The sequence below is a fragment of the Protopterus annectens genome, chromosome 1.part0, assembly GCF_019279795.1.
Source record: "Protopterus annectens isolate FY-2018-M chromosome 1.part0, PAN1.0, whole genome shotgun sequence".
NCBI classification, from domain to species: domain Eukaryota; kingdom Metazoa; phylum Chordata; order Ceratodontiformes; family Protopteridae; genus Protopterus; species Protopterus annectens.
The window spans coordinates 632,744,171-632,888,349 of NC_056725.1; positions in this window are offsets into that span (position 1 = coordinate 632,744,171).

Sequence of the window (144,179 nt, forward strand, 5' to 3'; positions counted from 1 at the left end):
CCGAACCCAAAGACTGTCACTATCGCACACTCACCTAACCTGCGCCCTAACCCTAACTCACTTAACCCGCCCCTAACACAAAGACTATCACTACCGCACACTTACCTAACCCGCACCCTAATCCTAACTCACTTAGCCCACCCCTATCCCTACAGACTGTCAATATTGCACACTTACCTTACTCGCACCCTAACGTCCGTCACTACCGCATACTTACACAGCCTTTTCCCATGTCGGTGTTCTCAGCGTCGGTGTTTTCATCCATCGGTCTTCTCAGTTGTCGATCTTCTGGCATCGGTGTTCTCAGTGTCGGCGTTCTAAGCTGTCGACATTGTCAGGCAGACCCATATATATATATATATATATATATATATATATATATATATATATATATATATATATATATGTGTGTGTGTGTGTGTGTGTGTGTGTGGGTTCACTATGTAATACCGGAATTCCACAATCCCGAGACTCTGCAAACAGAGGGCCAGAATCTCAAGATTGCGGAATCTCAAACTAAAAAAAAAAAAAAAAATAGTAAAACATAAAACAAACTATTCTAATGGTTATGCAGGGGGGCAAGCCCCCCCATACCCCCCACAAAGTGAATAGAGTCTCGGGATTGTGGAATTTTGGTATTACGTAGTGAACCCATACATATATATATATATATATATATATATATATATATATATATATATATATATTTTTTTTTTTTTTAACTCTACTTTAAAACAGTGAATTACCATAAAATTTGATTTGCAGAACATCGAGGCGAAACCATGAACCTGAAACTTTACATTAACAAATGTTCACATCATTTCCTACACTTAGATGTTAATGTTGTAGTTAAGTTTTATAGGTTTATAGGCTCATAGGTGTTTACAAACCTACAGCCAAAGGAGACCATCAAGAAACTCAGCCACACCATTCTGTATTGATGGTGACTAACAATGTCTCCAGTAAGCAAACTTTCTCCAGATATCCCTGTTGAAAATTTGTGACCCATCCAGTCATCCAGACTGGTTTTAAAAGTTACCAGGGAAGTACTTTACTTGATAAGTAAAGGCATCCTATTCTAGAAATGGGGGATATGTTGGGTTAGTTTTCTATTATGGCATTTGGTGCTATTAATGTGATAGTATATGTTTAAGTCTCTAGAACTGGTGTTTGCTTTATCACTGGTTCTGTTTAAATGAAGGATTTCAAAGAGTGAGGTCATTCATAGCATGGAAGATCAAGCAGAGATCATCCAAAATGAGTCTGTATGACACTGAGTAGAGAGACAGGACTTTTAGTCCGTCAGAGTAGGTAAGAAATCTGAGATATGAGATCCTTTTGGTGTGGAAACACTGATTTTTCTCAAGCTGGTTTAGGTGCCAACAAGATACATGCAGAAAGGTGCATTATATTCAATGATGGGCCTAAAAATGAAATAACTTCTTTGGACTTTAATGAAATACTATGATGGATATGTTTTGCAAAGCACGAGGACTGTATAACCACCACAGAGATATGGTGGTCAAAGGAGGGTTTGTCATCAGCATATGTTTCCAAGTCCTTTTAATAAAAGTATGTGTATTTAGTCATTAGGTTGAAGTTTTTCTGTGGTCTAAAATAGGCTGGATCACTGTTTGGTTTGGGTTACCTATGTCTGTTAATAGTGAACGAGTTACATGTTTTACATGGCCGATTATAGAATACAATGAACAATATTGTTCATGAAAGTTGTAGCGATATGTGATGACAAGTCCCACGTATGTGAAGTTCAAGGGTCTCCTGCATTGAATATGTGTCTCACAGTATAAGAAGACTGTTGTTGTTGAGGATAATAACATCCCATATCTGAAGAGATCTGGTAACTGAAGAACATGTGACAGAGAAGACTTCACCCTTAAGAAGGTCAGCAGCTCCAGTTCCACTAGTTTCTATAGGAAGTATCAAAGATCTTTTGTGTGGGCATCAGAGATAACACCAGAAATGGGAAGAATAAGATCATTTCAAATAGGAGAAGAACAAAAAAATCAGGAGGTAAAAATTCTCTGTATAAACTGTATAAGATTGCTTGTCTTGGACCCATTTAATAAAATATTGAATTTTTAATTTTGACAAGAAGTATTTAATAAATGTATATTTTGTGAATTGGTGCAAACTGTGCAGTACCAATGAACTTACAGAACAGAATGGAAATTCCTGCCTAAAACTTTAATATCCTTCACCATGCATGGAGGTGGGCATCCCCTTATTGCCTTTCTCTGTTTCAGAAAATGAATTGAGAAATCATATATATGTGTGTGTGTGTGTGTGTGTGTGTGTGTGTGTGTGTGTGTGTGTGTGTGTGTGTGTGTATGTGTGAGTGACGTGTGTGTATGTATAAAATATGTACCTTAAAATATTTTGCTTAAGCTTTGCTTGAATTGTCCTGTTATCATTCTACATAAGAGTGCACACAATGTATGTTGTAAGAAAATATTATATTAAATGCATTTTGGTAAAAATTAGGTCAGTGCCTTCCTGCTGTGATTTAGTGCCCAGAAACATTTTGGTATGTTTTAGATTTTTAATTGCCATATTTTTCTACCACAGATCATGAATGTCTCATTACGTTTTTCAGTGAAATCTTGTTTTATTTCTGAGGAGAATGTGTTTACCCTCTAAAAGATCAGGGAAATTATGCATTCTCTTTAGTCTTATCTGCTATTCACTGTTCCACTGTTAAAGGCTATATTTAAATTGGCAGCTGGTTTTTAGTACAAACTGCAGCACAGCCATGGAATATAAAATTATATAACTCTCCACCTGAGCTTTCTGTACAGATGCAGTAGATATTTAAAGCACAAATTGTGTTCAAAGTATGTTTAAAGACTACACGGTGCATCTAATTGTTTTACTGTGGATCTGCAGCCAACTATGAAGTATGACATGAAAAATGTTCTGTGACTTTATTTATTTGTGTGGGTGTATAGCCAGGTACATACACACACACACTTACATTTAGAGAGTTTGAATCAGTCCCTCCATTTACTTAAGGCATCACATCATTTAGATGGGGCCAACTGCAATGTTAATTTTAACTGACAGGCAAAGGAAATTGTCATGAGCATTTCAAAGGGAAAATCTGTTTGAATCTTATGCTAATCATAATCTCAATGCTGACCCACATTGGACATCCCTAAAGATGTGAGGTGGAATGATGGTCTTTTCCACATATGGAAATGTAATGACTGAAAGCCATTTCTTGTCACTATTTCTGCAGTTGTTCTTGCACATGCCTGCCTCACGATTCTCTAAGGCAATTAATTCATTTTCAATCTTATTTATCTTTTGTCATCTGGAAATATAGGTAGTGATAGAAAGATTCCACAAACTTATCAGCCAGGGGTTAACTAGAAAATTACTAGTTGGGTAAGCATTGTTTTGCTATATTATCATCTGTTTAAATTCATTTCATATTCCTCTGTAAAAAGTAGCAACTTATTTGTATATTCAATTTAAAGGAATCACTTAATTTATTTTAGTAGATAATTTTATTTATTTCATTTCAAAAGCGTGTGGTTGGTTATTTATGTGTTTATTAATTTATTTAATGATTTGAGTACTTTTCTGTTGTGATTAACTTTGGCATCTGCTTCTCAGTGAGGCAGATTGCTCAGCTATCAGTTAGTAAAATTTTGTGTTTTTTAGCTGGTTCATTTTATATTTGTACAATAACTGGTAACTTCAGTAAGTCAGACTGGTTCTGGCTAGAAGTAGCATCTGATATATGAAAAGGTTGCAGCACTGAAGAGCATTAGTAGCCAGTCCTGCTCTTTATTTTTTATTGTGTGTGTGTGTGTGTGTGTGTGTGTGTGTGTGTGTGTGTGTGTGTGTGTGTGTGTGTGTGTGAGTGCGTATGTATTATGGTTTTGTCACATTAGAATTACTTTTCATACAGAAACACTGTAAGGTATTGAGCTCTGAGTGAGGGTGCAGGCCTAAATAACCAGTGTTTATAACTCTGCTGTCATCTGTTACAGTAGACCTTATTTGTGAATGTCTATTATGGACAATATCCAAGGACACAATTTACAATTTAAAAAATGAAATTCCATTTTCACAAGATGAAATCTAGAGATTTAATCTGTGATTTTTAAGTGTAATGTATGGTCATTGTTTTGATTTATTCAAAGTTCCCTAGTGTTCTATATGAATCATTATCATCTTCCGGCTTTTCCCGTTAGGGGTTGTCACAGCGGATCATCTCTTTTCATTTCTTCCTATCCTCTGCATCTTGCTCTGTCACACCAACCGCCTGCATGTCCTCTCTCACCATGTCCATAAACCTTATCTTAGGCCTTCCTCTTACCTGGCAGCTCCATCCTTAGCATCTTTTTCCCAATATACCCATCATCCCTCCTCAGCACATGTCCAAACCAATGCAATCTTGTCTCTCTTGCTTTGTCTCCAAACTGTCCAACATGAGCTGACCCTCTAATATACTGATTCCTAATCCTATCCATCCTAGTCACACCAAGTGCAAATCTTAACATCTTTAACTCTGCCACATCCAGCTTTGACTCCTGCCTTTTTGTCAATGCCACTGTCTCCAACCCATATAACATAGCTGGTCTCACTACCCTCTTGTAGACCTTCCCTTTCACTCTTACTGGTACCCGTCTGTCACAAATCACTCCTGACACTCTTCACCCATTCCACCCTGCCTGTACTCTCTTCTTCACCTCTATTCCACATTCACCATTACTCTGAACTGTTGATCCCAAGTACTTAAACTCATCCAACTTTACCAACTCTACTCCCTGCATCCTTACCATTCCTCTACCCTCCCTCTCATTTACACACATATATTCTGTCTTAGCCCTGCTGACCTTCATTCCTCTGCTCTCTAGAGCATATTTCCACCTCTCCAGAGTCTCCTCAACCTGATTCCTACTCTCACTACAAATCACAATGTCATCTGCAAACATCATAGTCCACGGGACCTCCTGTCTGATCTCATCTGTCAACCTGTCCATCACCACTGCAAATAAGAAAGGACTCAGAGCTGATCCTTGATGTAATCCCACCTCCACCTTAAATGGATCTGTCACTCCCACTGCAGTCCTCACCACTGTGACACTACTCTCGTACATATCCTGTACCACTCTTACGTACTTCTGTGCCACTCCCGACTTCCTCATACAATACCACAACTCTTCTCTAGGCACCCTGTCATATGCTTTCTACAAGTCTACAAAGACACAATGCAACTCCTTCTGACCTTCTCTGTATTTCTCCATTAACACTCTCAGAGCAAACATTGCATCTGTAGTGCTCTTTCCTGGCATGAAACCATACTGCTGATCACTAATCATCACCTCCCTTCTTAACTTAGCTTCTACTACTCTTTCCCATAACTTCAACCTGTGACTGATCAATTTTATCCCTCTGTAGTTATTGCAGCTCTGCACATCACCCTTATTCTTAAATATAGGTACCGAAACACTTTTTCTCCACTCCTCAGGCATCCTCTGACTTTCCAAAATTTCATTAAACAATCTAGTTAAAAATTCCACTGCCATTTCTCCTAAGCACCTCCATGCTTCCATTGGTATGTCATCTGGGCCAACAGCCTTTCCATTCTTCATCCTCTTCATAGCTGTCCTTACTTCCTCCTTGCTAATCTGTTTCACTTCCTGATTCACTATCCCCACATCATCCAACCTTCTCTCTCTCTCATTCTCTTCATTCATCAGCCCTTCAAAGTACTCTTTCCATCTACTCAACACACTCTCCTCACTTGTGAGTACATTTCCCTCACTATCCTTTATCACCCTTACTTGCTGCACATCTTTCCCAGCTCTGTCCCTCTGTCTAGCCAATCAGTACAGGTCCTTTTCTCCCTCTTTAGTGTCCAATCTCTCGTACAACTCTCCATATGCCCTATCCTTAGCTTTTGCCACCTCTCTCTTTGCCATGCGCCTCATCTCCTTATACTCATGTCTACTTTCTTCATCTCTTTGACAATCCCACTTCTTCTTCATCAGCCTCTTCCTCTGTATACTCTCCTGTACTTCCTCATTCCACCACCAGGTCTCCTTGTCCTCCTTCCTCTGTTCAGATGTCACACCAAGCACCTTTCTAGCAGTCTCCCTTACTAGTTCTGCTGTAGTTACCCAGCTATTCAGTAACTCTCCACTGCCTCCCAGTGCCTGTCTTAACTCTTCCCTAAACTCCACTTCACAATCACCCTTTTTTAACTTCCACCATTTAATCCTTGGCACTGCTTTCACACTCCTCCTCCTCTTCTTGATCACCAACGTCATCCTACAGACCACCATTCTATGCTGCTTAACTACACTTTCCCCTGCCACCACTTTACAGTCTCCAATCTCCTTCAGACTGGCCTTCCTACATAGGATATAATCCACCTGTGTGCATCTTCCTCCACTCTTGTACGTCACCCTATGCTCCTCCCTCTTCTTAAAATACATATTCACCATAGCCATGTCCATCCATTTCGCAAAATCCACAATCATCTGACCTTCTGCATTCCTCTCCTTAACACCATTCCTACCCATCACTCCCTCATCCCCTCTGTTCACTTCACCAACATGACCATTAAAGTCCGCTCCAATCACTAGTCTCTCACCCTTGGGTACACTCACCACAACTTCATCCAACTCACTCCAAAATTTCTCTTTCTCATCCATCGCACACCCAACTTGTGGAGCATATGCACTAACAACATTCATCATTACACCTTCAACTTCGAGCTTCATAAACATCACTCGGTCAGACACTCTCTTCACGTCTAAAACACTCTTGGCATATTGTTCCTTTAGTATAACCCCTAACCCATTTCTCCTGCCATCCACACCATGATAGAACAATTTGAACCCGTTTCCTAAACACCTGGCCTTACTCCCTTCCATCTGGTCTCTTGCACACACAATACATCAACCTTCCTTCTCTCCATCATATCAGCTGGCTCTCTTCCTACACCAGTCATACTGCCAACATTCAAAGTTCCTACCCTCAGTGCTACACTCCTAACCTTCCTCCTCTCTTCCTGCCTTCGGGCATGCCTTCGCCCTCCTCTTCTCCTTCGGCCAACAGTAGCTCAATTTCCGCCAGCACCCTGTTGGCTAACAGTACTGGTGGCGGTCATTGTTAACCCGGGCCTTGACCGATCCGGTATGGAAATATGAAATTTTTGTGCCATAAGTGATGTGGCAGAATTTTTACACCGGATGCCCTTTCTGATGCAACCCTCCCCATTTATCCAGGCTTGGGACCGGCACAAAGAAATGCACTTGCTTGTGCATCCCCAATTAAAACAAGTACAGAACACTAAATAAAGCGAGTTGGTAGAATTTTAAGCCATGAACAGGAGAAGGTATACAAGTTGTACTGAATATACACTCCTGCCTAAAATACTAAATTTTGAGAAAAAAAACATTTGTTTTGTTCAATACTCATATTGCTCAGTTCTATAATTTACTGGTATTTAAACCACAAAAAATGGAAAACCTCATGTCCCTTACCTTGTCCCAAGACAGAAAGAATTTTTTAAGCAGATGAGATTAAGGCCAGTCTTCACTAAACAACACAGCCAGTGACTTACTATTTGTTTCTTATGTAACTAAAATATGCAGCAATATTTCCTTGTTTTTAAGGGAAAATATCCATACTACATCTTTCAAGACTAGCCTAAAGTCCCACTTAAGAGACTCTTGGCTCTGTTCATGCCACATACCAGCATTAACAGCTTACTTACCCCCTCTCCTTCCACCCTCATCCTTCTACTTTCCACGCACTTTCCTACTCCTTAAACTCATGATACCTTGACTCCAATACATATATTCTCCTCCTTATTTCTACAACCACTCCCCTCAATAAGTCCCCCATTAAACTCTTTTATCAAAGCCCTCCTTACTAATTATTCTCGCCTCGCTTTACTTCTTTAATGTTTTCCTCCTCACCACCTTCCCACACCCACAGACCTCAGATGTACCACCCTAATGGTACTACTCATAATAATCATATTATTGATGTAAACATGCTGTTCTGCATACTGCTGTTTAGTACCTTATTGCATCGATTCTCTACCAGTGTCCTTGTAAACCTTTATCTAATCAACCAACGAGGCTCTTTATTTTCAAGGTCTGGAGTTTGTATACTAGACATGGGATTATTGTTCAGGGAATGGACTACAGGAGGAGGAGGAGGAAGACTATAGAGAGAGAAGTACTAAAGGCATAATAAGCCCCAAGGGCTCGCCAATGGATACTTGCAGCCATGGTCCATGATATTACTTTACAAACCATATGGACATCATGGACAGACACAAGAAAAGAGTTATGCAAAATATATATTGGCTGGATATATGAGCAGGTACTGCAAGCCATATTATAATGTCAAAAGGCTTTGCAAGCAGAATATAAATATAATGTTGATCTGTTGCCTTTGTCTGTTAATAAAAAGCAGTTTCAAAGGGTAAGGGTTGACATTAACATCATGAGGTCTTTTAGTATCCCAAGCACTGTGGATATGAAGTATATATTGGTGGAGGTAAATTTTCCTATTAGCTATCCAGAGTTGATTGTTGATCCTGTGTTTAGACATAGAATGTCACAAATACTGTGTTACAATTTTCATCAATGCAGACTTTACAGTGCCAGATATAGGTGTTAATTTCACTTAATTCTTGCAAAGAATCTGCAGACTACTACCTACCATCCAAAAACAAATGGCCTGGTGGAGAAGTTTAATGATACTCCATATCCTGAAGGTAGTCACAGACCAGGGGAGAGGGACAACTATCTGCCCTACATACTCTTTCAGCACGAAGATGCATCCGAGTAATTAATTTTTTGTTTTACTACTTGAGGTACTTCATGGTCCCAGGGTAAAGGGTCTTAAAAGTTTAATTTGTGATGAGTAAGAGACTAAATTTGATTCCCATATAGACTCTGCTGTGGTATCTTTTCTAAATATCAGGACTTGGATTAGAGCATTCAAGGGGCTGACACAGGAGTACCAAGCAAAATGAACAAGAGCAGTAAAAGGTGTTACACAGGCCAAGCCAGAAAACATCCTGATAGAAAGAAGGTGATGCTGCTTTTTCCTATTTGACACAGTTACTTGCAGGCACCATTTGGTCCTTTCTCAAGGCAAATGATGTGTAGAACATGGTGGAGTCACCAGGCGGAAGACAGAATCACAACACATTAATGCGATGAGACCCTACTATTATAGAAATGCATTGGCACTCAGTATCTGCCATGAGTTTCAGGAATAGTCAGAGATGGAGCTTGTGGTAGACCTTCTTAGCGAGGCCTAGTCTCATAGTTGAGTAAGTGAGGTAGTACATTCACAGCTATCTCTCACATTGGTTTACACCGTCTGATTGCTACAAGCATACAAGCATCTGTGATGATGTTCACTACTGAATCATACTGTACACATCTAGTGGCACACATGAATACAGGGACAAAGTATCCAAACATGCTCCTTACAGGATAACTGAACAATTCAAACAAACCATGACAGAGAAACTGCAGGAGATATTAACTCTGGAGATAATCCAGGAATCCAACAGTTCCAGGGCCTCACTGGCAGTGCTGGTGCCAAAGAAAAACAGGAGCAAGAGATTCTAGTCTATATATTAAATTTCTTAAACAACATTACAAAATTATTTTGGTAAAGCATTTTTACTTTCAAAAATTTGTGGCTGGTTATTTGTTAATTGTTAAAGGCACTGTCTTGTGTTAGCCAACTGTTCGTATCCATTTTTTAGTGACACATGATACTCAGCTATAAAATACCAAATGTTATTGTTTTATGTTAGTTTATTTTTAAGAATTACACACTGAGTGGTAAAGTCAGTGTACAAGACTGGTTCTAAGTGATTGCAGTATCAATCATGGAAACAGAAAAGGGTTGTAACACTGAATGTTATACTAACTCCTCTTGGTATTCATTGTCTATATGTGTCTGTTTTGTGTATTTTTGCAATTTTAGCTTCTGTGGATAAGGTAATGATGTAGTTATGTAATGGTTTGATCCAAGCTCAGGATGAGGTGGAAAAGGCCTAAGAAGCCTGTATTCATAACCCTGCTATGTAGCTGTTGATGCGGATATCATTTGGGTGAGGCTAATGTAGAACCTATGCCAGTACAACCATGTTTATTTTGATGGATGTGTTTAATGTTTAATATTATGTTTGTCTATCTGATTTATATTCATATTTATTTATAATATACATTGTTTGGCTGTTGTTAATTTTTATATTTACTTGGAGCAGTGGTGTGGATTTAAGCACAGCAGCTCCTGCTTTGATACTCACCATTCACAATTTTACAAGTAAAGTGTATCTTATGATGAGAGCAGTAAACTGCTATACAGAGATTACATTAAACTCCATTCAATGAGTTAGTTTTTGAGAAAAAAATATATGAAAAAATGGACAAACTAAATTGCAACACCATGTTAACAAATAAGTACTGTCATTTTTATCTAGAGATGTGTTGCTGTTATTTTTGTAAATAGTGGTAATTAAGGACAATACAGAATGATAGAAAATGCCATCTGATGTTTTTGCAGGCTTCAGAAATGTCAAATATCATAAATAACTGATCAGAGGTGTATAGCCTGACACTAAACTAGGAACCCTTCCTAAGATTACAAGTAGGTACAACCTTGCTGGGTTTATATCAGTGCCAAACATCATCCTAGAGAAAATATCTCTGCCCTTCTCTGTTAATTTTTCATTGGTCTTACTGCATGCATATAGCATGGCACTATACTGTAATATTAAGTGAAACACACCTGCTCACATGCATTTCCTTTATCATTTTTTGTTTGCATGTTTATTTAATCCTTTTCCCAGTTTCAGTCTTGCTTGAATTTAAGTGGGGTCATCTGATTTTATAATCTGATCCTTTATGAAAATCAGTAGATAACACACAAAGTCACTGAAATAACAATATATGTAATGAACTGCCAGCCTGGCTTTTGCAAAGTATAATGTAGGTCAACCCTTTTAAGTCATAAGACATCACCATTTACTGGTCAGATAGTACACCTGGTGCAAGTTTCACCCTGCCCATATATACTAAGCAAATGTTTGACAGTCTAACAGCACTCATGACAGCAACCTTTATTGGCAATCTTATTCCTAAAACTAAGCTAAAACTAACTTTTTATTAACTGAGATCCCATAAGTAAGGTAGTGTGAAACCCACTGAATGCATTTTGACTAAATAATTTTCTTTTTCTTTTTTAAACACTTTATTAACTTCACATATTATGCAATGACATGAGTATACATACAGTCATACATTACATAGATTTTTCCAGTCTTGCCTTCTCTGAAACCTCATTCTTCCTCTTAAACCTTATTGTGTGTGTACTGTTTCCACAGATTCCATTTATGTCTGTGTAGTTTGCTAAAGACCCATATTCCAATTCTTTTTTCTTCTTTATAACATTCAATAATTCTGTTATGGTTGATTTAGCTTTTAATTTCTATTTTCTCCTAACTGCTTTTTTGGTAGCCAATAGAAATAAATACCATAGGGCCTTACTAAGTCCAGGTAATTCAACTTCTATATCCTAATTCAAAAGATTAATTTCCTTAGCTGCAGTAAATTGCTCTGCCAACATTTATAATAAAATACTCTGCAGATAATTTTCTAAATATAACTTATTACATTCCCAAAAATTACTCTGGGTACCCCTGTCTTTCCTTTCACACCTCCAACACTTGTTACCTCCCTATCTAAACCTTCTAGAAAATGGATGCCAATACAAATTTCCTTTATTTTTTCTTTTCTGTTCTCATTTACCAGTCTTTTCAAACTCCATCTGTTTGACTCTTAAAGTTAGCATGTATTATTTTGTATGCACAACTAATTTCCTCTTTTTTTAACTGTAGATTCTGTTTTATACTCAGATATAAACTCAACAACAGATGTTTTTTTTCATTTAACACTCCATGGTGGAAAATGACTGACATTTGTTCTTTATTCTGACTTTGCAGGATTAACATGATTTGTATGAAGCAACTTGGAACAAAGGCTGAAATTCATTACATGACCATCATTTCTCTATCAGAGTCTTAAGTACACACACAACTTGCATTAACTGCTGCATGGGGGTAGCTGTCTGTGGATGAAAGTAGCTAACCCTCCTGTCATTTGTTCAGTTTAAACAGTCATTGATCTGACTTTGCAGGAGTAGTGTATTTGTGGGTAGTAATATAAAATGCATTATTTGCCCGAGTTATACACAGAAAACCAAGTTGTGATTTATGGGTATGGAGGCCTGTAGTGGATAAAAATGGGTTTTCCCTGCTGTTGTTTAATCACTGGAAAACAATAGTCAATGATCTGATGTAGCAGAAATAGTTTCAAACAGGAGTAGTGTTAAACAATGTATTTTTGTGAAATCAATGTCATAGTGGTATTGGTATGGTTTATGTATGTGTGTGTGAGAGAGTGGGAGATGTAATGCTTAAGTGTAACTGTTCTTCTAAGCCTCTAAGTTTTGATTTAAGCACTTGGGCCTCAAACTAGGAAGGTTTGCAGTTTAAACTCTTGTGGTAGGAGAGGTAGCTTACATCCTTCTAAGTTGAGAATTGCTGGTTGAAGGTTTGAAGGCTAACTGTGTCTGTTATTTGTTATTCTAAAAGTTTCTTAGTTCTGATTTAAGCACTTAGTCTTCAGGCCAGTTATTTTGTATTAAGAAGGTCTGTGGTCTACACTGTTGTGGGAGGCAAGGGTAGCCTATGTGATGATAAGAGCTACTACCAGGATAGTAAGCTGGAATTTTGTAAATAATTACATTTCATTTGTGAATATCAAAATGACTTATACAAGATGCTTGTGTTACAATCGTATTAGAACTGTATATCATGTGTATATCAAAGTGACTTGTACAGATGTTTGTATTCAAAAGGTATTTGTAAAGTACTTGTGTTTGAAATGTATCCCAGTGTGCCCTACTGGAGAGAACAAAAATGTACATGCACTATTTTAAGTGTTTAAATGTATATGTTTTTAACAGAGGAAACTGGAAGGTTAACCTCAGTCCAGCAAACTTTAAAATTTATCTGAAATGAAATCACTTTATAGGCTAGGCCATAAATATGTTATCTCAGAGACACAATGTCTGTACTAGGAAGCTTTCTGTATTGTCTTTGGGGTGAACTAATTACTACCCCAGAAGCATGGAGGTATGAAATTGTTTTGTGATTTCGAGCACCTGCCACAGATCTGAGCCAAAGCCCTTGTGTGTGTATTTTTAAAGATAAGTGCAAAATCCTGCCAGCTTCTGGAAGGGGGTTTGCATGGCAACTAGAAGTCAGATGACCAGAAGTGATATCACTCTGCAAGCTATCCCAGATAATATTTTAAATGTTATTTTGAGAAATATCTTAGTGAAACTGAGCATTCAGCATTCTGTCTTGGGCCTGACAACAAGACCATTCACAACATCATCTGCCTTGCTCTGTTAAGTAAGTAGGGAATAGTAACTCTTATAGATTCTGTCAGAATATAGTGAAGCTTAGTTTAGATATTGCTTTCCTTTATTTCTCTAAGCCTGTCGTTCAATTTTATTTTAAGTATTTCCTGTGATTTTGAACTCTGATGTCACTGTGAATATACACTTAGTATTGTCTTGTTCTTTTATTATTTATTATACAATATATTTACACATTTCATTGTAGCAGATCTTCATAGAGATTTTAAGTTTTGAGAGTATTTTCATATTTATTTGGTGACACTGTGTGAGCCACTCCTAATAGCCTTGCTCTTGGTTGAACTACTATTTGTTTTAATATTAATTTCACTCAGTATATTGGGTACCCTTGTAAGAGCCTTAAAGTAGCTGCAAGAAGTGTCTGATGGTGGTGGTAACTACCTTATAGATTGAGCAGAACGAGACATAGCTAATAAATCTTTGCCAACCTTGTGTGTGTGTGTGTGTGTGTGTGTGTGTGTGTGTGTGTGTGTGTGTGTGTGTGTGTGTGTGTGTGTGTGTGTAAATTAAATATCCAACAGTGTGTGTGTGTGTGTCAGCTACTTGAGCAGGGACATGAAGCACTGGTTGGATAGTAAGAGTGCTGGAGGTCTTGGCTTGGACACTCATCTGAGATCTCAACTCTATAGCTGTGCCAGTGTGGGTGTCTTATTGGGAATCTTAAGAAAGAGGGAGAAACCAGCCCTGGCTGACTGTGTTCCCTGTGTGCTTCTTAGGGAAGTTGTGATTGATTGTGCTTGATGTAGAGAGCTACATCTGGAGATACTGCTTGTATACCTGTTATTTTTCCAGTGAACATCCCCCACTGGTGCTAATGGTGGGGATTGAGGTGCCTTGATTACTGACCCAGAGGTGGAGGGTCATCACAGCCTCCACCCTTCTGAGCTGTTAATTGCTGGTGAAGACTTATTGTGTTATTCTAAGTGTCTTTGTTCTGGTTTAAGCTTTTGGGTTACAAACCAGTTATTTTACATTAGGAAGGTTTCTGGTCTACACTCTTGTGGGAGGCGAGGGTAGCCTCCACCCTTCTGAGCTGGACTGGTGAAGGTTTATTGTGCCTATTATTCTAAATGTATGTGTTCTGGTGTGTGGTCTGCACTCTTGTGGCATCACTCTCTAGACAGATTTTTTTAACTACTAGAGTATGTAATTTGCTCGTAGATGAGCATTGCTCATCGAGTTGCTTGTCCTATTGACTTGTTCAATATTTAGCTTTCCTCACTCCTGCTTAGTACATCAGTGACCATGGATATGCACTTCCTGACTTTCTCTGTGGCCGGTCTGGTTGAGATAGGTATTCTCAGGCACTCAGGAGGCAAAACTCTCTAATACAATCAAAACTAATCTTACAGAGGTTATCAGTGACACTTGCACCATATCAACAGCACAGTGTAAAGACCCTGCACATAAAGCTACTTATGCTGAGACACTTAGAGGTAACCTTCCTAAAACTATAACATCTCCTGCACAGCACAATCAAAAAAGAGTCTTCAGCCATCACATAAACACTCTGTTAAAACACCACCCACAGCTACACATAGTAGCTTTGTATATATTGCCTCCACTGCTAAGCCCTTAAGGCAAACTGGCACACAGATAAATTTCCTGGTTATTGGTAATTCTATAGTGAGGCAGACCAATGTCCTCCTCACCAGACTGAGTAAGGAGACAGTTATGGTTAGCTGCCTTTCTGGGGCTAGGATTCATCAAGTCACATGGGCACTTAGGGCATTGAACCACAGGTACCAATATGAATCTGTCATAGCCCATGTGGGTGTCAATGACCAGAGACATACCTCCCTTGACTATATGAAGTGAGGCATAATCGAGCCCACTGATTATGTGTCTCAGGCAGGTATGAGCTTAGCACTGAGCACCATGCTACTTTCTCCAAGGATAATGCCATGTTACCAACAGGAAATTATTGATTTTAACAAATGGCTTAGCTTTTTGTGTCAATCCAGGGGGGTACAATATTTGACAGCCTGGGAGGACATGGTTGACAGACCATGCTGCACTGCCAGGAGTGGTCTGCACTTATCCCCTCTAGCCTTCCAGATATTGGCAAAGACCTATTCATCCCCCATAGTGCCTTTTTAGGCAATGCCAAATTAATAAACCTACCAACTTGACTGAACCTATGAAGGAATATCTGAAGGTGGTACTGATCAATGCAAGAAACCCCACTCCCTGAAAGCTTTTCTCTCTCTGGAGAGTGTAGACATCTGTAAAGGAGGTATGGTTTAAAGTTGGTGAGCGTACTTCAGCAATGCAAAGTTATAATGCTTTTCATACCTTTAGACCAGCTACTGCACAGGATTGAACTAAAGGTGGTGGTGTGTCAATCTATTTTAGACTAATCTCACATCCAGATTAGATAAAATGTATGACCCATTAAAACTCTTTTAATGTGCCACTCACCATAAACAGGATGCAGTACCATATCCTTGCAACATCTAGGTTGCCCTCCATGTCACAGGAAACCCATACTACCTATCTCAAAGTACTAGAGCCCTGACCATTCAACCCAATATGATATTCATGAGGGAACTCATCTACCCCTCTACACATTGGGAATCCTTCACCACTTCTATTGCACAAGCCCAGAAATTCCTAAACTTTGTCAACACCAGCATCCTGGAGCAGTTGGTCCATTCTCCTACCAGGATTACAAACATCCTTGACCATGTACTCATAAATATGGGGGGGCAGTATTCCTCACCCAAGGTAATATCTTTGCTCATCAGAACTGACCGTAAGGCAGCATTACTTGGAATAAAAATTAAATCTAGGGATCCAACAAAGTCAAAAACCTTTAGGAACTATTATAATGCTAACATCTCTCAACTAAGCAACACCTTTGCTAAATTTCAAACACCCCCAAACCCAGTAAACACCACAGAATACACTGAACTATTTACAAAATCACCATGCAGCCATATTACTAGCTGTATTGACTGAGCTGTGCCCACTTATATAAAGAATAAGACAAACTGAAAAAAAACAAGCCACCGTGGTAGAATTCCACTATCAATTGGTTATACAACAAAAGAAAAAAAGTCTTGGCCAAGCATAGGAAGAACAAAGCCATACATACTAAAAGACCCCTGACCCATTTAAACAGGCAGCTAAGAGGGTTAATTAATACCTCAAAGGCTAAATTTGAAGAAAAAATAGCTTATCAGGCAAAGGACAACCACATAGCTTTCTACAGTTATGTGCATAATCTTAGAGAAAATATACAACAATGCACTGAACTTAATGTAAAAGGCATCAGCCACACTGAAACAGAGGCCATTGACAACCTTTTGGCTGACAGGTTCACCTCAAATTTCTTCCACCCCATCCCCCCAGCAGTCCAAAGCAAATACCACATAATACAATTCCCCCAACCATTAATACAGAGCAGGTCATTAATGCACTTTCTAGGTCCAAAAACACTGCATCATTGGGACCTGATAACATCCTGAGATGTTTAATAAATAGCATGAAACATGCTTTGTCTGGTTCACTTGAATCACTTTTCAATAAGAGCCTTCAGTCAGGCATAATGCACAGTGAATGGAAGATGACTGCAGTCATTCCTGTGCAGAAAGGGGGTCCAACCACTGATCTGGGTAGCTACAAGCCCCTACATCTTACCAGCTACATATGTAAGGCCATGGAAAGAATTAACATGGACATGATAAATTAGGACATAGGAAACCTGCAAATGCTGGACCCATCACAGTTCAGCTTTGTTAAAGGATGTTCATGCCTATTAAATCAGGTGGATTTTTTGAGAGGGTCACCAAAGCACTGGCTGAAGGTAAAACTGTGCACACAGCTTACCTCGACCTGGCCAAGGCTTTTGATACAGTACCCCTCTCAATCGTTATAGATAAGTTCACTAATTTAGGTATAGACCCAGTTATCACCTGCTGGATAGCCTACTGGCTCACTGATAGGACCCAGGAGGTCAAAATAGGTGAGGCCACTTCCACCTAGAGGCCGATCACTAGCGGAGTCCCACAGAACTTGGTACTGACTGGGCCCGGTCTTTTTTTACATCTATTTCTCTGAAATGAATGCAAATGCTGAAGGTTTATGGCTGCCTAAGTTTACAGATGATTGTAAGCTGGGGATATCATTGACTCTCCTGCAGACACTAGCGTTCTTCAAGAAAGTCTACTCTTACTAACAAATGGTGCCAAAGCTATGGTCCTAAACTCAATGCTGTGAAACGCATAATTGCACCCTTTTGGAAATCAACCATGCCCACTAATTACCATGTTGATAATATAACTCTAAGAGTCCACCCAGTGGTCATGGATCTGGGTAAGCACGTAGACAGTAGTCGTACCTTCAACCACCATGTGGCCACAGTGATGAGAAAATCATTTTATATTGCGCAACTTATAAGTAAAGGCATGGCATCTAGGTCCAAAGAGGTCATTATCCCACTGTACTCTGCTCTTATCAGATCCATCATAGAGTACAATGCTCCCTCTGGTATGTACCTGACCATGCATATGCAGCAACTAACGTAACCTCAAAGGTTCCTTACAAAAAGAATAGAAGGTGTAACAAACCTGCCTTATGCAGACTGCCTTAAAACCCTTTCCCTCTACTCACTCTCCTATAGATTGCTGAGGAGTGATCTATGCCTGGCTTATAAGGCATCTGCAAACCACACACTTATGAAGCTCCTACATTTTCTTAAGTCAAAAAGTACTATAAATGCAAGGTCTAGGAACCTGAATTTTCTCTGTAATTTAAACAGAACATGCTGGAGATACAGATATATGTCTCAAAGACTACCCTTCCTATGGAACAGTTCCAAACAGACTTCCCATCCATATGAAGCTGAGTTTATCTAGACAAGTAGATTGGTAATAGGAAATTTACACTGGGCCTGGCACCCATCTCCCTTATGGACAGAGGTAACTTATAAATGCCTGGCCCTCAATGCCCTATTTGGATGCAGGGCATCATTATTCTTTCAGGAAAACTTGGCTAGATTTAGAAAGTCCCCCTGGGTTATTCGCCTAGTAATAGTCTTTGAATCTATGAATCTATGTAACTAGTTGGTCATAATTTCTTTCATCTTCCATGTTAAGTATCAGCATTATGCATAAGTGGCTTTCTTTGGTGGTCCAGCAAAAGCATGATGTGTGTGAAAGAAAGTGATCACTGCCACATTGATGTAGTGAGTAGCTTTACCATATCATTGTATAGGTCTGGTTGAATTCTTGGCTGTAGCTTCATCTGTGTGAAGTCTACAGGGCATCTGTGTACATAGGTGCCGGAAGCTGTTGAAGACAGGTGGGGGGGGGGCAAGACGGGCACACACACACACACACATATATATATATATATATATATATATATATATATATATATATATATATATATATATACACACACACACACACACACACACACACACACACACACACACACACACACACACACAGCAGGGGGAACTGACTTTGCATAATGCACAAATGCAAGTCTTATCACAGCAGGATAAAAGACTTTTACACAGTTAATCTCTTGGGCCAATCAGGTAAAAGCACAGAAAGGCTTCTACCAGAAGTTTCCAACTTGGATGGATTGAATTCCTTTGAAATGAGTTCACTAACCCTGAAATGTTCAACAAAATACAAACAAAAGTGCAGAACACAGAAAGACTACTAACATATTATAATACACCACTATCTTCTCACACTGCATTCTTACAGAAAGGCCCCCAAACCAAGAATCAGCAAGCTGCAATTAATATCCAAACAAAGTTATAGGATCAAAGGTTCACAGATTTATAGGAGGTTACTATGCTAATGACCATAGGACCTTTACAAGGCTAACCACCCATGTTCCCACAGGCTATTTTCCTTTTGCCTAGACGTCTGAGAAATAGATTCCAAATTGTAAAGGGTTCAGCATAAATCTATAAACCCATGTAGTAGTACCATAAGGATACATATTACGTTGTCGAACCGTAACAAGTTCGAACGCCATATTGTCAAACCCATATGTTTGAAATTTCAGAAGTTCGAACGTTTCAATGGGGATTTCCATTCAGTACGAAAATGAAAGATTTCCCTTTACTGCACTGTAGTGCGATCTCAGAGTTGATATATTTAAAGAGCAGGGGGTGTGGGGGGATGCAGGGGGGTTTGCCCCTGCTTACAACCATCAGGTAAGTTTTTTTTGTTTTTTTATTTTATTTTTTTGAAGTTTTTGAACCTTTGAAAATTCGAACGTATTGGTTCAACCATATGGCGTTCAGACATTTGAAAGTTCGACAACGTAAAATGAACCCATACCATAAACACTCAAGAAATAACTAATAAATGAAAACTATAATATGCTGTGGGATCAAATCCCCCCAAAGACTGGTTCAGTAGTTTCCCATGTATGCACAATCACCAAAATGAAATGGTTCCCCTAATGACCAAAAGCAAATGACATCAAAAATAATAATTTCCCAAGGTTTCCTTAAGAAGTTTGTCCATGTATGCAAAAACACCAAAATGAAACATTTCCCCGAATGACCTGTTCAATAGCCTGTCAATGTATGCACATAAGGAGCAAATGACTTCAAAATAAATCATTTCCCCCAAGGTTCCCTTAATTACTTTTCCATGTGTGCACAAGCACAAAAATAAAACATTTCCCACAATGACTTTTTCAGTAGTCTGTTTGTATGCACAGTAAGCACAAAATTACATAAAAATTAATAATTTCCCCCAGGGATCCCTTGCATATTTTGCCCATGTATGTACAAGCACAAAAATTAAACATTTTTCCCAATGACCCCTTCACTACTTTGTCTACGTATGCACAAGCACTAAAATGAACCATTTTCTCCAATGACCCCTTCAGTCAGGTTTGTCCATTTGTGCACAAACATTAAAATGAAACTTTTCTCCAATGATCCCTTCAGTCAGGTTTGTCCATGTATGCACAAGCACCACCAAATGACATTAAAATGAATCATTTCCCCCAAGGTTCCCTTAATTATTTTTCCATGTATACACAAGCACAAAATATGCATAGTAACTACAAAATTGCATCAAAATTAATAATTTCCCCCAAGGATCCCTTGCATAATTTGTCCATGTATGCATACGCACAAAAATTAAACATTTTCCCCAACGACCCCTTCGGTACTTTGTCTATGTATGCACAAGCACTAAAATGAAACATTTTCTGCAATGACTCCTTCAGTCAGGCATGTCCATGCATGCACAAGCACCACCAAATGACATCAAAATAAATCATTTCCCTCAAGGTTCCCTTAATTACTATTCCATGTATGCAAAAGCACAAAAATAAAGCATTTTCCCCAACGACTTCTTCAGGAGTGTGTTTGTATGGATTCGCTATACAATCTCGAAATACTGAAATGTCGAATTTCAGTATTTCGAAACTGAATAGTGGAAAACCCACATACCTGAAAACCCAAAATCACGAACAGCACAATCACGACCATTCACACACACACACACAATCAGCACATGAACACACACACATGCACCTACCTAACTGCATTAAAAAAACATAACACACACAAACACACCTAACGTACCTATAAACAGGGGGGGCTGTACCCCCCTGCACCCCCACACCCCCCACTTATATTTTCTAACTCCAAGGTCACACTAAACACACAAACACACAAAAAACACCACCACACACACTCGCACACACTAAAATCCCTACCCAATACCCTCACACACACAGCACTTACCTGAAACCCCAGATAAATCCACAAACCACACAACACATGAATGCGACACCACAATAGTGGGTTCGACACTTTCGCATTCGGCATAGTGCAGTTTCGTGTAACTGCACTTTCCACTATTCGGTCTCGATGTACTGAAATTCGACATTTCAGTACGTCGAGATTGTATAGTGAATCTGTTTGTATGCATAGTAAGCACCAAATGACATCAAAATGAATCATTTCCCCCAAGGATCCCTTGTGTACTTTGTCCATGTATGCCCAAGCTCAAAAAAATAAAAATTTTTCCCAACGACCCCTTCACTTTGTCTATGTAAGCGCAAGCAATAAAATTAAACATTTTTCTCCAATGACCCCTTCAGTCATTTTTGTCCATGTATGCGCAAGCACCAAAAATGAAACAACCCCTCTCAGAAGTCTATCCATGTATGCACAAGCACTACCAAATGACATCAAAATGAATCATTTCCCCCAAGGTTCCCTTAATTACTTTTCCATGTATGCACAAGCACAAAAATGAAGCATTTTTCCAATGACTTTTCCAGTATAAATAAAAACAAAATTACATTAAAATGAATACTTTCCCCCAAGGATCCCTTACTTACTTTGCCCATGTATAGTATGCACAAGCACAAATTAGAAAGAAACAGCAAAATTCAGTTCACTCACTCTCAATTGATTGAGGAGGGATGGAGGTCTGGATTATTTATATAGCAAGCAAAAAAGCGTGGGAGCTGGCAAGGTCACAGAAAGGACACAACGGCTTTAACTGGAATCTGGAAATTTTTACACCTGTGACCTGCCACTGAACCCTGACCAGACTAAAATATTAATTTAGTCAGGTTAAGGCAGGGGGGAGGCAGACCAATGCACTTCCTTAGTGCAGTATGCCCAGTCCCCCCGAATTTGAAGTTGAACCCCCTCACACACAAGTGGAAGTCAGTTCAGGGAGCCAGCAGCAGAGGCAGAGCGCAGCAGTGCAAGCTATTGGATCTTAATCTGATTCTAATAAAGAAAATAAATTTAAAATAACAAATTGTAGAAATGTGGGCACTGGGTTAACTAACAAGGAAGGCAAAGACCTGCTTTATAGCTAGCATGATGATTAGGTAACCTAAAACCCTGCATGTGAGACTTGTATGGAGTCCGTGTATGTTACAGTGATGTTCACCCTTTCATCACTTTGCACCCTCGTGCTTGTACAGACTTCTTGGAACCTTTCTGCTTCTGAGATGAACTGATCAGATTCTTGGCAGCATGTTTACCCAATCGGGCTATCCCAGTCAACAAAAGCAGTCAATCAATATATATTTAATCCAGGCCAAAGTACCCAAATCAGGGTCTTAGTTGAACTGATTTAATAAGGTTGTGGTGGTGCTGCGGTAGCGTTGTCCTGTTCGATTCTCAGCTAGAGCATCTTCTGTGTGGAGACATGCATGAATGGGCGTACCTTCACTGAAGGTTGTGCGTCAGGGCTGGCAACACAGCACGTAAAAATCTACTGCCAATCATTAGTGGACCGGAGTTCCGCTGTGGTGACCCCTAACCGGGAAAAGCCGAAAGACTCAACAAAAATATAAGAAAATAGAGAAATCAATAAAACTCTTATTGTGGTATGTAGTATATATAGTGAGCTAAATAATGATGTTGTATACTTGTGTTCTAATATAAACAATTGCCAAATTCTCTAACAGAGATTAAAATAAATATTTAGCTGTAATGATTGCCGTTATCTGGTGACTGCAACACACCATTAAAAATACCATGTTTACGAGTGCCAAAATCATGGACATTTGAAAAGTAAGAACTCTTGCTCGCTTACTTGCTATTGTTTTTTGTTAAAGCTGGCATTTTCAGAACATAACAATAATCAGGTGATCTTTTTATTTTTCTAGCAAATATCACACCTAGTGGCTTAAAAAAGGCTTCTGTTATTCTTATATATCTTTGTAAGGCTGACAGTAAGTGCAAAAATACTGTGCTAATCAGTCATCTTAAAGTCTGACCTATTGAAAAACAGTGTCATTATGCTAGGGTTACATAAATCAATGTCCATGAAGATGGTGACCTGGAAGCTGAAACAGAGCAGATTTTTATTCCTTTTGACTCCTACCTACATCCTGTTGATTTTAGGTTCCCTTTATAGACTCACATGCAGCTTGGGCACATAACAACTAGATAATGAGATGAGGCTAGCTAGTGGGATACTCAACTACTGTCCCACATACGTGATAGAATGGCTTTACCACTTTAAGTAGGTCATGCCTTTTGTTTTATATTACCCTCTGCTTTCTTGGGTAATACAGTGATAACCTGGGCAGAAAGGGTTACTGCTGCCCTTTGTCTCCATTCTGCTGAGAGTCAAAAGGTAAATCTAACAAGAGTTAAGCAACACATAAAGACGCGTGTTTCTTCTTTTGGAGTACAAATATGCATCTTTCTTCCCTGTTTGACCACTTTAGTTATGTTAGCATTACAGTGTTTTTAACATCAGTGACACTGAATGAGTTGTACCATCATATATCTTAGGGATGATGGGATTTAAACAGGTTCACTAGAATGTGAGCGTGAGGTGATATTGCTGGATGTGAGGTATCTATACGGGTAAGGGCGGGAGTTAAATGCCTTGTCTGGTACTGTCCTTTGGGGTTAACTTGTGGCACGCAGTTCTCAATTAAGAGAGATGTTTAGCTTTGCTGAAGGTGGGAGGGGCATGCTGTCAGACACTACTATGTATGGAAAAGTATCTTTCCTAAACTCACAGCTCACTGCAGCTAAACGGAGATTGCACTATAGTAGGGATCGGGAAATTTATTCTTTCCTCACTGTAGTGCAATCTCAGAGTTTGTATATGGTTTGTATATGAAATAATATTTCAAACCAACACAACAAACTGTAGAAAAACAAAACAAAAAATGCAGGATAAAGCATTTCAAAACATGTATATAATTAATTGCTTTTGCTTTTGTGTTGTATTGGTTAATTGTGTAATTGGGGGGGAGGGGGGAGTTCTGTTGTGAGGTTATAAACCTCACTGGTTTTTGTGCCTGCTGTTTGTTGTCTGAAGAAGTTTGGTCATTGCACCAGACGAAAAGCGCTTTACTTCATTTCCTCAGTGTAGCGTTGTATTTTGTTTTCTTGTTCTCTTGTCTGTTAAAGGGCCGAATACGTGAAGATTCCAGAGTTTTGAAGTGCTTTATGCTGCATTTTTTTTTTGTTTTGTTTTTTTATGGTTTGTATATGTAAGTTGGATCTGCAAAAGTGTGGGGGGGGTGCCCCTTCCCCCTCGGTCCATGGTTCCTGCACCCATGTCTGTGTATCATTGTAGATTTATCCACGTGCTCTGGTTTTCTCCATCATCCCAAAGAATTTGCCTGTCAGTCAGTGTACATTGTGTGTGCAGGCATGCATAGTGTGTGTGTGTGTGTGTGTGTGTGTGTGTGTGTGTGTGTGTGTGTGTGTGTGTGTGTGTGTGTGTGTGTGTGTGTAAAAAATATCACTCATTTTTATCTGTGACTACGCACACTGTTGCTGGCAGATACATAAATCTCTTCTGGTTAGCAGTACAAAAAAAAAAAAAAAAGCAAAAATAATGCATAAAATGCATCACAGAACAGCCAGAACATCACAGCCTTTGGAGCTTGGTGGCCCTGACACCACAAAACAAGTAGATTTTGACAAAGACTTAGTAGTGACTTCTGCACTAAACTTTGCCTAGTCTAAAACTAGTGCTGCTCAGTGAACTGTTTATGACCAACAAGTTAGAAAACATTATTAAAGTTTGTCATATTCTTTCAATTTCCTGTTAATCAAATATCAACAGCACTTTAATAGATGATTATTTTTTTTTTGGGGGGGGGCAGTAGATATGTCTGACATCATCAGGTCAAATTATGTTATTGTGTTTTATTAGTGTTTTCATGTTTGCCCCAGTCTAATGTCAGAGTGGTACATAAAATATGGCTGTCCTTTGGGAATGGTATGAGAAGGCATGCTGTGTGTGTGTGTGTGTGTGTGTGTGTGTGTGTGTGTGTGTGTGTGTGTGTGTGTGTGTGTGTGTGAGTGCATGTGTGTATATATCTATCTATGTGTGTGTGTGTATATATATATATATATATATATATATATATATATATATATATATATATATATATATATATATATATATACATATATACATATATATATATATATATATATATATATATATATATACATATACATACATACCTACATATATATATATATATATATATATATATATATATATATAGATAGATAGATAGCGAGAGAGAGCGAGAAATGTCTATATAGCTAGACACACACACACACACACACAGACACACACTTGGGAAAGGCTGGCACAGATTTAGTAGTTATGCCCCTCTGCCCAGACTATAAGGTAGATACTGCCACCAAGACACTCCAAAGCTAGATACTCTAAGGCTCTTACAAGGGTACCCGATTATACTGAGTAAAATTAATATTAATACAAATGGCAGTATTTGACCAATCCAGCAAGGCTTTGAGGAATGGCCACAGTGTTACCAAATAAATATAAATACTCTCAAAGGTTAAAATATTCTCTAAAAGGCCATCCACAATGAAAAGTTAAAATATATTTAATAATACATAATAAAAAGAACACAATATACTAAATATCTATTTACAATAAACACCACAGTTTTAATCACAGCAAATATTAAAAAAATAAAACAGATGAACTGCTTCACACAGATGCAGAAAAAATAGTCATTAACTAATCTCACTATATTTTCCTAATTGATCTAAAGAATTACTGTTTCTTGGTTACTTACTAAAGCAAGGCAAGATGTAGATAAATACCTCTCAACTGTCCAGATTTTCGCAGAACTTCCAGATTTTTGCCACTTATTTTTCATCTGTTCCTCATAAAATTTGTGGTTTTCTGGCAAATCATTGTGGATCAAAGTCATTAAATGGCACTAAATAGTGACAGAATTTTGAGTTTTAGACTTTATATTCTTCAAAAAATATATGATAATGTGAAATCTGCCATTCTAGCAACTTTCCAAATTTATATAATCAATATTTAAAATCTGTCCCTATTTTGGGCCTTTGTTCCCCCATTATTTCTAGCTTTGTCCAGATTTCTTGCATTGAGAGGTTGAGAGGTATGGTGAGTTATCCTTCTATGTCAGGTTTTAGAAACATACTGCTCTGAGACTTGTGTCTCATCTAGTATAAAAACTTAATTTCAGTGCTGGATCACAGAATGACATCACATCTATCTGGTCATCTGACTTCTGGTTCCCATACTACCCCCTTTACCAGAAACTGAACCAGAAACTTGCACATATGTGCTACCATACACACATACAGAGCTTTGCTGAGATGTGTTATAGCATCTAGAAGCCATAAAACCATTTCAACACTTCCACCCTTCCAGGGTAGTGATTATTTCACTGCTAAGGGCAATACAGCAGGATTCCTAATCCTTGTTTTTACAGACATTTCATCTCTAGTTGCAATCAGAACTGTTAGATACAATCTTTATAACCTATCAGGTAATTTAATTTCACAATATTTTTCAAAGTTAGCTGGATTGAGATTAAACTCTTCTCTTCCAGTATCCTCTGTTGCAATATTAATTTCAACAGTTATAATACAGTCTGAAATACATCTATATTTCCTTTCTGTCTAGTACATTGTTAACACAATCAGCTTTACAAATACATTTTTCAACACAAGCATCTATACAAATCAGTCAAATGCAGTCTGTCCCATTTGGGGTGTTTTGAAAGGATGCAGGAAAAAGCAAAGTTGAAGAGTAAAACTGGATTTTTTGTTAGTCATTATTTTTGTTCAGGGCATCATTAAATTAAAATGGTGTTAAAAACTCCAAAATGTACCTTAGAATAGTTACAAACCCATTGCTTATTTAACCTGTTTTCTCCACAGTTATTATAGTACAGTATGACCTATTTAGGGTGTGTTGAAAGAATGTATGAGGAAGCTGAAGAATTAATGAATATTTATGAACAAAGACAAAAAAAGTAAACTGGATTGTACAGAGATGAGGGACTGAAGGCACACACTGAGGGATATGTAGGGGCAGTGGAGCCTGTTGCCTAGAAATCCATTTCCCCTAAATCTGGCCCTGCTACATTGTACTTGTATTCACTCCTCACTTAATACCATCTCATCTCTAAGTTTTCTCCCTTTATGCATTAGACTATACATCCATTATAGTGTAAAGAGTTCCCCGTTTGCAAGTCATACACATCCTTCTACTCTACAAAATACTGCTTCCACTATGCTGCTCCTTCTTCTTCTTCAGCTCTGCTATCTTCCTAAGACCTTTCCTTTTCCATCGTCTGATCCTTATGTTCAATATCCACAACTCCACCCTATAAACTTTGAATTTGTATATGGCCCATTGCAGCTGACATCTTTCTTACCACTTCCCCTTCAGATATCTCCACATACCTAACTCCATCTACAAAATCCAACTCCCCTCCCTTCTCTTCACCTCTCATGCCTACTCATTGCATCTCACCATCTTATCATCTCTGATTTATTCCTTTGATTTTTTCAACTTCCAATAATTAGCAGTTTACCATTCCACTCCTCCTTTTACTCTGATACTGCTCCCATTCTGCAGAGTCCCACTACTATTGCCCCTACTCTACTTATGCAAGTCTTCGTTCATAGGTTCATTGGTAGGTACTAAGCTATTGGCCCTAGGGCCTATATAAGCCTAGCTGTACCCTGGCTTTTGCCAACCAAGAAAATTATTTTCCTGTACCCCTGTCAAGCAGAGCCACAGAAGTAATCCCCGGGGTGAATTTCCTATCTCCCATCCAATCGTCAGGATTTTTCTTGAAGAGTGCTAATGAGGAGCCTTGTTTTATATAGATAGGTAGTTTGTTCCAGAGTGTGGGAAGTCTCTGGGACAGGAATCTATCCCTCCAGCATGTTCTGTTTATTGTGGTAACAAGGTTTAGGTCCCTAGAGCGTGTAGCTCGGAGGGATTGGGATTTCTTTACATGGAGCATGTCCAGCAGCTCTAGGTTTGACATAGCTTTGTATGTTAGTCAGAGATCGCCTCTGAGTAGGCGATATGCAACAAAGTAAAGCTGGAGTTTTTTGAGACAGTCTGCATAAGGCATCTGTTTGAGGCCAGTAATCCTCTTTGTGAGGTATTTCTGTGGCCTTTCCAGTTGTTGTAGATGTCTTGTGAGGTACATACCAAAACTCAACTCTTTATTTTTCTATCCTTTGTTGACTGTGTTGGTCCCACTAGTCTACTGGCCTCATTTTATGAGAGACCAAAGGTGGTATTTATATTACTAGTGTGAATTTTGCCAGGGCATCAGGAAACTTGCCTTGTTGTTTTTAATAGGTGCCATGGGATGTGATACATCCACCTGAGCTATACCAACTCAAACAGATACACCAACTCAAGCAGATGGGAGCTTGGTTTAACATTTCATCGAAAAAACAGCAGACTCCTTGATGCTGTACTGCATTTTCAGCATTCTAATCGCCCACAATACAAATAGAACCCACAGCCTTTTTGTCTTCCAGCACCAAAATCAAGTGTGCTGTCTGTTGTGCCACTGGCATGCTGCTGACCTATGGCTTTAATACCAATCCTATAGTCTCCATTCTGCATGCCTTTTTCGTTTTGCACACCCTATTGTTGCTCTTCCTGTCTCTTCCTGTATAGCTCATAATATACCTACTCCAAATAGCCTTTATCTCATCCCACTCTCTGCATCTTTCTCTCCCACCTTTCCCGATGATCTCCTCCACTACTTGTATTACCATATTCCTCATCCACAGGATAAGTCCACCTTCCCTCCATTTCATTTTGTTTAATTCCATCTCTACCTGCTCTCTTCCCTTTTTCCTCAGTTTCATCTCATATCTACCATGGAACGACCTGAAGTATTTCTCTCCACATCTTCAGTACTATCTATCTCTCTCATCACATGCCTATCTTTAAGTAACCTGTTTAACCTATGTGCTTTTTCAGAATGTTGCTTATACAAGTATATTCTTTCTTCTCTTCCTGTTCCCTCTCAAACATCAATCTATCCCAGCTTTTTAATCTTTCATGATAATACCTTTTAATACATACCATAAAGTACACCACTACAAACACCCTCTCCCATCTAGGATCTGATACAAAATTAAAAGCTCCCCAATCACCATTCTGTCCCCCATTTGTTCATACTCCTGTGAGTTTTTGCCTGAAATTCATTAAGCAATCTAGCCTCATTTATGTTCAGTCCATAGGATGATACTAAAACCAGTCTTCTTCCTTTTTATTCACAGTTTTTGTACTTTTACCACTGATCTCCCTACTGTACAAGAGTTTTTCTCCCATCCTATCTGTAAATGCACAGAATACCTGATCCCTTTTACTCCCTTTAGTACATCTGATTTAAATCTCTTCCTTAGAAATTTCCCAGTCTAGAACCAAAAACAAAATGCAAATATCCACACAGGAAGAGTAATGAAAAATATATATCCAACACAGCAACTCCACTAATATGTTTTCTACAAAAATATTTATTCATCTCAGCTCATCTGTCCCAAATAAATGCCAAGGAATTTTTCAAAACACACAAATAAAAAATCACATACATTGGGTGCTCATAACATACAGGACATCATGCATTGACAGCCAATAAATGTTAACATTAAAATGAAACATTAAAACATAGAGAATAACACCTTGCTAATTTATGTTTAAAAACTGTAAACATGATTAAAAATGCATATTGATCATTCATATAAAAATGTGAACCACAAAGAAAATTAAGTTTAGGAAGCATATTTACCTTTAAAGCATTGCCACCTTAAAATAGGATTTAGGGACACAGTCATCATAGTAACATTAAGGCATAATTGACGGATTAACTCTCTGCATCCTAAAAAAGTTTTTGTAACACCCACCTCAATCCCTGATTACTATTTTCTCTAAAATAAAAATAAAAAAACAACAAAAAAAGTCTGCAAATTGCTTAAATACTCCTTCCTGAGACTTACAAATGTGAATAGACTTCTGCCACCTTACATTTGACTGTGCAGGATATCTCATTTTCACTATTAGCCTTTTCCTTCTTATGCTGACTATGGCAGGTAAGAATTGTACTTACATTTGAATAGTCTTCTACTACCCAAACTATGAGTCCAGCCAAAATTAAGCCTCTTTCTAATGACACCTGCTTTTCTAGCCATTTCTTTGTGAAAGAATTATGAAGTTTAGCCAACATTTGCTTGGGTCTTCATTCTGTCTTTCACGTGTCCTGCCTTGATGAACTCTGTCTACACTTAATCAAAGCGTCCATCCTCTCTAATTAGCTCTCTTAGCTATGCTTCAGTATATGGCTTGGTCCCTGCATTCCACACCTTCAGGTTACCCACTTATTCTCACATTTTCTTCTCTCAATCTGTTCTCAGAATCATTCTGCTTCCTCATCATAGCAACTGAGGATAACTCAGAAGTACTTTAACTCTTCCTGTTTCTTTATAGTAGTTCATTCCAGCTTAATAGTTCTGTTATTAACAGAATGAACAGTCAGCCTCATTACCTCACTGTCTTACATGAGTTCTGTTATTTCCTGCCATACATTCCCTAAATCTAATGTGAGGCTATCAAGCTTTCCTAATGTCCGATCAATTTTTGCCTGCAGAACTATTCCAAAACTTTCTCTGACCTCTTAACTAGCAAGAGCAGTTCTTATCCACTCTATTAATTTGATTTCTTTTTTTTAACATTGTAAAGATCACTGTTATAATTACAACTACTGATGCTGAGAGCAGAATAAATAAAGTATGGTGCTATATCACAGACAGATTAACACTACTTTCTAAGATTATTTAATTTTTTGGCAAGATTTGTAAGACTTCACTCACCGGATTCAGTTTTCTACAAACTGCACATGTCCAAGCTTGTGTTCTTGGATGAGTTGTGGTTGCCCACTATTATGCTTACTGCACCAATTTGTTATTGTCTGAGGACTGATTAGCTTTGTGAGTGTGGAACATTGGTCCAGATTTGAGGGAATTTTGACAACATCAAGATAATATGTGGCAAGCTGTAGTGGCACAGAAGGAAAAAGCCAGCCTTGATTATGTCCAAGGTGAAAGTGAGCCATGTTTAACTGTAACACCTCAGGTAACTTCTGGAGCTGACATCGAAAGGAGTGGAGTAAATAAGCTGATGCCTGATTACTTATCTCCAGGGTAAGGGGAGTAGGGACATTGTAGACAGATGGGACATTGTTTCATCTTCCTGGTATTAAGACCATAAAGCACAGGAGTTTGGTTGCTGGGTAGGCATGTGGGAGGGAACCAGATAGGGAAGTGTCACCATTGAGATGGGGCAATATCCTTGCAGCATCCCGTTGTACACCTACAGACTATTCATGAAAGGAAGATATCATTTCTGGGGAATTAGGGAAGAGCAGAAACGACGCCATGGTGATGGTTCTAGCCACCACCCATAGGTTGTAGAAAGAATCAGTTAATGGTGGAGAGCCAGATGATCTACCGGCAACAGGGTAGAAGAAAAAAACATCAAGGTAATGTGATCCTTCACACTGGATAGAGGTTTCATTTGGTCTTTGTATAGTGTTAATGCACACCTCTTTTTTCCATCAATACTGTATTGTTAAGGTATGAACAAGCCTGAGTAAGCAATATCTGAAGAATGTACAGGTTTGCAGTGTGACAGACTGTTTCATGCTGAAACATGACTGTCCTTTCAGAGTTTTCTGTGCAGTGACTCACATTAATTTCCTCATTGGCATTTTACATCAGTTACTGAATGAGACCAGATGTCTCAGGTTAGCAGTCATACACATGCATCACCATTGGGCCTACCAATGAGAGTTTTCCTCTTTGTTAATCCCCTCCAATAAATGATAAAAAACTTCTACCAGTGCAACTACTTATCAATAATAGATCACAACGTAAAACAGAATTGCTTTTAAAACCTTTCAAAACATATAACAATTAAACTTATTCAAACAGAGTTCTCCATTGTTCCCAGTTGGTGTACAGCTACCCATTCTGGACAATTCCTACCAGTCAAACAGGAGGAGTACAAAGTGCCTCTTTGGCTTATTAAACAGTAAGATCTTAACCTGCCATTCAGTTCCTCTTTAGTCAAATACTACTATTCTGCAGATTAGAAGCAGTGAAGGGGAGGATAAAAAGCTGGGGGAGGGGTTGAGGCCAAAAGGCAGTCATCCCAGCTAAAGATTGGCCAGTGGGATGGAAACCTTGGAAATGGGGACGGAGGAATGGCATCCTGAAACCTGCTGACCACTGAATTTACAGGTGGCTGCAGACCAAGGTCATAATCATATCTGTCACAACTCCCAGTGATAATGGTAGCACTGATATTGAGGAAACAAATTTGATAAAAGTTAGTTTTGTGAATATCAGCACAAGTGAATAGACATACTCCTCTTCTTTATCTTCAGTTCTTGATTATTTTCCATTGTCAATTAACATCAGTGATGCTAATATTCTTGGCCTAGTTTATATAATGACATCAGTCCTACATGATGGGCAACCTGACTCTCATTGTATTCTCAGCTGGAGTACACTTCCAGCCAAGTACATGCAAAACTGGCAAGATTTGTTTTGTCTTTGAAGCAAATGCATGTGGGAAATGCACAGTTGTTGTGATGTTTCTGTTTGCTTCAATCCAGAAGACCTCTGTCAGGAGAATAAGGTGAAAATGTTCTTTCTGGTGTTGCACTTGCTATGAAATATGCTTTGTACTTTATGCCCTCTGTGTGTTTGGTTAGGGTTTTGTTCTGTGACGGAAGTCAAGTGCCCTAAAACAATAAATCTGTTCTTTGGTATTACTTAGTTTCAAAATAAAAGAATATCATAAGTGATATTGAGAAGAAGAAATTGTTGAAATATGGCAATTTCAAAGAAAAAATAAGCATAAGATCTAAAACATAAAAGTTCCTAGGATTTTTTAACTGAAATCAGAACTTATATTGTTAAACTGGGCTTGTATTTAGTAAACATTACTCACAAATTGTTTAGTACCTTGTGTAACATCCACTAAAAATGATTTTGGTGTGGAGCAGGTACAGCTGAATAAACGGTGTGTGGCTCAAGAACACAGAAAGAAAAGCCACTTGTTTTTCATTTCAGTTACTTTAACCCAGCACAATGAGTTTTGTACTTGTAGTTTATGACCCTTATGTAAGGGTACAGGGTTATATATAACTACAAAATCATGCCACACATTATCTGATAACAATACTTCAAGGAACAATCCTAGACCAAGGCTTAAAAGGTGACCAGTACACCCACAGTGTGCTATAAAAAAAGATCAAGCCCACACCTCCACAGCATGCACCTTCTTAATCCCAAACCTTTTATATGCTTCACCTGTACTCACTAACCTACTGTTCTAGTAGCAAGCAAAGCTAGAGAAGAATTACAGTAGCATTGCCAAAGTTGCAGCAAACTTCATTAAAAAAAACATACCTTTGCCATCCATTTAACCATCCAAACTGGGAAGAACTTCTTAATATCTTAGTGTATTCTCACATAAAATGCCCTGCAATGTATTCTGCAGTCCCTGGTCCCCGAAAATATCCATTTAAAGCTTCTCATTGGATTGATAATTAACCCAAGGGTGAGTTTAGTCATCAAATCAACAACTAGCATCATTACTTAAGTCTGGCAATTACCACGAGCTTCCTATATGGATTTGAAGGAGTCCAAGAAAGAAATTTCACTTGGGGTAACCCCAGGATTCAGTCCCAGGCCACATCCTCTCTGGCATTTACTTCTTGGAAATCAAAGCTAATATTAAGGGTTTATGACTACCAAGTTTGCAGATTACTGTAAGCTTGGTGCCATCATAGGTTCAAAGGCAAATACTAAGTTATCAGTCTGCAGACTATTATATGTCTAGTCAATATCTAGAAGTCAGAATCAAACCCTGTACCTTATATTTCTGAGGTATAGACCTTAACCATTATGCCAACCTGTACTACAATATTGGCTTTTTTCCTTTTTTGTCTTTTAGTTATCCTTTGTTGACCAGGTTAGTCGTACTATGCTAGTAGCCTCTTTTCAGGGAAGATCCAAGGTGGTATTTATACTACTAGGGAAAATTTAGCAAGGGCAACAGTGAACTTCCCCAACTCTTTTCAATAGATACCATGGAATCTTTTATTTACAACAACCTGAGCTACCAACTCAAACAGACGGGGTCTCAGTTTAATGTCTTATCTGAAGGATGGCATACTTAGGAGTGCAGCACCCCCCTTATGCTGCACTACAGTGTCAGCAATGAATCTACCTGGTATAGGAAAAGAACCTGCAGCCTTCTGTACCAAAGGTGAGTGTGCTACCTGTTGTGCTGCTGACACTATGATAACCTCTCCACAGGACACCAAGATCTTCAAAGAGGGCCTGCCCAAAACAAATAGCTGGTGTCAAATTCATGGACTGATACTAAATACCTTGAAGCATAGAATCATATCATATGTCAAGCATGACTCCCTTTGTAACTATCACATTGACAACACACCCCTGAAAATTGATCCCGTAGTTAGGGATCTGGGAAGCTATGTTGACAATGAACTGTTCTTTGATCAACATGTCTCCAGTGTTGTAAAGAAGTCCCTTTTCACTGTACAGTTTATATCTAAAGGTATTGCTTCCAGATGCAGGAATGTAATCATCCCCCTATACTTAGCACTTATTAGCATATCATTAAGTATGAAGCACCTTTTGATATGTAGCTGTTCAAACACTTGTCACAAATGGAATGATCGCAATGCTTTCACACTAAAAAAATCAAGAGTTTAAATTAGAAAGCCAGTGCAGTCAAACTCAAGGCCTTATCCGTCTACTTAGTGTCATACAGGCTACTGAAAGGTGACTTCTGCCTTGCGTACAAAGTTTTAACAGTCACAATTATGTCACATCTCTTGCACATTTGCAAGTGTAATGGTGTCAAAAGCACCTTCTCAAAAGATCTCAATCTCTTTTTTGCAAAATAAATTAAACAAGTTCGAGGGATATGCTTGTATCACAGAGAATGCCACTTAAATAGAACCATCATCCAATCCACATGAAGCAAAGTACTTCACTTATCTTTTCAGATATAATTGGGATGAATGGATAGGTAACCACAAATTCATTACCACTTTAGCACCCCTGTACCTCATGATTAGGGGAAACATGTAAATGTTACAACATGTCCATGTTCAGTCTGTCTCAGTGTTATTTGTCTACAAAATATGAGGGTTTAAAACTAGCATGGGAATGCAATGCTAGGCTTCTCGAGATCCTCACAGATCAATACCCTATTAAGTACCTATGAACCCAAATATTCATTCATTTGCTGATTTCCCTCTTAGTCTAAGTCAGTGTCACAGGTGAGCAGGAGCATCTCTAGGCACTCTGAGTGCAAGGCTGTGATATACTCCTCATCAGGGTGTCAGTCCATAAGATGATGCATACCCGCACACATAGAGACCAGAAACCCCCCCCACACACACACACACACACACACACACACACACACACACACACACACACACACACACACACACACACGCACACACACACACACACACACACACACACACACACACACACACACACACACACACACACACACACACACACACATATACATAAACAGTCACACTCACGCACTCGGCATGCATACTGAAGCACAATTAGGAGGATGGCTAATTCACACAACAGAACACAACATGTCTCTTGGATATAGCAGAAAGCCCGTGAAATCACACAAGGGTACAGAGAAGGTTAGCAGGTACCACTGAGAATATACCCCTGTAAAGATCTAAATTATGGAATGGCATTCAATCCACATTAGACAAACTTCATCCTGCATACATTTCACATTCTGAAGGACAGCTTACCTTGCAGGAAAATGAATCTGTCAGTGTGCCACATTCCCTGAATGGCTCAAAAATCCCAGTACTTGTCCAGTACGTACCTCTGTATAACCCAGTAAAATCTGCAATCTCAAACAGATAATCCTAATATCCATTTAACATCGTATCTCCCCATCTCTCTCTTTTGACAATACACCTCCGTTCATTGTTCCTTTGCTTTCCATTTCCTTTCCTTAAATCGTTTGTACTCCTTGATCTTGCCACTTGTGTGCTAAGCCAAAGCTTTCTCTCTCCATATGCTTTCTTTATTCTTTTTTTATCGCTTGCCCCTATGATTATCAGATATTTTATCTTGCTAGCAATAATAGTGCTTAAATACATCACTACAGATAAATTAGCATGATATCAGATGACATAGTTTAACTACTACCTTAGCTATAATATGTATAAACAATATGAACCGACACCAATATCCAGTATGGTATGCACTTCACTTTTACAAAGATAGCTTTTCTTAACAGAGCAGAATGCTTCAATACAAACCAGAAAAATCACTTGTCATTTTCAGATATTATATTTTTACAGTTATTTCTTCTATCCATGGTAGGTATGATAGGTCTATGTTGCCCCAAACATTGTATTCATATGTACAAACTTTCAATTAACTATGTACATTCATGCTTTATTACAAATACAAAAACTACAAGAAAGATCTGGCAAATCTAATGTCTTTACTTTGTAAAATCTTAAATGTCCTACAGGGGAGGTATGTGTTATATAGTCATATAATCTCTTAAGGATATAGCAGTGCTTCAACCAGCATGTCTTCTGAATACCCATGACGTTTTACTTTTAGTATTAATGTATGTCAGCATTAGTGCATTCAGACCAATAAAAGCAAACTCCTCTAGCTGTAGACATACCGTGTTTCACATTTTTTCTCAGCTCATCAGTACAGTATAAGTTGATTCTTTAGCCATACTTTAAAATACAGGATTTGAAAACAAGCCTAATATCTATAACAGTGGGGTGACTGCAAAATATCCTAAACACCATCCAAAGGCCAAAGGGTAAAGGGTAACAGACTACCCATTTAATAGAAACTGCAAGTTAGACCCACTGTACCCATAAAGAGTTTAAAAGGTAAAAGAAAAAAATGCATAGGCATTCAGAAGCCATGTAGCGAAAACCCTGATATATCCTTAAGAGGGTGCATATACATATCCCATGGGTTCCACTACAGGAGGTTTACAGTATTATACAGTGAAGACACTAGCTTCCATTGGTTATTCTTGCAGTTTTTACTAAATGATTTGCCTGATCAACTGTTTTACTCTTTATTCCAACTATAACATGCAATGAAGTTTTGTTATCATATTTATATAATTATTTAGCTTAAGTTATAGGACGGCCGCAGTGGTGCAGTGGTTAGCATTACTATCTCACAGCAAGAGGTTCTCCAGTTCGATTCTTGGCTGGGGTCCTTCTGTGTGGAGTCTGCATGTCCTCCCTGTGGTCGCATGGCTTTGCTCCAGTTTCCTCCCAAAGACATGCTGTAGGTGGATTGGACACTCTAAATTGGCCCTAGGCATGAGTCTGTGTGTGCCTTCTGTGGAAGGTTGGGCAGCCGTGCTGGCAACTCAACACCATAAAATATTCCACTGCCAGTCATGAGTGGACAGGTGTTCTGCTGTGGCGACCCCTAACCAAAAAAAGTCAAAAGAAGATTTAACTTAAGTTTATACAGTGCTTGTAATTTGGAGCTTTTCTCTTTGAGCCTCCACAGAAAAGGGAATGTGACTAATCAAATCTTTCCAGTAAACAAATGCAAATATATGAATAAGTACACAAATAAATCATACATACATAAAATAAAATAAATAATTAAAAATAAAATATTTAGTGCTAAAGGATGTGGGAGTACAGCACCTCTCAACAAGAGGAGTAGGGGATATAACCTTTTAAACAGATTTTTATTAATATTATATATATATATATATATATATATATATATATATATATATATATAAAATATCATGCTTTGACATTGTTTGCTCCAAATTTAACATATGGATTCAATCACATAAGAACAATTCTTACTGTATTGAGACAGACAGGTGTGCATAAAGAAAAAGGCAAGTAGAATAACTTGTTACAAAAATAAGCATACAGTTTAGATTAGTACAAAATTAAAATCAGCTTTTCACTCTTACACAGTGATTTAAGAGAATAAGCAATATAGGATGTGATGTTTAAGCTTCAGTGACCTTTTTTGACCCAAGCTATGCAGAAATGAAATCAAATGATACAAATGAGCTACAAATGGGAGAAATAAACAGATGATTGCTTACAAATAAGATTTGTAATCTCAGAGCTACTTAAAAGGGTCCCTCAGTAGCACCAAAACAAATGTATAATCTATAAAAGATGTTAGTCTGTATTTTATATTAAAGATAGTATTTCTGTTAATGCACTTCACGCTTCTGGATTGTTTATAACTAAGTATAGAGCAGTCAGTGAACCATGAAGTCAATTTCAATATTCTGTACATGAATTTCTGTATATTCAAATAAGTCTTCCTTATACACTGCATATAAATATTTGTTTTAAGGTATATAGTTATGTGTGAATCAAATTCAGTGTTAATGTAAATTCTATGAGTTTTATAACCTAATGTATTTGTTCTCTTTTTAAATGTTTCTCAGTAGGTGGGCTGGTTCATTGATCACTTAGTCATGATCCATATATAAACAATAACATATAAAAGCTTTTATTTCTCCTTGAGCCTTTGCTGAAAATAGGCTCTGTTTTAGTCAGACTTTCCTGGTCAACAAATGTTAAATAAATAATATAACAGTAATTATGTATGTAAGGGCTGGCAAGTAATAACATGAGATGCTCAAAATTATACAAAAACATTAAACTAACAGTTGAGATATACAGGTATACAGCTCAGCAAGCTCCTGCCTGGTGCCCTGCAGAGTTCTACAGCAGCAGAGAGACAAAAGAGAGACTTTGGAGTGATTAAGTATCATTTTTTCTGCATGTTCTTTCTGCCTTTAGCTAATTCTGCCTAAAATGCCAATTTTCTAGAGTTTCTGTGATTTAAAAAGCTTGTTTCAGCTACATATTGTACTTATTTTACTGCCTGCAGTTTAACAAAGTTGTTTTTGTGTTTAAATTACCAGTTTAACTATTGTAGGCTACACACTCAAGTGTGATAGCCATTTCTGTGCATTTAAAGTGTTTTTTTGATTGTATCTGCTTTATTTTCTGGAAAAAAAAATATACGTGTTTTCCCACCTTTCTAAGCTAGTATAGTCCATTTTTCAGGTTAGTGCTGAATTCAAGGCTGTGTTACAAGTTTCTGTTTGCCCATACCTTACTTGGATAGAGGAAAGTTTCTCTGTTCACCTGTGAGAGAGGGGAGTTTTGAGCAGCCTATCTGTCCCTGGAGGAGTGGTTTCAGCCCAGAAATAAGTAGTTTATTGGTCATTTGGGCTAATTTCTATCTCTTTCATTTCCCTGCTATAAAATCTGCAATTGCGAGGTTTTTACGCTTGTAAACAGCTCAGCAAGCTCCTGCCTGGTGCCCTGCAGAGTTCTACAGCAGCAGAGAGACAAAAGGAAGACTTTGAAGTGATTAAGTATCATTTTTCTGCATTTTCTTGCTGCCTTTAGCTAATTCCGCCTAAAACGCCAATTTTTCAGAGTTTCTGTGATTTAAAAAGCTTATTTCAGCTACATATTGCACTTATTTTACTGCCTGCACTTTAACAAAGTAGTTTTTGTGTTTAAATTACCTGTTTAACTGTTGTAGGCTACAAACTCAAGTGTGATAGCCATTTCTGTGCATTTAAAGTGTCTTTTTGAGTGTATCTGCTTTGTTTTCTGAAAAAAAAAAACAAAAGCACAAAAAAAAATACTTGTTTTCCCACCTTTCTAAGCTAGTATAGTTCAGTTTTCAGGTTAGTGCTGAATTCAGGGCTGTGTTACAAATTTCAGTGTTTGCCCATACCTTACTTGGATAGAAGGAAATTTCTCTGTTCACCTGTGAGAGAGGGGAGCTTTGAGCAGCCTATCTGTCCCTGGAGGAGTGGTTTCAGACCAGAAATAAGTAGTTTATTGGCCATTTTGGGTTAATTTCTATCTCTTTCAGTTCCCTACTATAAAACCCACATTTGCAAGGTTTTGTGCACTGGGCAGCACCGGTTAGCTAGGGTATAACCATTCCTGGCTCCACAAAGTCTAATCTTCAAGTTTTCCCTTGGAACTAGACAAACTTTCAACTTAAGCACTCAAACCATTCAATTCTCTCATAGCAAGCACTAATAAACCTTAGCACTAGACCCCCCCCCATACTGTAGAGAAGGACAAAGCTCTGTATTCGACCTTACCAGCCAATCAGTAAAACAGTTCACTGTACCTTTCCAGGCATGTCCAAAGGGCAGTTTCAGGTGTACTCTCTGGTCCCACTGGTGAATCTGGACATTTTGAGGCAATGCTACAACTGCCTCCTGTACACAGACAACCCTCTCCTCCTACCACCAAACACTAATACATGTGAGAGATGCAATCATACAGCCAAACTGGAGGCTAAGCTCTTGCAACCCAAGACTGGAACAGACAGTCAAGAGGAGAAGGGAATTACTTGCATCACACCACCAGTCTCACACAGACCTATGAAACCAGCACCGGCAAAAAAGCATAAATACATGAAAACATACTCGGAGGCTCTAAATAAAAATCTGCAAAAGCAACAGAGACCTCCAAAGCAGACATACAAGCAACCTCCACTCCGCAACACAAACCATGAAACACATACTTCACAAAAGCAGTTTGCCATGCAATCACAGCCCTTAAGGCAAAATAACATACCCAACACACTAGTAATAGGTGACTCTATAGTTAGGCACACTGACGTCCCACTCACTAGGCTGAACAAGGAGAAGGTTACTGTTAGCTGCCTGCCGGGTGCCAGGATCCACCACATAACACAAGCACTGAGGTCACTCCAGAACAAGTACAAATATGACTTTGTAATTGTCCATGTTGGTGTGAATGACCTGAGCTGTACCTCCCTGGACTACATGAAAAGAGACATGGAGGAGCTCTCTGATCACGTAGCCCAGGCCAGTATAACCCTGACCCTGAGTAGCATCCTGTCCTCACCAAAAATGATACCATGATATAAAGAAAAAATTATCAATTTCAACAATTGGCTAAGCTTCTGGTGTCATTCAAAAGGGATCCAGTGCCTGTCAGCTTGAGATGACATGCTCGACAAGCCACGCTACTTCGATAGAGATGGCTTGCATCTGTCACCCCTAGGCTTTTGAATACTGGCCAAGGCTCTTGCCACTCCCATAGTGCCTTTTTTAGGCAAGGCTCAAAAGACAAACCCACCATCATAAATAGCACAAGTAACAAAAAACTGAGGGTAATGCTGCTCAATGCCAGAAGTCTAAACCTCAAAATGCACACACTCAAGGCATTCCTCAGTATGGAGAAAATCGATATATGGGCAGTAACAGAAACCTGGTTTAAGGCTCCAGAGAGTGCCCCAGCACTACAAGGCTACAACTCATACCATACATTTTGGCCACAAAACCCGGACCAAAATACAAAAGGCAGGGGCGTATCCATATTCATCAAGGATACCCACTCCTCCAGGTTAGTGACACAGCACGGTGCTTCAGAGATCATCCACATGCAACTAACAATGGGCAAAACTGCATATCAAATTGTAGCTTGCTACAGATCACCCAGCATGTCCCAGGACCCCCTTTGACATTTCTGGAAACACTGGAAAGCATAAAAGTCCTACCAAACACCCTGATATTGGGTGATTTCAATTACCTAACTGGGAGAACTACTCAAGTACAAACTCCCTTGCCAAACATTTCCTAGAATTTATAAACTGAAACACCCTGGATCAACTGGTAAACACCCCCACCAGAGGTGACAACATATTGGACCTGGTCATCACCAACATGGGCGACCGGTGTTCCACACTGGAGGTCAACTCCTCGCTGGTTAGATCTGACCATAAACTAATCACTCTGGATATCCATATTCCATCCCCACCCCTGGTCAAAGAAACCACTGTGAAAAACTTTTCAAAAGCAAACTTCACGTTACTTAAGACCGAGGTGAAAAGTTTCAAAGCCCCCATACTAAAGGATAATGCTGTCCAAGCTGCAAAATCCTTCACTAATGCACTCTACGGGCACCTACAAGAATGCATGGATCATGCTATCACAATCAGAACCAAGGATCACTCCTCCAAGAAAAGGAAACCAGTCCGGTGGACCCCTGCCATAAACAAGCTATACAATCGAAGGAGGAAACTAGTACAGAAAAGATTAAAATCCAAGGAAGGGAAGACATCTCTGATCAGTATCAGCAAGAAACTACAATCCCTCATAAAATCATCCAAGGCTAACTTCAAAATAAAAACTGCCAAGGACTCCAAAGATAACCACAAGACATTCTTTAGCTATGTCAAGAATCTAAGTGGCAATTCTCAGATCTGCTCTGAGTTAGTGCAGAATGGCACAAAATACACTGAACCAACCAACATCACCAACATCCTGGCAGACAGGTTTAGTGCAAACTTCACCACCCTCTCACCCAAAAAAAGGCCCATAACCATCCCAGAAGAATGTAGTGCCCCTGAAATCACAGACACTCAGGTTAAAGCAGCCCTCTCCAAAGCCAAAAACACAGCATCAATGGGACCGGACGGTGTCCTAGGCTGCATCCTACATGAGCTCCAAGATGAACTAACCTTTCACCTAAACACACTGTTCAAACTCAGCCTCTCCACAGGCTACATACCCATAGAGTGGCACACAGCAACGGTATTCCGCTCCACAAAGGTGGAGCCACAAGAGACCCCAGGAACTACTATCGCCCTATAAGCCTGACTAGCTTGGTCTGCAAGGCTATGAGGTGCATCATCATGGATCTCATGGATCTCATTAACAGAGACATTGTTAACCTCCAAACACTGGACCCAACCCAGTTCGGCTTTGTTAAGGGAAGATCATGCCTCCTAAACCTGGTGAACTTCTTTGAGACAGTTACCAAGGCTATAGACAAGGGAAAGGTGGTCTACACAGCCTACCAAGATCTCGCAGAGGCCTTCGACACCATTCCCCATTCAGGTATTATAGACAAGCTCACCAGCCTGAAGATAAACCCTTATGTCACGAGATGGGTTGCCAACTGGCTCACGAACAGAACCCACATGGTAAGAGTAGTGGGTGCTAGGTCTGACTCTAAACTGGTTACAAGTGGCATTCCCCAGGGCTCAGTCCTAGGACCTCTCCTTTTTGGCATATGCTTCTCCGAGGTACAGGTAAGCACAGGAGGACTATGGCTGACCAAGTTTGCTGATGACTGCAAACTACGGGCTATAATTGACTCTCTGGCTGACACAGACATTCTCCAAAAGGGTCTCACTGAGACAGACACTTGGTGTCAAAACTATGGCCTCAAGCTAAATGCCAAAAAGTGCATAATCATCCCCTTTGGAAAATACGAAGTACCCACAAACTACCACATAGGTGGTAGCCCCCTAAATACAGAAGACGTAATAAGGGATCTGGGGACCCAAGTAGATAGTAACCTCTCCTTTGATAATCACATTGCCAAAGTGGTTAGAAAATCCTTCTATGTGGCTCACCTAATCACAAAAGGGTTTGCATCCAGATCAAAAGAGGTTATTGTGACCCTCTACCATCACTCATCAGACCCATCCTAGAGTACAACGATTTGGGATGTACCTTACAAGACACCTGCAACAGCTGGAAAGAGCACCAGAATTACCTCACCAAAAGGATCACTGGCCTCAAACAGATGCCTATACAGTTTGACTGAAAAAACTCCAACTGTACTCGGTTGCATACTATCTACTCAGAAGTGATCTCTGCCTGACATACAAGGCCGTGTCCAACCCAGAATTGACGGACATGTTCCACCTAAAGCAAACCATATCCCCTCGAGCCACCAGGTCTTGGGATCTAAACCTCACCACAACAATAAATAGGACGTGCTGGAGGGACAGATTCCTGTCCCAGAGACTTCCCATGCTCTGGAGCAAGATTCCAATGTACATTAGGCAGAGCTCCTCGCTAACCCTCTTTAAGAAAACCCTTAACGAGTGCATGGGAAACAGAAAGTTTACCCCGAGGATCATTTTAATGGCTCTGCTTGACAGAGGCACAGGGAACTAATCTAAGGGGGTGGCGAAAGCCAACACATTCCGGCTAGGCTTATAAATGCCTTCAGGCAGATAGCCTAGTACCTACCTATGAACTTATGAACCTATAAAGTAGATTACAGATCGTATGCAGCAATTAATAATTATACAAGGCTAAAAGCAAACAGAAGATAACAGTAAAAGCAGAGGAGGTAAAATATTGTTGATTATAAAAAAAGCTTGCTAGTCAGAGCAAAATGCAGTATATTACAAAAGCTTAGGAAGTTTACATGTAAAGCATAGGGTGTAAGTTGTTTAAGGAATGGAATTAAGGAATTACTTTTATATTTCAGTAATTCCTGCAAACAGCATATGATAACAGTGTCAATGGTACAACAGGTAGCACACTCACCTTGGTGCAGAAGGCTATGAAGTCCTATTCCTGCACCAGGTAGATTGATTCAGAAATATAGCTAGTTCAATTAGGGCTCTGGGCCAGTTCTATGAACCAACATCTCAGTTCTTCAAGTGAAGAGCCCCCTCCCCCCAAAAAAAGAACTTCACTTTAAAAAGCTGTAAGTGATTGGCTTACTACAGTTAGATCTATACCTCCCCCTGAAGAAAAAAAAAATGAATGTTTCTTCTACTGGCACACCAGCCAGATAGCTAGGTGCATGACTCAACCCCCTCCCTCCAGCCCCAACCATTCATGTCACATGTTTGTGCATTGATCCCAACTCTTCTTTAGCATATTATATTTAAATAAAAAGATATATTTATTCTCTTAAACTGTAGCAAACCATTTGCTTTAGTTGGCTACAGTTTACACCTGCCTGCATGGAGCAATTCAGCACTCATTTTTTTAGTTAAAAAATGCATGCCCTTCAACACTTTTGCACCCATGTTGCCCATCTTGCCCTGCCCTAGCTACACCACTGGACTTATTGCTGACACTGTTGTGCAGTATAAGGGGGTTACTGCACCCCTGAGTATGTCATCCTTTGGATGAGATGTTAAATTGAGGCCCCCTCTGCCTGAGTTGGTAGTATTTCACATGGATGTAAAAAGATTCCTTGGCACTTATCAGAAAGAGTAGTGCAAGTTCCCTGATGCCCTGGCCAACTTTGCCCTAGTACTAGCTGTGAAGACTGGTAGAGATGGGTGAAGGCTGCCAGCCTAGCCAGATAGAATTGTGCAGATAATTCTATAATTTGTAAATGAAAATGTTGAATTTAAAACAATGTGGTAACATTGCCATCTGCTGTAAAGAAAGCTAAGGCAAGCATTTCTTGTTGGTCCTTTGAAATTAAAATTATTTCATCACTGCCTTTCATGTTTACAAGTTGGCCCAAGTCTGACTAGATGAAGGCTTTCTGACTATTGTTTTAGGGCTAAAGTTAATGACCAGAATTTACATATGGAATGTCCTTTATTGCTCTAAGTGTAAAAGAATGTAAATTCAGTTTTTTCAGCCTGGGAACATCAGGAAAGTGTAAAAGATTATATAATGTTTTAGCAGAACTGCAGTTTTAATTTAAACAGTGAGAACCATAGATTATTTAGCATTTTTGCCTGTCTATCCATCTTACAGCACTGCCTTATGCTCTATGTAAGTAAGTTATTTTAAAAGTGTGTTTTCTTGTAGCAATAGCTAGGAATTAGAAAAGAGTAGACTAAGTGTTTTTCTGTGATGTCAGAACTGTACTACTGATTTATTTTAAGTATTTCTGTGTGATCTCTGAACTCCCTTGACTAGCACTGACTGTGTAGTAGAAAGTATTATCCTGTGGTTTTAATTATTTATTATTAAATATTTTAAAACCTTTTAACTGTGGCTGGTTTTGTGTAGAGATAATTTAAGCTCTTTAGAGTACTTGTATGCCTTTGGTAAAATTGTACAAAGACACTCCAATAGCTTTTGCCGTGGGCTAGACTACCAATTGGATAATAATATTGCACAGTAATAATTGGACACCCTTTTAAGGGCCTTTGAGTAGCTGATAATTATTAGCTGGGTGGTGGCAGTGATTTCTACTGTATAGTTTGGGTAAAAGGGGCACATCTGAGAACCTGTGCCAGCCTTCCCCAGAAGTGTCTGTGTGGTTATATCAACTCTTATCTCAAAGTGTGTGTGTCAGCTACTTGGACAAGGACACGAAGCACTGGTTGGACAGAGAGGGTGCTGGAGATTTTAGCTTGCCCAGATAGGCTGAGATCTGGACCCTATAGCTGTGCCAGTGGGGAGTCTTATTGGGGACCTGGGGAGCAAGGGAGTGACCAGCCCCAGACTGACTGTGATCTCTGTGTGCTCTTAAGGGAAATTGCACTTTACTGTGTGCATTTGTTATCCTTTCTTCTCATATGAGATGCCCTCTCTGGTGTTAGTGGTGAGGATTGAGGCTCCTTAATTGCTGGGCCAGGGCACGGGCATCACACTAGCAATACCATCCAAGTCTCCCCTGAAAAGAGGCTGCTAGCCTAGTGAGACTAACCTGGTTAACAAATATAAACAGAATAGTTTGAACTGCCAATCAACAAGTCTCTCCTGAAAACAGAACATTTGAATCTGGTATGACCACTCTGTAAACAGAATTTAAAAATCTGATAAATAACACAATACGAAAAAAAAAAGTCATTGTTAATGCCCAACAGCTGTCAGTTCATTGATTTGCTTCCAGACCAGGGAACCTTCTTTGCAGAGTTTGCATCTCCTTCTTGTAAATAGAAAATACACAAGTCCTGGGCACTCCACAATGAACAGCCGAACTACATAAACACACGTAGCGTAGAGTAAACGTTAAAAATAAAATTGTTTATTTTAAGTGTACAATTATAAATTCCACTTTTCGTCGAGAAACTAACTCAACTTCTTCAGAAAAGTTAAATGACAACCATTTCCAATTACAGATGTCTTAAATAAGTTTAACAAGTCACATGGGTATCCAAATTAGACTGATCAGTACTTAAAGCAGTATGTGTGTAAACACGCATTATATAGATTTTATAACATTATTTACACATGAAAAATCAAATATTAGTATGCGCGTTCATCACCCAATGTTAACAATTGCAAGACATATTGTCCAACAAGTTTTATCCTTGGTGTTTAATACCATTCAACCTACTGGACGTGTTTAAACCTATTCTACTGTTATAACTTACCGAACTACAACTTGAATAATAAATAAATAAGTAGTCAGTAAGGACATAGGTGGATCCTAAAAAAATAGTAAAGAATAAATAATAAATAATACATATAACACTAATAAAAAATGAAGATAAAAGTATAAAATGTATGTATATATAAATGTATAAACACTATGTACCTATGCACAATGGACATGAACAACGATGAACCATGAAAGATGTATATATATAACAACAGTAATGACAACAATAATAACCATATCGTAGAGTGCTTACAGTCTTATCGACCTGGATGTATTTGTCAACTATTGAATTGTATATTATGACATTTGTCAATTCCAAAAGGTAACATATAAGATCAGTTAAATCTTACAAAAAATTATGTGTAAAAACACTGCCACTCATTGATGCAACAAAGTAATGGACAGTGTTTAATGAGTATAATAAATATACTATATCTGACCCAGCCCACGTATCTCCCTCTATGGTGGACACCTTAGTTTTCTTGTGGTTAACTGTTTCTATCTGGTTAGATTTTTTAGACGCAAAATACACATTATAGAACTCATTTTGTTGATACCTGGATACTGACATGCATTAACTTTCAGTTGCCAAAGGAGTTCACTTCTTTCTAATTTTAGTGACTCAGGTCCTCCTCTCCCGTCACTTCTCAATTGATGAAGGACTCTAAATTTAAAAAAAAAAAATTATTTTTAACGTTTACTCTATGCTACATGTGTTTATGTAGTTCGGCTGTTCATTGTGGAATATCCTTCTTGTACACAGGTATGTTTTTAAAGGGGTCTCTGTTTTCCTTCCACATCCCAAAGACAAGCAGAAGGTTTAATGGCAAGCCGCTTAATTTCCCATTAGCATACATCTGGTCTGTGTGTGCGCGCGTGTGTGTGTGTGTGTGTGTGTGTGTGTGTGTGTGTGTGTGTGTGTGTGTGTGTGTGTGTGTGTGTGTGTGTGTGTGTGTGTGTGTGTGTGTGTGTGTGTGTGTGTGTGTGTGTGTGTGTGTGCGCCCGCATGCATGCGTATGCATTTTAGCTGGTAGAAACAGCAGAGGAGAAGCATATAATATACCAGTGATGGTGAACCTTTTGGGCCCTGCATGTCAAAAATTCTGAAATATCCCTATCTTGACTCTGCTGGCATGCCCCACCTTAACTAAAGAGAAACAATTCTTTACATATTCATTTATTTAGAAAAATACAGTCCAGTCATATGTATTGCTATGTATTATAAAAGTAAAAGCAAATTCAGTGACTTACAATACAGAAAACGATATACGCACTGATAATTGGGCTTAAAATAGTGCACCAAAAATTACCCTACTTTTAATAGTAATTTTGAATTGAACTCAAAAAAATATGGAATGCATTGCATTTGATTTGACTAACATCAATTAATGACTTTTTTGTTGCTGATTTTTAATAGAAAGGTGCAGGGTCACATATTTCTTGTATTTTTTTTCACTCAGTTTCTTTGGTAACCCAGGTATTGGTGAACGCTGGTGTGTCACCCAAAACATGTTGTGTCACCTTTGACACGTGTCATAGGTTCACTATCACTGTAATATTCCATAGAACCATTTGTTTTATCTCACCCTCTAGTGAGATAATGTATCTGAGTTTGAGCAAATGGCATCTGTAACATAATTTATTGGTTTGTTTCTACTTTGATTTTGAAGTTGCAGTGCACTACTGTCACATAATACTGGAGAAAACTTAAAGATTAACTTTTCCTAGACAACTTTTCACCAATTAATTGTTATAAAAATGAATCAACTGCTATATTGCAGAAGGGAATCCAAACAGCAGTTGCCTGGTAGTGGGTACCGAGGGGTAAGGTGTACTGTGTGATCTTGAGTAAGTCACCAAACTTTGCTTATGGGCACCTAAGAATCTGGGCTAGGCTCTTCAATAGTCCCCTGAACTGCAAGCCTAATAACTACCTATGAAACTATCATGATATGTGTGATGCATAGTGTGTACCATATCCCAGACTTTTGAGAGCAATCTTAGTGTCATAAGAATTTGGTTGACTCTGCTTTGGACAAAACCTGTTTAGCTGAAAAAAATTGATCGGCTATACAGATGACTGACAGGTATGCAAGACTGCAATTCTTGAAGTAGTGAAATATGCCCTTTTTCCCAAGATTGTTTCAGCTTGGAGGAGTTAGTATATATAATTATCAGGGTCCCTATCAGTTCGTCAAATCGTCAGCAGTTCGAACACCGTATGTTTGAACTGTGAAGTTCAGAAACTGATTATTGTGAAGCCGCGGAACACCAAATTCTTTCCCAGGGAAAGAATTCAGTGGGCCATTTCTGTGGCTTTGTGATTTTCAGCACTGTGGTAGAAAGTTATGGGTTGGGTTCAGGTAAGTGTGCAATTGTGCGGATCTTAGGGTTAGGGCGAGGGTTATGTGAGTTAGGGTTAGGGCGCGGGTGTGGTGGTTGTGCGATAGTGACAGACATTAGGGTTAGGGCGGGATAGGTAAGTTAGGGTTATGGCATGGGTGAGGTGGGTGTGCGATAGTGACAGACCTTAGAGTTAGGGCGGGATAGGTGAGTTAGTGTTAGGGCATGGGTCAGGTGAGTGTGCGATAGTGACGGACCTTAGGGTTAGGGTTTGGGCTAAGGTAAGTGGATAGATAGTAGTGTATGTACAGTTTAGTGTAGGGTTAGATGTAGGATTTTAAGTGTATGTTTGTGGATTGCTGTTTTTTTGGTGTGCTTGTGTTGTGTGTGTGTTTCTTGGAACAGCAATATTTTTCCTGGGAAATAAATCGCTGTTCTAAGACTTTGATGGTTTTACACTTCGAGGTTAGAAGTTCGAACACATGGTATTCGAACTTCTGCTATTTTGATGAACCGATATAGACCCTAATTATCAAGGGGTGTGGGTGGCACAGCCTCCCATGTGGGGGGTGCAGGGTGGCTTGCTACCCGACAAAAATGATGTTTTAAAATATTTTTGTTTATAAAGTTTTTACTTGCACCAAAGTTGCTGATTGAGGTAAGCATAGTAGTTTGTCAGCATTTGCAAAGTCAATCTTTCAGTTTTGATTTTTGTAAACATAGGGATTTCAGTGTTTCAGTCATTATCAGCCTGGGCAGCCATGGTGGTGCAGTGGTTAGCATTGCTGCCTCAAAGCAAGAGGTTCTCCTGTTTGATTCTCGGGTGGGGTGCCTTCTGTGTCGAGTCTGCATGTCCTCCCTGTGGTTGCATGGGTTTCCTCTGGGTGCTCCAGTTTCCTCCCAAAGACATGCTGTAGGTGGATTGGACACTCTAAATTGGTCATAGGTGTGTGTGTGTGCCTTCTGTGGAAGGTTGGGCACCAGGCTGGCAACTTGACACTGTAAAACTCCACTGCCAATCATGAGCAGACAGGTGATCTGTTGTGGTGACCCCTAACTGGGAAAACCAAAAGAAGAAGAAGTCATTATCAGTATATCCATGTGTGTGTATATATATATATATATATATATATATATATATATAAAATTGATATATATTCTTTATTTAATGTAGCTGATATTTTTAACTAGCTTATAGATGTGGTGCAAACTGATAGGACTAATCCACAACAAACCTACTAGAAATACCTTATATGACTATTAGCAACAAATAACATTAACATTAATAATAATATTTGCATAAAGCTAACAGCATATGCTTGACTTCTCTGTGTAATATAATGATGAAAAACATTATTATATGCCAAACATATTACTTGTTTTATGTTACAACTGTCTGGCAATTTTCTCAGTAGTATTTTCACTCTGATGTTTTAGAAAAGAAAAACTCTGATAGCAGGAAAGGCAGACTCTGCCCGAAGATCAATGGCCCTGCTGTAAACCTTTAACCTAGGATAGGGGTTTAATATAGCAGTGGACTATGAAACCCGATCTATGAGCCTAGTACCATCTTGTAAGCTTTGAAATCCTACAGGACAATTGTTCCTGCCTAAGTCCAATGAGCGTTCACTCAATTCCTGGATGAATTGCTAATGAAGCTTGCCTCTAAGCCATTATTTAGAAAACAAGAGCCAGATAAAAAGAAAGAAGTGAAGAATTGTCTTGATTAGGCAAGCTGGGAGGCTTCAGCAGAGGTGGCAGGATTTTACGGTAATTACCACAAACTTTCTCACTATTATGGATGGATTCTGACAGGCCTGAATTGTTGATTAGAGTAATTAGGATTTAATAGAGCCAAGCAAATAGCTTTCACATCATAAAAGCCTAAAGTCCTTATTTCCTTCTCAGCTCTTGGAAGACACTATTCACATTCAGCGATGGCTTAGTGGGAGGGCAGTCACTGAGTTCCAAATGAATCAACGTGTCTCTCAGCATTTCCCAAGCAGAGATGCATTCTGTTCTCCACAGTGATCAAAAAGTAAGACCTGCTTTATTTTCTTTTCCTTTCTACATGCTGTCAGATTTCTAACTCTCTGTAGATATCCCATTTTCTGCCATTCTTCCTATTTCACTATTAACACTATTAGTTTTGTTAAAACATTAATTTATTTTTCTCATATAAAATCACATAATAAAGGAATAAGCTAGGTTTCAAAAGTATCTGATAAAATTCCTCACTATGTAATTAATAACAGTTGTGTCACGCTATGAAAAAAAAATCCTTTTGTAGAGATGTACTCAGTTAATGCATCGTTGCATGTACATATACGTCTTTGTATATATAGGCATGTGTGTAAATGCAGACAAATTCATGGATTGACTACATATAAGCCTATTTACATGTGCACACAGATGCAAACACACACACACACACACACACACACACACACACACACACACACACACACACACACACAAATTTGCCTTACAAAAACGTTTATTTTTTTAGATATGTCGACATACAGAAATCAGGATATTTGACTAAAGGTGGCACATTAATCAGTCTGGGAGTTTGTGGAAATTATCATAAAATGCTGTTACATTTGTTGGCACATAAATAGTCATACGCTTTAACATAATATACTGCAACCTGCAGTTCAACTGAAACATACAACCAAACTTCCATCAGTGCTAGCATGATTTAGACAAAAAACAGATCAGATGTACACCTTTGTAACAATATAAACATGACAGAAAATATTCTCATGTATGTACTTAGGACTAGTAAACTCTTCACATCACACTTGCTTCATAATAACACCTTTAACATTTTGTATGTAAGATTATTCCCTGAATTTTGTTGAGAGTTAGTATTCATACCTGTTAGCAGGAAGAAGAAGAGATCTAGAAGGATTATATGATTTGTCTCTGGCATGGCTTCTGAGCTCTGAGTATGAGTCGGTGTTCCCTAATGTGCTATAGGGAAAGCACATACAACACCAACCTCAAATACGCGTTTATATGAAACAGAGCTCCTCAGAACACATTTTGAAAATTATGCCTTTGAAGTACGGTAGTTGAGATTAATTCTTACCATTTAGTTTGAACCTATTTTTAGTATACCACGAGTTTGCCAGTGAGAGTTCATATTGGAGGGTTTGTGTGACTCACAGACAGAGTTTGTTATCAACAACCCTTAGTTTGCAGTCATCTGCAAAAGTTTGTTAGCTAGAACTCTGCTAATTGCTTGAAGATCTGAGAAATAAAGGACCCAGCCGGTCACTTTAATACATTCTAATGAGATTGCTGCAACTCACACTTTGTGAGTTCTGTCTTTCATCCAAGTCAATATCCATCTAACCACATATGGGATGATTTTTTAATATATTAAGCTTCTGTATGATGCCAGCATGAGGAATGTTGTCAAAGGCCAGATCAAAATCCATCATGCATATCTCATGGCCACTGTCTATAGAGTCTGTTACCCTTTCAAAGATGTTAACCCAATTCAGTAAACAGGGTCAGCTCTTCACAAGGCAAAACTGTTGGCTGTTAGTTTGAATAAGATTCTTGACATCACAGTTAATGAGGTCAGTAATACTACATTCCATGGCTTTGCACATCAGGCTTGTAAGACTGATAGGTCTGTAATTTACCGAGACAATTGTAAGGCCACTCTTATGGAGGGGCGTAATGATGGCAGTACACCACACACCAGGGCCAAAACCAATAGATAAACTTAGTTAACAGTTTAAGGAGCGGGTCTGCAAGGAAATGGTCAATACTACAGTAAACTGTCAGCTAACCAGAACTCAAGCAACCAGCACTCTCAAGCAACCGGCAAAAAAATATTGAAGAAATGCAGTACAATTTTCAAGTGTTGCACTCCCCCCCCCCCCCCTGCAGAAAAATACCTTACGTTTTTAGAGTTTTAGTGTTTTAAAAAGGAAGATAGGAATAAATTCCCTCTCTCCCCAACCTGAGAGCAAGTCAAACCAAACAAATAGTATAGGGTACAGTATTAGTCAGGTCTATTTTTAATAGTAATTCTCAAGCAACCAGAAACTACAGTTATCTGGCATCTACCAATCCCCATGGATGCCGGTTAACTGAGAGTTTACTGTATTAATTAATCAACCATGTATACTGTAAGTGCCCTTTGAAGAAGTATTTTGTCTTGGTTAGCAGTTTTAGAAAATAAAAAAAAAAAGGGGGGGACTGCGGTGGTGGTGCTGCGGTAGCGTTGTCGCCTCATCGCAAGACGTTGTCCCATTCAATTCTCAGCTAGAGCGTCTTCTGTGTGGAGGCATACTTGAATGGGGCGTGCCTTCGTTGAAGGTTGTGCATCAGAGCTGGTAACCCGGTACGTAAAAATCCACTACCAATCATTAGCGGACCGGAGTTCCGCTGTGGTGACCCTTAACCGGGAAAAGCTGAAAGACACAAACAAACAGCAGTTTTAGAAAATGATCCATGAAGATACTTGGAAGGGCAAGAAATTCAGGTATTTCAGGGCACTGGACAGAACTCTTGGGGTGAAGTTGACATGAATTTATTTGTAAAATATTGGCAATGTCTATTTCGTTAGAATAGGAGGCATCAGTTTCAATAAGTTCAGAGCAATGTATGATATTGTTTGTTAGTTTTCTAACATAGCTAAAGAAAGGTACATAGGAGAATACTAGGCCAACTGTTCTGAAGAGCCATTTTAAGCCTAGCCAATCAGATGAGTAACTAGGCCATTTGGAGCACAGGGCAAGACCCTCATTTGGCACCCTCCTCCCCCAACACCTACAGAGAATTTTTTTTTAACAGTGGTGGGAAAATGGTTTGACAGCAACATAAACAGGCTCAAAAGCATGCCCAAAATGGAAGGTTTATTGAAAGTTCAATGTATTTTCAGAGTAAACTATTTAACTGTCATGTCATGCATAACCAAACACAATACAGCTTTACCACTTTAAGTCACCACACAGATATTAAAAGCAAAGCAGAATTCAGCACCATCCACATCTTTTTGAAGGTACAGTCTAAATGCAACAACAGCATAAGAAATTCTATTTTTAATAGCTTGGTAAATATGAATTGCAACTCAGAAAAAACATAAACTAACCATTGCTGTGGCACAGACAGAAAAATACGTCCTGGCCCTTATGTATACTCCACAAAATAATTTAGTGTGCATTGCAACACCATTTGTACCTGAAGTTTGCATGATATTTAGGTTCATAGGTAGGTACTAGGCTATCGGCCCAAGGGCCTAAGTAAGCCTAGCCAACAAGGTTCCCTGGCTTTCATCACCCAAGAAAGTTAATTTCCTGTGTCCCTGTCGAGCAGAGCCACAGAAGTGATCCCTGGGGTGTATTTCCTAATTCCCATCTACTCATCAATATTTTTCTTGAAGAGTGCTAATGAGGAACTTTGCTTGACATAGATGGGTAGCTTATTCCAGAGTATAGGAAGTCTCTGGGACAGGAATCTATCCCTCCAGCATGTCCTGTTTATTGTGATGACAAAATTTAGATCCCTAGAGCATGAAGCTCAGAGGGATTGGGATCTCTTTAGGTGTAGCATGTCCAACAGCTCTGGGTTTAACATAGCTTTATATGTTAGGCAGAGATCTCCTCGGAGTAGGTGATTTGCTATGGAGTAAAGCTGGAGTTTTTGAGGCGGTCAGTGTAGGGCATTTGTTTGAGGCCAGTAATCCTCTTTGTGAGGTACTTCTATGGCCTTTCCAGCTGCTGCAGATGTCTTGTGAAGTACATTCCAAAAGGGGCGTTGTACTCTATAATGGGTCTAATGAGTGCCGAGTAGAGGGGAACAATTAACTCTTTTTTCCTGGATGAGAACCCTTTTTAATAGTCTGTGTTAGCTCAATGAACACTGGATCATCTACACAGCAATGTGTGGTTTACTGACTGCTAACAGTCTGCCCCAGTGGCATAACAAGATACTAGACACTTACACTGAGTATGTTTACTGTTTCACAACAGAGGTGAGCTCTACTACACAATACAGGCTGTACCTCCAAGTGCCTTAGTTCAGTTATAAAACAACCCCCCAAGTACAACAAATAAAGATAAATGCAAAGTGTAAGCAAGTAAACAGAAGAAAATTATGGGGGAAAAAAGAAACAAAATAGTCTCTTAGATTAAATTGCATCTGACAGTATGAGTCATACTAGGTTTATTTCATACGCAAAAGGTACAGGGTTAAATTCTTACCTTTGAGATGGGAAATGTATCTAGGTTTAAAATGACCCACAAGGGCAGATGGCCTAGTACTAACCTATGAACTTACATACACACACACACACACACACACACACACACACACACACACACACACACACACACACACACACACACACACACACACACACACACACACACACACACACACACACACGATTCTTTTGTTAATTCATAAAACAAGCCAATATAGCTATATATCCATTTCTCATGCTAGTCATAAATATAGGAAGTGTCTGAGCTAAAACTAGCTTCATTTTCATTATAACATGCATTTTATAAAAGCCCAGTGATAATCCTAAATATCATATCCAATAATTACTTGCATGCTGCATTACATATACATGTCCTATTTTATGATACTCTTCAGCTGCCTAAATACCAAAGAAAGAAGAAAAGTTAGATGTCTGCACAGTCACAGAAACCTGGTTCAAGTCCTCAGAGAATACAATGACTTCCACACATTTAGATCAGAAAATGAATGTGTGAGAACCAAAGGAGATGGTATTTTAATCTATATTAGTGATAAATTCACCTCCTGTCTAGTTAAACAGGACAACTCCATGGAGTTACTCCAAGTACAAATTACTGTGGGTAAGACCCCCCCCCATTTAAGTCATAGCCAGTTATAGATCCCCCTCTATGGGTCATGATGAGCATGAAGCCTACTTGAACAAACTGGAGTCAATCCAAATTCTCCTGAACACACTGGTCATGGGGAATTTCAATTATCCCACCATCAAATGGGAAACCTACACTAGTCCTAACTCACTAGAACAAAAGTTCCACAACAAGGGGAACAAACATGCTATATCTGGTCCTCACCAACATGTCAAGCAGATGCACTGACGCAACTGTCAGACCCCCATTAGTTAAATCTCACCACAAATCAGTCCTTTTCAAGCTGGCACTAACACTAGAACTCACAAAGGGCAAAATCAGACTAAACAACTACACCATGGCAAACCCTACCCTCCTAGGTGAAGGTATAAATGCATTACAAGCCCCACCCCCATCTGGACGTGGTAACTACACTGAAGCTTACACTAAAGCCCTGTACAATCACTTGCATAGGTGTATAGACTCAGCTGTACCAGAAAGAATCAAATCCAGAGTCCCAAGAAAAAACAAGCTGCCATGATGGACATCCAGCATCAACAAACTTTATAATAAATGCAAAAAGTTGTTGTCCAAGAAACAAAGGTGAGACCCCAACAATGGAAAAGCACCCTCCTCAGCTTCAACAGGCAAATAAGACAACACATCAAATCCACTAAGGGCTCTTTAAAGAAAAGTCTAGCAAACACAGCCAAGGATAACCATAAGGCCTTTCTCAGCTATGTACATAGCCTAAAAGGTAGGACCCAAGCATGTGCAGAACTAGTGACTAAGGTATCACACACACTGACCCCACAGGGATAGCAAAACTGCTACTGGATAGGTTTAGTGAAAATTTCACTCCCTTATCCCTTCCAAACCTATCCCAAACCTTCCCCCAAACCTTTTCCCCGCCCTACATATCTGAAGAGCAGGTCATTAAAGCCTTGTCCAAGGCAAAAAAACGCAGCCTCTATGGGACCAGACAGCAGCCCAGGCTGTCTTCTAAAGAGGCAAAAACATGAACTAGCATTATCATCGAGTACCCTTTTCAATCATAGCCTAACCATAAACTTTGTTCCTGTGGAATGGAGAACAGCAACCGTTATTCCCCTCCACAAAGGTGGCCTAGCAAAATACCCTGGGAATTACAGACCCATAAACTTGACCAGCCAACCCTGGATCAAACCCAATTTGTCAAGGGCAAATTCTGTCTGTGAAATCTGGGGGATTTCTTTGAAAATGTGACCAAGGCCATTGATGAGGTCAAATCTGTGCACACGGCATACCTCAACTTGGCAAAGGTTTTCAAGACAGTCACACACTCAGGCATTACCAATAAACTTAACAAACTGAATGTAATTCCCTTTTTTGTAAGATGGGCTGCTAACTGGTTTACAAACAGGATACACACTATAAAAGCAGGTGATGCCACATCAACCAGCAGACCTGTCACCAGTGGGGTGCCACAGGAGTCATTGCTGGGCCCCCTACTGTTTTGGTATATACTTCTCAGAAGTTCAGGCCAAAACTAAGGGGCTGTGGCTGACTAAGTTTGCAGATGACTGCAAACTGGATGCAATTATCAAATCCCCAAATAATGTCAGTATACTCCAGAAGGGTCTTACCCAGACTAACGACTGGTGTCTTAGTCATGGTCTCAAACTGAATGCAAAGAAATGCCCCATTATTCTCTTTGGCAAAAACAATGTCCCTTCACATTATCAAATCAACAACAATATCTTAAGTACCCACATTGTGGTAAAGGATCTGTGATCACAAGTAGTCTGCGACCTAACTTCAACCAACATGTGTCGACTGTAGTAAGGAATCTTTCTATTTAGCACATTTGATTAGTAAAGGCATTGCCTTAAGAACAAAGGAGGTTATAACCCATCTATACTCAGCACTAATCTGACCCATAACTGAGTATAATGCCCCATTCGGCATTTACTGTACAAAGCACCTACAGAAATTGGAGAGACCTCAGAGGTTTCTAAGCAAGAAGATCAAGAGACTCCAGCACATGCCATACACAGAGCTCCTGTCACTATACTCTGTATCGTATAGATGTCTTAAGGGAGACTTATGCCTGGCTTACAGACCAATCTCAGACCCAAACCTAATGAACTTGCTGCATATCTGTAAATCAAATGAGATGAGAGCTACCCATTCCAGGGACTTAAATATGGCCTGTGACTTAAATAGGACATGCTGGAGGGACAGATTTGTCTACCAGTGACTGCCGCATCTTTGGAATAGGCTGCCAATTCATGTGAGGCAGAGTACCTTTATGACACTGTTCAAGAGAAACCAGGATGAGTGGATGGGGCAACATAAATTTTTACCAGGGATATTGCCCCCAACCCTCCTAGACATGGGCAGTCATTACTAAATGCAGTCCTGGGTATTGACTGTCATATCTATGGTATTACATTGGGATGAATCGGCTAGTCTTGCAATTACCTCCAAGTCGATAGTCTAGTAAATTCCTATGATCCTATGATCTAATGATCAATCTCTGTGTCAGACATAAAGTATAATCCTTTATGCAGCATATTTTTTCTTCTGCAAATCTACAGTAATCAAAATTACTTCAGGGTTCTCTAATGGACACTTCAAGAGGACTATTAAGAATGCAGAGTACAGTGAAACCTCATCTAGGCAACAAACAGACTTTCAGCGTATTAACCAACATGTCCTAAATACTTAGCCCTGGGCCTTGAACATACCTCTCAGCTGTCCAGATTTTTATCTCATAAAATTTGTGGTTTTCTGGCAATTCAGTGAGGACTGAACTCATTAAATAATGACATACATTGATGTTTCAGACTTGATTTCCTTCTGAAAATGCATACTAATACAAACCCTGTTATTCTAGCAACTTTCTGTGTACACTTCATAAGAGCAATATTTAAAACCTGTCCCATTTTGGGGTTTTTGACCCCATTAATTTAGGCTTTGCCTATATTTATTGTGTTAAGAGGTTGAGAGGTATGCCTCCCTCATACTGCTTTCATGAGAGACAGAGATATATGTTACTTTTTTTTCATTGACCAATATTAGATTAGTAATATAAATTTGGTGGGTTTGGATGGCTCACCCCTACAACAGAGATGCAGAAGAACTTGTCCACCACTCTGAAAAACATATTTATTATTTCAGTGAGCCTGATCATCAGGGGTTTAATCTTCGGTGAGTCATAGTGGAAGGATTTACCATATACTTGTTTTAAAATCTAGAAGAATATGCATTAAAATTATGCTTGGCTTTGCTGCATTGCTGCCTATCAAGCCATGGAGCTGCACTATTTGCTTTCTTTCTCTAAATGTCCTGGTGATCCCTTCAGTAGATTGGTCGTGTGTGCATGACAATTTCACTGATATCAAAATGAAACGTTTCTCTCCAACTATCCCTTCAGTTGTTTGTCCATGTGTGCACAAGCACCACACTGAAACATTTCCTCTAAAGACACTTCAGCAGTTTGTACAAGTATGCACATGCAACAGAATGAATAATTTCCCCCCAAATTAATGTTTCATTGGTTTGTCCAAGTATGCACACTCAAATGACAACACTATTAACAATTTCCACCAAAGATCCCTGCAGAACCTTGTCCAAGTATGCACAAGCACCAGAATGAGTCATACGCCCCTCGGCAAACCCTTCAGCAGTTTGTAGAAGCACCAAAATAAAACATTTCCCCCAAAAGACCTATTCAGCAATTTGTCCAAGTATACCAAAGTACAGGAATTAAACATTTCCCCAAACAGTCTGTTCAACTATACACAAGCACCAACATGAAGCATTTCCCCCAATGACCCCTTCAGCAGTCTGTCCAAGTTTGGACAAGAACCAAAATGAAACAATGGCCCCACGACCGTTTCATTGGTTGACTCTGTCCATGTATGCACAAATCACAATACAAGCACTCAAAATAATTCCTTCCAACAATCCCTTTGATAGTTTACCAACTTTGCTCATCATATGCACAAGCAGCATAGTATACATATAAACTTACTTGTTTGTTCTTAATTTCTTCCACCCTCCACAGTTCAGTTTGCAGTAATGCAGTTAAATCAGTTGTCCTGACCCAGCTGACAAATTTAGCTGAATTCCAACTCTTCACAAGCAGCAAAGTAAAATGACTGATCCATTTTTCCAAAGATAAAAACAGTACATTTATTTAAAACCCCTCTTAGAAACAAACATCAAATCAGTTGAGCGCTTTCATTCCTATTATATCTGGAACTTCATCAGAACTGAATACTACAAATAAATCATTCATTTAAATAACATTCCATCCACGCCTCCATTAATCACCTTGAACTCCTTAAAGTCACAGGTTCAGAAAATATTACTACATACATAATGTTAATAATAAACAAATACTAAGTGCAATATATACTCTAAAAACATAGAACTAGTTTACAATTAAATTTGATAGCATGAAAGCTCGATGTTTTAACTCGCTTGTAATGGAGATGGTGTCATTAAACCCGTCGGATTTAAAGCAGCCATTCTAAACTGCCAAAATCATTTCCTTGGTAACAATTTTTTCAGTCTTTCCCTATAAAACATACAATGGATTTTTTCCAAAATTAAAAATTTAAATTTAACAAAGTTGTCACACACTGACAAGTCCATGGCTAGTGCACACTTGTTGTCTTTTTAAGTTACACTGTACTGTAATTATGTTGGCATATTCTTTTATTCAGGGCATTTTCCATCTTCCCAATGTAAAAAGTGTGCAAGAACAGTGCCTAGTTAAATATGAATTCTTTCAGTTTTACAGTTATATCGACATGGTGTCCTACATTTTTGTATATTATCCAAAATACCACCACTCTCATCTGAATCTATAAAAGAGCATTCTTTGCAGTACCCATATTTAAAAGTATTGTAGACCAAATTACTCCAAGGTTGAATTGGTCCTTCCGAAATACTTTTAATATTTCTCCTATTGTTCTTATTCACCATATAATTTGTCTATGAAGTCCTATGAGGCCTTCAGTATATAATCTTAGAAAACAAATTTTTCAACTTTCTATCTATATATTTAGCTAAAGGTTCTTTAATAGATTCCCCTGTGGAGACAACAGGTCATAGTGGAGGATTACTTAAATTAGAATGTATCTTTGGCACTCCAAAAATCTTAGGTATTATTGAACTTTCTACTTTTAAAAATTGAACCAGTTCTGTAGGAATAATCCCATACAATTATAGTTCATCCAAAATTAAATTAATTACTTTGTGGGCTGTTGTAATTTTATTAAAGGACACCATTTGATATGTATTGGTATCAGCCAACATGGAGGTCATCTTACCTTCATAACCGACCGTGACCATTAAAACCACGCCTCAGCCTTTGTCATGTCTCATACATAGAATGCCTTTATTGAATTCAGAGTCATTCACAATTAAGTTTTCCACAATGGAAAGGTTGTAAAATGTATTATTTCCTCAGTTTTCCTTTCAGAGTTCTTATTTCTTTTTCACACATCCTCTCAAAAGCATGTAATACTGGATGTGTGGCAGGATTAAAAACACTTTTTCATTTAAACGTAATATTGTTGTGACCTTTGTATTGTCATCATCCAGTAATATTTGTAAATTAAGTTTTCTGACAAATATCTTGAAGTCAATTAAATTATCAACAATATTGGCTCTACCAGTATGTATAATGGTGACGTCTTTGACAAATAAGCTATGATGTTCAGGGCTGATACATAAATCAGGAAAATTGAAAATATTGCAATTGAAAAAAGTTACTGAAACAGTACTTTTGTTGTGAAGATCGAGGTCAACACCAGTTAACTTGTTGATGCATGTCTGTGGATAATGTCTCTGCTGTTTGCGCCCCCTTCCGTTCTTGGTCTTTTCCCCTGTTGATACAAAGGGATTCCCTCAGAACTCACTCCATACTTGCTGACCAGTCTCTTGAAATGTCTCAAAATTGGTTAGTCCAAAGGGGCCACTGAAACATTATTGGACACATTCTCTGGTCCTTTTTCCCCTCCATGGGGACCCTAGTCAATCAATGATTTTTGTAACGAGAACTCTGCAACCTCAAGTAAGCTTCCTTATTTGAATAATCAGCATCATCCCTTTTTAATTTTTTGTCCGTTTTCATTTTTGCAGATACCATCCTGGCTTCTACTCTGTGAAAAACTCTATTTAAATTGTCCTAGTGATAAAGAAATAACAGATCACCAGTAATGGAGGTGGCCAAAGATGATATGTCATGCCTTAATACACTCATTTGTCAGTCATTTCTCTCATGACCAGCCTTGTTACATTCAGACCCATCTTGTCAAACAATTTGATTAATTCCATCTGAGATGGGATGTTCTCTTCTACACCATGAGGTAACTTCCATAACTGTAATCCCTTAGGGACATACTGATGCTGAACACTTTCCCTAAGGAAATAATTGTCCATCCATAGTGTTTTGTATTTAAATACTGCTTTAGCTAAAGGTTTAATTTGCTGTTCAAAGGTAAGATACTCTTGGCTGGATGTAGCAACTACTGTTTACCTGTAGTTATGGTCAAAATTGTCCACACATTTGTTCACAATAACCATCTTGGACCAATCTTCTTTCATAATTCTTGAATTTCTTTCCAGAAGATTGAAACTTATAACATTAAAGGGCTATGTTGAATGACTGGCATTGATGTTAGTATTGCAATTCACATGACTATTGTTTACATTCTCTTGTGTATTCAAACCAGATGTAAAACTAGATGTCATGATTTGTAAAAGTTGTTGCATCAATAAAGTTACATTTCCTACCATATGATTGATAATTCTAACATCAACACCAATCATTCAACATAGCCCTTGATGATACACGAAAACTGCCAAACAAACTTTTAAAATGTAAAACCCCGATGGAAGCTGCTACAGGCGTGATGAAATTAATCCAATAAACAGGCGGTAGCTGTGAAAGCCGTAATGTTAGCACTTTATTAAACAAGAACTTTCGGTCGGTTAATAACCAACCTTCCTCAGACAAAACAGTTACTAACAAGGATTAGGGAGTTTAAATACTTTAGTCCCTCCCAATTAATCAAATTTTAATTGATCTCCACCTTCAATTAAGAATTCCTTTTCACTATTAATATGCATTACAAATAAAAACAGTATTTATAGCATAAAAAAAACACCATTATTTAAAAACACTCTTTAAAAATCACCATTACATACAGGTTATTAAAGCGGTTTTGGTTATTGATTAAATAATATACAATTAATCCAACCGCTTTTAAAAACTCATTTCTGCTAAGATTTTAATTGTGTATACCTGTGTGTATACTAAAGTGGTCGGAGGCTCCTATAACCATGCAAAGCAGCACTAACCCACCCCTATTTCTCAAATGAACACAAAACCCAAAACCAATAGCTCAAGATTGGGGCATATGTACATACTGATGGTGTTAGTGTAGCAACCTTAGCTCACAGCTAGCTTAGTCTATACCCCAACTAACTGCCAGCAAAAACCATGGCTATGCTGTGTAACATATGAATAAATAAGTTTATTTACTGGAAATATCTGAAAATATCCCATGATGTGTGAGATATCCAGAGGTAAACTGATCTAAACGAAATAAAAATATTATCTCCTCATGGCTATAGATTTAAGGATGCAGGATAGAGAAACAGCGTCATTTAAACCAGGATAATCACCTGCCAAAACAGTTCTTCCTTTTCCAGGTTTACCTGCCAGGGTCCACTATTTAGATCTGTTGCTACTTGTTTTAACACAGCAAAATGAAAAGTGTGACCAGGATAGTCAATAACGTGGCAAGCTAATGCATTCCTTGTGTCAACTTTTGCAATAGCATATAGATGTTCGTCTTTTAAGTGCCCTTTCGGTCTTTCCTATGTAGAAAGCCGAACAAAGATTGCATAAGGCCACGTAAACCACCGCTTTAGTCCCACAATTAAAGTTGTCCATAACTTTATATGTCTTTTTGTTAATACAAAGTTGTGACCCTTCATGAATGTTTTTACACTGACGGCATGTCCCACATTGGGTCATGCCCTTAATCCTATTAGTAAATGTTTGTTTATTTCTCTCCAAGAGGGTTTTCAATGAGCAACCTTTTCTAAATGTGAATCCTGGGGCTGAACCTAACAAGTCCAACAACTGTTTGTCCTCTTTTATAATTGACCAATTCTTTTGTAGAATGTCTCTAATGTAAAGGTGGTCTACTGAAAACGTACACAAAAATTTCGTTCCAAGATCAACTTTCACACTGTTAACTGTCACTGTTTCCGTACTATCTTGGTTTATGCAATTCTCCAGATGCCTTGGGTTTAAAATAGGCTTAAAATGTCCAACTAGCCTTTCACTTTCTACTTCCTTTTTAATTTCAATAAGGAGGGCATGGGGGTAACCCCTGTTCAAGAACATAGTATTCAATTTATCGCACTCATTATTGAAATCCACATGTCTAGTAGTCATTACCATCTGTCCTTTCACAACCGCCTTCTTTTGATGGTAAGGGTGGCAACTACTAAAGTGTAGAAATCCATTTGAGTAAGTGGGTTTACGATAAATCCTACTAATGAACCTTGATTCTTTGTAATCTTTTATTAATAATATGTCCAAGTAGTTGATTTCATTTGGATTCGCTTCAAATGTAAAATCCAGGAAGCTTGTAAATGTCCTCATAGTTTGAATAAAGGCTTTTATTTCCTCTACTGAGCCCTTCCATAGAAAAAACATGAGTGTTTTCCCATTGTGCAATCACATAATTTGCAAATGCCTGTAGTTTGCTTGTAAGTGAGCCCATTAAAATTGAAAAAACTATATTTCAGAATCAATTCCAATAATGTTTCAGTGATGTAAACTATGTTTTGGGGTACTTTTTTGTTTTCCATAAATAGTCTTAGCCATTCTAAACCCAACTGTTGTGGAATCACTGTGTATAGATCTTTTATATCCACTGTTAAAAAGATGAATTCTGGATCAAAAACTATTTCATTAACATTTTCCAAAAAATGCCACGAGTCCCTACAAATGTGTTTCTCCATTTTAATAAGTGGTTTAAGGATGGTGTCAACATATTTAGCACATCCTACCAAAATAGACCCCCTGCTGTCAACTATTGGTCTAAATGGGGGTTTAATAATAGACTTGTGGATTTTTGGAACTCCAAAGAAATTTGGCATTTTTGGTGCCGCCATGGATAAATAAGAGTGTATATCCTGATCTATAAATTCTTCCAAAAATAGGTCTTCAATTGTGTTTCTAATGTAACTGTGCGCTTTGTTGACCTCATTCAGGCTAATGCTCTCATATGGACCATTGTCCAAATGTATGGATAATTCGTCCAAATATTGATTGTTATTCATAAAAATAAGCCCATTCCCTTTATCGGGTTTCATTACCCGTATGTTGCAATCCTGGATTAAAGTCAAAAAATCACGTTGTTCACAGGAAATATTCAATAAGTTTTTCTTCTTGTTACCCTTATTTTCTGCTAAATACCTTAAATCCAGCTCACAAGCTTTTTCAAATGATTTCAAGTTGTTAACCAAAGGTGGGTTAAATAAGCTAGCTATTCTAAAAGGGTTGGTCAGGGAAGACCCTTTACCTAAAACAGTTGTTAAATTCAATTTACGTACAAATAACTTGAGATCTATTATGGTCTTAACTAAATCCATGTGGGAGTCAGGGACGAAGCCTAGACCCTTAGAGAAGAAATCCACCATCTCTCTGGTAATATTCAACGAGGTGTAGTTAAAATTCTTAAAATCCCCCTCTGAACTGTGTACTATTGTGGGATTATTCTCCTCAAGTGTCATAGCCTCCCCTGGTTCTGCCTGCTCCTTGGATTCATACCTGTTGTCACAGTCCTTTTCGACCTCAAGTTCATCTGGTGTGTGTTCTGGCCTTCCCAAAAACCCTGATTATGCTCATTACTTATGTCTACCACTCTATGGTTGGGAGCTCCAAACTGTAATGGAGGCATCCTGTTATTATGACTTCTAGCTCATCTTGAAGTCATCACCCGAATGTTGTTACCGGTACATTCATCATTCCGAAAGTCATCCAAGCACTGTGCCCCTTGTCCTACTCTAGGGTGAACTTGCCCATCTTTTATCAGAGTAACTACATTTCCTTTATTGTTGTTCCTATGTTTTGTGTTCTTTAATTTACTAGCCTGTGCGGGTGCAGGATAAGCTGTCTTGGCTGTATACTGTTGGATATCCCTTTTTGCTGGCAGTTAGTTGGGGTATAGACTAAGCTAGCTGTGAGCTAAGGTTGCTACACTAACACCATCAGTATGTACATATGCCCCAATCTTGAGCTATTGGTTTTGGGTTTTGTGTTCATTTGAGAAATAAGGGTGGGTTAGTGCTGCTTTGCATGGTTATAGGAGCCTCCGACCACTTTAGTATACACACAGGTATACACAATTAAAATCTTAGCAGAAATGAGTTTTTAAAAGCGGTTGGATTAATTGTATATTATTTAATCAATAACCAAAACTGCTTTAATAACCTGTATGTAATGGTGATTTTTAAAGAGTGTTTTTAAATAATGGTGTTTTTAACAAAGGCGTTTTATGTTATAAATACTGTTTTTATTTGTAATGCATATTAATAGTGAAAAGGAATTCTTAATTGAAGGTGGAGATCAATTAAAATTTGATTAATTGGGAGGGACTAAAGTATTTAAACTCCCTAATCCTTGTTAGTAACTGTTTTGTCTGAGGAAGGTTGGTTGGATTAATTTCATCTTTTACATAGCCCTTGATGATAGTATAGCACATTGTAATGAGCAGTCTAAAGTTGATATTAAATTAATAAGGAGTTTATGGACATCATTTTAAAAACTTATTTTATTTTTTGTTCAATGGTGAATACTTTAAACAAATACAAAGAGTAACCATGGGGGCAACATGTGCTACTGTATACAGTGGAAAAGGCACATGACATGACATTACAACAGGCACATCCACTACAGGACAGTTGGTCTCACTCACTGGCCATTGGTGAAGCAAACCTCTGATACCTGGGGCTGGCTTGGATGTGGGGAATGGGCTGGCACCAGCCATTCATGTTTCATTTGAGAAGACACCAGGTTAATAATGTTCATTAAAGCACAGTATAGCATGTCTGAAGGGAAGGAGTGAGCTAGTCAGCTCAGGTCTGCAGCCACAACAACTACAAGATGAGGTATGTCTGTCAAAGAAATACTTTGCATGCCACAGCAGGGGACTATAGCAGCATAAGTATGTGTTGGTAGGCCGTGATGTTAGATGTCTTTCTGCTTTCACTGGTTCCAGTGGTGGAGGGGCTACCACTGGCAGTCACCATAGGTCCAGCATCAACAGGGCACCTGCGACTGATGATGACGACATGGAAGTGACGTAGTCTAATGACACACTAGCACTGTCTACAACACTACAAAAGGAGAAGCATACCTCTCAGCCAAACAGCACAAAAAATCTGGACAAAGCCAGAAAAATCAGAAAATAAAGGCCCCAAAACAGGAACAGATTTTAAATATTGCTTCTATAAACATAGGAATTTGATAGAATGACAGATCTGGCATAATTATATATTTTCTGAAGGATATGATGTCTGAAACTCAAATTGTGCCTCAATGTTTAGTATTACTTATTGACTTCAATCCCCAAAGATTTTCTGGAAAACCACAAATTGTATGAGGAACCAACCAAAAACAGAGGCAAAAATCTTGACATTCTGTGGAAATCTGGACATCTGAGAGGTATGAGGGTCAACCACATCCACCATTGCAGGGGCCCTGGTGGACATACATGCTGAGTACTCAAACAGCCTTACCAAGACATGATGGATATATTCCAACTGAGATTTGCTCATGGGCACTACCTGTTTCCTTAGAGAACACAGCATCCAAAATTCACACTGCTTCAGAGGTTCACATGTGTGATACCTTAAACCTTGTGTGGTGGAAGCTCATGGGATATATGCAAAACACCCCTTAAAGACATAACAGTGTTTTAGCTACATGGCTTCTGAAGGTCCATTACTTTTTAACTTTTTTATGTCTTTATGGCTACATTTAGGCCAATAAAGCTAAATCTCACGTGCTGTAAACATGCCATGTTTCAGACTTTTTACGACCTTTTCAGTATAGCATACTTGAATTGTTTGGGTATACCATAGATGCACAGGGCTTAAAGCCTTGTCTGATGCCTATAAATATTAAGGTGCCTGAAAAATATGCTAAATAACATCCAAGCAAAGGGTAAAATGATCACAAAGACAAACCACTCCGTGAAAACTGTAAAAAAGACTCAACAAAGCTAAAGTCCTCACTATGTAATATCTTAAACCTCCTGTAGTGCAGGCTCGTGGGATATATGGACATAAGCCATAATTGCCCTGAAGGACATAACAGTGTTTCAGCTATGTGGTTTAACATATATCTATATATCTATATCTTTATCTATAGCTATAGATACATATATAGCTGTTGACTGTAAGTCATGTACCAAATATAATAAATGTGACTGAGTTACTGAACCATGCTATGAAGTATTTGCACTCTTAGCACCTAAGTTACTTTGAATTATGTTCAAATATTTATAATATTTAGAGTAAAAAATGGCTTATAACTCTCTTCATGTTGCTGTTCAGATTAGTATGAACAGTGTCCTTGACTTGAGGTATCTCTATCAGAATAGAAAGATTGCTTTCAAAATACACATTGATTGCTAAAATCATGAAATTTGAATGTGATTTCACTAAGTCCTCATTATTTGCAGGTAATCGTTGCTCTTGAATGATGTCTGGTAGATGCAGTGACAATCTACACTTCCTCCTGTAAAGATGGATGTCATCATACCTCATACTGTATAATTCATCTGGTCATGATTTGAAACTGCAGTAGCTTGAATTTACATTTTCTACCCTAAATTCTGGTCTACCTTCAAAACAAGAATTTCTAGCTTTTCTCTCATTAAACACTGCTTTTGTTTGCTTCTCTGCTATAACTCTGATTTTGGTTGCCTGCTGTCAGGGCCTAACAAAGAAAAAAAGTGCAGATAATTTTGACGTTGACATTTTGCATGTCACTAATTGTGTTGGTGAGGGTTCTATAGATTAAATAGGTGTGTTTTTTTATTCCACTATTGAGAAGTGACTGAAAGTTTGATTAGAATTTTCATACTTTTGTTACGTTTTTCGGTTTCTGGGTATTCTCCTTACTTTCCATTTCACAACAGGCTTCAGAGATTTGTGGTGCCCAGTGTCACAGTATGTAACATAATCACCTTATGGCAAGAGGCTGTCTAGCTGGATTCCTAGCTGGGATGCCTTTTGTATAGAGCTTCCATGTCCTCCACATGTTCAATTGGATTTTCTGCAGGTCCCATATCCTCCATTATCTAGAGGTTCATGTCCTCCATGTGTTCACTCTGGTGCATACAGTGTGTGTGTGTGTGTGTGTGTGTGTGTGTGTGTGTGTGTGTGTGTGTGTGTGTGTGTGTGTGTGTGTGTGTGTGTGTTAGACAGATATACAAAACATAAGCCTTGGCAATCTACTTCATTCCCTACTTGCCTAGTAAACTCCATGGATGGTGTCATCTGTTCACGGGGACATTATGGATGTTGGATATGACTCATAAACCTTGATGGATGATCAGGAATTTGACAGCTCTGGAACATAATGTTGTGTGTATGAATTTGCACTTTTTCTCAAATGACAGAAAATCCAAAATGGAAAATTGTAGATCATTATCAGATGTTTTTCATTCAGGAAGGTATCAAGTCTAAATGAAAAGTGGACCTATTTACTGATAATGAATACAAATGCCTGGTGGTCAATGGGCATGCTTTAGTATTTTATTTTTCTTGCCAGTTTTTATTCAAATGGACACCTCAATAAAAAATATATGTTTTTTTTCACTTGTTTACCGTAAAATACAGTGTAGTAAATGTCAACCATCATCATATCAAACTGTACTTGTAGCCAAAGTACTGACTACAAAAGTAAGCCTTCTTAAATATTGAAGCATATAAAAAAATCCATCAAATATATTTATAAATGCATTTACTTATATATTTATTCTTTCCTTAACTTTTTTAGGTTATATATTCTCATATTTATTCATTTTTACTTGAACTTGATATTAACAGAATGTTGCTTTACTAGGAGAGAGGTTTATACAATTTAATATTTTATACTAGCTATTTTGGTAATGTTTAATCAATTTAATTAAATTAATTAATGAGGGGGGGTATTTATGCGACCATGTGATATGGTGTAAGATATATAAGCATGTTAAGGTTTTTAATGGTGTTTCTGATGAAGTCTGAGGCTAAAGGCTGACGAAAGCGCTCACTAATAAACTGGTTGCTGTGGATTTATCATTTGTGTTTACTTGCTTCCATCTACGTGCTCCTTCTTAAATATTGTTAAATTCCCACTGTCCCTAACGGATTGTGGAAATCTGTTATATTCATCACTGCTAGTGTTTAGTTTATTTAAAAAATAACTCTTTGCAGTCTGATGCCATCATTGCTCTCACTTTTTCTTACTCACAGATATTCCCATAAAAACAGTCTCTCAGTGCTTTATACTCACAAACTAGGCCTTCACTTCTTTCACGATATAGAATATAAACTCATTGTTAATCCTTTTTTGTCAGACCATGAATAAAACTCCTGTGTTAATTGTTTTTCTATTTTATTAAAATACTTAACAACTTTAAGGAAATATATTATATAAAAATTATTATTTATATTATATAAAAACTCTCCTCTTTGTAAAACTTTGAAGCTAATGCATATGTTAAACATGATTCACTTTGATCTGCAAAGCTATTCTGTTTGTCAACATATTGTCACATGCATGTCAGCTATATTGTGTAACTGCTTTAAATATACTTTTCTTTATGTACTGCATACTAAGCCCGGGTTGTGGCTAAGAAGGTTCTGATGACAAGTGCACCTACTCAGTAAATAAATAAAGAAAGAGAAAAAGAAAGTTTATTTGCATGTATGCAGGTAAAACAATGACAAGGAATACCTGAGCATAGTTTATGTTACAGTATCTTTTAATTGTGCAAATTCAGGATACTTGGAATACTAGAGGAGTTTGTTAATGACAGTAACACATTGCTAAATAAGAAATTGGGATTGTTGTACTCAAACAGATCAACAGCTAACTTCAACCATATCAGTGAAACCATTTTTTAGGTTCATTGGTTCATAGGTTCATAGGTTCATACTAGGCTATCTGCCCAAGGGCGCATTTAAGCTAGCCCCATGGATAGTTATGTCGCCACCCACACCCTTTGTTTTTGAATAAAAACTATGCCTATCATTTTGCTGTGCCTCTGTCAAGCAGTGACAAGTAATCCCTCTGGTATATCTCTCCCATCCATTGGTCAAGATTCCTGAACAAGAACTGGGCAGGGGTGCTCTGCCTCTCACATGTTCTGGGATTTGTTCACAGCATAACAGTATTAGGTTCATTGTTCAGGTGGTCATAGGTTCACTAGGCTGTCTGCTGCATGCATTATAAGCCCTAGCCCCCAGTTATGTGGGCTTCGCCCCCCCTTTACTTTGAATAAAAACTATGCTATCATTTTGTGTGTGTCTCTGTCAAGCAGTGACCACTGAGTAATCCTGGTATATTCTATCTCCCATCCATTGGTGTCAAGATTCCAGATTGAACAAGCCAGCAGTGCTCTGCCCTCACATGTGCGTCAGATTTTGTGGAGTCTCTGGTCAGATACATTCCGAGCAGGGCATTGTAGAGGAGTAAACTCCTCTTTTGATTCTGGTTCCTGAACATTCCAGAAAATACACTGTCCTACATTATTTTCTCAGTTTGTACCGCTATATTTATCAAATACATTATGTAACACGCTCCCTCTCACCTCTGGTACTGATGATAAACCCAAAGCCAACCCTTAAGAATATGCATTTGCTCAAGAACATAGTAAGTATACAGTGGCTAGAACCTACTTCATCCAGCTTGAGCTGCCAAAACTTCTGTTTCTTATTAAAAAACTAAAAAAAAAAATATCCTGCTCAGATGTAGTTGCAATGATGTCACTATTCATTTGAGGTAAATAATACTCCCTCTCGATCCATTTTAAGATAGTGTGAACCAATACAAATTCTGACTTTGTCCTGTTTGTCAATGTTGTGATGCCCCACCAATGATAATAGTAATCAAGGACCCTCAATCATCACCACTAGCACCAGTGGGGGACGTACATTGAGAGGATGATAAGTACTCACACAGTATTTCCAGATGCAGCTCTCTGCATCAAGTGCAGTTTCCCTTAAGAGTATATAGAGGCCACAGTTAGTCAGGGTCTGGTTTCTACCTACCAAATCCCCAATAAGACTCCCCACTAGAAAAGCAATAGAGTGGAGATCTCAGCTGAGTGGCCAAGTCATGACATCCAGCACCCTCTCTGTCAGCCAGTGCTTTGTGTCCCTGCCCAAGTAGCTGTCACATGCACACTTTGAGGTTTGATTTATACACACACATACCTGGGAAAGACTGGCACAAGTTTACTAGCTATGCCTTCTTCTGCCCAGACTGTATAAGGTAATCACTGCCACCAGCCAACTGTTTATCAGCTACTCTAAGTTCCTTAACAAAGGGTGTCCAATCTTACTGTGTAATGTTACTGTTAATACAAATGGTAGTTTGACCAAGAGGAAGGCTATTAGGAGTGGCCTACACAGTGTCACCAAATAAATATGCCAGTACTTTCAGAACTTAAATATGTCTCACAAAGATCAGCCACAGTGAAAGGTTTAAATATATCTAATAATAAATAATAAAAGAACAAGAAAATGCTCAGTATATAATCAAAGTAACATCAGAGCTCAAAATCACAGTAAATATTTAAAAACACATTGCAGCACAGTTTCAAATAAATAAAGGAAAACATCTAAATTAAGCTTTGCTATATTCCTGCCTATATTTACAGAATTACTATATCCTGGATAAATTACTTACAGAGCAAGCAAGGCAGATGTGGTGATGTTGTCAGATCAAAGAAAATACAGAATACTCAGTCTCGCTCAGAGAGTTCTTAAATTAATATCTCAAATATTACTACTGGGATAAATTGCAGAATGATATAATTTCTTATCATTTGACCCTATCCCAGGTAACCCCCCCCCCCCACTAATGCAGCCTTTTCTTAGATCTAAGGCAGATCCTGTAAGTCATAAAACAATAAACACTTCCAGGCAATACAAAACACTTCTAGTTCTAGACATTGTGCCTGCTACTGCACTGAAACTGAAAGATAACATCCTTTTACTACATGACCATAAAGCAATTTAATCTAAGGTATTTTTCTGAAGTTAATCTCTTGGGTTTCAGTTTACATTGTTAATATATATACATCTAAGCAATTACACTAGTGCTAGTACATTTCTGTTCTATTCCAATAGGGCATACTGTAGTTACATTTTAACTCAGTACTTTACAAAATATCTCTTCAGCACACGTCTGTACAAACCATCTTATATGACATACGGTTCTAATACATTTGTAACGCAAGCATATGAATTATGTTGATATTTTCAAATGATAAATAATTATTTACAAAATTCCAAATACCTGGGCTGGACATATCTCCTTTAGTTACACTTCTATATAAATTGTATTAATATTCACAAATGACATAATTATTTACAAATATCCAGATAGCTGGGCTGGCAGTATCTCCTTTTGTGACAAATGTCAATATATTATTAATTTATTCTGTAGTCAATATAAGTTTGACTATCACTCCTTGTGAGTGCATTTTTTTATTTATTTACTTAATTTGATAACTGTATAAGTGAACTGGTAAACAGACCCTTTTCACACACAGCCTCAGCACCATGGTAGATGATACAAACAGAAATTTATACACAGATTAAACAACCACAGATCTGTAAATAGTCTAGTCATAAAGTAGAGACAATAGATTTGTATATTACATAATATCTAATATTATGCACGGTATGTTCAATTAAGGTAGGCATTCAACCACTGGCCCTTTGTTAAAAGTATATCTTTACAAGAAAGATGTTGGTATAGTGTGAGCTGCAAGAATTAGCCATGGGCATAGAAGTGAAAGCATTTCATCAGGTTTTCTTTAGTTTGTTTCTAAATAATTGAATTGTCACCTGCAGTCTCTCTTCTGCAATTAGCTGACTGCAAATAGCTGGGCCTAGCCTAGAGATAACTCTTTCTCCTGTGGAGGTTTTAAAACAATGAAGATAATGCTATCTTCCTGACTGTCTTTAAATGTGTGGTTAGGCTGCTTGATTTGTATGTTTGTTTGTTTGTTTGTTTGCTTGGGGGGAGCAGTGTCCAGTTTTTTAAAAAAATTGTAGATTTGACAGCCATGTATATATGTGACTTGCTAATTTATAGGTAGCCAGTGACAATACTGTAGAAATTGTCAGTGATGGGTTTGGTGGTCTGCAGATTTTGATTTTAATAGTTTTCATGTGCTTGAGCTAGAATGTAAGGTGACAAGAGAGTACCCATATTTGATTGTAGGTATAAGCACATTTTCAGTTACAAGTTACAGGGATGTAAGATCCTACACTCTAATTATTGCTGAATTTTAATTGTGTGAAATTTTAGCCTTAAATATAATGGGTACTTTACATGGTATTGAGGTCACACCTCCTTTTTGAAGACATCCATATATGTGTAATCAGTAAAACCTAGTTTAAATGCCCAGAAAGCAGTCCCTCCATACTTGGGCTTATTGCCTACCCTACCTCCAGACCCATTGGTAACTGTGATAGCATATTCATATTTATCAGAGTCCATATCACATCTACTCAGATTCCTAGAGACCATTAAACTCAAAATCATACTAAATAATTTAACTTATCAGTTTATCACATCTTACTGGGCTCCTTCCATGATCTCAGAAGTCCATGTCGTTTCTAAATGCAATGGATAAACTCCCCAAATCAGAGACAGATCTAAATGGAGCCCTAGGCAAGGGAATGGACCAGCACCCTAACTCCCACAACAATTCTGGTGTCGTATTCTTACTCAGTTTACCATAAACACCGCTCAAAGCTGTCGTTGTGAATACTATTTTCTTCTTTAATTTGGAAATGAAGGCAGAGATATGGATTGAATTTAAAAATCCTTTGTTGGCCACATTAGTTCCACTATGCTAGTAACTTCTTTTCAGGGAAGACTCTTGGTGGTATTTACACTACTGGGGGAAATCTAGTTAGGGCAATGGGGAAATTCCCCCTACTCTGTCTGATAACTCAGGTTGATTCAAAAGCTCTCACAGCACCTACCATTAACACAGGTAGGCCTCAGTTTAATATCTCATCTAAAGGAGTGCACTGCAGTATCAGCACTCCATCCACATGGTGTGGGAGTAGAACCCACAGCCTTCTGTACCAAAGGCAAGCAGGCTACCTGTTGTGCTTCTAACACTGCTTTGAAACTCTGTAGCACAAACACTGATAGCCATTTGATAAACAAAACAGTTGCATATTGAAAAAAGCATGAGCAGCAATAAACTTATCTTCCCTTGAAACACAGATTCCTTGAAAATTATCTGTAACTCACAATCCCTGAAAATGCATCTCTGTTGTTTTGAAGCTTGTTTTTTCATTAAGCGGTCACAGAAAATTTATGAACCAATAAACAGGGATGACTAACTTAGCCGGTAGCTGGTGCAGAGGATTAAAGCTCTTGTCTCCTGTAGCTAAAGTACAAGGCTTGAGCCTGTTTGTTTGTGTCTTTCGGCTCACCACAGCGGAACTCCGGTCCGCTAATGATTGGTAGTGGATTTTTACGTACCGGGTTACCAGCCCTGATGCATAACCTGATGCATAACCTTCAACAAAGGCACACTCCATTCATGTATGCCTCCACACAGAAGACGGTCTAACTGAGAATCGAACAGGACAACGTCTTGCTATGAGGCTACAACGCTACTGCAGCACCACCACCACAGTATAAGTACAAGGCTTGAGCTTAAGCAACCTAATTTACTAACCTCCTGTCCCCTAACTAGGACATTTCATACACACACACACACACACACACACACACACACACACACACACACACACACACACACACACACACACACACACACACCTCTGAATACAATAACTGTAACACAATGCTTGTCTGGAAAGCTCTTGCAAAGCATCCCCATTTTGCTGGGTTTAAAACCCTGTGTGTTGCTGTAGTAGGTTCCAACATGTGTGCATATCTTGTGTGTTGCTGTAGTAAGAGCTCCAAGGTTCCAATGTGCATTTAAATCATCTTGTGCATGTATTGTATGACATATGACAAATGTGAAGAGTGTGTATCCTTAAAGAAAAAAATGCATGGATGAGAAAAAACAATATAAAAAAACTTTATGTTTTTAATTGTCTATCAATAACTGTAAGTTCTGGCAGCCACCCCCCCCCCCTAAGCCAGCAGGCCATAGGCAGCTGCCTAGGATGCCTAGTGCTGGATCTGGTTCTGCCCCATATGTAAGAACTCCATCATTTGGGAATACTTTAACTACCCATCAATTAAATTAAATGCCTGCATCACCAACATGGGATATGCTAAGAAGTATACAGACCTAATAAGTAAAAATTTAGTGGGCAAGATTGCTACTATCCAGCTATAGTAACTGCCTGTCTGATTAAGTCATTCAATAAGCCAGTAATTTTTTCCTTCAAACTATCTAAACCCCCTGAATCCAATGGATTAGAATTCAAAGACTTCAAGTGCATGAATCTTAAATTCTACGATGAATTCTTGAAATTAAGTTATAACAACATTGCCAAGATATTGCCTCAGCAGATAATTTCACCAAGGAGATTTGTACCCATATAAATAAATGTATAGAACTGGCAATTCCATCCAGATCCAAATTAAAAAGCAGTCCACCCTGGCAGTCCACTGACGTAATAAAATCTATATGAAAAGGAAAAAAATAGAGTGCACAGCAGATCTAAGGACCCCAAATCAAGGAAAATATTAGCATTTTAGCTAATAATTTCAAAAATACTGTTACATCTTCTAAGGCAATCCATAAACTCAGGCTGACATCTGAAGTCAGTGACAATTACAAATGCCCTCTATTGTTAAGCTAGAAAACTGAGAAACAGCCCTTTACAATGTAGAGAACTTATACTAAATGACAGAAACTATTCATGTCTGGCAAACATTGCCATTATCATAATAAGTAAATTTAGTGCAAATTTTATCCCTGATATGACTGTCCAAAGCCTTACAATCCCTGTAACTTTCAACCCCACCCCCATCATCCCAAAAGAATGTGTACAGAAAGTGCCGTTCAAGTCAAATAACATATTTATATTCAATATATTAGGACCTTGGGACCAGATAATCCACAAGGCTTTCTGGTAAGTAGGACAAAACATGCACTGGTGAAACCTCTGCATATGCTATTTAGCATGAGACTGGCTAGAGGTCAGTCCCAGAAGTGCGGTGTACAGTACTAGAGATGCTACTCCATAAAGGCAGCCTTCCTACTGACCCTGAAAGTTATAGGCTCATCAGCCTCATAAGTGTCACTTGTAAGGCCATGGAACCCATTATAACAGACCTGGTTAACATGGGCATTAAAAATCACATCGGGCTAGAGCCGCAGCACTTTGGTTGTTGATGCAGGTGACTGTGACAGTATCAGAAAACCTGAAGGTGACCATTGGTTTCCTGCAGGGTGCAGTTCAGGGATTGTTTTTGTTCAGTGTTTACCTTTCTGACCTACAGATTAAAAATCTGATCTATGGCTGCCAAAGTATGTGGATGAATGCAAACAGACAGGCATTGTCAAATCCACCTCTGGTGAGAATCCCTCTAGCAGGAGCATGGACTTATAAATGCCTGGTCCATTGACAAATGGGCTTGAATTAAATCCTAAAAAATGCAACATTGTTGCATTTGGCAGACAAACCATTACTTAAAAAATGAAATTGTGGTTACAGACCTTGGAAAAATGGATTGATAATGTTTGCTTCTTTGACCAACATGTACAAGCAATTGTAAAATAATCCATCTACTTGTCATGCTGATCACCAAAGGAATATAATTCTGATCAAAAGTGGATATTGTCCCCTTATATTCAGCACTGATAAGAATACATTGTCCACTTTAAGGTTGTTCCTCACCAAACATATTAAACAACTGGGAAAAAATGGAGGTTCCTAACAAGGAGGATCATAGGCTTAAATCCTCAAGCTACCAGAAAAAAAAACAGAAGCAGTGTTTCTCTTTCCTGTGTCTTATAGGTGCCTTAGAGCAAAGCTATACCTTGATTTCTGAGCAATTAAGGACCTAGTAGTCCAGGATCTTTGTACTTCCATAACTTAAACAGTCACAAAAATATCAGAACAAGAGATATAATTCTGTTTCAGCAGATCAGTAAAACAAGGAGGTACTGGAAGCTGACAAGCTATAATGGTTATGAGGCAGCCTTGAGCTTCCTAGTATTACAATAATTGTTTTTTCTTTCTTTTTTTTTCAATAATAAATGTTTATTGTTTTATTATATTACATACAAAATTAAAACAGATACAACATAAAAAAAACTACCAACTAATGTAACTAACAATAACACCACAGCATATATACAATATTTACATGAATGCTTCCAAGTAACACATTAAATTATACAAGAATAATATAACAGTAGTTAAAATCAATTTGAATAATGAACAGTTTGCTGTTACAGAGTCTTTTAAAAGTGTAAAAATAATTCTTGTTAAATTCAAATTTGAAATATTACGCTATTATAATATTAAATACTTGTTCCCAAATTTTGGGATTATTAATATTTTTGTTATGTTGATTCAAAAGTAATTTGTGGGCTACTATATGTCTTATTGCTAATACTCTAAAGGTATTCCATGATGTTTTGGATGGGTCTAACCAATTGGTAGCTATATATAGCTTCATCAATAAAAAGATATTGATTAATACGATACTTTGAGATCTAGAAAGTTCTTTTGGGGGAATATGCAAAATCATGAATTTCCATGACGATGTTGTACTTTGATAACCCATCTTCTGAAGTTGTATCTTTAATGAGTTCCAAAGTCTGTATATGCATTTGCAACTCCAGAACATATGAAGAAGATCGGCAGATTGATCCTTACAGTATGGACAAATTGGGGAATTTTTAGAATTAAATTTATGCAGGCTAAGGCATGTATAATATGCATTATTCCATATCATCAACTGGGTATACATCAGTTTTTGAAGAGAAATAGATTTTGTAGTCAAATCAATTGCTTTTATAAAATGACTTTCTTCTCTCTCTGGAATTTTCTCTTTCCAATATTTTGACACAAGAACTTTATCTTGGAATTTGAACTCTTTTATTAGTTTATTTGCTGCTGTTATAAATTTAATATCTTGTTGGAGAGCTTGCCACAGATTCGAGCATTTAACTGTAATCTCTTCTCTGGGTTTAAAATTTTTAAAGTAGCCTATAGAAAGTTCCCTAATTTGTCATAGAATAACAAGATACTTTTTAGGTAAATTTACTCTTTTTTTTTAACCAGTTGTCATCTTGGTTACCATGCGATGGCTCTTTTTTTTTGTTATGTTTATTATTTTCCATACTGTAGGCCTTAGTCACATAGCTCACATCGCAGCTTTACAGATTTCTTAAAGAAACGGTGCACTTATGCACTGATTGTGCCAGAGACAGTCAACAGTAGTTATTAATTATAAATGGATTCGAATGCATATAATAGGTGTCAGTAAGAATTTGTGATTACAAAACTGAATGACCAGGATGCACTTATGGAGGAATGCAACACATTTAAGCAGATTTATCTAACAGAAAACTGAATGTTAAAAAAAATCCATCAGGCAGTCAACATGATATGTACGTTGGACATTAAAAGGGTGTTCTTTCATGCCCAACAGAAGAGACAACACACTGAAACCTGTGATTAAATGCACAGCACAAAAAAGTTATTTGGTTACTTTAATACCAAAAATAAGATTAGTGCCTTCTCTAAAGCCTAAAGTATAAATTATAACTGTCCAGCAAAAAAGAAATATTGATTCATGGTAGACAGTGGAATTAATATGTATGCATGTATGTATGTATTTATGTATTCATTCATTCATTCATTCATTTACTCATTTCTGTGGATAGAGTGGTCCACAATGGTCATTTTACAGCCATAATCTTGATAAACTAATCAATAAAAGAGAAATTAATATCATTACAGTGCATTTAGACAGGAAAATTGAGTTGTCATTATTATAGGAAGAAAATTGTAGGTGCTTTTAAACTTTTTTATCCTTAGTGTAAAATGTGTAGCCAGTACTTTTAAATATGGGTACTAATGCATCACTTTGTTCCAATCTCTCATACTTAATTTTTTGTTGTCCCATGATATTCAGTGGACCTACCCCATTCTGCTCTAATATTCCCATATTTGGTCTCTCTTTTGTTAAAATGTAGGAATCATTTGCACAATGTTCTGCTAAACTGTGTTCTGAATAGAGCACCTTGTGAATGAGCATTAAAATAAATGCAGCTCCTTTTGCCTACTTTTTTTAAAGACGCTGCCACAGCAAGTAGCACTAGATTTGGTCAGCAATAATAAAAAATCATAGTGTTAAAGTCCATTTAGTAGGCAGGACAGGAAGAGTGCATTCAGTTTTATTGCTGCTTAATTATAGGAGAACCTCAATCTCCAATTTCTGAGTTCTAGAGCTTCACATTGCCTCAGTGGTCATCAAGCTGCAAACACAAGCAGTAAATCCCACCATATTCAATAACTACAATAATTCAGAAGTATTCAATGTCCATTGTGTGGCTTTCATCATGTTCTGCAGTCTATTATCCAAAGCTTCTCTGAAAGAATCCTGTGTTGATTTGTGATTGACTGTACAATTGTCTGATAAGAAACAATTTACCTCTAATTTTCATTGTTTTTTTTTTTTTTTGTTAGGGATAGATTTTTAGATAGGCAAACTCTATCCATCTCAAGTGGCCTAGCCAGCTATAAATTCAAACAGACTGTAGGAGGACAATCCAGAGCTTATCTGAAACAATCATGTGCTGGTTTGTGATTGGCTGTGCAATTGCCTGATTAGAGAAAATTTATTTTGATTAATATTTTATTTTTTATCTCTATTGTTCACTGTTCGTAAGAAGAAATGGATAACTTGTAACAGGAAGATTTACTTTGATTTATATTTTGTTGTTTTACCTCTCGGGGCCTAGTCAACTATAAATTCACACTGACTACTGAGGAGACAATCCAGAGCTTATATGAAACATGTCTGAGCTGGTTAGTGATTTACTGATGTTTACTGCAATAACAACGTGCGACTGCATGTGAAGTAAAGGAAATCCAGCTTTTGTTTGATAGGCACAACTGGTACAGTAGGCCACAGTGAAGACATTATTCTACTTAATAAATGTTAAGTTGTATATGACTTGTGTGATTTTCTCATGGAAGTTAACTTAAAATCTTCCAGTTCTGTGGTAACTGATTTTAATTATGTTTTTCTTTTAGAATTCTTTATTCATTTGTAGCTGAAAATCGATTCCTTAAATGAGTATCTCATTAATGATTTGCTAAAGCACAAGTGTCTTGTACAGAGGGCTAAATGCTATATGTATTTAAAGGTAACACCTGATAACACTGTTGACTTCTGTTCCTCATTTCAAAAGTTGGATGATTTCCCTACCATAATTAATAGGAAACTAGACTTGCTGATGATGATTGCACTTGTGCAATTGGCAGAGCTTGGAGAACTGTCATTACATGCATTAATGACTGGCTGATGAGATAAATAATATTAGGCAAAGTGCAACTAAACACATTTAAGAAAGGAAATGTCTGTTGTTAGCAAAGATCACTCAGCCTCTATTAAACAGGATACTACCAATGACAACTTTGGAATCAGCATAGAAGTATTCAGCAGTCTGTGGAAAATAAGAAAGGAAAGGAAGGTGCTCACAACAATTAAGAAGGGAGAAAAAGAAACTGATAAATGTCTATAATACAAAGAGAATACATACTAAACAGGACACTATGTTGTTATATAACACACAGATTACAGGGAATGATTATTTTTCTATCACAAAACCTTTAATCTACAGGCATCATTTTTCTGAAAGAGAAAGTAAAAAAAAAAAAAGAGGTAAGGGATGTGTTAAAAGGAAGAAATCAAACTTGAACTCGGATGGATTGAAGAACATCACTGTAAGAAAAAAGAGGAGAAAGACCAAATATAAAGCCAGCTGGATGAGAACTATATGCATCAGCTAGATATGCATAATTATTCACAGTCTGTATACAAACATGTGAATGACTGCACAGAGGCTGCAGTACCCACCTGAAGTAAACCCGAAACAAACCCCACTGGTGGTACCTAAACAGGGTGTATAATAAAAGAAGAAAACTCATGGCTAAAATCAGGGAGAGCAACTCCCTTAAAAAAACAAGTGTTCTCTTATAGAAAAGCAAAAAACTAAGAGGTCTCATTAAGTCCAAGGCCAACTACAAGGCCAGGATAGTCTGGTAGGCTAAGGATAATCACAGGGCCTTCTTCAGCTATGTCTAGAACCTTAAAGGTAACACATAGCAGTGTGCTGAACCAGTGGTGAAAAGGTGCCATATCCCTATTCCCCAATCAGGGTGACATAGCAAATGTACTGTCTGATAAATTCAGCTCAAACTATCCCCACACTCCCCCCACAGCTCCACCAGGAGAAATCCCCTCCAACATACTACCCCCAACAATTACCAGTGCCAGTTGCTGGCAGCACTAAATAAAGCCAAGAACATTACCTCAGTGGGTCCCAACAACATCCTTGGTTGCCTCCTGAACAGTCTAAAACACAACCTATTAGAAACACTTGAGGGATTCTTCAATTGTACCTTGAAACAGGTTACATTCCAAGTGAATGGAGAAGCACAACAGTCATTCCCCTCCACAATGTCAGACCCAGGAAACTACAGACCCATCACTCTAACAAGCCCAATATGCAAAGTCATAAAACAATTTTTCATGGAAATGATAAACAAGGACATTGGCAACCTACAGACACTGGACCCATCCCAATTTGGCTTTGTTAAGGAAAGGTAATGTTGCCTACTTAACATGGTAGACTTTTCTGAGGGGGTCACAAAGGTAATGGATGAGTGCAAAACAGTACATATTTCAGATCTTGACCTAGCTAAGGAATTCAATACCATACCCCCAAAGGCATTGTTGACAAGGTCTCTGAGCTAGGCATAAATCCCTGAATAACTTTCTGGATTGCCAGCTGGCTCACAGAGAGGATCCAAGAAGTCAGAATCAGTAAAAATCCCTCCAGCAAGAGACCTGACACCAGCACAGTACCCCAAGGGATCCATGCCTGACCTGCTTCTGTTTGGCATCTACTTCTAAGAAGGCATGGCTAAAGCTCAAGGTCTCTGCCTCACCAAGTTCGCAGATGACTGTAAACTGTAAGCTATTATATATTCCCCCAAGACATCAACATCTAACAAGAGGGTTTAACACAGACAAATGATTGGTACCAAAGCCATGACCTAAAACTTAATGCCAAAAATGCATTATAAAGCCATTTGGGAAGCTGTCAACACAAGTAATTACTCCATTAATAAAATGCCCCTAAGACCCGACTCAGTAGTAAGGGATCTGAGAATATATCTTGACAGCAATCTAGGCTTTGACCAGCATATAGCTAAGATAGTAAAAAAATCATTCTGTCACCCAACTTATAGGTAAAGGATATGGGATCTACATCCAAGGATGCTATACTGCCACTCTAGTCAGCCTTTATCAGAGCTGTCATTGAATATAATGCCCCCTTTGACATGTGTCTAACCAGATACTTGCAACAGTTTGAATGCCCAGAAAGGTTTCTCACAAGGATAATCCAGGGCATGAATACCCAGTCCTACAATGATCACCAAAAGTCTCTGTCTGTGCATTCAGTCTTCTACAGGCTGCTGAGAAGGATCTTTGCATGCCTTTCAGGGCTTCTTCAGACCCAGCCCTGATGGATCTGTTGCACATGCACAAAACAAACAGCACCAGAAACACCAGATTCAGGGATCTGAACTTTGCTTGTGATATAAACAGAATGTGCAGTAGAGAAAGATATGTTTCCCAAATGATCCCTGCACTGTGGAATAGACTCCTCATCCATGTAAAACAGAGTTTATCCTTGACCCTATTCAAATGAATCTTTGGCAATTGGATGGGAAATCATAAATGTACCCCCTGGTCTGGCCTTCATGTATCTTATGGACAGAGGCTGTAAATAAAAGTATTATCTTTACTAACACCCCCCCTTACAATTCCTTAGTTACCTCCCCCCTGTAGACACCCATGATACACAGGACCCAAATGGCCTAGGGTACGTGGCTAGGCTTGTAAGGGCCCTAGTGTCTGCTAGCCTATTAATAACCTATTAATCTGTGAACTTTTGCTTGCAACTATAATAAGCAATGAAACAGTGGGATTAATAAGACTAATGGTAATGAAGATTATTCAGTTTGTAATAGTTTATAGAGTAGATATTACTAAATTACAAGTTTAGATTCTTCACATCTGGTCAAAAGTGATAATTAGAGGAACTGACGCTTTCATTTGCAGAGAAGATTATGAACATCAAATTGGGTTATGGCTGCCAGGAACAAAAAATACAGGATTTAGTGAAAGGCCTTAGAACACTAATATAAGAAAGTATGGATCTGTTTTTATTCATGTTGATACAAATGATCTCTTCTGCAAGGACTCCCAGACTGCTAGCAGTAAACTTACATCCCTCTTATTCATCACTGCGTAGCACATGCAGGTATTAAGACATATTTTTCACAAATCACATATTGAAAAGAGAGTCAAGTCACCATGATTGAAAAGATTTTTTGGGTAAATACATACATGAAAAAAGGCTCGTTTAAAAAAAATGGAAATGTGTAGAGCGCTCAAACCTAATTTTTGGCACACGTGTTTAGACAGGATTGCATGTACTTGTCAAGAACATAGAAGAAAAGTTATGCTGCAGATATATTGCAATATTTGGCAAACACAGGACTGAATTTTTGCCAGAGCAAAAATTTAACAGTTCGGAGACAGCAACATTTGTTGTATCACTGATGGTTATTAATGCTAGGATCATTAACAATACATTTTAATTGTAAAATTTACTACATTCCTACAAGTCTGATGTTGTTTTTGTTTGCAAAAACTTGATTAAAGAATAATGAATGGAAATCAGTTTTGTCAGAGTCTAAATGTTTTTACTATTATAAACAATCTAACAAAAATCAAGTGATGGTGTTAAGTCAGCGATTAAAGATTGCAATGAGATTTGTGATTATTACATGTTCAGTGATAACACCAACACTATACATTTCGTAACTGTGACAATAAAGACAACCTTGGAATGTATAACAATGGTTGGTGTGTATAGACCACCAAAGTCAAATGCTGATGATCTGAAGGAATTCATACATTTATTGCATGAAACACGGGAGGGAAGAGTATTAGTTGCTGAGGACTCAGATTTAACAGAAACAGACTGGAATAATATTGATTCAACAACATCATTAAGGAAATCATTTTCAACATATTTTTGGGAACAACAATTGCTTTACATTGTAAAAAAAAGCCTACCAGGGAACAAAACATAATAGACATTGTTTGTGTTCCTAAGGAAATGTTGGTTACTTTATGTCAAGTTTTGCCACTGTTGTTGGGCAGTGATCATGGGGTTAGAAAGGTTACATTGTTGCTAGATAATTTTGCCAAACTGAAATATAAACCAATGCACAGAAGATTAATATCGGGTAATTTGGAAATAAAGTAGTCATTGTCTAAAACTAACTGTAGTGATGCATTCACATAATGCATGTGGAAAAACTGCAGAAGAAATGTGACACGTTTTGAAAGAAAAATTCTTTGAATACAAAACATGAAAAAAATGTTTAACATCAGGATCTAGGTGCACAACATCTGGAAGATATATTTCTATAAAATCAAGATACCTGATTAAGGTGGGAGACAAAATAAGAAAAGGAAAAGAGGTTGAACTATAACTTTAAAAACTGAAATAAACAAGGTGGACAGACAAATTAAACATAGTGTGAGACATACTTATTTTATATAAATATTTATATAAATTTATATAAAGATATTGACCACAATAGGAAGCCATTGTATAGATACATAATATATGGTAGGATTAAAGAGATACAGACTAAAATCTGCATGTAGATTCTAAAATTTATTCTCAGACACACAGATTATAGATATACTTACAAAATTTTATACAAAACGGTTTGGCTCTAAAAAGGGGTAATAAATTTCATAGTAAATCAGGTAACCTCAGAAACTGAAATCAAATTAGATTATATTGAAAAAAGAACTAAACAAACGGAACTCAAACAAGGCACAGGGAAGATACAGAATTAGTAATAATGACATGAGAACACTTTGACATGAAGTTACAGTACCATTATATCTGTTAGGTCAGTTTAAATATGGGGAGAACCTGTAGATTGGAGACATGCACTTTTTAAGCCTAGCTTTAAGGGAAAGGGGAGTAGGACAAACACAGAGTCATACAGGGCCATACGATTACTTTTGTCAATCCATCCATCCATGCTTCCACAACCCCTTTTTCACATATTTTGCACTTTGGGTTGGCGTGTCATTTCAACAGTAACAATCATCTAAAGCCAAGGTTTATACTTGTGATGAAATAATGGAAAAGGTTTGTTTTGAATACATTATTGTCAGAGTTGGAAATGCTGGGACTTGAAACCGTATATCAGCACGCAAATGTTAAAAGCAGAGCTACAACCACTTGTAACATGATGTTCTATAACACTATAAAAAAGCAATATGAAACTTTGTGCTGTGATATACTTTATATAGACCAGCATTTTTATACGGTTATGCACAAAACACTGATGAATAAATTTAAAAAAAGGATATTGATATACTTTTGATACAATGAATAGATGTGTGTCTTACAAGCAGAACATGGCAAGTTCATATAGCAATTGAACAAGTAAAAGTCTAGGTTATAGTCAGGGTGTCCTAAAGGGCTCTGCCCTAGGTCTGCATTTATTTAGGTTGCTTTTTTTGGGTATTATCTTTTTCATCTGACATGATCTACACAATATATGCAGGTGACCCATGTGGTATTACAATCAAAATAACCCTAACAATAGCGTACCATATCATTATTGCCCACTGTAATATGTTTGCCTACATTGATGTATCTACACTGTAGGTCTATATCACATCATTGAATACTCTAAATCTTAAACACCTCTTCTTCAAACCCTATTTGTCGAAACTTCATCCATCGAATGATCATTTCAGAGAAACTGTTTCCCATGGTAAGTAAAAAGTTGACCAACCTACCGACTGCAACAAAAACATTTTTTAAACTCATCGTGGTGGGGGGGCTGCACCCCCCACACCCCCCAACTAAATATACCATCTCCGAGATCACACTACAGTGGGGAAAAGGGCAAACTCCCAATAATGGCCCACTGGTCATTTATTGTGGGAAAAGGTGTGCTGAAACCATCGTTCAATAGATGAAGACTTCAACAAATAAGCTTCAACAAAGAGGAGTTTGACGAATAGTGAGTTTGACTAATTGAAGCAGACCCCTACACTGTTTACATACCCCACATTTAAACATCCATAAATACTGTTGTTTCACAATACTATTATGATTATTATTATTATGCCCTAACATACTCTTCATAGTCAAGCCATTATTAAAAATAAAATGGAGTAGTTATCCTACCTTATCCAATAACCCCTCCTCATGCTGAAACAAACTACAATGTATATGTATAATATTCCTAATATCCCAACTTGCACTGCTAATTATTCCTACTACACCACAAATATCTGAGTTTATTTTTTTTTTACTAATATCATCTATCCATTAACATACTGTTTTATGTGGAATACAGGTGTGCACCATTTAACATCCTTCTGCACAATGTCTGACTGCATTTACATCCACACTGTACTAAGCAGAAGTAAATGCGATTGGCCGTTATGCAGATGGACATTAAGCGAAGCACAATACAAAGTTTAGGATGTTCGCTTAATGCCCATGCCACTTAAAGTTCTATGGGATAAAACCTATCCTGGGCATTAAGTGGCACATACCTGGTATATGTCTTTGAACTAGAATAACTGGCTTAGTAGCTAGAGACCAAGACTCCATTAAGATGATAACTTTTCTGAGGAGGTTAAGTATGTCCAAGATGGTGGCTTGAGTGCAAAAGATTTTAGTTGCCCTATACTATTAAAGTTTCTGGACAGGACATTATTATTAAAGTTGATTCAATCAGTGCTAGAAGTAAATTAAAATGTGTATTTTGTCTTAAGATCAAATGATTTTAATCAAAAGTTAATAATTCAAAAAAATCCTGTCAGAATATGTATAAACAGGCCACTTGAAGGAAGTCCATTTCCAAAACTATGGGGCATGATACCATCTCTACAAAGAAGGATTTCTAGGAGATATTGTAATTTATACAGGAGTTATCCTTAAAAACAGATAATATGAATAAAAATGTAGACTATATACAGGAGAATGGCAATAAACAGTTTAAACTTCTAAAAGCTATGAAACAACAACAAATTTTATTTATCTAGTTATTTAACATTTCACATATGTCTATGTGAACAAAATGTTCACATAGACATCATAGAAAGGTGTTTAAATGACGTTGATGGAAACTTGATGAGTAAGAAAACAACAATGATTTTTTTAGTAAAACAATATAACTGGATACCGAATAAGGGGGATGACCTACAAAAGAAGGAAAGAAGAAATAATATAAGATTTTTTGGTTTGCCTGAGAAAATGGAAGAAGAAAGAGGATTAATTTTCTCACCATCTGGATTCCCAAAGTGTTAAACCTTCAAGAAAATTTGTCAAAAGATATAAATAGAGCCCATAGAACTATCACAGAACCTGAAGTTGAAGAAGGAGTCCATCCCAGGTCTATAATTGTCAAAGTAATCTCACATCTGGACAAATAATTTAGAACTGCTTGGGTAAATCTTCCTCTGATAATTAGTAACTCTGTCATCAGATTTGATCATGACTATTCACAGAACCTAATAGAAAAAAGGAGGGCATGCCTGTCACTTGTAAAGACTATAAGAAAATGTGGTATTAAATGCCACATTATATTTTCAGCAAGATTAAGGATCTTTCTTTCAAAATGGAAAAAGTACTTTTGACTACTTAGAATGTGTTCTTTCCTTTCCAAAATTGAAAACAAATATACAACCCTAAAGAGGCAAGCAGAGAGCATTTGATTGAAGACTGTTTGTTCTAAAAATAGTCATGAAATGGATGACTAATAAAGTGAGATACTGTATTTATCTAAATAAGATATACTTTTTGTATATCCAGTTAAATAGATGTATAAACTTCACAAGACTATTTTACTGGACTTCAGTATGATATTATTATCCATTTCTGTGAGAATTTAAAATACTAGTTTTGAGAATAAATATTATTCCTGATTATCTTAAAAATAACACTGCTTTTCAAGTTGTGTCCTTTATTCTTTAGGACAAGGACTTGATGTGATCCTACATAAGTCAACAAATGCATATTTATATGGCAAAATCTCTACTTGGTATTATAGCAAGAAAAACAATGGAATGCCTATTAGAATTTCCAGGTAAGGTAGACAAAATAATGTTAAACATAAAAAAAGAGAAAAAGACATGTACTCAAAACTTAAAACAAATAAATGCAGATTTTCCAAAGATCCTACAGTACAAGGTTTACATTTGTTTAGAAAAACTTAAACTACATTCTTATTCTCTTATTTCTAAAGGCTGACATATGTTAGCTCTTAGATCCAAAATGATAGCAAGAATTAATCACATCAAAAGTATAGCCATCCCTGGTATGAATACGAAATATAGGGATCTGGAAGAAATTCTGAACTGTTAAAAATACCACAAGAAAATAGATACACAGAATAGCATAGAAAAAGGAAACAGATAATTGATGTACTTTTAAATTAAATATACAAAATATTTTGGATCAACTAAGGAAAATAAGAAAACATTCCTATAACAGAAATAAAGAAGCAAATTAAAATGTTGAAGAACGTAAAGCCCCATATAATGATGGGATATTTTCTGAACTATATTAAATGTTATCTCACAATGGTTTATTGATTTCACAGAAACTATTTACATGCATTAAAACTACATTCACTTGCCACCATCATTGAAATCTGTAATGATGTATCCCTTATTAAAAATGATAAATATCAATCTCTATGTTCTTTTTATAGACCTATTTCATTACTGTTTTTCAAACTTTCTGTGTCAATCTTTGATAATAGATTGAAAAATACTACCTACATTAATATAAGAAAAGCAAGCTGGCTTTGTATTAAATTCTCAAAAGGATGACATCAGAAACATAATTATTTAAGTGGTTATGCTAATAACAATAATTAAGAATTGTCTACAATTAACTTGAATTTAAATCAAGCCTTTAATTCAGTAAACTATTCCTATTTTTAAAGTCTTAGAAATATATAGATGTCCAATTAATTTTACACCTCATATTAATAACTTTTTATCATAATTAATTATCTTAAACTAGAATGTTTTATTTTTCAGTAAATAAAAATAAGAAAATGAAACAAGGCTTTCCTTTGCCTCTTTTATTATGCCTCTACTCAATTACATAAAATCTAATAATGATGTAGTAGGATTTAAAATACATGATCATTATACTTGTAGAATTCATGTAGTTACTGACAATATACTGTAATATTAGGTAACACTGCTACTTCACTTAGAAATATTAAAGAAGTAATAATGAAAACACTTTGATGTGATGCCATATCTGAAGTTCAGTCATAAAAAAGCAAATACCTTATTAATTAACAAAGAGGTAAATAATTTTATGAAAACTAATAACTTTAAATTGGATAGTAAAGAGATTAAATATATAAGGATTACTCTTACATGCAACTGCAAACAAAATAGTATATTTTAAACAATATTAAACAATAGTAAGTAAATTAAATATGTTATTCTTTTCTAGAGAAGATGGGTTCATTTTAATTAAAAAAGTTATTTTACCAAAAATACGGTACAGTATAGAGACAACTTATTTCATTGCTTCTAAGGAACACATTAAACAATTTAATTTAAGGAACACATTAAATAATTTAATATCTGCTTGAAGTTTTTAAGGCATCCAAACAAACCTACAATAGCTTTGGGGCATCATGTAAGAGTACAGAAAGATGGTGGAGAAGGAATTCTAACTTACAAATGTGTGCTATATCTTCAGTTATTCACACAGTAGCTTTTCTGGTTAAATTCAGATAATTCAGTCAATTAAAAAATTCATGAAACCATTCATAAAGAAAAATGTCACTATACAATGTAAGCAAATATTGAATAATAGTAATTTGAAGTGGTTTTTTAAGAAATGCTTATTTAAAAGAACAATAATTCAACAGATTTTACTTTAACAACATATTAAATCATTTAGAAATGAAAGATAAAACATGGAACCTCATATTATTTCCTATAGAACATGTATAGTTAGTCTGAACCTTCAAGAAATTCTAAGTTTAAAAATAGGGATTTGATTTTTTGGCATCAGATTATAAGAGAGACTGAAGTGCTTAACATTGAACACTTAGGAACAAAACAGAACCACACACTAAAGGCTCAGATAACCAGGCAGCAGTATGAAAAATGAAAAAATGAAATCCGAACCATCATGCTGTTGGAAAGTTGTTTATTAAAACACAAGACGTTAGTGCTTTCAGGTTAAAGACCCTTCTTCAAACAACTTATAAACTGCTGGACAGTTTTTAATATAATCAGTAACCAATCAAATTCAATATTGAACCCTCCTCATCTTGAGGGAGGGTTTAATCTAAATGACACCATTTAAACCTGATAGAATTTTATTGGTTGCTGGGAAGCGTAAATATCTATGTAAAATATGTAAAATTGTATCCCATCTTCATTTGGTATGGATGGAAATAACAAGCCAACATCTATAGTAATAAACATATAATATTTACATTCATTCTGTTGCTCTCATGAGAATAACTTTTTCAAAATGTCTCTCATATCTTGTAAATAACCAGTGTTAACTTTACACATTTTAATAATTTATTTTCCAACTATATGAAGATGACTTCAGTCATCCATCCCTTTCCTGATAGTATGAGCCTCATGGGTGGATTTCTTCACCCTTTCTTCATCCTTATATATCTTTAGTAAACCATAATATATTGGGATAAAAGGTTGAGAGATATAAAGGAAGATCAATGTATTTAAATCAGCAGAACCATTTAAATGCATTGTATTTACCTTAGCATTCACATCTGCTATTAGCAATTAATCTAATGAATGGTTCATTAATTTCCTTATATATTTTCTAATCTTAGAACATTTCTCTAACTTCATTAATTTCCTTATATATTTTCTAATCTTGGAACATTTCCCCAACTGCATTCATATCTCTGTCTATATCCATCACAACTATATCTTTACCACCCTTATCACTATACTACTGCTCAGAGTGAGTTGTTTTAATTCTATATGATCTTCCTTAGCTAAACTGTAAAAATTGCATTTTTCACATTCAGCAAATAAATGATACATATAATTTTCACATGCTTTTTCAAATGTTCTTATTAAAGAATTTACCTACTCAGTTTATCAGAGCTGCTCAGAGTTTGGCCTCCTTAGCCATAGATCTGTAGTTAATCGGAATGAAATCCAAGGCATCCTGTGAATTCTAATGAAAAATAAGTATTTTCATAACCTTCTTTGCACTTTTAAACTATTTGTAACTGTTTTGCTGGCTCCCTATTACGAGAGCGAAAGTCCGTTTAAGCGAACCCATAAATGTCGACACGTATTGCGCGAACCTGCATTACAGCGAACATCCAAAACTGCGAATTTGGAAATGTCTAATTACCATGGTTGGCCCGTCTGTGGTATAGCTCCATAAGGTAAGTGTGTGATAGTTACTGACCTTAGGGTAAGGGTGTGGGTTAAGGTAAGTGCATAGATAATTAATGTATGTAAGATTTAGTGTAGGGTTAGGAGTAAGGTTTTGGTAAATGTATGTATGTGGATTATTTATTTTGTTTATTTATATTTTCGTAGGGGAAGTGTGTGGTAGTTAGGGACCTTAGGGCTAGGGAGGGGTTAAGGATAGTGCATAGATAGTTGTGTATGTGGGGTTTAGTGTAGGGTTAGAAGTAGGGTTTTGGTGCTTTACTTTAGGGTTAGAAGTAGGGTTTGGTTAGCGTATGTATGTGGTTTATTTATTTTGTTTGGGTAGGTAGTATGTAGAGGGTGGTGGAGTTGGCCGACTATGACAGTTCGAGATTTCAAATTTCGCAGTTTAGTGCATTCGGTATTCTCACGGTTCATGCAATTAATGTCAGTGTTTTGGTATTCGCTTAAAAGGAGTTTCGCTCAGGTAATATAGACCTGTTTTGCCACCTACTTTAAAATGTTTTTACTGTTTGTGACTGTGTTTTCTGCACTGCCTATTTACAGTACTTTAATAATTTATAGCATACGCTAAATTCAGACTTGCTGAATCTAGACTGTTTGGCATTTTCTGAGCACTAAAGCCAGACATCTTACATTAAGAGGGTCCTTCTGCACCCTTGCGGCAGAAGAGGTTAGTCAATGACCCATCTGAGCTGAGGATTGTCTTAGGAAAGCCCAAGGCTCAATCTTTGGATTTCCTATTGGTTGGATTGTTTGAAAACTATTTAACTTAGCTGATATTTAAACACAGTGTGTAACTGCACACTGTGCAATGGGGGTTAACCTTAATGTGTATAGATGCAAATGCTTAAAACATCAGATTTTCCCTTGATAACTGCTAGGTAACCTTCCTAAGCTTCCCTGCTTCTCAAGCGCAACACAGTTGTGCACTGCTGCCAAGATAGCAACCCAGCTATGCTTTTTGAGGTGACTGTGCAGATTTATATCCCTAAACCTCCCATAGTTTAGCTGATTTTACTAATTCTACAACATAACCTAGTCCATCTAGCCCACCCTCTGCCACTTATTACAGAATATACCTTGCATAATGGAAAGAGATTTTCCCACTGTTTCTCCAGCCAGCCTGATTGATATGGGCATCCTGAGGCAATGTAGCAATTGCCTTATGTATACAGACAACCTACTACTCCTAAAACATGCAAATACAATATGTGAGAGATGTATCTTTACTATGAATCTGGAATCAATGCTTTCTCACATAACAACAAACCAGTTACCAAGCAGGTTGTCAGCACCCACACTCTACCTCCCACTAATACCAAGCACACAACACATAAACCCACATACGAGGAGGTATTCACTAGAAATATAACAAAAAAGCAAAGACCTCCCAAGAGCAAATATTCTACACACAGTACGGTTCCAGCAGCACCCACAACACATAATAACACATGCATCAGTGACTCACCCAATAAGCCCCATAGGCAAAGCCTATCTAAACCAAGTATCTTGGTCATAGGTGACTCCATCGTGAGACACAAAGATGTCCCCCCTCACTAGGCTGGACAAGGAGAAGGTCATGGTCAGCTGCATGTCTAGTGCCAGGATCCACCAAATCATGCATGCACTCAAGTCTCTCAACAACAAGTACTTTTGTGACTCTGTCATAGTCCATGTTGAAGTGAATGACTTGAGATCTACCTCACTGCATTCTATGAAGAGAGACGTGATGGAGCTTTCAGATTATGTGTTCCAGGCAGTATGACTCCCTAGAGTTACTCCAAGTCCAACTAACTGTAGGAAAGACTCCCCCCTTCATATCATTGTTAGCTATAGGTACCCCACCATGAACCACGAAAATCACACAGCCTACCTGGACCAAATTGAGTCACTGTCAGTATAGCCCAGGGGTCTGAAACTAAATATTGCTCTTATAAACATGCATTTTTCACACACACACACACACACACACACACACACACACACACACACACACACACACACACACACACACACTTACCTTTCAACTGTGCAGATTTTTGCAGAATGTCCTAACTCTTGTCTCATATTTTTGTTCTGCTTCTCATAAAATTGTGGTTTTCTGGCAAATCATTGAGGGCTGAAGTCAGAAAAAATAATCAGACATTTGAGTTTCAGACTTCATGCCCTTCAGAAAATGAATGCTAATGCAAAATCTGTTATTCTGTCAACTTTCCAAGTTGGTAAGAACAATATTTAAAAAGTGCCCCTAGTTTTGGGTATTTGTGCCCCATTTTTTTTTCAGATCTCTTGTTCTAAGTGGTCAAGAGATATAACACACACACTGAGAGTGATCAAGCAATCCCAACAAAGTAACAAAAATAGGGACATAGTTTAAATATTGCTCTTATAAACTTAGTTATTTTATATTTAGTATAATAACACAGCATATAAAGTTTTATATATAGTTATCTTTATTTTAGGGTCAAATAGGTTTTGTGGCTCCCGATAAATTTTATTTGTGGGAGAGGGACCAAAAATGGCTCTTTTGATAGTGAAGGTTGCAGATCCCTGTTATTGCCAAATACCCTGGTTATGGGGGACTTTAACTATCCTTCCATCAATTAGGTAACATATATCAACAAAAATGTGCTCTCTCGAAGGTTCCTAGGCTTTGTTAACACAAATGCTCTGGAGCAGATAGTCAGTACCCCCACAGGGGGCGCTAACATCCTCGACATAGTGCTCAGCAACATGGGGATCACAGCATCACCCCATGTGTAGACCCCTCCCTTGTAAAGTCCAATTATAAATCAGTCTCATTTGAAGTAATGATTGTACCTGACCCACCCTCAGAAGCAAAATGGTTAACAAATTTCTCCACAGCAAACTATAGCCTATTGAGTGATGGCATCAGTAGTTTCAGACTCCCTGCCAACACTGACAGCAATGACTCCTATACTGAGGTGCACACAAATGTCCTGTATAAACACCTATATAAATCTATAGACTCAGCTGTACTGGAATGGATCAAATCAAGATCCTCATGAAAAAATAAGCCACCCTGGTGGACATTCAGCATAAATAGGTTATACACCAAGAGAAAGAAAGTGTTGTCAGAAAACAAGAGGGAATGGTCCCAGCAAAGGAAGAACTCCCCCCAAAGCATAAACAAGCAGATTAGACATCTTCTAAAGTCCTATAAAGCTAATTACAAAACTAAATTAGCATCCCTGGCTTGGTATATCACAAAGCATTCTTCAGCTACATCCAAAATCTAAAAAGGAAGGTCCAGCTTTGCACAGAACTATCTGTAGATGGTACCACTTATAGTCAGTAATGTCCATGACTACTGACCTACCTCCCTTATTTGACTTCCTCATACCTTTGGGTTTTATACTACGGAAGTGGCAAAGCAAGATCAAAGGGATAGACCAGATAACAGACTTGATTGTAAAAAAGCCGAATAGCAGTTAAAAACAAATGCAATTGGACCAAGAGGCGTAAACAACCATATTTCTGTAACTAGTATTTTTTTTTAAATAAAAGCACTCAATTGTTTTGCGTCACTTTTTTTTTAATTTTTCTTATTAGTTTGACTTTTATGATGTACTGGATAAAATGCATACTGATGGATTTTTTTGTATTAATAATGTTCCCTTTTCTTCTCCTTTTATCAATATGTATGAATTTTTAGTCTGCTATATGTATTTATTTGAGTTTTATATTTTACTTATACCCATTTGTATGTTTTTAATAGAATTTTTTAAGTATATTTATGGACTGGTTGATATAATGACTTGTACCTTTAAAAGTTTATTTTCCACAGACATAACTAATTGAGTATGATTAAGTGGTAGGGAGAGTATATAGTTAGCTGTCTAATATCAGTGTATTTTAGAACTCTGAAGAAGTCCCATTATTGTAAGGGATGAACGTGCTAATGTCATTTAATTTATTACGTTCGTGGTCCAAAATAAATCAAATTTTGTATTTTACTGAGTTGTGCTTTTGTGGTGGTGCTGCGGTAGCATTGTTGCCTCACAGTAATACGCTGTCCTGTTCGATTCTCAGCTAGAGCACTTTCTGTGTGGAGACATGCGTGAATAGGCGTACCTTCATTGAAGGTTGTGTGTCAGGGCTGGCAACTCGGCATGTAAAAATCTTCTGCCTATCATTAGCGGACCGGAGTTCCGCTGTGGCGACCCCTAACTGGGAAAAGTCGAAAGACACAACAACAACAACAACAACTGAGTTGTACTTTACACTGAATACCTTTACTGAGAGAATTCTAGCTACTGTTTGCAAGGAGGTTGCGTCATTGTTGTGGTTTGTTTGGGTTTGGTCTAGTTTTTCATTTCTTCCTGGTTTTTATTACCAGTTATATATTAAACAGTATTTCCACAGGTATTCTCTTCTGATACATGCATATATCTTATCTCCATGTTCTCAAATAACCTTTACAACTCATTCTGCATCAAATTAGTATTTACAGTGTATATATTGTTAATTTTATATGATTCTCTAAATTCACGGTGTTGTGATTTATATTATGTTTCAGATCATAATGTTTTAAACTTTCTTAGTGTGTATTAACCTTATATGCTTTAATGTTTTTGGAGCATTTCTACTTAGGAGTCAGATTAAAATGGTACTTCTCAGACAGGCATTCCTCTGCAACAAATGTAAATAAATAATAATAGCCACAAAATCACTAGAGCAGTGTCTGTGGTCTCCATTGCAATCTTTTATTTTGCCCTTCTAATAAATTAATGCAGTTTATGCAACAAAAATATCTCCATATATCTATCTATCTATCTATCTAGAGAGAGAGAGTGGGGTTGTTGTCCATAACCTGCCCAATAGTAAATGTAAAATATAAAATGGTCACTGGACAAATGCACTATGACTCTTATTTCACAGCTGCAGTAGCTCTGTAAATTAATTCTACAATATCCACATGTTCATGAATGCTAGGATGAATAGTTTGAGTAGAAAGGAGGACTAAATTATGGAAACCCATGGTTTACCTTCCCAGCTTGATCTCTGATATACACTATAAAACATATACCGGAAGTCGAGCCATGAAATCATTATGTCACTGATACAGCTGTAACTAACAAGATTTTGGCAGTAACATAATCCTTGGAGTATCTAAACAAATCTGGCATACACCATTGGGATGACATGCCTTTCAAGTCAGTTTGTAAGCTTATTGCTTGCCTCTGGGAGCACTATTGACTGCTGCTACAACAAAAATTAACACATCTTTCAGGATTCATAAACAAGCACCGTGCATGTGTGCAATACTAGTTTCTGAGATGGTTGCTACTCCAGGACCACAGAGCTAATCAGGCAAGTATGAAAAACTCAGCATTCTGAATGAAGGACTGCTTAACTAAAGAGACCTGTAGCAATAATGGAATGGTCAGCACTAGGCTGTTGTACAGCTAGAGCAGCATTAAATCCAGGTGCATGCCTGACATGATGGACATCATGATGAACATGATGGTCATCACAACAAAGGCATGCTTAAGCAACTCTGTCAGTACATGCTCGCTCATGGCATAGGAAAAGCAGAAAGGTGGCCATCACATAGACCACTTTGGGTACACACAGCAAAACCTCACCCCCCCTTATCATATAAATAAAGAAGAAATGGCATAGATATGAATAAAGGAAAATGAAGACCAGCAAGAAGCAGTAGGGCATGAAATGTGGGGAAGGAGGAAGGATAATTTTTGAAAATGATAAAGTCTTGTTTGTAAGATTTGCAAAAGAAGGGTATGTGGGTGTGATAGTGAGGGATGAATGTGAATTAGACAGGGAGGGAGAAGACCAGGTTGCTGCAGCAGAAAGATAATCATTAATCACAAACTCAGGCAGGGCAGAATATGGGCAAATGATGGGTAGGACAATGGATGGAGACAGACATGTAGAAGGTAGTGAGATTAAATGATGGACAATGAACTCGGAATAGGGAATGACACACATGGGTTGGAGACATAAGGATGGTGATATGGAGGTTTCTGGCATGGTTTGATGCCAGACTGTCCTAGACGGTAACAAATCCCTGCATCACTCACCTGGTTTGCTAGTGTTACGGACTGTTGCTTTTTGCTGACTGGATGAATGGGACCTGATTGTCCCACAAATCTGCAAACCATGTCAAATGGCAGACCATATTTCTAAGGTCAACATTCATTTGCCAGATCACCTCAGCCATCAGCCTCTGCAGCTAATGCTAAGAGATCAGAGGAGACCCTACAGTCCATTTTCAGAAGAAGAGTCTTTGCCCCTTTCTGAGAACTGAACACATCTTATGCTGAGAGGCAGATCTAACAGCTATTGGCAACCCAGTGTGAGAAGCATCAGTCAGCACAACCTGAGCTCACCATGGCTACCTTTTCTGACTCCTCCTCCACATCTGGACCTGCAGAAGGATGGCACACTTAGAAAATGATTACACACATGTTCTGCAAACACAGTTACAGCTCTACAGTTGACTGACACAGATATTACATACCCCTTACTGCCAGGAGAGGTGCTCCCATCTTCTGAGACATCAGGAGTCATGTCTCCACATGGAAGACAAAGTAAGGACTGCTAGCTATTCATTTACACCAGTTAGGATAGTATAAGACATGGCTTCTAAAAAAAAGGCTTGCAGCACATGTCATGTTCTCTCTCTAGAACTCTGTCTCTCACTGATGAAGCAGGGCAAGGTGGCACCACTTCAGGTCCCTGCACTGATGGCCGCACTGCTCACCAGAATGGGTAAGGACAGTAATATCACTAACCATCTCAGCAAGCTTATGCCAGGTATCTGCTGTTCACAGAAGTCCACCATACATGCTCAACAAGTGTTCCAAAAAGTTTTTGCACAAAAAGAACAGGAAAGCCCTGCTCTCCCTGGAATACCATGCTGGAGCCCTGCATTGCACTGTGCCTGAACTAGTTATGGCCACTCATTCAGGTCCACTCAGAGAGCAGAATGTATAGCCTTGTGTGCACTGATGGATATTTGAGAATCAATTGTCATGCAGTGTTGCACAAGCATACTGGTCACATGCTTTGTGATCACAAGACATGTGCATCTAGCAGCAAATTGTATGGATATCACATTGGCAGCAATCCACATACAGTAGCACTAACTGGTTTTGTTAGCACACATGCCATTCTAATGGGCTTTTGGGTGCATGTTGTGAATTACCAATATTTTCCTCATCATCACTTAACAGCTGTGTGTATATTTGTGTCTATGTGGCTATGTCTGTGTTGGACAAAAAGAGTGGGTGTGTGAGAGAGAGAGAAACACACACAGAAGAGAATGTACAAGTGATAAAGCTTCCTTTGACCATGAAACCATTAGCAGAGACAGGCAGCATTAAATAAAAAGGCAAGCTAAATCCACTACACACATTGAACTTTAACTGAGGACTGTGGTTTAAAAAATGGTTAGCATAGAAACAGTGGATATCTGAAAGAATATGTGGAATAGGGTGGACCAAAAGTGCAAACAGGAAGTTGGCTATTGACATATGTTGGCAACTGGGTCTGTGTGCATGTATATGTGTGTGTGTGTGCGTGTGTGTGTGTGTGTGTGTGTGTGTGTGTGTGTGTGTGTGTGTGTGTGTGAGGGAGTGTATATATACAGAATATTAACTCATTACATCTGAGTGGCACCTCCAGGTGCATCTGTAGTTAACTCCTACTGACACCTCTGGGCATCAAATATTGCTTGTTCATATTTGCATCAATAATTTCAAAACCATGCTATATAGAAAGGTTTTAAAAGTTTTCATCTTAAAGCTTACACAATGGCAAACTTAACTGCATTAATCTTTGACCTCTGTCTAGTGCAGGTAAAGAAATATTAACTGTTGTTTTCATGATATTAATTTATATAGATATAATTTTCACATTTTTCTAAATATCTCAACAACCACGTAATGCAGACATAACTCCTTAGCCTCATATGAAAGCTCTCAGGTAGATGGGCAAAATGCTGCTAAGAGTATGTATGTAATTTGAGTGGTTGCTGAAATATAATTAGTTTTTTACAAAATACTCCAAACATAATAGCTACTATATTTACTGTGACTTGTAAAATTCAGTTTAAAACCTAGAACCTAAAGAATACTACCACTATAAAAATAGTTTCTGCTGAAGAGTGTGCCATTTATACTTCTTTCATAACCTCTATAGTTTAAGAGATATGAACATTTGTTTGAAATGTGAGGACATAATTTGATTCTATCAAAAGGCTTAGGCTCCGCCCATTGGAAGTTACACTGCAAACTTCCTGAGCTCCATTGAAGTGAATGAGTTAAAAAATCTGCAGTTATAGTGTAAGTCCACTTATTAGTCAGGGTCTATGAAGGCACTTAAATGGTTTGAAATGTTTCATCATATATGGTGTCTAGATAAATTATGCATTTCTTTAATACAGGAAGATACACATTCTGTTAGATATCTGGGAGTGGAAAAGTCACCAACATAATGTATAGCTAACAACCTCCAGCATATTCGTTTTATTAATCTTGTCATCTTTTGCCTGCCTTGAAATGGCTACTAAGAGTAGCTGTTTTATTCTCTTGAAGGGAAATATATTTTATTTAATGCTTTGATTTTCCATGTCAAATTTTAATGAAATTGTGTTCTCTTATGCATAAATACAGCCATACACAGCTTAAATATGGATGAACTGCTAATAACTGATCCTGGTATAATAATTTTATCAAAGAAAATGTGATGTTAATTGAGCTGCTAGTCCACAAACATTGTAAATGCATGGGTATGCCAACAAGCTGCATTTCTGGGAGTAGCACAATCGGTTGTTTTCTTGTAAAATGCCCTAATGTGGCACATATCCAAATTTGAAATGAAGGACCAAAACATTCTTTCCCAAAATGAGGACAAAATATGTCCTCTGAAAGTTATAAACCAAAGGAAAAGTTCTGCACTTGGTTACTTTTGTGTGTCTGCATAATACCTCTATGCATTATCAACCTTTGCTAGACTGCAGAATTAGTTCGCTGACGCTCATTTATGCTTAATTAAGTAAAGGTCTTCAAGCTAAGAAATAAGCCACTATATATTCATAACAGCCTTTTGCAAAACTGTGTCAAGAACCTTTGTTAAGCTATAACAAATTGCTATAACTGCTCCTTAGTACATTTCCTAACTTGCAATCACAAACTGTCATTTTTATACAGCTGTGGTCACTATCATGACTGCATAAATGATTGCTGATACTGCCTGCATGGACCAATCAACACCACTTCTATGGTGCTGACCATGCCCTCTAACAGTGTGTATCTAGGTTAGTAGTCACCTTTACCCAGACTCATTATGGCTTTGAGCATTGGTAACCTAACTTACACATCGCTGCTTTGATCTATTTATTTCTATATTATATTTGTGTACAGAAAGAAAGTTAACCTTGAAGGGGAGGGTGGCTGTAAGAAGTAGTAAGTGAGAGGTATGAAGGCAGGCGAAGGTAAGTCATCAGCAATGAAGTTGAAATGATTGGGAGTCCTATGGATGGGAAACTGCACAAGGGAATAGAGGACACGGGCTCCAAAAATGAACATGGGTGACACTCAGTGCTTGGCCCAAAGTTTTATTTCTCTTTCGTGTAGCCCTGCATTCAGTCATGTCAGTTACAGAATCTGGATGTTTTAACAATTCAGTTGATCAAAGGTACAGAAAACAATGTAATTTTTCCTTTCTTTTTTGGTAACATCAGAAGTATGGCTAAAACAAAAAGCTGATCCTGCCCCAATGTAAGCCAAAATTGTATTACTTTGCAACACCTTAAGTGCCCCTTGATGTTGGTCCTTATATGAGTGAGTATGTGTGTTGTCTGTTTATTCAGCTCTACAATGTATGCTGTTTGATGGCCCTCTTAACTGAATCATTCAAGAGCATACCAGGGAAAGCAACTAATTATTTTATCAATAACAAACTGTACTATGCTGCTTCCATGTGACCATCTGCCTGTGAACACATACATCAGTTACCCTTAACTGGAACATAGTGGCACTCTTTGTATGATTAAATGCTGTATTTACTGAAGTGCATAAAATACAGCATCAGGGGCCAGTACGATGCAACATTCGGATATGCATTAATGCTGCAATGAACAAAGGTTTGCAAACAAAGATGATAGTGAGGAAACATGCAGTATTACGGCCCTAGAGCTTTGACAAGTTCTGTTCTCAGATATCCAAATATGAGACGTAATAGTAAAATATAGGAAAGAGAAATGTCACCCTTTATTTCACATGACTACAAATATCCTTTGAGGCAGTAAAAAACAAGTATTGCTTCATGTGGTGCAACATTTGCATTTTGATATTGAAGCTCAACTATTATTGCTTTGCCATTCATTTTTAATAATAAAAAAAATACTAAAATAAAAAAGGATGATCATGGTGAGGCAATGCACAACAGTGTTGCCCTCATCATTTGAAAACCATTACTCTCTGATAACAACTTGTGAAAAATAATTGCCAATTATAACAACGAGGAACATTTCACTTCACTTGACAAGACTATAAATATTATTTGGTGTAGATCGTGCATGCATATCTAGAAGGTAGGATATTCTTGCTTTGCAGTATATATTTTCAAGTAATAAGGACTATTTTATTACAGAAAAATAAAAATATGCTCATGGGAAAGTACAAGGCAGTACAGTGCTTTTTAATACTTTCGTGAGCATATTTCTCTGATAATCTGGAGATGAGAAGTGCTTTCTGAATAATATAGGCAACAATAATATTTCATTTTAATTTACATCTGTGCAAATACCTTTTAGTACAGTGATCGCATGTGGAGGTATGAGCTCATGCATTGTTGGTTTACAGTAAAAATTTAGTAATAAAAATAGTAGATTCACAGAAAAAGAAGAATGCAAGAATGAAGCATGTAGGTTTATAATTGACATATTTTTGTCTGTCCGGCTCTCAGGTACATGATACTGGCATGCAGTCGCCAAATATTTGATGAGGATTATTTCACTGTAGTTTACATGACTACAAATATTGTTTGTACCTTTTCTGCATAACAAAATTATTGTAGGACACCATAACTTTGCCATAATTCTGCTTTTTGCATGGTTGAATGCTGCATTCAATCAGCTGTGCACAGTCCGTGATCATGGCCAGTAAAATCTGCGGTGCGATCATCATCCTGTACTTCACGAATGTCAAAGACAAATGTACATGTACTGCCATTATATCTGTATGTAAATAAGTGAAGTGCAAATGAGTTGTGCTGGTCTTAGACATTCCCAGGCTTACAATGAAACACCCACTACAGTCTGGCACAACTGAACCTATATAAACTCAGCTATCATGTATATAAATATGTGTGAAAGAGGTTCAATATTGTGCATATGCTGCAGATGTACATAAGTTCACGAATGTACTATATATTTTCAGAAGTCAACAGTCAGAGCAGAAATGTACTATTCCCATGATACTTTTCCATGAGAGTATGTAATGATCAAGGCTCAGAGCCACTGGCTAGTAGCTAATTAAAACTTTTTCAGCCTATCATTTCAATTTGAACAGAAGAGTTGGAAAAAGGGAAGACAGCAGGCAGGCAGGTGGAAGAAGTAAAAGAGGATGGCTAATATCTTTTATTGGGCATAGAAAGCCCGTTGTCCACATAATTCTCTTTCCAGAACTAATCTGTATTTCTTCGCTGGTTTTTCTTGCTTAATGTGTACTGTCATACTTTCTCTAGCAAATATAAATTCAATATCACATTTTGTAGTGCTTAATTGCAAAAAAAGTGTGTTATCTTTACAATTAATTTTGATGATAAGGATGGCCCCATGAAAGTTTTCTTGAACTTGAAAACTCCTGACCACATAAAAGACTGAGCCCAGAATATCTCACTACATACGTTCGTGTATAGTCACTGTTTTTCTTTGATACTTGCACCAACATTGGAGTCCTATATCTTAGCAGAACAAGTTGTCAGTCATGTCTCATAGGTGGAACACCCTACATTGAAGATTAAAACGTTTAACGATTATTAGTGTAGCCATAATGTAAGTAAGTAGCTTTTCCTCTAAAAAAATATGGTGTTCACTGTGATTACCTTAAATGACTTGCTGGCGTATGTAAAACATTGTTGATACCTATGTTGACATCATTTTATGAGTGCGTTCTAAGGAAAACTGAATTAGCAGTGAAACTTGAACATTTAAAAGCATTCCATAATATCTGGTTTCTTTTCACTCATTTGCAGCTTTAACACCAGGAAAATATTCCAAAATAAAATTAACTGAAAAACACAAATGTATGAGAAGAGAATGTTTTAATGAAATGTAAGTTCCTTTTTTATGGTTAAGTAACTATTTTTAGTTTTCAATTCTTGTTGATGAGGAAGCATACATATGGGGTCAAGGGAACCAACCTGATTTGCCTTGTGAGGTGCAATCTGTGATTCATGGAGATCCCATCAGAGTACTCTGACGGCAGATTATTGTCTGTACACTGAAAATATGAGATAGACCAGATAAGGTAAAGACTAAAGGAATATATTAAGAGAGCTTTACAGTAAGAAGTGAGAGAAGATGGGTACTATATTTTTGTTGCTGCTAGGAGCCCATTCTTCCAAATTTGTTTAATAACAGAAGCTGGGGAAGAAAGAAGGGCAGAGTGTGTCAATGAGTGGGTTACAGAAGAGTTAATGGATTTTTAAATACATATAACACATAAAACACATACAATATAGACAGGAGCACTGTGATGGGCTGACAGTGACTGGGGGAGACAACACATGAAGATGCACACAGAAATAAAAGGAAGGCTGAAGAAACCTGGGAGGCAATATCCATCCTGGTCTGAAGGACCTCAAAAATCCTCCCTCTCTGATGGTGAGCACTGTGGTGTGGAGGTCAAGGTTTAATGTTTGCAGCCAATGATGTCAGTGAGTTATGGGAGTGCTGGGGTATAGATTGATATGGGCCCCAATGCTTCTCCATTTCAATCTTTACCACAGTTTCTACCACGTCTGGAAGCCCATGGTCTTGGCTTGGCAGGCCGCCACATGCTGAGGGGGCCAATAGGGATGGAGCCACATCCCTCACCCTGTGAATTGGTCCATAGGGAGGTACGAGGAGATGGTGATCTGTCCCACACTTGAGCGACTTGTGGCCGAACTGCACTGGGCACTGCTGGACTTACAGATAACACAGCATAAAAAGGAAGAAAAGAAGACAAAAGCAAAAGAGAGAGAGAGAGAGAGAGAGAGAGATACAGATACAATAAAAGGACTTATAAATGTTAATATCAGATGCCTTTAGTCCAATGATGCAAAAATGAGAGAAGTAACTTTTTTTCCTGAAAAATATATTTTCATTAACCAGTTTTATATCTTGAAATTAGTAATATGAGTAAGTGCTGACTTTTAATGGTTGAGGTCTGTGTTGGCTTTCACTGGTGTTGCTGCAATTACTGTAATATCACTAACTGCATTAATATCTGCAATGAGATGCCATAATCCATCTGTAATTAAATAGATACACAGTAAATGCTGACAAGTACTGTATAAAGGTGAGGTAAGCTTTCACATCAAAAATATTCCTTACTGACGTACTAAAGTCATGGTCTCAAGTTAAATGCCAAAAAATGCATAGTCATCCTGTTTGGGAAAAACAAAACACCCATGAATTACCACATAGGTGGCAGCCCCCTTAATACAGAAATGGTAATAAGAGATCTGGGGACCCAGGTAGATAGTAATCTCTCCTTTGACAATCATATTGCCAAAGTAGTTAGGAAATCCTTCTACGTAGCCCATCTAATTACTAAAGGGTTCGCATCTAGAAATTAAGAGGTTATAGTGCCTCTCTACTTGTCACTCATCAGACCCATCATAGAGTACCAAGCCCCATTTGGGATGTACCTCACAAGACACTTCCAACAGCTGGAAAGACCACAAAAGTAACTCACCAAGAGGATTACTGGTCTCAAACATATGTCCTATGCAGCCCAACTGGAAAAACTCCAGCTGTACTTAGTGGCATATTGTTTACTTAGAGGTGATCTCTGCCTGACTTACAAAGCCATGTCCAACTCAGAACTGATGGACATGCTCCACCTAAAGAAATTCAAGTCAGTGTGAGCCACTCGCTCTAGTGAGCTAAACCTCGCCACAACAATAAATAGATCATGCTGGAGGGATAGATTCCTGTCACAGAGACTCCCCATGCTTTGGAACAAAATTCCTAACTACATTAGGCAGAGCCCCTCACTAACACTCTTCAAATGAACCTTGTCGAGTCGATGGGTAACAGAAAATACACCCCTGGGATCACTTCATTGGCTCTTTTTGACATAGGCTCAGTTCATTAATCAATGGGGCAGCGAAAGTTGACACACTCTGGCTAGGCTTATAAATACCCTTGGGCAGATAGCCTAGTACCTACCTACGAACCTATGAATCTATGAACATTTGTTTCCACTTGATTGATTTGCTATAACAGTCACAAAAATATCACTAAATATCTTTACTGGCTATGTAATGATATTGTGACAATCTGACAAGCTAAAATCTTTTGCATCGTTATACAATATCATTTTACTACTTATATTGTATGCATATTGATTATTTCCTTTGGTTGTGTAATCCTGTACTTAAGGGGTCATGAGAGCAGTCAGGTGAGTCTCTGCTGAAATTGCTGCCTCTTATATGCCACTTTCTCAGCAACTGTGTTAATATCAGAAAATAGGAGAAAAAGAGACTGGCTTACTGATCCTGAATGTGAGTGCATTGTGTCAGAAAGGACTGCAATGCTTCATATGTTTGCTTGGTTTGCTAATAACAGCTTAAGGTATGCCAACACTCTTTATTTATTTATTTATTTATTTATTTATTTATTTGCTGTTGGTTTGTCAGTATGGTCTACTGGGCCAATAAGAACTTGTTTTCAAAGGAGTCCTGGGGTGAAAAGCTCCATTAAAGACAATACTATCATCAAAGTTATAGGTTACATAGTATTGCTGAAGTACAGATTAAATCATAGCATTTAAAGATACAATTCATAAAATTTCACAATAAATGTTATGAACATAAGTAAACATTTACAAATATATATGTTCCTACACATATATATGTTCTCTTCCTTCCTGCATTTTATCATGTGCTCCATTGTTTGTTTGTTTGTAAATGCAGCATGTTGAGGATTTATGCAGTGAGCCATTCAGAATTAGATATTTTAAAAGTATGCACCTGCAAAAAAGTAATCTTATGTACGGTGTTGGTGCAACGAGGGAAATAATCTGCAATTTAAAATACATTCTTATTGGCAGTACTAAGCATTTTTCAGTTGAGATATTCAGAAGAAACAGCAAGTAGTTTACTGGGAAAGCTGACTGCTGCATTGATCTAGTGATTGTTTAAAAGTTTGTTGCCATGGCAACCCCAGCAGATAATCAGTTTGAGGATAGGCAGAGTCTTGCATGTGTTGCTTTAGCTGCAAACAACTTTCAAATGTCTATTCTAAGTCATGGGAATTATTGCCATTAATGGTCAGCTTTTACTACTTGCTTTTACATTGTTCTTCTTCTTTCGGCTTTTCCCGGTTAGGGGTCGTCACAGCAGAACTCCAGTCTGCTAATGATTGGCAGTAGATTTTTACAGTGCCGAGGTGCCAGTTCTATGCCCAACCTTCAATGAAGGCATGCCAATTCACGCATGTCTTTCGAATGCCACTTGACCGCAGGGAGGACATGCAAACTCCACACAGAAGGTGCTCCAGCCGAGAATTGAACAGGAGAACCTCTTGCTGTGAGGCGACAATGCTACAGCTGCACCACCACGGCCTACGTGCTTTTATATTGAAAGGTAGATATTGCAGTCGTGTCTTCATTATTACTGTTTATCACAGTAATGAAGGCAGTAATGCAAAATTCAGTGAGTAAACCCTTTAAGATAGGTGTGGTACCTCTTTATGTTGTGTTTGCAGATCTTGAAGAAAGTTCTGGAAATCTATAGTGCATAATAGCAGTTCACATCTCCGAGAGAAAGGTGCTACAGTGGCCCTTGGTAGTGTTTCATATAAGTAAAACAGTTTAAAATACAAGTCTGTTGGAAAATTTCATTAGGCAAGCTAAGCTATGAACATGTTTATCCAGCACATGTAATAGCATCAGTAGAATAAAACACGCTGCTTGATTGTGTAATGTATAACAAATACCACAAATGAAAAGTTACTTAGCAAGTAATTCTAATGTATCTGTGATATGACACATCAAAACTTTTATAACAGCTATCACCCTGAGTCAGTCTCACTAACACAGTTATATAATGTTACTACTTTACTTAACCTATCATGAATTAATAGCTCACAGCATAAATATATACATATAAAAACACAGACATATCCATAGATAAATATGCATTTTTATGCAGAACTATGAAGCTATGTATGTACATAGGTACCGTCATATATTACTTCAATATGTATATATATATATATATATATATATATATATATATATATATATATATATATATATATAAGAAATAGATTAGTTACTGTAGAACACATCTGTCATGTACCTTCAAAACCTACTTTGCAGGCTGATCCATCCTTTCTATCTGCAGGTTACTGTACCTGTGTCTAACCTGCATTCCACTACAAAAATCCAAGTCACCAAACAGAGGTGAGCCCCCAGCTCCTGCCACACATTTATTTTTGTCCTTCTCCCCTGGAAGAGGCCCCTTTCAACTTCGGCAGGTATGACTCCTGCAGCAGGTACAGGAGAATATTGATTTCTTTCAGAGACCAGTTTGGGACACAACTCTGGGCTTTAATGGATTTCATTGTCTTTGGGTCCAAGATCAGAAAGATATGTCCAGTATGAAGCTGAAACTACTTAGAGTATGAACTGCACTCACTAGAATTTGACATCACTCTGTCTAGACCTCACATCCTGCATGGGCACATGTAGAGTGCATACAAGTATAGGAATACACAAAGTTAATTTTCAAGTATAAGCATTTTACACTGAAGCTGATGCTTGAACAGCAGACATGTGTATGGATAAGCAAATCATACCTCAGTGCATGCATAAGCAAATCATACCTCAGTGCATGCATAAGCAAATCATACTTCAGTGCATGCATAAGCAAATCATACCTTGCCTGCAACAGCACAAAAGTAGCTACTCCAATCATAGCATTTACAGAGATGTGCTTTGCTGTGATTCATAGAGCTAAGCATAGCTAAGCTTCATTTGCATAAGAATGTCTTAACTCTCAGCAAAGTTACACCAGTCTTTTACAACCTTATAATTTTAAAAACCACCGAGCTCTATATTTACATGAAAGTCAAGGGAAAGCATAAAACAAGGAATGTTTATACATTACATAGCAAGCATAACATTACTAAAAAAAGGTAGTCGTCAGTGGATTTTATTGTGACATCTTCAGGATTAGCCTCAGATTTACTGCTAATGTTTGAAATATTGTGATATTTGTGTGTGTCTACCTGCAAAGATTTGGAATGCACAAGGTAGCATATTCAGTGGTCTCTTACATCAGTATTACAAGTCCACAGTGACTTACTGTAGACACTGGTCTCTGACAATGGCAATGACCAGGACCACAGTGCAGGCAACCTTCTGTAACTACGGAATGAAGTGCATGACAACTTAATTAATAATTAGTTTGCCACGCCCTTACAGCAAACCCTTAATGGCCTACATTTTACTGTCCGCAGTCACATGCTTACTGCAGCAGTTGAATACATAAAACAGACAAGAGTACAAAGGAAAGCCAGACCCAGAAGTCATAATTAATGCTTCATTGTGCTGCTTCTACTTTTAAATTAATGACAGATTTGACCCAGAAATGACTAAATTTACATAGATAAGGAAGGGGTAATTCTTTGCTAACATGTACTTGCAAATTACAAAATGTTGCAGCAGGAGGGGCAAGGAACAGGAAGAACAACTTCAGTCTTGAAGATAATGACATCCTCATGGATGCAGTGAGAATATATGGGAAATGACTTTTTGGAAAACGAAGAATCAAAACAGGCAGAGGCAGCTACGGCATGGAAGCAAATAGTGTCTAAAATCAATGGTGTAAGAGGAAGGAACCACGCCTTGTCACAGTATAGGGGAAGCACTAATGACATGATGGGACATCGTAAAAGAAGAAACAAACAAAATGAACCAAAAAAGAAAGGAGCTCAAACAGGCACTCGCAAAAGTCCAAAAGTCCGCTAAATGTTGAAATTAACATGTAAGCAGTTTATTAACAAACTAAACAACGTTTTCATCACCCTTCTTGGGTAACCTCATCAGAAATAAATTACATACACAAGTGTAGTCACATTTAAAAATTTGCTTCAAAGCGGCATAGTTGTTCCAACCAATCAGCACAACTCATTAATAAAACAATAGTAAGAAAATTTAAAGCACCACAGGTTAATATACTTAAAGTACATAATCAACTGTCAAAAAGAAACATACCATAAACTTATAGACCAAACAATTATTACCATAACATTTTACTATCAGTTTCTTATAGGAAGTAAAATGTTAAACTTGAATCCTTAATCTAACTTCAATGTATAAAAAGTTATATAGGAAGTATATGATAAAAAGTGTGTATATTAAACTGTATGTGAATTAAAAACATATGTATGTTAAAAAAATGTATTATGTTAAAAATGCTAAACTGACATTAAATGAAAACTTGTAAAAATATATATATTAAAAAATATATATTAAAAATATATGTACAAGTGCAGAGTCCTGTTATGACATTTACAACTAGTTACATTATCTCAAACAACTCTTTAATTTGAGTAAACAAGCTATATTACAATTATCATTTAAACCAGGATGAGAAAAGGTGTTTAATAGTAACTGCCACTCAAGTTCACAACATTCTAATATTAATGAGGTAGGTCCCCCTCTCATATCGTACACCAGTTGATCAATTGCTAAAATTTGAAATGAGTGACCAATTTTTGCATTAATGTTTTGCTAAAGCATTATCACCTTTATTCTTAGAGATCGCATAACAATGTTCATAAATTCTGTCATGAAATTTACAATCTGTTTTTCCTACATAAAATGCAGGACAATTTTTACAGGTAGCTAGATAGATAATACTTTTTGAATTACAATCCAATTTATGTGCAATCTGATATTTTCTGCCAGCTATTTCAAAAGTACTACCAGTTTTTACATGTTTACACATTTTACAAGCCCCACAAGGGAAGGAGCCACATATTTTATTGTTGGTTCTCAGTTTCCTAGTCTCAAGGAAACTTTTTAAATTGGCTCCTCTCTTGTAAATAATTATTGGATGGGGGCCAATTCTCTCCATTAGTAAATTGTCTTTATGTAATAAGTACCAGTTCTTATATAAAGTAAATTTAACTTGCTCACTGTCATTATTATAAATGGTAATGAAACTAGTCTTATATAAGTGACTGTTGGTACTATGACTAGTTACAGTTACGTTCCTGCTGCAGTCAATGATACTGTTCTGTATGTTAGCAGAGTGTAAGTCATTAGGAATGTCATCCACACTGACATTCAATTCAGTAATGGACATTGTATCTTTTAAGATAGGGTTAAAAATACTCGTCCTAACAACAACAACAGTAATCACAACACTATTGGTAATGGTCAACCATTTGTGCAATCTCCGAACAACTCCCAACCAGAACAGGTTTTTCACCAAGAGGTGAACACAAGGAACACTTCAAACTCACAACGTCCTCAGAATCAGAGGAACAAAGGTTGGAACAACAGGAGGAAGAGATAGTGGCTCACTCTCCAGTACATCCGCCCCCTAAACTGGTCATATTAAAAAACTTTAGTGGTGATTTCAACATTTATAATTTTTCATCTATCACCATAGAACCTGTTTTGATTGACTTATTAACGAAGGGCAATACCTTTGTTCCTAGCAAAAATATGAATATTGCTAGAACGTTAATGGACTTAAAGTGCTTTGCTAGGAAATTAAACCTAGCTTTCCTTTTGGGTAACAATGTGTTTTCCTATACCAACTTTAATACTTTCAACCCTCCTTTGCACCCTTTGTTATGACTGTTTGAAAATGTTTGTGAATTGGACATTAGAATCATTTCATCTAATCGTAAGCAAGTAAAGCATTTTAATGTGAGTCCTGAACAAACACAAGCATTTAATTTGTTGAGATCTTCCATGGTATGGAGTATAACACCTGACAAGGGTGGAGGATTGGTCATTTTTGATATAACTGATTATAATAATAGAATGGAACTAGTTCTAGACAACCCAGCTTACGCTAAGGTATCGTTAAATTAATATAATACAGCTTTGTATAGAGTAAAAAATTATTTTAGGGACCTGTTCATTGAGGCTAAAATTGATATAGACACTTTTAACTATATCAATATACCTTTTTTGTAAACTACCAACAATGTTTGGAATCCCAAAAATTCACAAGAATATGTTGAACCCACCAGTGAGACCTCTCATTGATGGTAGAGCATCTTTAACATATCCTTGTGCCAAAGTAGTAGATTCTATACTTCAAAAATATCTGAACCTGATTCCACAAGTCTGTAAAGACTCATGGTCGTTTTTAGACAGTCTTAATAGTTTATGTATAAATCAGGATTGTAATTTTTTGACCATTGATGTGGTTGATCTTTATACTTCCATTCCACATATGGAAGCAGTTGAATGGGTAGCCTTAATGATGAAAGAAAAAAATGCCCCAATTAATGACATTGACTTAGTTTCTGAATTAATCAGTATCATTTTAACAAACAACTTTTTCACATTTAATGGCCAATACTATCTACAAAAACATGGTGTAGCCATCGGCTCACCATGTGGAGGGAGCCTTGCGAACCTCTTTGTGGCTTATTGGGAAAAACTGTATATATTTGATAAACCTGATATAAAAAAATATTTTGTCTATTATACAAGGTTTTTAGATGATATTTTTATCATTTATAAAGGAGACAAGCAAGCAGCAGATAGACTTGTTCACTACTTTAATTCTACTACCACATTTTTTAAATTCACACACAAATTTGACACAACTAGTATTGACTATTTGGATGTTAAATTAAACAGGGTGTTGGTCAACAATAGTGTGTGCTCTACCATTTATAGAAAACCATCATATTGTAATTCTTTCCTGCACTATTCAAGTGCGCAACCTTTTAAACAGAAACGCTCTATAATTAAGGGTCAATTGGTTAGAGCAGCGAGGATGTGTTCTTTAGAAGCTGATTTTTTAGTGGAATGTGAACAACTGGAAAGTATATTCATGAACAGAGGGTATCCCATAAACTTGGTTCATGAACTAATAGTTGAAGTAAAAAATAAACGTAGGACGGATATTTTTAACCCTATCTTAAAAGATACAACGTCCATTACTGAATTGAATGTCAGTGTGGACGACATTCCTAATGACTTACACTCTGCTAACATACAGAACAGTATCATTGACTGCAGCAGGAAAGTAACTAGTCATAGTACCAACAGCCACTTATATAAGACTAGTTTCATTACCATGTATAATAATGACAGTAAGCAAGTTAACTTTACTTTATATAAGAACTGGTACTTATTACATAAAGACAATTTACTAATGGAGAGAATTGGCCCCCATCCAACAATTATTTACAAGAGAGGAGCCAATTTAAAAAGTCTCTTTGAGACTAGGAAACTGAGAACCAACAACAGAATATGTGGCTCCTTCCCTTGTGGGGCTTGTAAAATGTGTAAACATGTAAAAACTGGTAGTACTTTTGAAATAGCTGGCAGAAAATATCAGATTGCACATAAATTGGATTGTAATTGAAAAAGTATTATCTCTCTAGCTACCTGTAAAAATTGTCCTGCATTTTATGTAGGAAAAACAGATCGTAAATTTCGTGACAGAATTTATGAACATTGTTATGCGATCTCTAAGAATAAAGGTGATAATGCTTTAGCGAAACATATTAATGTAAAAATTGGTCACTCATTTCAATTTTTAGCAGTTGATCAACTAGTGTACAATATGAGAGGGGGACCTACCTCATTAATATTAGAATGTCATGAACTTGAGTGGCAGTTACTATTAAACGCCTTTTCTCATCCCGGTTTAAATGATAATTGTAATATAGCTTGTTTACTCAAATTAAGAGTTGTTTGAGATAATGTAACTAGCTGTAAATGTCATAACAGGACTCTGCACTTGTACATATATTTTTTAATATATATGTTTTAATATATATTTTTTACAATTTTTCATTTAACGTCAGTTTAGCATTTTTAACATAATAATTTTTTTAACATACATATGCTTTTAATTCACATACAATTTAATATACACACTTTTTATCATATACTTGCTATATAACTTTTTATACATTGAAGTTAGATTAAGGATTCAGGTTTAACATTTTACTTCCAATAAGAAACTGATAGTAAAATGTTATGGTAATAATTGTTTGGTCTATAGGTTTATGGTATGTTTCTTTTTGACAGTTGATTATGTACTTTAAGTATATTAACCTGTGGTGCTTTAAATTTTCTTACTATTGTTTTATTAATGAGTTGTGCTGATTGGTTGGAACAACTACACCGCTTTGAAGCAAATTTTTAAATGTGACTACACTTGTGTATGTAATGTATTTCTGATGAAGTTACCCAAGAAGGGTGACAAAAACGTTGTTTAGTTTGTTAATAAATTGCTTACACGTTAATTTCAACATTTAGTGGTTTTTTGGACTTTTGCGAGTGCCTGTTTGAGCTCCCTTCTTTTTTGGTACATGATGGGACATGCCAGGACAAATCCTAGATATAATGCAATTTCTCATTGCAGAGCTAGAGATGGGCCTTAAACAGTCCAACCTTCAATATAGGTTGAAGACTACCTAATGTCATCTGTGCAGATAAGGATGCTGCCAGACTGTTCAGACACCAGAATGTTCAGACACCTATAAATCCATATTCAGGTGCTATGAAGGTTAGTGTTTAGCTGGCTTTCTTAATTTTTGCTTAGATATACTTGGTTTGATATCTGAGTGCAAATAACTCTTACATGTTTCCTCATCAGGTACTCCATCAACATCAGATGTAGCACAGACTCTACAGGTATTGGATGGCAAGTGTGGACATCATACCATTAATTAAAAATCATATTTAACTGTCACAGGTCACATTAGCCACATCTTGACATATTTTTTCATAGGGCAGCTCCAGAAATAATCACATACTGTGGTGCAACAGAGCTGGGTGATGTTGACATAAAATGGTTGTTCACAGTGATACTATAACATTGTAATGATACAACCTAAGGATAGTGGCACACAGTTGAAAAGTGTAATGACAAGAACCCCTACCCAACAGCAGGTAGGTAACTCCATAGGCAGTAACCCAAGCACACAAACTCAGTATAATGATGAAGTTACATTACGGGGGGAGGGGGGCACACCCTGAAGCCCAAGACCTGTTTCCTGATCACTAAATGAACCCGTTGATGAAGTGAAAAGACTACATTTCGGAAGTAGAAGTACCCACTGTCACTCCTGTACACAAGGGTGCCAGGTGAAGGCATATTTTGCAATAGCTCTAGAGACATGAAGGAACTTTTCTGCCTAACAGCAGATGTGCTGACATATAGTTCAGGCAGGCCTAGGCTACTGGAACTGATAGTCAGTTAGGGGTTAGGGTGCTACATGGTATATATGAGGAAATTCCGCAGTACATGGGAAAGGTGGAGGCCAAGAACAATGCCATGATGGCCCTTATGCACAGTATGGTTGAATCCATAGCATCCTAGTCAGCCTTCCTTCATGTGCATGCTAGTAAGGACTTACCAGTCTCACAATGGGACACAGCTGGATGTGAATAAGGGATTTCTGCATTTTAAAATGTCAAAGGCAAAACCTAGCTCTGATATGTAAAAATGATTGCATTTCAGTCTTTTCATCCATATTACAGCAAAGTCAAGTATTTCCCCATCAGGGAAATTGTGGATGAATAGGCTATTTACCACATGTAGCTGACGGAAGTGCTGCACTCATGCAGATGCCTTCAAGAAGAAAAAGGTAGTCGGGCCTTATCAGACTTCTACAACACAAGGTAGAACATCTTTGCCAAGGTCTGGGTCCTACAGCATGCTTAGGTCACTATAAAGAGGTCCTCTGCATCCGGGAGATCCCATCATTGGACCAACTCAGCATTAAACTCACATGCTAGCACATGCTCACAATACCTGGGACCATTACGTATACTATCTATTAGGGGACATTTTGTATGACATCTTCCTTAAAATTTGACCATCAGTAGCACAGACAGAACTCATCCAGAAGTCACTTTACAGACAAGGCAAATGCTGCATGTGTTCCTTATAACTGAAAAACAGTAAAATTGCCAGCAGCAGCCACAAAAAAAAAAAAAAAAAAAAGCAGCAATGACAAATAACTTTCTCTCTCAACAGATAAATTCAAACTCAGTAAATAACCCTGCAGTGAAACACTCTCAGTGTAGCCCTAAGCATAGTTTATAACCCATGCTGTTCTACGCTTCAATCTGCTAGTTTAACTAGTACTTGTACCACTGACCACTCAACACTGTACAAATAATGAGAGCTAATACCATCTGAAAAAAATTTTGTTTAATATTTAAGGAAAAATATCTGATGTATACCGAGCGATGACCACAACCAAACACTTCATGCATCAAATATTAACTGTGTAACTTCTCATGTTATGTAGTGAAAATCATGGCCCATCATTGTAGACTAGATGTCACCTCTTCAACAGCACAGCAATGTGCCCTGCTTGAGCTTGCTGGAGGGATTGTTCAGCTGACCACCTCTAATCTCATCAATGGTGAGACAAATGATTGAGCTGCACTGACACTATTGGTGACTGTCTCTGGTAGTTACACACCAGACTGATGCATGGTCATGCTCTGCAGAGTACAGTAGGTGGTAAACATTCTGCATGCAATAGCAGACTCATACTGAAGCCTCCCCCGAGCCATCCAGGCAATGGAAACAGATTTAGAGCACGCCAAACACTTACTCAGTGAGTATCCATGTCTGACAGAGAAGTGTTAAAGCACTTCTCAGCATCTCCTTGGGGGATATGGACCGATATTATTAGTCAAGGTTAAAATGGGTAGCCTGCATCACCTGGAAATGAAACTTGGAGGAAACACATAAAATTGGGTGATTACTCATTACTACCTATGCACTCTATAGATAGAGAAATAACTATGCCTTGCAGCACTACAACATTCTTCACTTATCAACTAGGTGACCATGATAAATCTAACCATGCAGGACAATACAATGAGTTTGTGTTCTAAACATGAGAATCAGGGACAATGCCAGGATGCTGGACAAGACCTTAATGATATATCCCCATGCATCACAAGTTGTATGTGAGGTGATGAAATGGTAGCCCTTCATGTTCTAGTACTGCTCCCGCGTAAAGTAACCTGGGTGCTGCCTATCACAACAAGCACCTCAGAGAAGTATGCAACTCTGTAGTAGATATACATGGTAGGGGATTGATCCTGTAGTGACTCTGCAAAGTAGATATCCTGATCAATATGTGCTAAGAGCATGTTGAGGAACTGCAGAAGTATTGTATCCCTGAGGCAGAAGCCTGTAAGATAATAAACGTCACCAATTTCTTTCTGGGATAACCTTCTGGTAGGTATAGTTTGATCTCTATATATCTTCATATCTATGCATTCCCACAATTCCCATCTGTGGGGCATACAAACTCAACAAAGCACATATTATGTCTCTGTCTACTCTAAATCTGTTCAACAATTCATGCTCAGCAAAGGTTAGGTGAGTAGACCTTTACTTAGATACTCTTTTTCTTGGCTTGCAAGGACTGTTTTGCACATTGAGTTTTGGACACAGTCAGACTGTCAGCAAATGCAAACATCTTTGCAGAATTCAAACTGTATAGATAGACAGATTTACTTTTTATAGCCCATGTGAGCATTGTGTACTTTTGAATGAAAAAGTGAGTATGAATCATATAAAAGTGTGAGAGAACCTTATTCACTTAGGATAGTCACCGAGTTTCCACACTTTCAACATTTCCATCTCATTATTTGTATAAACTTTCCTCAGACTGATTTAGTTATGCCTAAGCTGCACGTTTGCACCCCTTACACACCCCACTACACCTGTGTCCGATGCCTATGAATGCCACCCATATCCTTTTCCTCTAACTAGCTCTGCATATAGTCTGAAGAGTAAGCTCACAACTACAAGACAACTACTAGCATGTGCAGTGGTATACTACTGTTTTTTTTATTTAACTGTATTTAAAACTGTAGCCATGCTCTGAGTTGAAACTGCCTTGAGGTTTCCCCACACCATTTCAGTTAGGCCAACCTATTCAACTGATTCCTGCATCCCACCTTCCTCTGATGTCATCAGCTGCCCCAGCCCATGGTGTAACTAATATAGGAATCATAACTATGCTAAGCAGCAGAATGCTGCAAAAGTTATTCATACATATATTTTTACATTAAACATGTGTTCAGCTTGATTACTAACTGTAGCTGCAATGCTGCATAACCGTGGTACTGATTTATGGAACTTTAATAGACAAGTCTATCTTTATCAGATATTAATTTTTCCAAAAAGTTGCTGGAGAAATATGTGCATGTCACAGTAACAGCTGAGGAAATCTCTTTTGATTGCCAGAATTGATAGTGTCCAGTCTAGAAAGTTATGTTTTGTAAATGTTTAAGCTACACTGAAATACTTAAGCGGCAGCTGAAGGACATACATTTTTATTTATTTATTTAAAGACAAAAAAACTTCTTGGATAACTCCACCAGAAAAACCCTTGCCAACACCTACTTGCTTCCCCCCTCTTAAAAAAAAAACATTTTCTTTGTAATTAAACCTGCCCCTGCTTCTTCCCTAGCAGGTAAGTCTCCTTTCACTCTTTAGGGCCTTTCCTTTCTTCATCTGGAGATCCCTTGACCATGAATTTCATCCACTTGTACTAAGAAATGTCGTGTATCTCTGCACCCTTAACTATTCCAATCCTTCTTCACAATTTTAATAGCACATGCTTGCTTCTATCATTCTGATCCTCTACCTGAATCTTTATCGTAATCCCCCCCAGAAAAGTAGTAATCTACAACATTACTTTTATTTAGCATTGCCTACCCAGTACTTGTTTTTATTATTGCATCTATCTCTCTGTACGTATTTAGTATTCATTACTTATTTATTCTGTGCTTTAATTCTTGCAATGGCTTTGTTCATTTATATTGTCTTAACTTTCATGTATCAATTGGAGCTTTTCTCCCTGGGCCTCTGCTGAAAATGGGTTCCTGACCCAGTCAGACTTTCCCAGTAAGCAAATATTAAATAAATAAATGTTTTGTAAATGTTTAAGCTACACTGAAATACTTAAGTGGCAGCTGAAGGACATACATTTAAGCAAGTATTAAAAGTAAAGCTCAGTAACAGCTATCTCGGACAGATACTGATCTCAAACCAAGTGTGAGATTCATGAATATGCCAAGAAGTCACATGCCAGTTCTAATGAGGTATAGAATGATGTAACCTATCGAGGGTTGGGTCTGAGAGAGAACCCATTAAGAAAGAAAAGATACAGACAAAATGAGTCAAGTGACCATAATCAATTGTTACGTTTTATGTTTCTTTGAATTATTTTCTGTGAAAAAAAAATGCTAAACTGCTGTGGCAAAAGAAAACATCAGTGAAAATGAATTTACAAAATAATAGAAGGGTTATTTATTTTTCCATTGTAATAATCCTAAGAAATACTTGGAGTTTGATTAATTGTAGATTAACTGGAGACCTGCTTCAAGGCAAAGGCAGAGTTCAGCAATCTTGTTTAACAAAGGTCAGAACTGGCTTGATAGTAACTTATTATCTGTTTATGATGCGTCTCATCTCAGTTTATTTTAACACAATAATCTATGTAGCTTTAACTGGTATAATTAAACAACGGCGTCATTCTCCTGCCTAAAAGGAGGCCATGTGTAGGATTCTATGTCTTATCCTCTGGAATGATTTTGGGAGGAAGGGATTCTCTGCCTGAGCATAGAACATCACTAAATAGGTGTATGAATAAAAATCTTAAGTGAAGTTTCAAACGTATTGATCTGTCTGACTATCTTTGTGTCTATCTGTCAGTCTTTGTTTCATGCTAATTTATGTGTGTGTATATGTGTGCGTATGTTTTATAAAATACAAAACAATCTGCTTTAGGTAATGATTGCTTGTTTCCTGGGTGTTCTTTTGTTTAAAGCTAGTCGCTTTCTGTTATTCTGATCATGGCAATTATATCTTTAGTGCTAAAATGAACTTACTGGGCTGCATTACAACATTAGTTAAATATATATTCTGATGGAGAAATATTTAACTTTAATATAAAATGGATAAAAAGACTCAAGTGCAACCATTTTCCAAAATCATTGTTAGATTTTACACTTGATTTAAAATACAATGTTAGTGATGGATTATGTTATTGAAAATTCATGGGCAGAAAACTGGTGACTGAATCACAGTTCACCAACTCTTTCTTTCAATGAGAGAAATTTTCAAAGGAGTTGTTTTTGTGTCTTTCGACTTTTCCCGGTTAGGGGTCGCCACAGCGGAACTTCGGTCCGCTAATGATTGGCAGTAGATTTTTACGTGCCAAGTTGCCAGCCCTGACACACAACCTTCAACGAAGGTATGCCCATTCACGCATGTCTTCACACAGAAGACGCTCTAGCTGAGAATCGAACAGGACAATGTCTTACTGTGAGGTGACTACGCTACCGCAGCACCACCACCGCAGTAGAAATTTCCAAAGGAGTACAAACATGAAATGGCTTCATGGACAAACTATAACTTACCTGCCACATTAATGGATTAGGATTATGGCACAGGCAAGGACTATGGTTTATTATGGAGGGAGTAACATGTGCCACTATAAAACTGTGCAACTACACCCTTAGGTTGTGTACTTTAATACTTTTCTGCTGTCTCTATTCAGATAATTCATATTCACTAAAATAATTTTCACCTCATTTGCAAGGGAATTTATTTTGAAGACTGAAAAAAAGGCCACGATACAGTGTATTGTCTATGTACAGTATAAGAAAAGATTATCTAATGTTTACAGTAAGCATGCATAAAACCTTCCTTTTACTAGGCAAATATCCATTAACGTTTTTCCTTACTCCAGTAAAATTTTTAGTTTTCTCTTTTTAATGCCACATGTGAGATCTAAAGCAATAGTGACTTTATTTTCTTGATGTGTCTAGCATCTGAAAGGAATTAAGTACAGAGTGACTGACTGCTTTTAAAACAGCAATAAACTTATCTCATTTAGAACCAAAAGCAGCTGTTATGTAATTTCTCATTGTCAGTAGAACAGCATTGCTAAGGTGAAATAAGTGATAAAAATTGTGATAACTGTCTCCTACTCTTAATTGCCCTTTAACTAGTGACTTTTATGTCATTTGCTTAGAATGTTATATATAATTCCTCCTGAAGAAAGTCCTAGCTAGGCATGAGCAAAAAGAGACATATCTATACACAAAATAATAATGATAAAATGACAAAAAGTGGAAAAATAAACTGTCCAAAATGTGGTAGCATGATTTTTTATTTGTTAGTTAACCTAATGAACCCTCTAGGCACAGGTGTCCATTTTGGGGGTATCCCAGATTTCCAGGAGTATCCCAGGAGATTTATCTGGTTAAGTGAATTGCTCAGAGTCAGTCACACTGCAGGCTAATGGAAAATGAGGTACTCAGACTCCGGACTATAGGATGGAGCTTGTTTCTAACTTACAGATCTAACACCGTTGATAAAGAAGCCTTTTGAAAGTAATGGTAAGGGCTGGAGAAGAAGAATAGATAAGAACGATTTATGCAGTGCTGAGCATTCCTCAAGAAGTGCTGGAGTGCCAACGGACTTGCAGTCTAGAGGAGAATGGGGGGGGGATGTAGGTAAAGATACACATAAAACAAACAAGAGTAGATGGGCTAGGCAGGGCAAGAAAGGGAATGTTGTGGCTGGAGCTGACAAGGTAAGAGCAAGTTATGGAGCAGGGTATGATGGGAAATGGTGGAGGGAATAGGGAAGAGGACAATAGGCTGTGGGCAGAGGTTAACAGAGAAGTGCAGGCAAATAAGTCAGAACAGAGTAAGCTGAAGGTAGAACATAGGAAATGCAGCCATGAATAAGAGGACAAAGAAAATTAATCCAAGGTGGTAGGGTATGTGCAAACAGTTGTTACAGGCATGAAAGACAGAGCCAGAGTCAGACATGGCCATATAGTGGCTAACATCTCAAGGAGACTAGGATATGAGTGACCAGAGATGGGCAAGGGCCACTCAGGCAGATAAAGACCCAGAGGATGAAAGGGGCAGAACATTGGAGATTGTTTGCAAGAAGATGCCATGACAGACTGCAAAAAGATTAATTGCAGTATAAGGAATGAGATCATCAGTTTGACAGGGTGAATGTGATGGAGTACAGGAGGAAGCTGCAGACAGGTGCAGTAGTGATATAAGGCAATCAGTTTATTTGGCAACATTTTGTTGAGATTTCAGAGACAAATATTGCAACAACCATCATACCATCATGCACCCACTTCAAAACTTTACTAAAAGTGCACTTAAAAAACATGCTGGCTCTGCCCTTGCAACTCCCACTCTAATATCACCCACCCCATCCAACCACTACCTTTCTTTCCACTCCACTAGCTACCTTGATTATAGCAAGTTCAGATGCTCATAAGCCTAGTACTTATTATACAACAGGAACTTCTTATTGTAACATTTGTTAATGTCTGTTATGTACTTCACAGATAAAGATTCTAGTTGTCTACTGATGTGCTATGTTCTTCATCTGTAAATATGTTGTAAGTAATTGCTATGTAAATTGTTAATCGCTATGTAATCCAGTATAACTACTGTCTGTTTATTTTAACTGTGGAGCTTTTCTCCCCGGGTCTCCGCTGAAAATGGACCTACGTCCAGTCGGACACTCCCGGTCAGCAAATATAAATAAATAAATAAATAAATAAATATATAATAAAACCATCCTTTGACAAGTGTAAGCTATGAAATAGCCCTAGGTAATTTAATTTAGTCTAAATTGTAAAGGAGAATGGAATAGATCATTAAAGTTAATACCGAAACACCGATTTTATTCAGCAGATATTCGAAGTGTAACAGATGCTTTTTATTTGTCAGAAAAATGTCAACCATCAGGAGGATTTGGAAGCAAAAATGCCCTTATTAAACAGAACACACACACAAAAAAAATACACAATAAAAAATACATGCACAAGTAAATAAATGCTATTGAGCTATAAACTGGTAGAGTTACTTCACTCTCAAAAACAAATAAAGCAGGCCTATACCTCCCTTTTTCTTGAAATTTGTTTACAATTTGAGATTCCAAGATGGCCACTAACTAGGAAACACTAACATCTGTAAGCTCTCACTACTGTCAGTCAATCTACTTAAATCACCTGCTTCTGCTGCATACAAACCTACAAAAAAAGATGTTACAAGTCAGGGCAACCTAAATTGCACTTACCTGTTGAAAAAGTTTTGGATTTGAAGCACCGATAGGTTAGCAAATCTATTCTTCCAGCAGTGGTGTAGAGGTATATCCAGTTACATGTGCTCAGGCCTGACAGCATTACAAGATTTCTACACAAGCAAATAAACAAAAAATCCTATCAAGATGGAACAAATGGAATCACAATCCTTGAAGACTAGATTGTCACTAATATCATCTCCAGAGGAAGCCGCAGTGGTACGGCAGTAGCGTTGTTACGTCACAGCAAGAGATTCTCCTGTTTGATTCTCGGCTGGGCTTGGGAGTGCCTTGTGTGTGGAGTCTGCCTCCCCACAGTTGGGTAGCATTTGAAAGACATGCGTGCGTAAATGGGCGTGCCTTTGTTGAAGGTTGGGCATCGAGCTGGCACCTCGGCATTTTGTAAAAATCTACTGCCAATCATTAGTGGACCAGAGTTCCGCTGTGGCGACCCCTTACCAGGAAAAGCCGAAAGACAACCAACATCATCTCCAGAGGAAGAACTTTCTAAGAAAAGACAAAAAAAATCTAAAACACAACCAGAAGCTCCTAAACAATCACTGAAAAATAAACCTGAACAGCCCTTTTCTATGAAGGAACTTAAAGCAGCACTAACTCCACTTCAGTCTGAAATTTAAGCCTTCTCTACAAAACTAACCTCATTTGGAAACAACTTGGAACAAATTATTTCTAGATTGGATCAAAACGAAGCAAAAATTATGAGCAACGGGATAAAAATACAGGCACTACAAAAAAAATTTCCACAAATGAAACCTCCATAAGAGACATGCAACAAAAAATAACAGATTTTGTGGCAAGGGCGAGACACAACAATGTGTTGTTCAGAGGTATACCAGAAAAGTTTGAACAGCCACCACTCTCTAACATTGCAAAGGAAATCTTTGAACTTTTCACAGAAAATAAAGAACTATCGCAGTCATTTACAATTGAGAGAATACATCGAGCTTTGAGAAAGTCACAATCGCCGGATACTCCTAGACAATTCTACACAAGATTATTAAATGCTTCGCATACTCAATCAATTTTACTGTCTGCAAGAAAAAAAAAAAAAAAAAAAAAAAAAAAAAAAATTTATAAGATGGAAAGGAAATAAAATCACAATTGCCCAAGATTTATCACTTCCTATAAAGCAGTCTAGACAAACTCTTTCACCCTTCTGTAAGTACCTGATAAATGAAATAATCAAATTCCAGATGAAATATCCAGCAACTTTTTCATTTCACCACAAAAGTGCCATATACTCTATCAAAAACCTTCACAAAATGAAATCTGTATTTCACAAAGCATTTGGTGAAGTGCCAACTACTTTGGATTAAAATCAATAATAAAAAGATATAAACAACAATAGAATCAGACCTGACCCTAAACAAACAAAAATGACTCAACAAAATGATGCACTTACAAGCTTTTAAGTTCCAAATGCTGGTTTAATTCCAAATGGATGAAAAAACGGTGGGAGAGGCTGCCCTTCAGCATAGTGGTATAGGTGAAAACCTCTTCTGATTTTAATTCCCAGTGCCGCAATTATTGCCTCAGGAAAAATCCTTTCCTGACCCTTTCCATTTCAGCGTTCTATGTGCAGGCTGCAGAGCCAAACCATGCGACTGTTTTAGTGCCCCCTGACCTGTGAAAATTATCTTCCGGTTTATCTTCCAGGAAGAACAACTGCTCACTGAGGTTATAGTTTAGAAACTCGCTATGTGCATTATGTCATAATAGGCCAGCTCCGCCCACTTGAGCAAGTTTGGGGGCAGTTGAATGCTGAAAATGAAAAAAGAAAAGAAGAAAGAAGAGGAGTGGAGGAAAAGCGATGTATGTCCTAAATGAGTCATTCTACTTGATATATATATATATATATATATATATATATATATATATATATATATATATATATATATATATACATACACAACATACTTACATTTCCACACACCACACAAGCCCAAACAGATGAAGATATCTGAAGCTCCAGTTCTCTGTCCAGAGTCTTGAACTAAACAAACTGCTGTAAGTAAGAATCAACGGATGCTTAATACCCCGACCTCATGTTTTCTAAATGCCTACATTCTAAATTGGAAGAACATTTTCTAATGGATGGATCTAAATAATGCCTGGCTTTAAGATGAGTATTTATCTACACTGCAAAATGACTGTCTTTATAAAGATTTTTTGGTGTATGAATTTCGTTCTTGTTAATGCACAAAATTCTCCAGTACTGCTCTCTCCTACAGGACTTTCAGTTGCCAATATGTAATAATTGTGAATCTGTTTGTTTTTGCTTAACAGTAGTCTGCAATGACATCATCGGAAAGTAGGAAAAAATAAGGAAGCGGTAAAGGAAAAGGAAAGGGGGGGTCTTTATATCTTATGTTTACACTTTGTCTCTTTGTACCTAAGCTATTGCAGTGTCTTTATGTTGCGATTTATGCTTTCAGTTTATCTTGGGGTTAGCAAATCTTACTGGTATGTGCACTAAGTTTCACAATAGATGACAAGTAGCATTTACCTAAAACCCCACTTTATCCTAATTTTAAGGTATCTCATTTCATGGCTTCTGAAAGCAATCAGTATTTTGATTTTTTTTTCTTTTTGGGTAACAGTCTAGAGTTACTACGTGAGTTGTATTACACATAGCAGCAGTCTTCTAATTGTTGTGCGTACTAATGGTTCTTAAAGAAATACATTTCTCCAGTTCTGCAATGTACTGCTGTGAGCCACTTTCACGTCCAGACCATTTTAATTTCTTCATAAATAAGACAGCTATGCTCATTTCTAATATGGCATCCTAGTTAACTCTTATACCTGACAGAATAACAAGATAATTTATTGATCAGCTTAACACTCAACCAGGGAGACTGAACAAACTAAGCAGTTTACATATACAAGTAGTAGGATGAGATAGCATTTTCTTCAGCTGTAACTGCCCAGGATGTTTGCATCAGGCTACCTGCTTCCCCCATCCATTACTGATTGTTTTACCACAGTTCTAGTTCCAAGTCTTGTTGTGTAATAACCTTGGCAATTCTGTGCCGATATCATGCATAGCAGTGGCAAGTCCACAGTCCCTTTTCATCCCATTTTACTTATATACTTGAGTTATTTTAATTATGTAGGTGTGGATCTATATAGTTAAATGTGTGGTTCTGCAACTATATGTTTACAAATATATATATATATATATATATATATATATATATTTATTTACATACAGACCCTTATATACACACACGCACATACGTGCACATACAGATTCACTCACACACAAATAGAAACACACATGCATACGCACGCATAGACACATCTATAAGGGGATAATATTTTATATTTTAGTTATATGTAAACTTCCAGTCAAATCCTAAATAGGCAGTTACATGGAGTTGTAGTAAAAATGAGCTATCTTTTTGCTATCTGTGGCACTATATCAATTATATGTTGCCTAGTACATAAGTTTTGCCAAATTGAAAATTCTACAGCTCATGAAGTGTTGTGTAAAGAGTGCTGTTGGAAGCTCTCTAATCACCCTGGGATCCATCTCTTCTTTTCTTTGTCCGTAGAAACCACAACTTGGCCATGTTATAATAACCTCTCACTATGGAAAGGTTATAGGACTGTTATAAATCTTTCCAAAAGTGTTCTATACCCTATTAATCTGTGTACAATTTACAGTTCAACCTTCATGGTATACCTACTGATATGTCAAAGTCAACAATTTGTAATAGTATCTAACAATTAATATAAGTAAACTGTTTAAATGTATAGTCAGGAACCATAACGGTATACTTGTCTATCATGTGCTCTAAATGAAGTTGTCATCCACTGGGTATTGGAAAAATTAATACTCTGCTACTAAATATGACAGCTTTTAAAATTTTCTTTAAAATACCTCAACCATCAATATTAAGAAGATTATGTTACTCCCTTCTACTGAGCTAGTGCATGTGAATGCTTACATTCTGCTTTAATCAGTATTAGTTAACATAGAGCAGGAAGTTTTAGTGTGTGTAGTCAGATGGATCTTGGAACAATTGAAAATGTTTGTATAATAGTTAGATCTGCAAATAGTTTTCTTTTATCTCTTTCAGATAGTAGTAGGATGTGGGTAAGCATGGGGGGGTCTGAAAGGGGGGGGGTTGTCACTGTCTCTTACTATTACTATTTATTTGTCCTATCTAAAAGCGCTCTTAACTACTGCTACCTTGGTTAAATATTCCTCTATAATTCAATCATGCCTTCTCTTTTCACACTATATAACTTTAGTAAGAACTATCGGATTACAAAATAACTCCCTAATGGTATCGTTGGAATCATGGAATGTCAAGGGTTTACAAAATAATAAGAAAAAGAGCCGTGTGTTACATTTAACATACAAATCCACCTTCGAGATAACTCTTATTCAAGAAACTCACAGGACAAAAGAACAATGGGAAAAGGATGCCAAAAAGAAATGGATTAAACAAATAATAGCTGCTGGCAACTGCACGGATTCTAAAGGAGTCGCCATAACTGTTAAAAACTCTTTTAAAGGCTCATTAATAGCAAGTGGGTGGGATCCTAATGGAAGGTGGTGCTACCTAACATTCTCTATTCCCTTCTGCAATAAAGAAATCTTTATATTAAATGTTTATGGGCCTTGTATATACCAGTCCTCTTTCTTATATGAAATTTATTCACTCCTTGAAAAATTTCATAACCATCTACTGATCCTGGGTGAGGACTGGACATGACTAACAGACCTGAACTTGACAGGGCATGCAAAGCTAACAAACAACTGGTAGGTCTTACCAATTAGGTGATTTAAAAGATTACTTTAATCTGTATGATCCATTTGAATCTTTCAGAGAGAACCCTTCAATTAGTAAATATACATTTTTTTTCAGCATATCATAAATCTTGGTCTAGGATAGACTTTTTCCTAATCTCAACATTTTTCTCATCTTATGAAATAATTTACAGTAGCAACCCTAGAACTCTCTCCGATCATGCCAAAATTAATCTTAAAATAAATACTGCTAGACCCAACCCCGATGACCAAAGCTGATCAAACTGTTCCTTTAACTCAAATCTCCTAAATAATAAGAATCTCTGTCAAGAAGTTCAGGAATTCTTATCCCACACAACAAATTCCTTTGATAATTCAGACATTCCCCATGATGTCCATTGGGCTGCAGCTAAGGCTATACTCAGAGTTATCCTTATTCAAAAAGCATCTCTAATCAAAAAACAAGTTAAATCACATGTATCAATATTAGAAGTTGAACTAAAAAGACTAGAGTCAGAACTGCAAACTAAGTCTTCTATAGATGTTGAAAAACAGATGATTTCCCTGGAAAAACAACTACATGAAGTCCATCTAAAACAATGCTCTCACATGGAACTCAGACTCCTTCATAGATATGCTGAATGGGCCCAAACCCCTTCTAGGCTTCTGGCCAGAATAATAAATATCAACCCCCCATTTATTAGAATAAAACAAATTAACCATAAAGGCAAGTCCTTTTTCACGGACAAGGAAATCATTCATGTCTTTAAAGGGGTATACAAAGAAGTTTATGGACCTCAAGAACTCGATAGGGTGGTCCTCACTAATATTTTATTTGATGACTTACAATCCTCAACACTAAATGACACCCATAGGCAATCTCTCAAGGCACCTATATCCATTGACAAAATTATCCTAGTCATAAACAAACTGAAACCAGGAAAAGCCCCAGGTTCAGACGGATATGTTGTGGAATTTTATAAATCCTTGTAGCAACTCTTAGCTCCCCTTTTACTCAAAGTCTACAATTATATAATCCAATTTGGCATCTCATATTTATACATAAATAATTCCAAGACTATTTTTATACAAAAACCTAATGCCATTCATTTCAACCCAAATGACTACCGTCCAATCGCCCTAATCAATCTAGACATAAAAATTCTGTAATCAATTCTTGCATATAGACTAAAAAATATGCTACCACACATCATATCATATGACCAATTAGGATTCATGAATAATAGACATGTGTGGGATAACACTCTGACCATAGAAGCCATAACCAACATGACAATGAATGACAAATCCCCCAAATATGCACTCTCAGTAGATACTCAAAAAGCCTTCGATAGGGTAAACTTACACTTTCTTTTCAAGATTATGAAGTGCTTTGCCTTCCCTGATGAGTATATCAACATGGTCACAACCTTTTACAACAAGGCATTCACCACATTAAATATAAATAAAAAGAATTCAAACCCAATTCAAATAATAAATGGTACAAGGCAAGGGTGCCCGCTCTCACCCTACTTATTTAACCCCTATCTTGAAGTCCTTCTGTTGAAACTAAGTCAAAAAACATTTCAAAACTCTGTTTACATCTCCAAAGTTCCAGTGAAATATACTGCCTTTGCAGATGATTTAAATATTTACTTTGAGTTTCCCTCAACTGACCTAGAAAAGATCCTAAGCACCATCGACAAGTTTTCACTAATCTCAAATTATGCCATCAACCCAAATAAATCAATAATTTATCCACTAAATCCCCTTGGACACAAATAATTCTTCATACCAGAAACAAAGATCAAAGTTAATTATTCACTCAAATATTTAGTATAACTTTCACCCATCCCCAACAGGAACTAAATAAAAATAATCTTTATAAAACGTGGTCTATAGTCATGGAAGATCTCTCAAAATGGAAAAACTTGAATCTCCCCCTCCTCAAGACAGCTATTATAAAAATGAATACCCTCCCTAAATTTCTTTTCCATTTCTATGCCCTCAACTAGAACATTCCAAACAGCTTTTTCTCGAAAATGGAAACTACACTAGGGAAATTTATATGGCACCTCAAGAACACTAGGATCAGCTATTGTAGACTAACCCTTCCCAAAGAAAAAGGAGGCATGTGCCTCCCTGGCTTCCTAACATACTATTATATAATAAATGCCAGTTGTACTATACACATAACTAACTATGATCCTTTAAATAAAGTTTGGAATCCTCTATAGATAAAAATTTACCATTCACACCTAATAGCTCAACCCTAAAGCATCCATTTTCCTTAATACCAAAACTCTCAAAGACATTAAGATTCACCCTACATTAATAAAAAGTATTGTAGGGTTTTAAAAGCTTATAACATCTCTAGACTTAAAAAAAATCCTTAATGATGGCTCAACCAAATCACTTAAATCCTAACTTCAAATTAAACAACAACATGTTAACTCTAGATAAATTTTCTCTCATAAAGAATTGTATAGTTTTGGGACTTTTTTAAATTAAAGATCTCCCATTTGAATCTATTATAACATCTTTGACAGTCAACAAAAAATATTACATAATTGTCAAACAAATATTATACCTAGTAACCCTGTTTACAGATAAGATCAAAGTGACGCCATTAGATGTTCAGCTTTATCAACAATTAATAACTCAGCTTTCATTAAGGTCTAACATGCTCTTAAACGCTTACAGCTTAATAACAAAAATAAAATACCATGACAAAATTCTATATTCTAAGTATTGGGAGAGTCAAAACAAGGAAATAACTCTTGACCAAAAACTTGAGGCGATTGACATAACACTAAAACTAACTCCCTTTAAAACATTAACCTATACTCAGTTTATGATAAACAACAATGCTTATCATATGCCTTTATTTCTGACTAAAATTAATCCAAACATCTCACCTCTTTGCCCTACTTGTCCTAATTCAGTAGCCGATACTTTACATATATTTTGGTCCTGTAAAAACATCTACAAACTGTGGTGCTCTTTAAGAGCTCAACTCGAGAAAATGGGATACATGAAGTCCACCCTTTCATGAGAAATGGCAATTTTGAATATCTTTGCTAGTTCCTACAACCCTGAGTCTAAACATATTACTGTAAAACTATGCGCATTACTCTAAATGTATATTACACTTAACTGGCTAGACAGATCTAAAACATCTTACAAAGAGTTTAAAACTATGACTACCAAATATGTTATGGCGAACAAACTAAGTACAATAAACAAAAAGAAAATAAAGTACTTCCAGAAATACTGGAGTAACCTTGTAGAAGCTCTTAACTAGACCCTCACTTATTTTTAACTTTTTCTCCTTTCTTTTCCTTTGCTTTTTCCCTCTCTCTCCTCCTCACTTACGTATTCTCCTTCTAAATACGCTACACCCTCTGTTTTAACTTTTCCAGATGAGGATGTTAATCTCCAACCAATCCACTAAGGGACATAATAAATATTTATCACCACACCCTCTACCCCTACTGGTAGTAGTAATACCCAATTTCTCTATGTTGACCAGCTTTCATTAGTGACAACCGAGTGTATATAATGTATATAGTTAATTATAATAGATTTTAGATATATGGGTACATGTTCTCTTATGAGATAATTCAGTATGTGCAATTTCAAATACTTCCTTTTATGATCTTATGTTCAATTGTAAGTATTCGTTTAGTAAATGTAAGACATTTTTCCTGATGTTTATCATTTACTGTATTTGACAACATGCAAATATTGTAAGTGAATGCAAAGTTTTTCTCTTCTTGTTTGTTCTTCTTTTATCTTTATCTGTATTGTATATTGGAAATTGTAATAAAAATCATATTACAAAAAAATTTCAAATCTTCATAAGCAACCAAAAAGAATACAAATGACCGAGTTAAACATTCTCAAACAGGTTGATGAAGACAAGAAAATAAATAGTTTTTGCAGATTACTTGTTGAGACAGTTTCCATGAGCAAATCAAGTTGCTATTGCATTGCAGCTCAGAAACAGCAGTGTGAACACATGCCTTCAGAGAAAATTTTCAGAATCACAGGAGATTCTGGTAATTTCCTTGCAGACCAAAAGAAATCCATTCAGTGCTCAACAATATCTAGCTTCCCTCATAACTATAACTCTTTATTTTACAAAGAGATATGTTGCAGAAACTCCACGCTAGTCTCCTCTTCATTCAGTACTGCCACAATTTCTAAGGGTTATAGACCCAGCCTCTCACCTCATACCTAAGATACAGTATACTCATTGAGTTAACCTCTTATTTATAGTTTTGTTTGGAAGTATAAGCAATATCAAAATAACAAAGATGGGCTGACACCCTCATTTCTCCACTCATTTGCATCCATCGCACAAGTAATATGAGTCAGCTGTAATAAAAAGCAAATACAAGACCATCATGATGGCCAAAAGCATGCATTTCAGTCCCTTGTTGGGTTCACCTGTAACAGACTTCTACTTTACAGTTGTGAAGCTTGCAACCAAATCATAATGAGGTATGTTGTATTCTGAGTATAAAAAGGCTACTACAACTTTCTTGACAAAATGTCCATTTTTTACAGAATTCCACTTCCTCTACTGGGTACTGCCAGTTTATAATAGGCAATGATTTAGGTGCATGTTCAGTAAAAAAGTGAAAGAATTCAAATCATAGAGAGACTAACTGAGTGCACAGCAGTCCTAAACAAAAATGTAGAGAGAGAGGGAGAGAGAGAGAGAGAGAGAGAGAGAGAGAAAGAAATGACACTGCGTGCCACCTCTGAAATAGGACTTGTAGTAAGAGTCTGCAAGTAGTGTACTGAGGGGATAATCTGATACATGTAAAAATGATTGGCGTCATATATCCTGCATCTCCAACAGAATATCAGATGTCCAGGGTTTAATCTTAGTTGTGCCAGTATATAGCACCATCAGTGAATAATGCATTTATAAGTTGTCTTAATCACATCACTATAAACCATCATCTTAAATGAGTCACGTGTCATTGAGATGAAAACAGACCACCAGGGAGCTCATTATTCCAAAGATAGCCCCTTTTCTGAGTCCCTCAGGAATAAATCCTACAAATCTTTTCTTTAAACCTGATCAGCTAAGCTAAATGCAGTTTCATCAAAGAAACATAATCCAAAGGGGACTTAAAAATGCAAGTCATCTCCACAGTACAGCCCCTATGGTACAGGGTTTTGACACAAGTTTGGGGGAACCTTTCCACAAATATAACAAATGAGATAAGACTTGCATGAATTTCAGCCAAGATATACTCTGAGTGTGTGTGTGTGGGGGAGTGAAGAGGACCCTCTGTTCGATTCATGACCACTAAGGCCCTCTTCCTCACCCTTTCTCTCATATGTTACAAGAATTCTTTTGCCTGGATGATAAAAAAGCCCTAATAAATATTCTGCTACCCTAAGACCTATACTTGGTACAACTTAGGAAATAATCTTAATGAGAAATGTAGATAGTAGACTTAAGACCTAGGTAGTACAAGGTGAGGCCAAACCCCTTACCTCAGTCTAATTTTAGATGCTAATCTAGGTAGAACAAGGTGAGGTCAAACCCTTTACCTTAGTCTAATTTTAGATGCTAATCTCGATGGGACAAGGTGAGGCCAAACCATTTACCTTAGTCTAATTTTAGATGCTCATCCGTGTAGGATAAAATGAGGTCAAACCCTTACCGCAGTCTAAAATTATATGCTAATCTAGGTAGGACAAGGTGACGCCAAACCCCTTATATCAGTCTAATTTTATATGCTAATCTAGGTAGGATAAGATGAGGTCAAACCCTTTACCTCAATCTAATTTTAGATACTAATCTAGGTAGGACAAGATGAGGTCAGCCCCCTTACCTCAATCTAATTTTAGACACTTGTGACATCCAAATAATATCCCACTCTACTGCCACCAAATAATGTGACATCTCCTACTTTCCTGGGTCAGTAGCTAAGGAGCTGCAATCGTCATTACTGACTCCAATGTGAGACTGCCACCTAAACAGGAGGAATATTCCACAATTTTCCCCAATGAACACAACAGGAACATACTCTAGCCTGGGACTTGAGTGTATTCTTCTGTCCACCCTAAATATAACTCCTCATTACACAATTCAAAGCAATGTGCCCCAGTTTAAGACCTCTGAAACACTCACACTTAAATAAATAAAATCTCACACATCCAAACACTTCTGGGAAAGCCTGATGCATATTTCAGCTGTATTTCTTTATACTGAATAAAGCTGCATAGATACATATATATTTAGACAAAAATGCCTTTTTATAGATGAATCAGTACTTTTTCATTCAAGGGAGATCATCTCTATCTCTTTCACTCACCCCCCCCATCCCTCTCTATTTTTTTTACTAGACAGAGCTAACTCCTTATGACCCAGACAGCCACCATATCCAAGGAATTTGTAAGGCAGGCCTGGTGCACCTAAAATTAAAAGAACCCTTTATTTTTAATCAATTCATTAATTAATTTGGAAGGAGGTGAATATCTGAGAGATAAACCATGAAGGAGAAAAAAAATTATAGTTAGATTCACATCAAGTTAAGCTAGGATACATTAATCATTTTACTAATGTCTAACCATGTCTCAAGATGCACTATGTTTGTAATCCAGATGATTTAGGACAGATGTTGTTATGAAATAGTTCTTGTATATATGCATTAGGAAGTCTTTTAGAACCACATTTTGCCTATGACATTAAATCATTCTGCCGTCACATATTAATACAAAGTGAAGATTTCTGGATATGATGACTAATGACACCGACATTGTTCAAAATGCAGCCTGCCTTTCTGTTCTCTGACAGCTCCTGTAGTTCTTCATTAGTGTTTAATGTTATGAATGTCAACAGAAATCCTACTAAATCTTCTGCCATACTTCTAACAAAAATAAAAGTTGCATTAAGCCAAATTAGTGACTTCATTTCAGGATAGTTTCTTGGATATGACATTTTTGACTGAAATGGAAGGAACTTTTCACAATATATTATGATGTTGTACAATTTTATTTGCCTTTACATCACTTAACGCTAGCAGTAATGTATAGCATGCCAGCATAGTCTCAGGAAGAACAAAGATATCCCCATAGGGTTGCTGAATGGCCTGCCATCTAAGGAAATGCACAAAGGGAGATTTTTCTCTCAATAAGGCACATTCCCTATAGGTTATCTGTACATATGGAACTGGCTAATTCAATTTGAGATGCATATTTATCTTGCACTATTTCATGCAATTGTTTTTGAAGGGAATTGCACTGCAGTTTTCTCTTTCATCAAATTACCACTGCCTGTTGATAAAGGTCTGTATGTACAAAACATTTATTGTGATAAGAAAGGCAGAACTATAATCATTAGTTAAGAAAGTACACACAGAAGTGTACTGACATAAAATTTTAAGATATCATTATGTCATATTACTTGCACATTTTTTTTTTCAGAAGTCATATCAGTTTTCTACCTATATTATAACCAATTAAATCAGTATCACATCAGAAAGATCTCTAAATTTCTGGGCTGTAATTCACCTCTTTTCATAGCACAGGTTTGTATATATCAGGTCTGTATAATGTGAAATCTTAAAAATAAGCATACAAGTAAATGTTTTAGACCCTAATTTATACATTTTTGAAGAGTCTTAATAGAGTGTAATAATGCAATTTGAATGACATTTCTGCTAAATTCCTTTGAGACAGATGTCATGGAAGCATTGCTTTTACCTCTCTTATTTTGCAGAGCATTCCTGATTTTGCATCACGTTTCTGCCTGTTTTCCTTGTAAATTTTTGATGTTTTTTTTTTATTTCCTGGTAAATCATTGTGGATTACAGTCAGTCAGTAATACCAGACATTACTCTTCCATAATTGTTTTTCATCAAAGAATTTAAGTTGATGCAAAACTTAATGTTCTATTAACTTTATAAGTGAGTTTGGATAATACTTAAAAATTATCCCTAACTTTAGACCACTATCTCCATATTGTTTCTGGCTTTGCATATGCGACATATAAATTCCCACTATATAATGAGACTTACTTTGAACACATTGGTGTATGAAAATACCAGTATCACACTTATACATTCCTAACACATCAATGAGCTTATCTAAACAATCTTATCTTGGTTTGTGATTTACTGTGGAGTTGCCTGGTAACAGAAGTTTTATTTGAATTTATATTTTATTTTTCACCACTATTTTTCACTGTTTGTAGAAAGGAAGTGATAGCTTGGAGAAAAGAATATTTACTTTGATTTGTATTTTGTTGTTTTACCCTTAATTGTCACTGTTGGTTTTTAGAAAGGGATATGTTTTAGACAGGCTAGCTCTAGCCATCCCAATGGGGCCTAGTCAGCTATAAATTCACACAGACTGCAGAGAGAACAATCCAGAGCTTATCTAAATAATCCTATCTTGGTTTGTGATTTACAATGGAGTTGACTGATAAGACATGTTTTATGTGAATTTATATTTTATTGTTTACCATTGTTTTTCACTGTTCATACGAAGGAAGGGATAGCTTGGAGAAAAGAACCTTTACTTTGATTTATATTTTGTTGTTTTTACCTTTACTTTTCATTGTTAGTTGTTAGAAAGGGATAGGTTTTAGACAGACAATTAGCCATCCCAAGGGGTCTAGTCAGCTCTAAATTCACACGGACTGGAAAGAGAACAATCTAGAGCTTATCTAAACAATCCTATCTTGGTTTGTGAATTACTGTGGAGTTGAGTGGTAAGAGAAGTTTTGTTTAAATTTATATTTTATTTTTAACACTGTTTTTCACTCTTTGTAGGAAGGAATGGATAGCTTGTAGACAAGAATATTTACTTTGCTTTATATTTTGTTGATTTACCTTTAATTTTCCCTGTTGGTTGTTAGAAAAGTTTTAAGCATAACTGTCCCAATGGGCCTAGTCAGCTATATATTCACTCAGACTGCAGTGAGGACAATCCAGAGCTTATCTAACCAATCCTATTTTGGTTTGTGATTTATTGATCTTTACTGTTAAAAAGAAGTGTGACTGCACACCATAAAGAAAATAAAGCTTTTGTCTGACTTTCAGAATATGTACGGTCAGAACAACCACTTTACTGTACTCACTTTAGTATTTAGTTGTATGCTGCTTATCTGATTTTTCTCACAGAAGTTGATTTAAGTTCTCTTTGAATTCTGTGGTTACTGAGTTTGATTATTCTTTTCTTTTATAATATTTTATTAGTCTGAAGCTGAATATGGATTCCTTAAATGAGTATGCAATTAATGATTTGCTAAAGCACAGATATCTTGTACAGTGTAATAAATGCTATGCATATTTAAAGGTAACCCCTGATCATACTGGTGTTTTATTCATGTCCAAAGCTGGATGATTTGCTTACCATTATTAGAAGTACAGCTCGACGTACTGATGATAACTGCACTTGTGTAACTGGCATGGCTTGGAGAACTGTTGTTACATATAGTAATGACTGCACTGGTGAGATAAATCACTTTAAGCAAAGAGCAAATAGAACACATTTAGGAACTGATGTGTCTATTGTCTATAAAGATCATTCAACATCTATGAAACAAGACGATGCTCCTGACAACTTTGGAATTCTGGGTGCAAGTATTCAGCAATCTGAGGATTCAGAGTGTTTAGAAGGAAACAAAAATGAAAGAAAGGAAGAAGTTCACAACAAGTGAAAAAAAAAAAGGAAAAGAAACTGAAAAATGTCTTTAAAGTAAAGAAAATATGTACTAAAAAGGACACAACTTTGTTATATAACACACAGATTACAGGGAATGATAATATTCTTTGGTCAGAAAACCTTCAGTCCACAGAAAAAGGCATCATTTTCCAAAACAGAAGGTAGAAAAAAGAGGCAAGGGCTGGTAAAAAAGAAGAAATCAAAACTGAACTTGAAAGGATTGAAGAACATTACTGTAAGAAAAAAAGGTGAGAGAGACAGTTGTTGACAACATGGCTCAAGCTGTGGATGTACAAAGCCAGCTGGATGAGAATTGTATGCTTACAAATTTAATACGCAATGAAAACAGTGGGATTAATAAGACTGATGGTGATGGAGATCATTCCTTTGTAACAACTGATAGAGCAGATATTACTGTATTAAATGTGAAAGATTCTTCAGATCTTGTCAGAAAATATATTCTTGTAATTGGAGAAACAATTATTAGAGGAACTGATACTTACTGTTTCAGAGAAGAACATGAATATCAAATAGTGTTATGCTTGCAGGGAAAAAATAGAAGATCTCACCCACACCACACACAAAGGTAACCACCATGACAAATTTCTCCAAAGCTGAGTCTGGGCTCCTACAACCAGAGGTGGCTAACTTCATGGCACCCATGCAAATGGAAAATAGGTGCATGACCGCCAAATCAGACACCAATGCACTGTACGAACATGTACATAAATGCATGGAACTAGCCATACCCAACAGAACCAAGACGCTCTCCTCCAAACAAAGGAAGCCAATCTGGTGGTTCCCTGCCATTAACAAACTCTACAACAGAAGGAAGGAACTGTTGCAGAAAAAGGTGAAGTCCCAAGACTGGAAAAGCTCCCTTATTAGCCTCAACAAAAAGTTGAGATCTCTCATCAAAACCTCTAAAGCTAGCTATGAAGGAAGAATTGCGGCATACAATAAAAACAACCACAAAGCCTTCTACAGTTATATAAAGAATATTCATGGCAATACCCAGATTTGCTCTGAGTTCCTGCACAATGGTACCTCATATACTGAGCCAACAGATATTGCCAACATACTGGATGACAGATTCAGTGCCAACTTTAACCCCCTCTCCCCCCCAAAGGACCAATCACAATACCAGAAGAATGCCAGGCACCCAGCATTACTGCAGCACAGGTTAAAGCTGCATCATCCAAGGCCAAGAATACAGCTTCCATGGGACCCAACAATATGTAAGGCTATGGAGAGCATCATCATGGACCTAATTAACAAGCATATAGGGGAATCTCCAAACTCTGGATCCCACACAATTTGGTTTTGTGAAGGGTAGATCATGCCTGCTCAACCTGGTTGACTTCTTTGAGTCAGTCATCAGAGCTGTGAATGAGGGCAAGGCAGTTCATACAGCCTACCTCAATCTGGCCAAGGCCTTTGATACCATTCCCCACTCAGGAATTATTGATAGACTCACCAAACTTGGCATCAACCCCTATATGACTAGGGGAGTTGCAAATTGGCTCACAGATAGAACCCACAGTGTGAAAGTAGCAGACTAAAAGTCAGGCTGCAGACCATTCACAAGTGGAGTCCCACAGGGATCATTCCTGGGTCCTCTCCTGTTTGGCATCTACTTCTCAGAAGTCCAGGCCAACATGGAGAGACTCTGGCTGACCAAGTTTACTGACAATTGCAAGTTTGGAGCCATTATTAACTCTCCAAGTGATGTAGACATCCTACAGAAAGGCCTCACTGAGACCAATGACTGGTGTCAAAAGCTCGGCCTTAAGCTTAATGCCAAAAAATGCGTCATCATTCCCTTTGGGAAAAACGCATTTCCCATTAATTACCATGTTGATGGTAGCCCACTGAACACTGATATTGATGAGCATTATAAGAGATCTGGGGACACAGGTTGACAGCAACCTCTCCTTCAACAACCACATTGCCACTGTGGTCAGAAAGTCCTTCTTTGTGGCACATCTCATTACCAAGGGTTTTGCATCCAGGAAGAAAGAGGTCATCATCTTTCTCTACTCCTCCCTCATTAGGCCAGCCATCAAGTACATTGCCCCATTTGACATGTACCTCACTATACACCTACAACAGCTGGAAAGGCCACAAAAGTACCTCACAAAGGGGATCCTAGGCCTTAAACACAAGCCCTACATGGACAGACTAAAAAAACTCCAGCTTTTTTCTGTCTCATATGGTCTATTAAGAGGCGATCTCTGCTTGACTTACAAAGCCATGTCTGACCCAGCCCTGTTAGAAATGTTACACCTAAAGAAATCCCAGTCCCTCTGAACCACATCCTCCAGTGACCTCAACCTCATTACCACAATCAACAGAGCATGCTGGTGGGGCAGGTTCATAACCCAGAGACTCCCCATGCTCTGGAATAGACTTCCCATACATTTCAAGCAGAGCACCTCACTGGCCCTTTTCAAGAGAAATCTTGATGAGTGGATGGGAAATAGAAAGTTCACCCCGGGGATGACTCCAGTGGCTGTACTTGATAGAGACACTGGGAACTAATGGTGGCATGATGCCACAGCACTTCTATGTATTAGGCTTGTAAAAGCTCCAGGGCCATTGGCCTAGTACACACCTATGAATCTATGAACTTATATGTTGAGAATAGATCTATTACCACCTGTAGCATGATGTTTTATAACAATATAATAACAGCTATGAATGAAAAATGTGCTGTGATGTAATTTACATAGATTTAACTTCAGCATTTGACAGAGTCATACACAAAACACTGATTAACAAATTAGAACAACTATGTATCAAGGTGCTTTTGATAAGATGGATAGCTGCATGCCCTACAAATAGGACATGGCAAGTATCATATAGCAATTGAGCAAGTGAAATTCTTGGTTACAGTCAGGGTATTCCACAGGACTCTGTCCTAGGCCCTTACTTTAGATTATATCTTTCATACCTAACTTTTTCATCTGAGGTGTTCAACAGTCTATATGCAGATGACTTGAAATTGGGTAAACTGATTACATATGTTACAGGTAAGGCATGTCTACAAAAAAACTTGGCTAAATTGACCATTTGGGCACAGGAGAATAATATGCTGATAAATACATCAAAAGCTTAGCATTTGAGATTTTAGAGACATAAACTGAAAAGTGAATATTTAATATAGAACACAGTGACTGAAACTGTAGATTCATATAAGGACCTAGGTATATGGGTAGATCCAACATTGGGTTTTTCTATTCATATCAACCAACTAGTTAATGATGTTTAAAAAATGGACATTTCCAATACTAACATCCTATTGGAGAACAAATGTTCTCCAGTATTGTAGATAATGTAGAAGTAATGCCCACTAAAAACAAGTATGATGCTTCACAACAGCGCTTTAAGCGCAGTGAAACTCGGACTGTAAAAAATAAACGGTCACCATTTTTTTTTCTTTCACTAAAAACAGTTTGGTATTTAGTGAGATTAACCAAAACGTCTTTCCTATATTAGTTAATAATCCAACTAAAACCTATACTGCTATGTGCAATACTACTACTTAACTAAGCATTTATAGTTTAAAAAACAGAAAACAAGTACAATTTACTATACGTAAATATTTGCCCATAACATTAGAAACTACTAAAGTACTCAACTGTTTTCATTTTCACACAGTCTCTCATACAGTTGCTCTTCCCCATAAAGTTTAGTAGTTCTAGCAAGTCATCAATCACTGAATTCACAAAATAAAACAAACATGAGTAACAAGCTTTGTATCTTTCAGAAAAATGATGCAAAATATCTTGTTATAACAACTTTCTAACTTTATAACAGCAATATTAAAAGTTTATCCCTATTTCTGAACCCTCGTTCTTCGCTATTATAATATAAACTAACTTTCAATAATAACACCAGATAAGCATCCGTGAATAAGTCTTCTAAATAATTAGTATCTAAGCTAAGACCAAAACCAATTCAAACAATCCAAAGAAATATACACAGTGACACTTAGTGGCCAAACCTTACAGTAACAAATACCTTCAAGAATACATAAACACCACTGGAACAAATCACCATTAATCTTTATCTACATATACTTACATAAAATATTAAGCAGCCAACCAAAAAATACATAAAATAGATGGTCACATGACCTCATAACCTAGCAACACAGATCAGACTAGCACACTACACAACAGATATAACAGAAGAAAGAGCTGACAGAAAAAAAAATGAAACTAGCAGAAAAAAAATGTCAAACCCATTTGGTATATCATTTCAGCTATTTGATTCAACTGACTTAAATAAACTACTAGAATATATTAATAAGAAAGGAACT